This window comes from Acomys minous (assembly GCF_964271855.1).
Source record: "Acomys minous genome assembly, chromosome: 3".
Lineage (NCBI taxonomy): Eukaryota > Metazoa > Chordata > Mammalia > Rodentia > Muridae > Acomys > Acomys minous.
In genome coordinates this window covers 115,347,944-115,484,842 of record NC_140485.1, presented here as the reverse complement: position 1 = coordinate 115,484,842, position 136,899 = coordinate 115,347,944, and the positions used below count along the sequence as shown (strand labels likewise).

Below are 136,899 nucleotides of genomic sequence, written 5' to 3'. Positions count from 1 at the left end.
GTCCACTTTAAGGGGTGCTATGCTGTATGTGTTTAGTCATTGAATGGAACAGGAGCTCTCAAGTGATATTTAAAACTGGACCATGGATTTGTGTCTGCTCCCAGGACTGACAGTTGATGCCTTACCGGTCTGAACAATCGACTGATTTGGCCGTTAATAAGTTTATTGTTGTTGTTGTTGTTGTTCTTCTTCTTCTTCTTCTTCTTCTTTTGTCTTCAGGTATGAGGTTCGCTGTCCCCTGATAATTTTACATAAAGCATCTCAAAGGCCAAAGTGTAGAAAACAAGAAAACAGTATTGTGCTGAGTCAGCAAGAGTCCCACATACACAGGGGGACTCTTGGTGCAAAAAGGAATGAAGAGAGCTTGATTTTTCAGTGCTGCAGGCCAAGTCCTGCAGGACTCAGCTCTAGCTTGCTGCTTGCCATTGTTTTTTGTTTTGCGGAGCTTTATTTCCTGCATTTTTTGAGACAGGGTTTCTCTGTGTGTAGACTTGGCTGTCCTTGACTTGCTTTATAGACCGTGCTGGCCTCGAACTCACAGCGATGCGCTGCTGCTTGCCTTTGAATCTTCCTGTTTCTTGATTCCTAAAGCCATACCCTTTTATTTTGCCATGGCCTAATTTTATTGGATTTCGTTCCTTCCATACTAAAATCTTAACTATAACAGAGCTCATGGACATGTTCCGAAAGGCAGTGATGTCTGAGTAAATTTGAAAAGCTAGTGAGAGTTAGTCAAAGAGCGGAAGGAAGGGAGCAGGTGCATGGAGACTCAGGAGCGAGGCAGCATGGCTTCCCCAGGCTTGCACAGCCTACATGTAGTGGAGTTAAAGCACGTCGCTGCTTAATAGAGAGCCCAGGCCGTGTAGCTGGCACCCAGAACAGAGTGAATAGGGCAGATGAACAAGGCCGTCCATGTCCTCACACATCTCCTTCTATAATTCAAGAACTAAATTACAAGTTCTGAAAAGTCTGATAAAATAATGAAAAGACAAGGTAAGTTGTGATCATCTGACACCACGAGAAAATTGACATTAGTGTCACCATGAGTAAATAGTCCATATTGAAAGTTATCTTGGTGAGGAAAAACAAGTTTTTAAATTATCATTATTAAATATAAGGTAATTGGAACGATGATAATTCTCAGGTCTCAAGTTACCTATGGAGATCTAGAATCAGGTGAATGTGATTACTAGGCATCAAATATTGAAGATCAAGACTGTCCTAGTTAGTCTTTGTCAACTTGACACAAGCTATAATCATTTGAGAAGAAACTTCATTTAAGATAATGTTTCCAGCCAGGTGTGGTGGCTGGAAATCACCTGTAATCCCAGCAGGTGGATGAGGCAGAGGCAGGCAGATCCATGTGAGTTTGATGCCAGCCTAGTCTATGAAGTGAGTCCAGGACAGTCAAGGCTACAGAGAGAAACCCTCTCTCAAAAGAAAACAAAAGAAGGAACAAACAAACAAAGAAGAAAATGTTTCCAATATATAGGGCATTTTCTTGACTGATGGCTGGTACTGTGGGTGGTGCCACCTCTGGGTAGGTGGTCTTGTGTATAAAAAAGCAGATGGGGTGGCGCACGCCTTTAATCCCAGCACTCGGGAGGCAGAGGCGGGCGGATCGCTGTGAGTTCGAGGCCAGCCTGGTCTACAAAGTGAGTCCAGGACAGCCAAGGCTAACACAGAGAGACGCTGTCTCGAAAAACCAAAAAAAAAAAAAGCAGATGGGAAGCTGTGAGGAGAAGCCACTAAGTAGCAGTGCTCATGGGCTCTAACACAGCACCTGCCTCCAGGTTCCTCCTCTGAGTACTTACCTGACTACTTTTCATGATGGGCCATGATGTGGATGTATAAGATGAGATAAACCCTTTCCTCCCCAAGCTACTTTCAGCCAAGACATTTTATCCCCGAAATAGGAACACTAAGACAGAAAAGTATATCAATTAAGTTAGAACAGAAATGCCTACAAATCTCCCATTTCAAAAGATTTGGATGGTTATAGTTTTTTTCAAAAATGTTTTAAAATTGCCAAGCGTGGTGGCTCATGTCTTTAATCCCAGCACTCAAGAGGCAGAGGCAGGCAGATCACTGTGAGTTCGAGGCCAGTCTGGTCTACAAAGCAAGACCAGGACAGCCAAAGCTAACACAGAGAGACTCTGTCTTGAAAAACCAAAACCAAAAAAAAAAAAAAAAAAGTCTTAAAATTGCAAAAATGTATCAAAATACCAAATGTAAATGATTTTACAAATAATCAACATTAGTCTCTCCTAGTGCTTTCTCTGTCTCTCTCTGTCTCTCTCTGTCTCTCTCTGTCTCTCTGTCTCTCTCTGTCTGTCTGTCTGTCTGTCTGTCTGTCTCTCTCTCTCTCTCTCTCTCTCTGTCTCTCTCTCTCTGTCTCTCTCTCTGTCTCCCTCTCTCTCTCCGTCTCTCTCTCCGTCTCTCTCTCTCTCTCTCTCTCTCTCTCTCTCTCTCTCTCTCTCCCCCCCCCATCTCTTTCTAAGAAAAGCTCACACTATGTAGTCCTCTCTGTCCTAGAACTTTTTATGGAGAGCACAGTGGCCACAAACTCACAGAGAACCACCTACCTCTAGCCTTGAGAACTGAAAGTAAAGTGTGCCTACTAAAATTTGTAAAAGAAGAGCTGGGAAGGTGGCTCAGTCACTAAAGTCCTTACCTTGTAAGTGTAATGGTGCAAAAATTACTGAGGGAAGACCCCAGACTCAAATAGTAAGTAAAAACAAAGAGTGTTTATTCTGCAGAAACAGCCCACATGCAGGGGTCAACCACCCATACAAAATGGCGGCCACCCCAAGAAGGAGCTTGCAGGCTCTTTTAAAGGCTTCTAGGAGAATCCTATCTGAGGCTACTTGGCTCTAACTGGAATTGGCTGGTGCCTGTGGAGGTGGGCTGGTGCTCCAGAGGCTACATTAAATCTAGCCATGGGCCTTTTAGCAATATCTGACCCTCTCATTTCCCCCATGAAACATTGTTCCATCTTAAATCCTTGAGTGGGGTTTAATGGCTGACATTGGGATTTTTAACACCATGAGTTGAACAGAAGAGGTCCAATTGGCTTCAGTCGGTAAGCACAAGCACCTGAGTTCAAACCCTCAAGCACCCACAGGGGCACAACAATGTCTGTAACCCCAACTCTGGAAAAGCCAAGACAAAAGGTATTTGGAACTTACTAGGCAAGTGGCCTAGAAGAAGCCATTAGCTGAAGACTCAGTGAGAGATCCTGTCTCAAAATAAAGTGAAGAGTAATAGCGAAAAATACCAGTGTTGACCTCTGGTCTTACACACATGCACAAACAGGATCCTACCCATCAGCCTTCATATATACCCACGCAAATGTATACAGACACCACACACATGAAAACAGACATTTTATAGTAAAAAGTTAAATTAGCAAAAGAAAATAAACTCAGGTAAATGTGTGGTTTAATGTACAATGTTACTTGATAATATTTCTGAAAATTATTTCATATATTTTTCTATCTAATGTTTCAATTTTTTTCTCTAAAAATACACATGGTTATGGCTTGACAGTAGAATGTCCTCACAGTCTTATGTTTTGAATAGTTATTCTCAAGTAGATTGCTAGTTTAAATGGCTGTTAAGTGGCTAGTTTAAATATTTCTCTAAGCATGTCCTGGTTAGGGGAAGTGGGACAGGGGCCAGGCTCTGAAGGGATGGAAATAAGTGGTCCTACTTCTCTCTACCTCCCTTCTTCTTGTTGGTTGCCTTGTGAGGAAATTTCCACCAAAATATCTGGCTACCACACTCTTTGGCTGTGATGGACAAGAGGTCCTTCTCTGCTATAATGGAATGAAATCTCTCTGAAACTGTGAGCCAAAATAAAAGCTTCCCTTTCTTGCTTCAGGTATTTGCTCACAGCAATGCAAATGAAATGGAAATATATATTCACACATACTCATAAACATATGCAGTATCTCTCTTTCTCCATCTATATTTCACACAGTAGGAAGAAAAATCAAACGTTAAGAAATAATATGGCAATGGGAATGCTTGAGGAAATACATCATTTCAGTTTCTGAAATCATAGCCACATGCTCAAGAAACTTGAATTCTCATCACACAAGCAGATGTAGAATAGAAACTAACAGTCATATTAGGTATTGCTTTGCTGAATAAAACTTCAGTCTCATTCATTTATTCATTGACTTTTCACCTTTAAATTCAACTGTGCACCGAACATGTATTAAGTCTGTGTGATAAGGTGAAAGCCATTCAGGTTTGAGATACAACACAGGGAACATCGGCCCTGCGATGAGACTGGAGCATACTGAAAAGAGAGTAACTCATAAAGAGAAAACATAGCTTTAAAGTTCACATGCTTCAGCACTATGGTGAGAAAGTTGGTGGGCCAGAAGTATATCTTAGGAGTGTCTGGATCAATGTACGTCTGCAGGGTAGACTGTGGTTCCGGGAGCGGTGTTTGAACCAAGGTCTCAGTGGCATACAGGACTTGAGTAGCGGAAGCAGAAACAAGACTACAGGCACAAATTATTTAGAAATGTGGCTTTTGCTGATTACTCAAGAGTTGCACATAGGAAAAGTGAGACACATTAGCTATGAGTCATGAACTGAAGACTCTTACATCTTAGCCTTGACTCTTTTTTTTTTTTTTTTTTTTTTGGTTTGGTTTGGTTTTTGTTTTTTGAGACAGAATTTCTCTGTGTAGCCTTGGCTGTCCTGGAACTTGCTCTGTAGACCAGGCTGGCCTCGAACTCACAGGGATTCACCTGCCTCTGCCTCCAAAGTACTGGGATTAAAGGCGTGCGCCACCACCACCCAGATGTTGATAGTTTCCCTTTCATGCTTAAGAACAATTCAGGACACTCCCTACCCCAACACTTCCAGGAACAGATTGGAACTCACAAGGAAAGGAGGCATTTGAATCTATCAGCAAACATACTTTACAGGGCTGGTAATGATAAGATGCCTTTGAAAAGAGATTCAGGTTATACATGTTGAAAATGGCAACAAAACCATGACATTATGTAAAACACACACTTGAGAATAGCTATGAATCATTTTCAAGCACAAGTGGCTTGTTAGACGTCTGTATCCCTGTACAACCACTGCAAACTGAAAAGACTGTGATCAAAAATGGGTTCAACACACCTAACCACCAAACAGCTCGCTCTAGCCTACCAGAGCCAGGCTTGGAGCAAGCATATTAGTTTGCACTATCATAAGGTTGAACATTGCAAGCAATTATTGGACACCATTGTTAAAGTGAAAACAGGTGCATGTGGGTGAGACTCCTAGAGAAAGCACGTTGCTTACACACCATCTTGAAGGAGAACACTGAAAATTGGGCTCTGTCACTGCAGCTAAAGATGTATTTCAAGTGTGCATTTACATGTAAACTCAATCTATTCGATGAAAAATGGGGTTTGTGTATGAATCTATGTAGAATGTGCATTTTGAAACCAATGACTATCCCAATGATAAAAGTTAGACAAACAGAGACATTTAAATCTTATAGGTTGTAAACTGTGAGATGCATCAAAATTATGTTTGTCATTAAAAGTATTTGGAAATAAAAATCATCACACAAAAATATTAACCAGACTCAAAGTCTGTACAGATCTTAGATTAAGTTTTGGAAATTGTGGAGTTTCACGGTGGATTTTATTTACACATGTATATACTTGCCCATTGCCAAAAGCAAAAAAAAAAAAAAATTCATCACAGGGTTAGAAAATCAGTTAGTTTTATATATATTCCTGCAACTTATGCCCATTTTCAGTCTTTCCTAGTCCCTTAATATTTAGCCTTTCTTGTTCTCTTTTCTACTGCACCCATATTTGCATTTGATTACATATGTAAATATATTATAAGCTAGATTCCACATAGGAGGGACCATGTGGTATTGTCTCTCTGAGAGTGTGTGACCTCACTTACTGTTATACATTCTAAATCCATCTATTTTCCTGCAAATTTGTTATTGCACTGAATAGTATTCACACACACACACACACACACACACACACACACACACACGTGTTCATGAGTTCGTTACTATAATGAATAAGGAAGCAATAAATATGGGGATGTAAATATTTCTATGGTATGGTATGGTATGGAGTTCTCTGGTATATGCCCAGGAGCAAGACAGCTAGGTCACATAGCAGCTCTATTGTAGTTTTTTGAGACATCTTCACACTGATGTCCTCAACGGCTGTATTAAACCAACAGTGAATGAGGTTCCTTCGCTTGTCGCCATGTCTTCCCAGCATTTATTGTCACATCTGCCGACAGTCATGCTGACTGGGATGGGGTGGTTTCTCAAAGTGGTTTTAATTTGCATTTCCCTGATAGTTAGGCACATAGAACACTTTGCAAAATTGTTACTAGCCATTTTCGTTTCCTCTTTTTTTTTTTTTTTCTAATCTGACTATTCAGTTTACTTACACATTTGTTACTTGGCAGTTTTATTTTCTTGGTATTTAGTTTCAGGGATTCTTTTTAAATTCTGCTGTTGTGTTTGTTTGTTTGTTCATTTGTTTGTTTGTTTGCTCATTTGAAATAGGATCTCTCTGGGTAACCCAGGATTTCATGGAATTCACTAGGTAGACCAAGCTAGCTTAAAACCCATAAAAGTACACCTGCCTAGGACTACCAAGAGCTGGGATTAAAGACGTGTGCCCTCACTCCAGACCCAGTGTAAATGGGTGTTGGCCTCTTTTCTGAAGAGTAGCTGGTAAAGATCTTCTCTCATTCTGTGGGGTGTCTGTTTATGCTGCTGACATTTTTTTTCCTTTGCTGTACCTTTTGTTTTCGTGTAGTCAGTCTGTTGACACTTGGGTAAATTCCTGTGTGCTATCGGTGTTTTGTTCAAAACGTTCTTGTCTAGCCCAGTTCCTTGAAGGGAATATCCTACTGTTTTCATCTAGAACAAAATTATTGTGTGCTTCTCAAAGCATAGAATGTAGAGAATTCAGGTCCCAGTGTTAGGGTGCTTTCCCTCCATCTGCACAGCAACAGTTGCCTCCCAGTTCAGAGAGAAGGCCGCTGCAGGAACGCATGTGGCAGGCAGTTCTTCAACCGATGCCTCTTGGAAATACAGGGAAGTAAACAATGACGGAAAAAGACAGAAAAAAACCCTGAAGGATTCACTCAAGCATGCTCTCTGGCACTGAGCCGTGACTGGGCTGGCTGGAAAGCAGCCACTGGTGGGATGCCAGTCTGGGCAGCAGCTGCGAGATACGGAGCTGTTGTTTTGAAGCAAAGTCCTTAGGCAAGGATGACTTTAATAGGCACTGGATGCAAACAACCATGAATGCCCCCAAGAGCCTTGTGGGATAATGACAAATAATAAAATGATAACAGCTGCCACTTGCTCAGGCACCTACAAGACACTAAGGCTGAGTTGTGCGGTGAGACCTTGTTTGGGGATATTTAGCGTCATCAGCGACAGCCACAGCGGCTATCAGCCTTATGCACAAAGCACAGGTCATCATCTCATACAGACACTAACAACTCCTCAGTGGTGTCACAATAGCCCATTGTGCTACTGCACCTTGGATGTTAGGTTGTTTCTAACCTTGGGAGTACAGTGGTAAAATGAGTTCCCCTCTGCACACTGCATTTCCTACATGTGTGGCTGCTATAGTTAATTCCACATTTACAACTAGATGTGTCACTCATATTTTTAATTTTTAAAGAAAACAGATATATATATCTGTTTACATTTTTATAAAGGTTTCTGGGACATGCACCCAGTCTCTCAATATGACAATGGCAACATTGGTGCTTTCCATGTCATGGTAATTATTCTAAGTGACTTATGGCCATTAAATCACGTTATTCTCCTCTGCCCCCAACCACAAACCTGAGGAATAGGTACAGTATTAATTTGCTATCATCATCGCTTTATAGATGAGGAAACTGACAAAATTGTCAAAATTGTCTCTGGTGCCAGACGATGACTAAGCAGGTAAAGGCACATGGTACCCGACTGTGCGAACCTAATGAGCTGAGATGGTTTCTCTAAACCTACACAAAGGCGGAAGGAGAAAGCCAACCACACAGAGTGGTCCTCTGCTCTCTGCTTATGTATCACGGAACATATGCGCACACCCATCGTGATAGTCATAATACAATTTTAGAAAACAAATTTGTCCAGGGTGATGCTATGAGTTGGGTCTAGCAAGCGTCAAACCTCCAAGTTGAGCACCTTGAAATCTATCGTTACCCTGTTCAAGTATTTTCATCGCCTAACTGGCATGTGGAGAGGGTTCCCCACACACTGTCCTTTGGGTCCATTGAATAAAGACTAACGTCCATGCCAGCGTTTACATTTCTCTTTCTGAGAACTGGGCTGCTGTTCATCTATTTTCCTACCAGGTTGCTAGTCTTTCTGAAATGACTCTTTAGATTGGACATACTAATTCTATTCACACACATCTTTGTTCTCTATGTATTCTTTTTTATTAAGTGATATATCATCATCATCATCATCATCATCATCATCATCATCATCGTGTGGTCATACTTTTCAATCTTGAGTTTTAGGGTCTCGTGTTTTTTGTTTTGTTTTGTTTTGTTTTTGTTTTTTCGAGACAGGGTCTCTCTGTGTTAGCCTCGGCTGTCCTGGACTCACTTTGTAGACCAGGCTGGGCTTGAACTCACAGTGATCCAGCTGCCTCAGCCTTCTGAGTGCTGGGATTAAAGGCGTGCGCTACCACGGCCAGCTAGGGCCTCATGTTTTTATATCACACTTTATCAAAAATCATCTTCCCTCTGATTTATTTTTCAGTTCTCCAATGTTATGCTATTTATTTTATAAACTTTCTACATTTTACTCTTTGGAATATCTGTCACTGTTTTGTCATGGTGGATGCATGCAGTCTTTTTGGTGTCCTACGTTTAAATACTGTTTTCCTCTCAATTAATCTCTCTCACCTCCCTTTAAGGTGCTCAAAGGAGCCAGAACTAACTATTCATCCAACTAAAGCAGCAAACACAGTTAGGAATATTTTGTACTAGACTTTATCTATTTACACGAGACTGTGGACTTCATGTACCAGTCAAGGCTGGTAAGAGACCCCTACCCAGATATCCTTTGGCTTTCAGGGTAGCCCCTAAAAATTTCTGGTATTTCCTGGGAGGTTACATAATATTTTGTGCACCATATTGGTGTAGATATGTAGCTTCCAGGGTTGTTACTTAGCCCTGCAACTGTCTGATGGTTTTTCTCTGCTTAAGCTGAGCTCACATAAACATTATAGGACAGCCACATCTGTTCTTTCCCATTAAAGCTTAAAATACTTGCAAATATATACTCCGTTTATTCACTGGTCCCATGAGTTAAACTTGGCCAGGACCCCACTTATTGTTTGGCATCGTAATCTCTACCCAATGGCAATGACTTAGTGTGACAGGATGAGAGATGGATCCTGGGATAGTAGTGTCAAGTAAGACTTAGCTCTGACTGCTTTTGGAATACCCAGGTGCTTCCATTTCCCTAGAATAAGTGGCTATATTTTTATCAAGAAGACAACTATGCAAAACCATTGGTCGAAGCCAGTGAGAGACATCATCTCAAAAAATTACTTACACACATAGAAACAGAGGCAGACAGTGACTCTACTGTTGAATTCACAGTAAACTTAAGTCACAGGACAGAATGAAACTGGTGCAGATGGGAAAGCTTCTTTTCTACTAGTGCTAGAAGTTGTTGTGAAGGCTGCTGAAGGAGAAAGTCATCAACAGTCTTCTCCAGCTGTGAACTCTTTGAGCTGCAATAATGTCCAGGTTAGCAGAATATTCCCTTGGTGCAACAGTGGCAAGAATGCTATGGAGAGTGACCAACCAACCACTTTCTAATTTTTTGTTTGTTTGTTTGTTTTTATTTTTCATAGAGACAGGGTTTCTCTGTGTAACCTTGGCTGTCCTGGACTTGCTTTATAGACCAGCCTGGCCTCAAACTCACAGAGATGTTCTTGCCTCTGCCTCCCAGAGTGCAGGAATGTGCCACCACACCTGGCTCTCCACATTTCTGGTTTAATTTAAGGCACCCATAGGATGAAACTCATGCCTAATACTAAAAACCTGATGAAGTCTGGGAACTCATGTCTGGGAAGTCATAGACCCTAGAAGAAAATCTATTGCAATTACTTTGTTAAATGCACATAATATCAAACAATTTTCTAAATATCTACCTGTGTGCCCCATAGATTGGTGCAGCTTTCGATCCTCACCAGGAAAGATTCTTTCTGTAGTACACGGTTATGAATACAGGAAATCACAGCTGGTCATGATGCAGAGGACAGGTAACTGTTGAGTGCCAACCTTAAATGGGACCTGCCAGTCCTCACCATTCAGGAAACATGGCAAAGGAGGGGAGAAAGATTTTAAGAACCAGAAACTGGGGAAGACTTCATCAAAACAGTGTTGTGTAGACACAATGGATCCACTGTACTCATGAACTCCCTGTACCTGTGGTTGCCTGGCCAAGACTGAGCTGGTCGAAATTCCATCATGGATGGGAGAGGCGCTTTGGCAATTGGAAGTTTGTGGGGTAGGTAGGTTCAGTTTTCCCCAGAGACATGGCGCCTGGTAGGTTGGCCCAGTAGATGACCATGTATATATGGAAGCCCTGGCTGGAATAAGTGTGTTATAAACAGAGAAAATGGAGGGAGATGAGGTGAGAGGTGAGGTGGTCTGGAACGAATTAAGTGGGAGCACAGGCCTGATATGATTAAAATCCATTTAAAAAGAAAGACCAAGCTTAACTCTAAGCCGGTGAATTACATTTCTGAAAATTCACTTGGATCTGGAAGGTCCAGGCAATGTGGCGCATCTGGGACGCCTGCACTCATCCTTGTGACTGTTCGTCCTTGGCTTCTTTTGTGGCTCTGGTTTCTTTTGTTGTTTCCCTGGTTCCAGGAACACCACACTCCACTAACCACCTTCAGAGGTCTCCATTTGTACACGTGTGTGTGTGTGTGTGTGTGTGTGTGTGTGTGTGTGTGTGTATGTGGGGGGCACACAAGTGGAAGTCATAGGACAACCTATGACAACATTCTGTCCTTTCCTTTCACACTTTCCTGCGACTGAACTCAGGGAGGGTCACCAAGCACCCCTACACTAAGCCATCTCACTGGGGCCTGGTCATATGCATTTCATTAGGGGATTCTGTCTCAGGAGGGGGAGCAGAGGAGACATGGGTTCAGTAAGGGAGAGAAGTGTTGTTAGGGTGTGTGGGCAATGTTCCTGGTGCCCCTGAGCTCCAGTTGACATGAATTGCTGTTTGGGGGGTTTCCTTGATAATTTTATAGGTAAAGGAAGTTGCAATGATGTGGTAAGAACCACAGTTGGAAGGAGGTTAAGTCTTCCATACTATAGAACAGCCTTCAAGACCATAACCGAGACCTTTGAGTTCATTCTTTCCTTGTGTTCCATATTTTAAAACTGAGACTAGTTAAGATTCTGGGGGTGTAGTTCAGTACTGAAGCATTCATTTACCTAACTTGTGCAAGGAACCACAGTTACATTAGGGTCTGTTAGGTCCCCAACAGTACAAGAAAAAAATAATAATTGCCTGGGTATATAAAAGTGCTTTGTAAATTATGTGTGTGTTTGTGTGGGGGGGTACATGTGGAGGTCAAAGGTCAGCCTCAGGTGTCATTCCTCAGCATCGATCAACTTGTTTCTTGAGGCAGACCTCTCACGGAAGCCTGGGGCTCAGCCACCATGTCTAGCTTTGTCATAAGTCCTTGTGCTTCCTCAGAAGGTCCTTCACCGAGCCTGCCCCCTGCCCTGCAATTTGTGAATTTCAGAGTCAATTTGACTAGCCAAGGAGTTCCTGTTGGAACTACTAGTGGGCCGCTCAAGAGAAAGGCAAGGGATTCCTAAAGGCGGCATGGAGGACTCTGAACTGACATTGGCTTCCTCTGAAAGTCCTTGCGGTTTTTGTTGGGTTTGTTGTTGTTGTTGTTGTTGTTGTTTTTGTCATGTTTCAAACTAAATAAACATTGGCAAATGGATTATGTGAGCATTGTGTAATCTAAACCAATTATCTTTTATTTTTCATGCTACGAAAAGTTAAAAAAAAAAAAGAAAGAAAGAAAATGCTGTCCTAGCTGAGCACGACCTTCGCCTACTGACCCTTCCATCTCCACCCTCCAAGCGCAAGGATTATGTCTGTGCTGCCACACCTGCTTGTACCGGCTTCACATTCTAGCAACAGAGGAGGAGAACTGGTTTTTCTTAACTGCTCTAAACTGCAGCTCTACCCTGAGGTGATAGTTGTGTAGATTTGGCATTTCTCCTCCGAAATCCAAAGTAAACGTATAATTATACAGAACGCTAGGCAGGAAAATGATCCTTTATTTCAATGTAAAGTGTTTGAATTAAAATAAATAAATAAATGCTTTCTTCTGAGATCTGGGCGGCAATACAGAGCTGCCCCCCCCCCCCCCCCCCGGCTATGCCAAACACACACTGTAATTATCTTCACTCCTAAAGAAAGCACATAAGGCTTGCTTGATGCTTGCCTATCTGGCTGTGTCCCCAACCTGGCCTACTCTCACTTTCTTCTGGTCTGTCATTCTGAGGTGGGCGGGAGCATTGTTTGTATGTTTGTTTGTTCTCTTGCCTTCCTTAGTGCATTGTGGCTTGTTTTGGTCCAGCTTCTGTTCATCTCTGAGGCATAGGCTTGCTATTAGCTCCACCTGGCCTCAGGTTCTCAATCCTGCCTTAGCCTTCAGCGTGGTATTACAGACATGTACTACCATGTCTACAACATGTAGAACTTTCAGACAATAAGCAACATTCAAATACGCTTTCCTAAAGAAATTTCTCACATCCCTTGCTTCTCTTTACCCTCTGCTTCTTCCCAAAGACGATCTTATCATGTGACACGTATGTCAAGCATAATAATAATAGATTTATTGCTGCTATCATTACTCTGAATAGCTAGCAACTATTTGGCTTGGAGGAGAAAGGAGTCCTCGAAAGTCACCATCTTGCTAAAAAAAATGGCACTTTGAAATGAGTCTCCTGCTTACATGAGGAGTTAAAAATGAGGTTGGAGAAGTGGATCCCTGGGTAAAAGCACTTGCTGAGAGAGCATGGGGGCATAAGTTCAAATCCCCCAGCCCTCATGTGCTGGCTGCCGGCCTAGCTCCAGGTTCAGTAAGAGACCCCTGTGAGAGAGTACACAGGAGGCCATCTGACATCATTGTCTGGTCCCCACTACACGTGTGCACATTCAATACAATGCACGTGCAGACACATGCGCACTTAGACAAAGGCTATATACATAGTTTAAAAAGAGGTTTACAATGGGAAATAATTAAGCATAAGAGCAATCTCTGTTTGCATAGCACCCTCCTCATCTAAAATTTTCCACATTGTTAGAAACAACATCGTATCTACGTGGTTTAGACTTGGGGATCTGTCTGGTTTATTTAACAAATGGCAGGCAAACGGGAATGAAGGAAAGGAAATATGTGTATCAAATTGAATTATTCCGGTTGCCTGTTCTCCTTAATCTAATCATTGGTGAGACTGCCAACTCCATCTTCTTGGCTGGCATCCCACACACTCATAATAGGACCCAAATACCATGAGTTAATAAAGGTGAGTCGAATGCAGAGCAGCAAGCTGTCAAGCAGTCCTCATCCACTCCCACGGCCAGGATCCCAAGGCAGCTAGGGCCACACTGAGATCATGCATATTTCAACTGACAGTCCCATGTACACTAACGTGTATTAGACTTACCAAAAGGATGGTGTGCAGGACCACATGCTTGTAGAAAAAATAATTTCATATAATAAAGTTTCACCTTGGAGAAGCTAAATAAACAGGTTTAATGTGAAATTTCAAATTGTTTATTGCGACTTGTGCTTGAAGGAGAGGACAGATTTTGGAACACTGAAATACTATCTACATTTTTTTTTCTCTCTCTCTCTCTCCTTTCAGTTCCTGGTGAAAATTGCTTGATTTTTATCCCAGAGCTCAGGTCTGTATTGACCATCTGTGTCCCACATTTCCCCCCTGCCCTGCTTCTCGGTGGGTCACACAGGAAACCAGGACTATGTACCTGTAGAGTAATTTGAGGAAACTCCAGATACTGAGAGGCCAACCCTCCCAGGATGTGGCAGTCTCCCAAGAGAAGAGGGAAGGGAGGGAAAGAAGGGGAGAAGAAGGAGGACTTGGCTCACACTCATCAGCCTGCAATCCTTTTGCTAAGTAACTGTAAAAAATATATATATATACATCAAAACCAGATTCCATTGCTACACTCAGAGACTTTTGTGCAGGATTAATCACTGTTTAGTCACTCTTTAATCTCTGCATCCCGGAAAGCGAGTCCTGTGAGTAAGAATGTACAAACGTCTCAGAAAACCATAGGAAAGTGGAACCCACATCTGCTCGGAAGCCTAAGGATGAGAGGCCATGCATTCTATATTCTGTATATTCTGTATATTCTGTATGTTCTATAGTCTAATCATTCATTGAAGGGAAAGCAAGATGGACATCTTTACTGTCTGCATTAAAATTGACAAAAGGGATGATTTGTTAGCTAATCATATAGAGCTGTTTTTTTTAATATAGAGCTCTAAATCTGTCTATTGCCAAGATTTACTGAACGCTGAAATGCCCCCGTGTTAGAGGTGATGCTACAGTCTCTATATTCTGTAATTAGAAACTATGTTTCTACTGCATAGAGACCGCCAGCCTCAAAAAGGACAGCTCTTAACTTCCCTAGCCAAGGCTGGCCTTGTCTCCTAACTATGTACATGCTGGCTAAGATCTACAAGCCTGAGATGGTAGGGTACAATATCCCATTAGTAACCCTAAAATGCTGGACCGCAAAAATATGGGGTGTGGAAATGTGTTATTAAAAAACTACATCCCAGTCATTTGATTTTTACCAATAAAGACTCAGGAGCCAGATGCTGGGGTGAAAGCCTGCTACCTCACAGAGGCAGAGAAAGCACCCAGCTGACCTTCCTACTCAGCTGACATCCCAGAAGGAAAATTTTCTTTCTCCTTTTCCATGATGTCTTAAATACCTTCAACTCAGTGTCCCTCCTTTCTGTTTACTTCATCAGCTGGTAGCTTGCTCCGACTCTTGACCTATGGTTGACTTTACTTAGCTCTTGGATTAAAGGTGTGTTGTAGTAGATGTAAACATGTTTTTGTTTTGATCCCAAGTGTGGGACTTGTGTGCGGGTGTGCAGTATTTGTCCTCTGGAAACTGACAGGTGGTGTTTGTCCACGAGAAGAGGAACCACCTCTTGGGAGGGGAGGCATGATCCTTGCCTACTGATAAACATCCTAGTACAGACTCTGAGAAGATATATATATATATATTTCCCCAAACAAGAGACTTGTCTTTTTTTGGCTTTTTGGTTTTAGTTTTAGTATTGTTTCCCATCGTTTGACTATTCATCGCTCCAGAAAGGGTCTGTCATTGAAATCCCAATGACAAAAAGTGGAATCACTCCAAGGAACTGAGTCTAAAAAGGTCTCCTCCTCCTGTTCCCACTAACCTCTTTTCTCTCCTATCTAGGGTAGGTGTGTTGGAAGGGAGGTGTAAGCATTAAAGAACCCCAAATAAAGTAGGTTTGTAAGAGTTCAAGGCCTACAGTGTGTGCTAGGACTGAACCACACCACAAGTAAAGACTTGTCTCCGTTCAACAAAAAGGCTCTAGGATCAAAGGCTGAGCCACACCACAGTTAGAAACAGATTTTTCTAGTTCACCATCTTGGGGCTCACAAATGTGATCAAACATCCTGCAGCATTGCTCCTTTCAGAATAGCAGTAGTGATCTAGACAAATGGAAAGCAGAACTGATAAACAAGGTGACCCAGGCTTCCTGCGATTCAGAGAAGCAAACGGTGAGTGAGAGGGGGCTCAGGGAAGCCTGTAGTGGGTCGTCGTGAGAAAAGTGTCCTCAGAAAGATCAAGAGCCACTCTTAGAACACACAGATGTCTAGGAAACGGTGCCCCCAAGTTCTTGAACTGGCCAGGTGCCCTGGTTTCTACCGCATCCTCTGTTCTCTCTGCCATCCACCATCCAAAGACTGTGTTGCCTTCCTTCTAACAACCTGTAGTCCTGAACCCTAACAGTTTGTCCTCCTAGGTTGTCCGCCTCAGGGTACTTTTAAAGTTGCTCGCACTCAGCGTTGATGACATGGTGACACAGGGAGCTGTCTGGTGTGTAACGTGCCCTCAGTTTAGAGTGAATCTGTCCCCAGTCTAGAACTAGCGGGTTGGGAAATGGCTTTAACCTCACCTAGCCCAGCAGGGGCATCCTCAGGATTTCAATGCTGCTACCTTGCGGCCTCTATCGCCAGCATGGTCTTTGTGCTTGTTCCTAACCATACACGGGACAGATAAATAACAGAAGCCTAGCATTGACTGACACTGGGAATGCTGCAGTGACCACGTAGGGGGAAGAGGAGATGTGTGCAATAATAAAAAAAAAAAACCTACTATGTATCATACAAGTGGTAAACTCCATGGATTGAAGTGGGAGGGAGAGGAGGCTGCTGATAGAGATGGTTGCGCTTTGTCGTGGCTGTCAGCGGAGCCAGGGAATGAGAAGGCGATAATAAACACTTGAAGGAGGCGAGGGAGGCTCAGTGGGAGAGACTTACGGGAAGGCGCACAGCCTCTAAGGCCGGAGCCAGCCTGGTCTTGCCACGGCCCACATGGACAATCAGCGCAACCAGATAGTTAGTGAGGAATGTGGGCTGGGATGACAGAACGCGGACAGATAAGATGAAAGAGATAAAGAGGCTGGCCTTGGAAGACATTCTGAGTGAAAGGAGCAAGAGCCTGGCTACCCCCTTCCTCCTCCTAAATCTAAAACTCCAAATATGTCTTCAGGACTCTCCCCACAAGAAGCCTGTAGGACTTCCTGTCCTTTATTTGGGGAACAGCCAGAGGATTCACTGTTCCCACTCAGCTGGTCTCCCCTAACTCCACCCTCTTCCCATTTAAGGCAACTTATGTCTTGGTTCCCTCAGGAGCAGTGATGTTACTTTTTTTTTTTTTTTACAAGTTTTATTACTTGCCCTCAGTTGCTATGGAGATAGAAGCTTAATGGAGAAGTGTTTGCTGCTGGTTTTCTCAGCCAGTTAATTCAAGGGCAGGGGAAGGGCCTGGGAGAATTTACTACTAGAGATAAGCACTTTTCTACCAATATAAGATAACAGTCCCAGGGAAGATGCAAGCTATGGATTCGCAGGACAACTGCACTCAATCTGTGACAGGGGGGTGACTCTGATGTTCACAGCCACTGTGATTGTCAGTGCACTGAAGACAACAGTAACCTTTAGCAGTTAAGACTTGCTGCTTTGATCCATGTGGTAAAACGCAAACTATCGCAACTTGGAGGGTCAAGACAAAAGGGTCACTTGAGCCCCAAGAGTTTGCAGCCAGCTGGGGAAACGCGACCAGCTCTTGTCTTGTTGGAAAAATAACATAAAAAGGCTTGTTACCTGACAAATCACTTTGATCTGTTCTATGCCATATTTCACTGTATTCAGATAACACTGCAATATCCCAGTGTGTCCGTCCTTTTGACATTATAAAACAACATTGACATCTGCAAAGCTCATGCTTGAAGACCACATAACCAAGTTGCTACACACTCAAAACAAAAGGCCGTAATGTTTTAAGTGCACTTATGATTTTGAACTGGGCCACATTCATAACTACTATCAGCTGTAGGCTGCATACACCTGTAGGAAGGAGCCTTAGAATACTAAGACAGACCATAATGATCCATGGGCTGTAAGCCTGCTTTACTGTCTTTACAACGACAAACACTTCATGAAATTTGTCACACTAGGGGCTACCGTGGAGAGCATTTACTTCTGTTATGGACACTGTGTGAGGCTTGCAGTAACTCCTCATGTGTACTAACTTATTTAAACAGCCTCTGAGGTAACATCATGTCACTTGACAGAAGAAAACAGTGGTGTCTGGATGTTTAAGAAATGTCCCCGGGTTCCTAAGCACTGTACCATGTCTGCATACAGTTAGAGGCACGCATTTTCACCTGTTTTGCAGAAGGAGGCTCGGAGAACACCGGGTAAACACAGCCAAGCACTAAGATGCAACAAGCAGATGGCGTCAGTGGAACTATTGCTCGATTCCGATGGATGTCCAGGCTGAGTGAGGGCTCCGATCTCCTTGGAGAGCTGGCAACGGCAGCAAAGCTGTAGCAAATCTTGGCCTCGGTGAGGGGCTTAATAGCTGCTGCCACTTGGCCTGAGAGCCTTGTAAAGTTAGATCAGGACACATTATTTCAGTTTTTCCATTACTGAGTCCAGTATCAACCAAGAAGCTCAGAATTCTGTGCCCTGGGGGAAAATCATGGAAATAAACTGAATGGGCTGAGACGCTACTGATTGCACAGCTGCAATACGTGGTGAGACTCCTCCACGATCCGTCTTTCTCCCCTGACTCAGGATGAGCATGGCTCTTCTCTCAACCACAGCCGACACTGGAGAAGGGTGGTGAAACTCCAGAAGCCCTCCCCATAGGAGACACTGCCCCGCTCCAAGACATACTTAGTCTGGTTCCTCGGGGGCACTGGCAGGCGACAGGCTGAGCTGATCAGATGGACAGTTATGTCTGCAGCCTCTCCCTCTACTGGTTCCACCAAGCATGGGTTAAAACTACCCAGAAAAAGTTCTAAGTGTAGATGGTTGTCCTTGCCTCTTTCCCTAAGCAATACTCTGCACTTGAGCCGGGCGGTGGTGGTGCACGCCTTTAATCCCAGCACTCGGGAGGCAGAGGCAGGTGGATCGCTGTGAGTTCAAGGCCAGCCTGGTCTAAAAAGCAAGTCCAGGACAGCCAAGGCTACACAGAGAAACCTTGTCTCAAAAAAAAAAAAAATAGTGCTATTATGTGAACTACATTTAAAGCGCCCAGTGTGGTACAAGCACTGTAGATACAGATATCAGATCCGCAATGCAGAATTTCACTATGCATCCTAGGCTGAGCTAAAACAATTGCAATCCTTCCTTCCTCAGCTCCCGGGCACTGAGGTTACAGGTGTGCTATACCGCACCTATTTATAATACAATATTTGTATGTGCAATCATTGTCTAAAACATGAAATGCTATACATTTTTTTGCAAACCAGTTTCTACAAGTTAATGTATTTTGAGTACTCAAAATGATTCTCACTTTACCCAAGAGCTGCCATTCACATCAGCAAAACTCAGTGACTACATGGACTTCCAGATTCTTCCAGATTCCCCCCCTGCTCCTCCCACCCCCACCCCCCGAGAGCCCAGGCAGCTCAAGGAACTCCTAGAAAGTGACAATAGCAGGAAGACACGAGCACCTGATAACAGATACTCAAGTCACAAGTACCCGCAGCAACGAACTGGTGTCGCTGACGGTAGTCGAAGCTTGAGAAAACGGACGCAGGGCCATTTCTTGGAAGCAGGTTGTACAACGTTGACAGATAACAGAGAAAGCAGGGAGGAAACGGTGGTCGATTTTGCTTTTCAGCCTCATTTTGAGAAGAACAGACTTCAGGCCAAAATGAGTAGGACAAACTTTAATAGCAGCGAGGGAAGAGTAAAGTATGTAATGTTGAAAGAGATCAAAGTGGGAGCACCCAGGACTGTGCTCTTTAGATTTCAGGCCCATCACTTATTATTTCATTTGGGGGGGTGTTTGTTTGTTCTTTTCTTTCTTTTTTTCTTTCTTTTTTCTTTCTTTCTTTCTTTCTTTCTTTCTTTCTTTTAATACAGGGTTTCTCCGTGTACCTTGGCTGTCCTGGACTCACTTTGTAGACCAGGCTGGCCTCAAACTCACAGTGATCCACCTGCCTCTCCCTCCCGAGGGCTGGGCTTAAAGGCATGAACCACCATCGCCCGGCTCCATCACTTGTTACTTCCAAGGCTTTTGTAAAAGAATTATTTCTCTTTCTTTTCATATGTATAAGCAGCTTCCTACATGTATGCATGTACACCAACCATACATATTGGCAAAGGAGGCCAAAAGAGGATGTCAGACCCCCCTGGGAGCCAACACGTGGGCGCTGGGAGCTACCAAGTGCTCTCTCTAGCCCCAGCTGCTTGTTATTTTTAAACTGGACTGAGACGGGTTGAGGCAAGGAGCAGAAGGTGACAGCAGAGCTGCTGAAGCTGTAGCAGCAGTGTCCTAAATTGCAAGTCGAGAGACCTCAGCTTTAAATCACTTAAAGCTGATCGGAGGGTATAACAGAAGCCCATGGAATTAGTGACATGTGCATTTATTAAAACCCACGTAGGTTGCTTTCTAAATCTTTGTGTTTACATACATAGATTAGTGTTGTCCTCAACCTTGGCTAGAGAAGCTTCTTTTTGCCATGTATAGAAATCAGTACAGTAACCTTTAATTAGCTAAAGTGCTAAGAATAAGTGACTGTTCTTAGCCATAAACAGGACATCTGTACGGACCCCTCCCAAAAGGCTAGAGGACATCACAGAAGCTGGGACACAGAGACTGTAAGCACCGGAGGATGGGGAGGAGTACTGTAAAATGCTGTGTCCTAGATGTGACATGGCCGTCTGGCTCATGAGCCCGTAGGCCGTGGTCATCTGCATTAGACTTGCACATGGACCCATGAAAGGCCCAATGTTGTAGCCCCTAGCAAGTTGTTCACATTTTAGTACATACCTAATTCCCTCTCTTTAACCATTTCCATTGTCTATTCTATTTCCCCTTCTGAGTGAGATTTAAGCATCCTCCCTTGGGTCCTCCTTGTCCCTTGTCTTCTTCGGGTCAGTGAGTTGCAGTATGCTTATCTTGTACCATATGGCTACAATATGCTGATATGTGAGTATATATCATGCAGCCGTTGGGCAGCTCGGGCTTCATGTGGGTCCTCCTAGTAAGGGAAGTGGTGCTGTCTCTGTCATGGACTCTGCTGCCTCATTTTTAATCACTCCCCGCTGATGTGGCTGCCTCACCAGGTCACCATGAAAGAGGATGTGCTCAGTCCTGATGGGACTTGATGTGCTGGGGTGGGTTGTGGGGGGTGGGGGGGTGTCTCCTTTTCTGGGGAGTAGAGGAGGGAGGGTCGGACCTGGAGGAGAGGAGAGAGGGGACTCTGATAGGGATGTAAAGCGAATAAATAAGTAAATATATGTATATATTTCAAATATATTAAAATAAATGAACAGAGAAGCCTTTACTTTCATCCAGAGAGGGAATTGTTGTTGTTGTTGTTGTTGTTGTTATTATTATCATTATTATTATTATTTTGTTTTACATCTCTCCTCCTACTCTATCAATAAATAGCATTTTTCTGGCATCCACTAAATAAAGGCAATGCTACAGTCAGGCTGAGTCTGCAAAAGCTGGTATTTTTCTCCCCTGACCTGTCAAATAACAGACCCCTGGCTGGTGCCCGGTGAAACGTGGAGGACACTTAGCTGATTTCCCGTAGATCAAGAGAACAGTGAATGCACCGTGAAGGTGACTCAGGTTTGCGCGTGAGAAGTTGTGTTCAGAGAAGGTTCAAAGGCCACCTCAGCAGCTCTCTCTGGAGAGCCGAGGTCAGCTCAAAGGGTGACTGAAGTGAAAGTGATATTGCCAAACGGAACTAGAGAGCGAATATGCCAAGTACTGGGAATCCGACCCAGGAAGAGTAGCTGAAAAGAAAAGCCCAGGTGTGTTTGCCCTGTGAGAAAAAAAGAGATTGAGGACTTTATGTCTCCAGGGGGAAAAAAAATCAAACAAACAAACAAAAATGTTTCAGGATGGCGTGGAGAAAGCTGAATGTTTACAGGGTTCAGGAAGGAACTCCTCAGGTGCGTTATCCTCACATCGGCTTTTAAGTTCACAAACTCTGTGCAAAACACATCGCTTGTGCTGCGGGAAGACACGAACTCCTTAAAGCCCGCATGTCCTAGAAAGCTGTCTCTCTTGTGTATCCAGACCCACCTCCCCGAGCTGCGTACAACTGCTTTGCTCTGGGTTGATTTTCAGTGTATGTGGAAGTTTAGAGCAGTTAAGATGCCTGGGTTTGGACTGGGGCTGCGGCTCCATGGGTAGAGCCCCTGCCTCGCATTCATAAAGCTGTGGGTTAGAGTCCTAGGGCTGCATAAAACAAGGTGTGGTGGCGCACAGCGGGGTGGGTGGAGGCAGGAAGGTCAGGAGTACAAAGTTAGACTCTGCTACGTCACAGTTTTGAGCCACTCTACGACACGTGAGAGTCCCTGTCTCAGGGGAGAGAAGAGAAAGAAATAAACTGCCCCCAGAGGAAACTTATGTACCGTAGGGGCGGAGGCGCAGAACCAACTTCCTGTGGTCACGGGTAACTTGGTAAACTGAATGGGCATCACGGTTGGAGTGCAGCTCAGTGGTAGAGCACCTGGCGGTGGTCCAAGTGAGCAAGAAGAGAAGAAAGGGGAGGAAGAGGAAGAAGGGTGGGGTTATAATACCCAAAAATAACCTGTAAGCCTCACCTGCCCAGGAACCAGCTAACTTCCAGGAATGCTGGGCACTGTAGTTCTTGGAAAATAACAAAGAGAGAGCCCGGCATGGTGGTGCACGCCTTTAATCCCAGCACTCCGAGGCAGAGGCAGGCAGGTTGCTGTGAGTTCTGAGGCCAGCCTCGTCTAAAAAAGTCAGTCAGGACAGCCAAGGCTACACAGAGAAGCCCTGTCTTGAAAAACCAACCAACAAACAAATAAACAACCAAAAAACAAAAACAAAAAAACAAAACAAAAAACAAAAAAAAAGAAAGAAAGAAAGAAAAAGAAAAAGAAAATAACAAAGCCTTAAGCCTTTCATGGGAAAGTATGGTGTCCTGTAAGTTTGGCCTTATAAACCCCTTCAACATATGGCTGGAAGCCATTCTTAGCTGGGAAATTATTGGTAATCCTGATCAAAATCCCATCTCTTGGTCAGTATTTAATACTTAATAAAGCTTGCTTTAATTTGGGCCAAATGGTGGAGTTGGCATTTCTCCGCTGGATCTCTGGATTAACAGAGGAAAGGAGGGGACAGAGAGGGACGGGAAAAGGAAAAAGAAAGCACACAGAACGAACCCTATAGATGTCACTTGTGGTGGCCCAGTCTCATAAAAATATAGCATGACACAGCACAAACGTCACACACAACGTGGGAGCTGCTTTTGTAAGTGGGATACCAGAACTTTCCAATGCCTGTTGCAACTTTGGAAGCAGGAAACCTGCTATATCCAAATGAGAAAAGTCAGTTCGATTACTCCATGCCAATAAACATTTTTGAATTTGGGTGTCTGTGCCTTTAAAAAAGCATGCTTATCTTCTAATTAGTTTTGGTTGATAGAGGCCTCCCTAGAAGGAGTGCTCGGGAAGAAAGAACCCCTTTCAGAAAGACCTCTGGAAATATATGAAAAGATTCTTTGAAAGCCACAGTGTTGGGAACTGCCTTCCAATGAGCTGCTGGCTGCAATGATCAGTTTGCATGAATTGGATGGCTTAGCTTTATTTTTAGTTTCTAACAGTTCCCTTTTTTTCCTAGTATTATCAAATAAACCGAATATCCTGATCGTTCTGGTGTTCCCTTTACAAGAAAACAACACGAGAAGCACACTCTTTCCCACTGCTAACTTTTCCGGTAGATTCTGCATGTCAGGGAGCCCATGGGCACACAGTTAAGAGGACAGACACTTAACCATCACTTTTGTTAAATGGTAGTGCTGTTAAAACCCTGTGCTTTGGGGTTGGGGGGGTATGGAATGGGAAAATCTCGTGTTTGCTAAGGAAGTGACTGCCTAGACGGCCCCTGTTAGACAGAGGTGGATGAACAGAATCACATTTTCCAGCTGTCTGCGAGAGTTTTGGCAGCAGATGTGTGCACAGAGGCAGAGCAAAGGAACTGCTGACAAGACCGCTCCATGGTGCGGTTAAGGGGAAGGTTCGTATTGTAGGTAAAAGAGAGGAAAATATCCAGAGGCCTCTGCAAGAGTCCAGAGAAGAAAGAACTGACTGTATATGGCCGGGCCCATCTATCTGTGAGAGAAGGGAAACCAGCAGAGGCGAGAGGAAGAACTATTATAATGAGAGCAAAGAGGAAATCTAGGAAGAGGGAAGCTGTGGAGGTGAGAAGGTCAAGGGGGCTGGAGGGGGGTCTTTAAAAATGTACCAACAAATGCTTGTGAGGAGGGACTGAGGCAGCTGGAAGATAGCGTGAGCTTTGCGGTGCAGCTGCATGTACATGTCACTGAGCCCATGCATCCCTCCTGGCCAGGGGTAAGGGAAATGACATTTTGGCACATGGAAAGTGATTTCACAAGTTCCTGAGGAATGCTGGCTTTTACCCAACTGCCAGGCAGCCTCCTACAGTCTGGGTTGAACTCATTTCTGGATGTTTGGACTTCCTGAGGCCTAACACCAACATGGTGGAATCTGGCCATAAGTTCCCCCAACCCACACTTCTGCAAGGTGTCTAACCAGCGTCCAGCCAGCCCCTCAGAGCTCCAAAGCTGCTCATTGCTGATGCTGACTTCTGAGGGATAAATAAGCGTTGTGCTAAGTGCCTTAGCTTCACATGCAAATTCAGGGCTCACAGAAACTTCTTGAAGTGGGTACCACTTCCCCTGACCCCCCCACCGACCCACCCACCCATTTCTACAGGGGCAGAGAATGAAGCCAGGAGTTTTGCTTAGACAATGATTGCTCTGCGCTGATGCAAGCTGAGCCCCTGGCACCGTTATACCTATCCATGCAAACACAGCTCTCACTTCAAAGGGAATAAGAGTTTGGAACCAAATATGAACGAGTACGCCCAGGAACACAGACTGGGATTATCCCAGATACAATGTTTCAACATAGTAATAGTTTTATGGAACTTTCATTACTAACAGAATAGCAAAAACCACAAATTAAGGCATTTTTACAAAGAGCACATTGGTGGAAATGTCAACCCAGTGGTTTGAGTGAGAATGGCTCCATAACTAATCCTGGCCAGAGGAAAAAACAGTTCCATCATTTTGAGCAAGTGTTCTTAAATACTGACCAAGATGAACTTTGGTCAGGAGGACCACTCCCTGGAACTTCCAGCTGACTAGCCTGAGACACGTTTTGCAGACAGTTATAAGAACAAACCTATAAGCCAGGCGTGGTGGGGGCACGCCTGTAAGCCCAGCACGCAGAGAGGCAGAGGCAGGGGAATCGTTGTGCGTGTGAGGCCACCCCCTGGTCTACAAAGAGAGTCCAATACAGCCAAGGCTACACAGAGAAACCCCATATAGAAAAATAAACAAACAAACAAACAAACCTATAGGCCACACTTTACTATAAGGTGTTTTTATTTTTAAAAACTACAACTCCCAGCATTTCCAGAAAATTACCAGGTCCTTGGGTGGGTGGGACTTAGAGGTTAATTTTACATATTGTGTAGGCTTATTTGTTTAAATGCTTTGTCCCCAGTTTCTACAACCGTTTCAGAAGGATTAGGTGGTGTGACCTTGTCCAAAGTATGTCACTGGGGGGGGGGGGGATTAGCTTTGAGGTTTTGAAAGCCCACATTATTCCCACACTCCCAGTGTCCTCTCTCTGCCTCCCGTTTGCAGATCAAGATGTGAGATGTGAGCGCTCATCTGTTCCGGCTGCCATTGTGGACTCTGAAACAATAAGCTTAATTAGTATTCTCACTTATACATTGCATTAATCATGGTATTTTGTCACAGGAATAGAAATGGAGCTAAGATAGTCAGGTAGGTGGATTACAGCCAAGCCAGGAAGTCCCAACTATAGGTCTCAGATGTCACCTTGATGATATTCTCAGCCTTTGGGTTGGGAAAAGCTAAGGGCCCTGTTTACACATGACATTAGAATTTTCCTAATAGTTACAAGGATGTTAGATCATACACAGGCGGTGGACAATAATAACTACTGAGGGACTAAAGGTATTGGGGCAGAAAGAAGGTAGGAACCAGAGGACAGGAAGAGATACTGTAAAACTGTCTTCTGGACATGGCCCCTGTTTTAGGCATGGACTCAGCATCAGTGGCTGTCCACACAGGATCATAACAAAACCAGGCCCAGCAGTGTTTCAGGGTAAGTGGTGGAGGAGATTACAAAGCCCAAACACTTCTCTGAGGAGCCATAGGAAGTTAATGATTGATAGCGATTGCTGAAAACCGTGGGAGTCAATAGTCCCAGTGGATGTGGTCACTGGGAAATTGACCTTGTTCAAGTAAATAATCCTCCATCCATGCCTGTGCAGGAAACTCTTAAATAACAAGCAAAAGACATCAAGATACAATGCTAAGGAGGAAGGGGGTCTCTGATGGAAGGGGAGATAAGGGGGTGTGCTCAAATACATTTTACATGTATGTGTGAAATTGCTTTTCAAAAAATAATTAAGCTCAAGATATTTTTGTTTTGTTTTTTGAGACACGGTTTCTCTGTGGAGCCCTGGCTGAGCTCAAGAGAACTTGACTCTAAACCTTCAACCGCTCTGTACAACCACTGGTTTTATCAGACTTGTAGAATGTTGTTTGTTTGTTGTCTTATCCTGGCAAGTTTAACTCACACACTCACATGCTTCTCTCACCTGAGGGTCTTCTACGTAAGCTGCACCTTTGGGAGCTGAGCTCACTCTGTGGAATTTTAAGGAAAGAGGGAATCGCAGGCCGGGAAATGGAGGGTTGGAAGCTGGGCTGTCTAGCTGCTGGAAATGAAGGGAAACCCATGTTGGGACTCATAAGCCACAGATGTGACATCAAGCCTCCTCGGTGATTCATCTGCTGCCGCAGCTGGCAGCTCAGGTTCAGGCTGGACGAACTCAGGCTGCGTCAGTCAGTGTGCTGAAAGCAGGACAGCATCCTTCCTGTTCTTTCTCTCTAGGCTTTGGAAATCTGCCAGTAGAAGCCTTAGATCAGCCTTAGGAGGTGTATTGGCAGCAGCCGTAGGAGTCCTCAGCCAAAAGCTCCAAACTCGATGGGGATCAAGGAGGCGCATCTGTTGTGCCTTACTCAAAGGTAGTCTTTCCTCCCCAGATAATTGGTTTAGCACAAAGGAGCCCTTGTGGTTTTAGAGCTCACAACTGATTGCTGGGTTAAGATAAGTGTGGTTGTCTCCTTCTTCTTTCCCTCTGCAGGCCTCAGATAGCCAAGTACTTTTGACTCCGCCCCCCCCCCCACACCCCAGTGCAACAGATATCCTCTCTTCCCATTGGAGGGAGGCGGAGGGGGGGAAGATGTGAGCTCCTGTTGTTCCCGTTTTCAGCATGTGTTTTTACCCCTCACCTTCACACAAGCCACAGAGGTCCCTCCCTCACTGGAGAGCTGAGAACAGTGCAGTGATCACAGGCCCTCAGGGTAAGTGTTAAGTGGAAACTCTGCCCCTCAAATAATTTGATGCCCAAAGCTAAGCCCAACAAACATTCCTCTTCATAGGACTTTCTCACCTCTTTTTCTTATATATTTATTCACAATTACTACAGAAGATACAGAAAACACATGCAATCAAAAGGAGGATATTTGAAATCAGAGACAATTACAATTAGTGATTTTTTTTATATCTCTTAAGCTTTTATTTTTTATCTTATTAAATGTATTATTTTTAACTTCATATATAGGTGCTATATCGCACTTTTCTTCTCCCCGCAGTAGTCCCAAGCTCCTTCCCACTCCCTCTCAAATTCATTGCAGTTTTTTCTTTAAATATTTATGCATATAGATAAATAAATACAGCCTGCTGAGTCTGCTTACTGTTGCTCGTATGCATCTGTTTACAGGGCTGACAACTTGGTATTAGAAATCCAGTTGGTACTGGCTAACCAGTTAAGGGGCTGATTCCTGGGGAAGCTTAATTCTCCTCTCAGCAGCTGTTCAATACCTCTAGCTCTTCATCTACTTTTTTTTTTTTTTTTTTAGTTTTTCAAGACAGCGTTTCCCTGTGTAGCTTTGGCTGTCCTGGACTCGCTTTGTAGACCAGACTGGCCTCGAACTCACAGCGATCCGCCTGCCTCTGCCTCCCAAGTGCTGGGATTAAAGGCATGTGCCGCCACTCCCGGCTTCCTTTTTTTTTTTTTCTTCACCTACTCTTAATCTACTATTCAAACATAAACACTTAAACACATGTTGGGGGTGGTGCTGGAACAAATCCTGCATATGGCCTTTACTTGACAAGAACACATCATGAAGGACTTTCCACACACACAAAAAAAATCACACACTTGCTTTGGCTGCTGCCCATGGACGGCAGAACCTGGGCGCCATCCTGTATCTTCAGGTCTCTTGTCACTTCCGGCCACATCTCAACAAGTGTCATTCATGCAGCATTAAGCCAATTGTTTCCTCAATGCAAATTGCCAAAGCTCAAAATAAACACTAATTTAAGGCTTTGGAAATTCCTTTACCGAGAAAGATGGGGCTCAATAATTGATGGTTTCACTAGCAGTGTTGAAAGTGCCATAAAGACCTTCCAAAAGAAGAGGGCAACCTGAAAAGTCCCTCATCCCTCCCACCCCCACGCAATCCTAAGAGAACCAGCAAGCTGGGGCATCTCTGTCTCCCCATAACCGGACTCTTAATAACTCACACCAGAAAATGTAAACAATTACCCCTCTGTTGTCTCCATCTCAAAGTTGTGAGGTGAGACTGTGGTAGAGACGGTTAATATCCCAGACAGTGGTGAGCTCAGGCTGGTCTGGACAACATTGCTACCCTGTGGAGCATAGGAAGAAAGCCAGACAAAGCCAGCATGTGCTGTAGGAGCCCACACAACCGAGGTACAGACTTATATATGAATCGGATGCTCAAATTTCATCTCTTAAATGGCATCCCGCCCAAAGTGACTTATAAATCTCAAAATTTCTCATAGCAATCCTATAATAAGGAAGATACTGCTTTAATCCTGTCTTTTGCAGGCGAGGCTGAGCCCATTGTTGGAGTCCCTGGGTGCAACCACAAAGCTGCTTTGCCCACTAGCTGTCCTGATCACACTAAAGTGGTTCTCACCAATGCCCACATCCAGGGATATTGACTAGTCTGTTCTCCAGTGAGCCGGAAGCACACTATCCCACTGGGAGAGCCACAGAAAGCATGAAGAAAACAGACCGTTGCCCACAAAAAGCCACTTCATACCCAAAATAACTAAAATAGCCTTAGATAACAAGGCATTCCCTGTACCCAGCTTGCTCCTGGCTTCGCCTGCTATGCACCCACTTCAGCTATTCCATTTCCGGCAAAGAGGCCGGAAATGTTCCCCCTTCAACAAGTAGAATTGGGCAATTTAAGATCTTACAATTTCCAAGATACTTTGACATACGTCACACCTTTCAGTCTGCAGAGCAACTAGTTTGAAGGTCCCGAGGGCTCAATGAACAGGATCCAGGAGGCGAGAACAATCGCTCACATGACATCCCCTCTCTAGTCTCAGCTCCATCCATATTCACTTGTCCTTGTAAGCTTCCAGCTGGCATGGAAATCATGCAGAGATAAACAGGAGATAAACAGATATAGTAAAAGGCAGAAGTATGTAGGGAGAGCAGTTAGACTCACATACAATACTGCACGTATTTGAAATTCAACCATACGATAAATTTTTTTCCACAGTTCAAGGCCCTGCATTTTTTTCCCCTAAACTTTAGTCAGCTTCTTAGCCCATGAGCAATACAGTTTGCTTTTAAGTTTCACCATAACCCAAGCCATCTGGTTTCTTGTTTCTCTGCAGTTGGGAACCCAATGTTGTGCCCACTCACATAAGTGAACATGGGCAGGCTTCTACTCTGCTTACCAAAACAACCTGAGGCTCTCTCAACCTAAAAACACACACATGTGCATGCACGCACACACATCCCCAAAACACCACCAACACACACCTGTGCACCTGTGTACACAATTACCATCTGAGACCCTACAATCCTCTGGACTCCAGATAACAAGATAGCACCACTCCAGCTATTTTTTTTTCTTAAAATTCATTATGTGGTTGTAGTTTTTAGGATCTGAATGTTGAACCCTCCAAAATGTAGATGTTAATGTCCAAACCTTCCAGTGGTGGTGGTGGTGCAAACCTTCAGTCCCAGCCCTCAGCGAGGCAGAGGCATGCAGATCTCTCCAAATTCAAGGCCAGCCTGGTCTACAAAGGGAGTCCAGGACAGCCAAGGCTACACAGAGAAACCCAGTTTCAAAAAAACAAAACAAAAAAACAAAAAACAAACAAACAAACAAGCAAAAAAAAAGTTCTGACATCCAAGGTGACATTTCAAGGTGGGGGCCCTTAACATGTAGTTGGTAAGGATGTGGAGGCCTCACAAATGGGGGCTCAGTCCTTTTTATAAGACAAGCTAAGACCACCTATAGCTCCTTCCACGCTGTGAGGCTGTGAGAAGAAAGCTGTCTATACTGGTGTGGCATCAGATGCCAGCACCTTGGCTGTGGACTTTCAAGCCCTCCGAGCTCTGAGGAACCTGTTTGTGTATCTTTTTCCCAGTCTATGGTATTTTGTTATAAATGAACAGTTTTTATACCCCAGAGCCTCATACACTAAGCTGCTTCATTAAATCCTAGCATTTAATTCTTCATCAAGGTATAAACTATTATAAACATCACAGAAACTTTTATATGCCACCTCTTGACCCCTTTCTTTCTCTTCCTCTGCCAAAAATGATGTTTCTATCACACGTGATTTACACCTTTTATTAATTGCATACATATTAATTAATGATATTTAACCTTCTGTACTCTTAAACATCTTTTCCAGTAGCATCACTGTTAAAAGTTTCAATGTTATTTCTGGGATCTATTTTTATGAGACATGAAAATTAATATGGCCACACTTCTGTACGATGTCCCTGCATGTTCATGTCACATTTTGTTCATGCAGCTGCTGTAATCATTTCTCATCTAGCTAATCTCTGTCTTCATTCCTTTCCAGACTTTCATCATCCCCAGCCTGAGCCATCACAGAAGCCTCTCGTATCTGTTATTGTGTCAACTGTAACAAATAAATGTAATTTTACTTACATATGAGTTTCAGATAAATAACCAATAACTTATTAGTGTTTCCTAGATGTTGCATAACCAACCCATGATTTATTTCTAATGATCTTGTCTTTCCTTTCCTTTCACTTTTCTTTTTTCTTTTTCTTTTTCTTTTTCTTTCTTTCTTTCTTTCTAAACAGACTCTCACTATGTAGCTGTGGCTGACCTTGAACTCACTATGTAGAACAGGCCGGCCTTGACCTAAGTTACAAGATCTCCCTGCCTCTGCCTCCCAAGTGCTGGGATTAAAGATGTGTGCCACAATACCTAGCCTAGAAAGGCCAGGTGAGCAAACAGAACTTACCCTATTACCCCCTTCTCAGTATGTTAGAAGTGTCCCCATTGGCCACAAGATGAAATGTAAATTCTTTGAGATGGCATGTGGAGCCCTTTGGACTTGGCTAGTTTCACCTTTGCTGGGCTCTAACCACACAACTGCTGTTGTTGCTGGAGTGTTTGGAGCTTATTGTGCCTTGGATCTTGCAGGTCCCATTTAGTCTGACCACTCCCCCAGATCCATGAGTGACTGGCCACCTAACTCTTCATTTTCAGGATTAGCTGACTATCTTCCTCTGATAGACCCGCCCTGTGTGTTCTCTCTCTACAACTCCTGAATCTTCACCATGTACTCATTTCTGTTCTTTGTAGCACTTTGATGACATTCCAGTTTATTATCTAACTTTCTGCTAAAGTGTACATTGTATGTGACCAAGGCCTGCTTATCCACTCACACTTAACAGTTTCTGACCATTAGTGGATGTTTTGTAAATATTAGAATGAAGGAAAATAAATAAACAAAGGCTGGAGCAATCGAATAAACAAAGTAACAAGAGTTAAGCCCATAGGTATGAGTTCCTTTGGAACCTTTGCTCTGTTCTTTCTTAGCTTGGCTGATGCCAGAAAACGACACAGACGGGGCAGTTTAAACAGCAGAGATTTATTAGCTCCAAGTTCTGGGGTTTTAAAGTCCTGTTTCAAGGTCCAGCATGATCACTTTCTGAGGAGAAGCATGGCCACATCGTCTCTGTGTTCTCAGTGCCAGGAATTTATCGATTTGTGTAAAGCCATTGAATGCCATCCCTAAGGCCCTACTCTCACAGATGCATTAATCCTAATTGCATTTGACGAGCCTAACTATAAATACCATCAACTGAGGGTTAGGGCTTTGATGTATAAATCGGAGGAGTATAATTCAATTCTCCCTCTCTCTTCCCTCGTGGGCTCCAGAACAGTCATTTCTGTGAGTAGGTTTTAATAAAGTACTCACATCTTCCTCTGGTCCACACTGCCATCCTATCTACTTGTAATGCTTTGCAGCAACTAGTTTCCTACACTGCTGCCTCCACAATCAGCAATGCAAATTCCATGAGGACTGTGGTGTCTCTTCATCCTGTTACCCCTGATACAATGACTGGCAAGTACAAAGATCCAATAGCTACGCACTGATTGAATATAAAAATTCTTGAATGAATCCCAGCACATGCGAAGGCACTATTCAGATTTTAAAACAAGAACAAATCAGAGGAGATTCATTCTTTTGTTGTTGTTGTTGGTTGGTTGGTTTTTTTGTTTTTGTTTTTGTTTTTGAAACAGGGTTTCTCTGTGTAGCCTAGTGGCTGTTCTAGACTCACTTTGTAGACCAGCGTCTTCTGGGATTTAAGGTGTGAGTCACCATGCCCAATGAGATTCATTCTTGAACTATGCCACAAAGTCTGCTTACAGTTCACTCTCATGACATTAAGTTGGCATATGACTTCTAATTCAATCTGTATTGGTTATTTGGGACTGTGACGTTAAAGCATTATAGACCAATTCACCTACAATAGAACCTTGTTTTCTTGCAGTCCTAGGAGGCACTGTGGGATAAGTTGCAGGCAGGGTTGGTGTTTCCCAGGGTACAAGAATCTGTTTCAAACCTGCGTCGTTGGCTTAGAGATGCCATCTACTGCTTTGCCGTCCATCACTCCCGATATCTATAATCACCAATGTCCAACTTCTCTCTGTAGGACAGTAACTGCACTAGGGCAGCTATCACTCGCCCCCCCCCAACCCCAAATCATCTGTGTCCAACTTCTCTCCTGAGTTTAACTGCCAGCAACCACCTGGTGGTTCACAACCATTTGTAATGGAATCTGATTACCTCTTCCGGTGTGCATGAAAACAGAGCACTCGTACACGTAAAATAAATAGACAGTAGCTGTACTGAGTCATCTAAAACTCCCCCCGCCTACCATCTATGTCCAGCTTCTCTCTATAAGATAATAGTTGTACTGGATTGGGACCACCATAATTAGCCCGTGGTCCCTAGTTACCCCTGTAGAGATCCTGTATCTAAATACAGTCACAGGCTGCTGTCCTGTTGATTAAGACTTGACAGTAGGGAAGTGGATGGAAACAGTTTTCTGCCTGTAGCAGAATGTTTGCCATGGAAATGAGAAAATTAAGAGGCAAGGGCTATAAAACAAACGAAAGCAAGGAGAAAAGAGACACCCAACCAACCCAAGACAAGGAGAAAGTATACTTGCAGGAGTGAAATAAAAAGAAAGAAAGGAAGAGAGAGAGAGAAAGAGAGACAGAGAGAGAGAGAGAGAGAGAGAGAGAGAGAGAGAGAGAGAGAGAACAGAGCACACACAGGAAGGAAAAACCAAAAATGTGGGAGACTAAACAAAAGGCAGAATAAGCTTATGTTAATGAACAGGGTCTTCGGCAAAATTCTTGGGTATATTTGGAACAGCCAATTTAAAGGAGCAGAAAAGGCTATAATATGTTTTATAAAGCAGTCCTTCAATTGTGGCCATGTGGTTTGTAAAGACTGTTTCTTAGAAGGCAAGCCTCTAGGCACATGTAAAACTTTAGCTGCTTAAAAAGACTCCGCCTCCACTGGTTCTGATAGTTTCTGCTGGCTTGTATTGCAGTGAACGGCCTCCCAGCACAGAGCAGAACATGAAGACAACACACGGGGAAGTTCAAAAATAATAGTAAATAAAACAGCAGGGATCCCTTTCTGTTACATCTTTATCATTCCTCTCAAGTTCTCCTCTTCGCCACCTAGCTTTTAGGGTACCCACTTGATTCTCCAGGAAGAGTGAATCATCTGTGTAAGGAACCCCAGGGAAATGGGATGGAGGTGGCGGCGGGGTAGAGCAAGAGAGGAAAGGCTGACTTAGGAGGTGACTCATAATTCATAGATTGTTGCCATTAACAATTTTACTTGGCAAAAACACTGCACACGTCCTGAATATCCTGGATGTCTGTAGAGATTTAACTTGTTAATAGATTTTAAGATGATGAAGAAGCATGTTGCTCCTTAAAGCCATGGTGTTCACATTAGGTGTTCTTTTTTTATTATTATTATTTTTTTTTTTATGTTTTTCTGGTGACTTTACTTTTCTCATCAATTAATGTATTTGTATACTTTACATCCCAATCAGAACTTTCCCTCCCTTCTCTCCTCCCAGCCCCTCCCTGGAAGGACTGAAAGAGCCAGAGAAGTCAAGGACACCACAAGAAAACCTACAAAATCAACTAACCTGGACACATAGGTGAGCCATCAGCCAGAAAGCATCCATGGGACAGATCCATGCCCCCTCTCCACATACATATGTTAACACACATGCAGCTTGGTCCTCATGTGGGACCTCTAGCAGCAGAAGCAAAGACGATGGCCTAGTCCCACTTGATATGCCAAGGCGGGTTGGTACACATTAGGTGTCTTTATAGTGACAGAGCGGGAGCAGAAAGATGTGCATGCTGCTCTTGGTAGTGACCTGCTGTGCTTTTGTGACATTACTTTTGCTTACTTCTAGTTAATAATAATGATGATAACTTTTAAATGTGACTTTTAGATTTTAAGATGACAGTTGAAATTCAATCTAGGTGTCTAAATTCGTCTCTTTTTAACTCTAATTTTTTACCCCATTGGTTGAATTATTCACCACCACCACCAGCACCACCCATTTGTGATGTGTATCATTTCCTCATTTAAAAAAAATTCAAACATGCGTTTGAATGTCTGTTAATGGCACAGATAAGATAAAGCAGGTATGATAAAGAATAACTAGGAAAGTAGTCACCTCCTAAAACACAGAGCGGATGTGTGCGTGGCAGATAGCCCAGATAAACCTAAGGCGTTTGGAGTGAAGACGAATTGAATACCGGTTCAACACCTGAGGAACCCAGGTGTGCATGAACTTCCTGGGTAGTGACTCCTTTCACCAGGTGTCCATCCGAAAGCCAAACTCGGCACTTTGCTACATCTCCGAAACAACGCCAACATTCTGTGTGTCTGTAAGTCACACCAAGAACCCCTGAAGAGTTCTAGGAAGGATGAGGGCGAGGCAGATAAGTCACACTTCATCCAAGAGAATTTAGGAAAAGTTAATCTCTCTCTCTCTCTCTCTCTCTCTCTCTCTCTCTCTCTCTCTCTCTCTCTCTCTCTCCTTCCCATCAGAAAAGAAAATCTTTTCTGCTGTTACAAAATTCAAATCCAGTCTCTGACACTCAAGTTCTTCAGCTACCAGAAAGAAAGCCAAACAGATAACCAACAGTGTCTTTCACAAAAAACTCCCATCAAAACTGCAGCAAAAACAAGCAACAATAACTTGACTAATGACTATCTTTTCTGTCAGTCAAGTCTGACCCTGGAGTTTATGTAAAAACGAGTAGAGAAGGCAACAAAATGAAGGAAAAAAAAATAGTTGCTGTAAAAATACATGCGTGAGGGGACAGGAGCTCCACAGGAAGACCAACAGAGCCAACAAATCTGGGCCCAGCAGGGCCTGCTGAGACTGAGGCACCAAACAAGCATCATACATGGAGAAGACCTAGGTGCCCCCACTCAATGTAGCCAATAGGCAGCTCAGGCTCCATATGGGTCCCTTATTAAGGGGAGCAGGGTCTGTCCCTACCATGGACTCTGTCACCTGCTTTTTGATCATTCCCCCCTGGTAGGGCAGCCTTACCATGTCACAGAAGAAGAGGATGCAGGCGGTCCTGATGAGACTTGATAGGCTGGGGTCAGTTCGTAGGGAAGAAGGGCTCCCTGTCTCTGAGGACTAGGGGAGGGGAATGGGGGGGAGGGGGAGGGGATAGGAGCAGGAGAAAACGAGGGGGGAGGCTACAATTGGGATGTAAAGTGAATAAATTTAAAAAATATAAGTTTAAATTAAAGAAAAATATGTGTGAGTGTGTGTGAGTGTGTGAGTACATGTGTGTGTGTGTGTGTGTGTGTGTGCGCGTGCGCATTTGTATGTGTATATGTAGTATGTATTGTATCTGGTGTTTGTGTTTGCATCTCTCTCTGTGAATAGTGGTTATAAGCATAAAAATCTGAAGTTAAGAGAAAATTACTTTCAGTGGGTGGATAAATACACCCATGGTAGTATACCCATAAACACACGTGGACAAACACCAAGGAGAAGAGGGACAAGTGGGGACAAGGACTCTCTAAACTCTGCCCTCAGGCTACTTCTGCCCTGAACTTTGGAGCTGGCAGCTCAGGAGCTCCGGGTGATGGGGGTAGGGGTTTTCTAACTTAAGCCACCTCTGTGTAGGAATCTTCTCCAGTAGAGCCTCCCAAGACTCAGGAGCTTTGTAAAGAAAGAAAATTTGAGACACTGCTACCATGTGAAACTATAAACATGATGAAGACACTAATTTTCCCGACTATGTAACTATTTCTCACCATGTATACATACATCAAAAAATATGCCGTATAACTTAAAGACACACAATACAGTATAGTGTTTCTTAGAAGGCGTGGAACCTTTCAAAATAGTTATTTTTTAAGAAACCCTAAAAAACAAATCCTATACTGCTATATAATTCATTTGGCTGATCAAGATGAATTTTAGTTAGAAACACCAAGACCCCTTCCTCTCATCTGTGACAACTCTAGGCCCAAGCAGCATCTAAAACCATGCAGAAGAAAAATGCAGAAAGATTTACCATGTGGCTGTCACCAATCCAAAATTCCAGCTTTTTTCCAGCTATTTATGCCATCACTCGGCAACCATTTAGCAATTTCCCGGTTACTGTTTCCAAGCATGTGGGCCTTGGCTTGTAAAGTCAGGGTGGCCAAGGAGGAAAGCCTACCCTGCAAAGTTTCCACCAAGTATGTCTGAGCTGCAGACAGGGCTTGAGTCATCCTAACTCTGCTCCATTATTGAAGTTATATGGAAACTTTCTTCCCAGTCTTGGCACTGCTATCGGCACCTACGGGAGCTTCCGGACTTCGGGTGCTCTGTGCTGCCTTCCCTAACTGGCCCTAGAAACACAGCATTGCTTTTTTCTTCTATACTCATCCTTGCTACTTTGGAGTTTCAAGATACATGCTTACAGATTATCTCTGTTGCTCTTATTGTAAAATAAAGGCACTTTTTAGATTTTGATATTTAATTTCTTTATTAGCCATTGCTTCTCAAAACCAGTCCAGCTAGGCAGTGGGAGTTAAACTGCTTGGATGCTCCAGATAGTTTGTTTGTTTTTTGTTTGTTTGTTTGTTTTTCAAGACAGGGGTTCTCGATGTAACAGCCCTGGCTGTCCTGGACTCGCTTTGTAGACCAGGCTGGCCTGGAACTCAGGGATCCGCCTGCTTCTGCCTCCTGAGTACTGGGATTAAAGGCATGCGCCACGACACCTGGCCAGACAGTCTTCATAAATACAACTGCCCTATCATATTCCCTGAGCAACCCTTTCTGCTCCTCCTCCAACTGGCAGTATCTCTCATTACAGACCTCTCCGTGACCCTCGGGCACCTATTGTCCATCTGACCTAGGGTGTTGGAGTAAGAGCTAGAGAAATTAGTTAAAAATATATGCATTTCCAAAAGGCCACACAGAACTCTAACATTGCAAACCCTACCCAGGAAGTTAAGAGCCCTGAAGAAAAAGCTTTCGGGACAACAGAATCAAGCTGCTTTTTGGGCATCACACACTCAGCAGAGGATGCTGCATGCTGGGCCATGGTCCTCTGTTTTCTGAACCTCACTTAAGGCAATGTACTGTCTCTCAGGGTTGTGTAGAAAACTACACTGTGTAAATGCTAGATGCTAAAGCCTCATGAGTGTGCATCACAGCCCTTGGTCTCTGCACGAAGCCCATAGAACCGTTAGCAGTACTGTCATTTCCGGGGTTTGATCCTTTACTATAGGCACATAGTAGGCACACGGGGGAAGCTGCTCAGAGGACAACCTGGGCTCTTTTGAGCTACGTTTTTTAACTTCTTGTCACTCTACAATAGTTTTAACAATACACTTTGACAATTCCAGAAGATATTTAAAAATCTCCCCAGAAGTGTACATCATACTAATGAAATTACACCAAGATCCAACTTGCCTCATTTCTAGTATATTTTTATGTCCCTAAGCACTATTCCTTTCATACTTTGTCAAAAATACTTTTTTATACAATGAATTCTGATCATGGTTTTCCCTCCTACAAAACCTCCCAGATCCTCTCCAGGTCCTTATGATGGTCATTTAAATCCCCCCAGTGCCCAGGCTATAAAAGATTCAATAAACACTTCAAGAAACAGTGGATGCAATGAAGTCTTGGCTAAGCTAGACATGGCCCGAAGAAATGGATGAGGCAAGCGACCCCAGACAGGAAGGCGTGGTGAGGGTAGACAGCCCAAAGTCTTTGGATGGATTCCCACACACCGTAGCCATAGACTGAAGATGCGAGCCTAAATTGGTGCTTTTGACTTATAAGAGTTCTGTTTAAACACTGTCAGACTGAAGGCAGAACCTGGGGGTGGAGGGGACAGCTGCTAGAATCCTTGCAGAACAAGCGATGTTCTCTGATCTCTGGTCCACATCATCTGAATTGGCTACTACGGCTGGTCTGTCTGAATTGCTGTGCCTGATCCAGCGTGCGTTCTTAGCTTTGTTTTAATGGGCTCGAGTAAGAGGCTTAATTGTGCCATGGTATTCTCCATCTTAAGAATGTAGACGCTTAATTCACCCTTAAGATTTAAGGACATACCAGTGAATCGGGATTGCCACCGAGGTTGGCCAAAGGAAAAGCTCAGGGCAACCACAAACAGGATGGAGGACACTGTTAAAGTGACTGACTCACTCTGCAGGAAGTAGGGGGCGTCCAACTTCCAAACCAGAGGCAACAAGCAACAGGTACCATCCCCAGATCTGCCGACGCTGTGCCTAACCCAAGCTAAAGCGACTTCCTGGTTAATTACGAGAGCTTCATACCCTATCAATGATACCTCTGCAACGCTGCCTTGTGGCCCCCAGTCTGTATCTAGTGACTCATCCCCTGTGAAGTAAGTGATCACCTTTCGTAGAAAAGAGAAAACTCAGCGGAAGAACGTAGGAAGTGTGCATGAGACGTACCAGCAGGGAGCTGTATTAATGGGTCTCAGCTTCAGGAAGTTTGAGACCGACCTCTCCGGAAACTGCTGACGTGTGGTACTCAAGTGAGGATGCTGTGTTAGAGGGGCTTTTGAGAGATTATCAGCAACAAATAGGGTGGCATCATGTTAAAGAGATAGAACAGAAGGATTCAGTGCAATGGTCCACAGGCAAATTTTCTGAACTTAAAAAAAAAAAATCAACTAATTGCCCTATAGTTCTTCGTCCTTTGTAGAAAGTGCAGTTACTCAGAGTTCAGAGAACTAAGTGGCCTCCCCAGACGGACACCTGTGGGTCTTAATTTGCACACTAAGAAAAAGAAAAAAAAGTCAGGATAAAGGAGTCCCGTTAACCCCACATCCACTGGCACGCCTCACTAGCTGTTAGTGCAGTTACATCCATCCTGTCGGTTTGGGATGAGTCTAAATTGCCCCGATTCTCTGTCATTGAAAGGCTGAGGTTTGCTGCTGTCCCGATGTTTATCCAAATTCCAGTCCCCGATTGAGGGAGTGACTGTGGTCCACCAGGGACACAGTGTAAAGAGGAAGTCATTTCCTCCAAGAGCCTTGTTTGTGTTTTTTGACAAATGTTTCAGTTTATAACCCATTTTTATTCCCACACCCTGTCCTCCAAAAGTAAATAGACAGCAAGCCGCGGTGCTGCGGGGGTGTGATGGAAGGCGGGGAAGGAAAAGAGATCTCCCTACAGCAAGAAGATTTTTTTTTTAAGCGAACTAAAACTTAATTTGGAAATAAAAAGTGCCAGATGGAGTAGACATCATGGTCGGCCCCTGGGAATTCCATTTACCTGAACAAAGTGGTCACACCTTAGTGGATATTCCTACATTGATTCCAATAACATTAGTGGCTGAATATGAACTTTGTCATGTGACTAGGTGCACTTCTTTGTCCCAGCTGTCCTTTACCTGTCTTCCCAGCCACACACAGCAGGGAAAAGTGGTTCCTACTAGGTCAGAAAACAACGGCAGTTATTTCTGATTCTTTGTGAGAGAGCAGACTCCTTTTTTTTCCCTCAAACTGTGACACTGAAAACCCTTCCTGGAAGACTTTTTGGTTTTGTTTTTTGTTTTTTGGTAAAGATACAATTGCACTAAAAAAAGTTTTTTTCAAAACTTGAACTAAGTTTAGAAAATAAGCCAACTTTTAGAGTTTCTCTTTCTTCCAACTCTGTTCCCAAGACCTTAGTTGACCTCTTTGTGTTAGGCAGTGCTCTCTCTACAATGATAATTCATTGTAGTTCCTTTTTTTATTATTCATTCATCTATTTATTTATTTGGGTTGGGGATTTTTGAAACAGGGTTTCTTTGTGAATCCTTAGCTGTCCTGGACTCGCTGTGTAGACCAGGCTGGCCTGGAGCTGAGGGCTATCTGCTTGCCTCTGCCTCCCTGAGTGCTGGGATTAGAGGCATAGGTCAATAAAGTATATGTCAGTACAGTTTTGCCATAAAACTTCCTGGCTGATTGTGTTAGTGCCCTCGTTCTTAGGAAACATAGACTGAAGTATTGGGAGTAAATGGGTCAGATGACCGCAGTATAGTTTCATAAAAACACTTTTAATATAGCTAAATATATTAATGTAACGTATATACATACACAATATATAGACATACATAGTGCAAATTTCACAATTGGTGAAGCTCACATGAAGGTTATACAAGAGGACTTTATGCTCTTTGCACAGCTTTCCCATATGTTTGATATTTTTCTAAATAATTATTGCAACTAACCTTAGTGTTTTTTAGATTTAAAAGGTAAAATCTTATTGTAGAATGTGAACGGCAAACTGGAAAACTGTCGTTGACGTTGCAATTCCCTTTAAGTCCTTGGTCCCTTAAATGGTGGTATTCACTTCTTCGGAGTAGTTCTCACCTGTTTCTTTTTTCTTCTTCTTCTTCTTCTTCTTCTTCTTCTTCTTCTTCTTCTTCTTTTCTCACCTTTTCTTTTTTTGTTTTGTTTCTTTGTTTCCTCGCACTGCTGGAGGCTGACCCCAGACCCTTGCACAGAGTAAGGAAAGCACACTATCATTGCAGAGCTACAGCTTGGCGGTACACATCTCTGAGGTTTTTGTTTGGTTTGTTTATGAGACAAGGTCTCACTTTGTAGCCTTGGCTCTCCTGGAACTCATTAAGCAGGCCAGGATGGCCTCCAAGTCTCACAGATTCTCCTGCCCCTGCATCCCAAGGGCAGGTCGAAAGAGCACACACCTCCCAGCTGGCCTTACATGTCTCCTTATAATGGAGTAATGAGCCACAGGTACAGCATTATAGACTCTCTAGGCGAAACAGATTACATTTTCTCAGACTGGCCCTTTTATTTCTAGGTTAAGCAGCAGAGATTCTTGTAGGCAAACTGGGTTCCCAGGGCTACACACAGCTCAGGGTTGTAAACATTCAGCACGTATCTGTGCATAGACAGTCTAAAGTCCAGAAATTGTCATCTGTACTGGAGCCACGTTGGAACAGAGGGCTATGGAAGGGATTCGACCTACACATAGAATGTCATCACATTGATGACCTATGGAAGTGTCACTGCCACTGTATAAAAACTTAAACTAGGGCTGGGAAGACAGCTTAGTATCTAAGATTACTTGCTGTTATCAAAAAGGACCCAAGATCCATTCCTAGCACCCACACTGGCAGCTCACAACTCCCTCCAAAGTCAGCTCTAGGCAATCCATCGCCCTCTTCTGGCCTCCTTAGGCACAGCACACAGGTGGGTATATATACACTGGGGGTGGGGGGGCAGAATTAATAAAATGAAACTCTAAAAAAAAACTTCTAATAACTATGTCTATAGAAATGAAGAAGACATATGTTAATGAAAATGGATAATATGGCTAAGGATTAAGGAAAAATAGAAACTTTTATTTTATGTTTTTTTTTTTTAACAAAAAAATCCATTTTGTCAAATGGCTTTATACAGTCATTCAAATAACGGTTTCAAATGTGGGTAAATATGTCTTCAGTTGCAAAATTTCAGAGACAGGCTGTGCTTTTTCCTGATAAAAGTCAAGGCCCGTAAGGAGCTCCACATCACGGACCCGGGCAATGTGTGCTTTAAATCTCTCTTCAATCCAAAGGTCTTCTGTTTTGTTTTCCTGGGAAATGAAACACAAAATATTTTCCACACAGTGTACCTTTTCATCAACGCGAGGATATTTTATCACTTAGATTCTATTTTGTGATTTTTTTTTTTTTTGCCTTGGCTCTTCATTTGATACAACTAAACTTTGTCTAATCAAACAAAAGCGATAAAAGAAATACCAGCCACCATAAACTCATGCCTACCATGTACTTGCTTCAATCACAAGTTGTGTGCATGTGTGTGTGTGTGTGTGCATACATGTTCATGTGTGTGCATGCGTGCACATGCATGTGGAGACCAGATGTTGACAGTGAGGTTCCTCATCAAGTGTTCTCTCCATTATTTTTAGGGGCCCCTACTGAAGCAGGAAGTCACTGATTTCATTATCCTGGGGCAAGCGAGCCCCCGGGGATCCTCATGCCTCAGCCGTCTCAGTGTTGGGACCACATGTGTACAGAGCACCGTCTAGTTTTTTACGCAGGTGGCGAGAATCTAAACTGAGGTCACTGCGCTTGCTTGGAAAGTACTTTATCAGTGGAGCTATCTCCCTAGCCCCTAGACATGGTATTTTTGAAATAAATAGAGTCTAGCCAGTATCTTTTTTGTTCCTAGGTTCAGAGCTAACATTACCAGCTCATGTAAGTCAATGTGAATCTACGCAGTCTTTAGTCTGTTACTACATGTCAGTGTATGGTATGTAGCATTGGCTTGTGTTTTCAAACTTACAGCAAGGGCATTGTAAGCGCTATTTTCCAGTTATTTTTAATTCATGGCAAAGTTTGTACTCTATCCACAATGATGGCTCTATATCTAGGTGAATCATTTTAGCTGCAGTCTCCGGTATTTCTTCATTATAATTTAACTCGGCTTTTCAAAATGACCAAGCTGATAGGAGAGGGTGTCTTCACTATTACACATGATACTATGAGGTTTAACTTGGGATGCTCTCCTTATGTTTAAGAGCATAGATTTGAGAACATGAAATATCTAGGTTATTGAACACATGTAATTATAACCCTACAAAATAGGAGGCATAACATTCCCTAAAATATTTATACCAACTTACACTCTTGCAGGCAGCAGAAGATGATCCCCATGTCCCATATCCAGTTGTGAGTATGAAATAACAGTTATTAACCTAAGCCACCACTGTTTTGTTTTTAAGCCCACCATCACATTAGTTTTAACTCTTCACACTCATAATTATCATTATAAATTTCTCACCCAGATTACTATGTTCCAAATTCTAATTTCCTCTCCTTCCCACCTCTCTCTTTCCCTTTGTCTCGGTGTGTGTGTGCACGCACACACGCATGCACACATGCACGCATTCACACATACGAACTGAGTCTAACATTTCAGTTTGTGCTAGAATTTATATTTACTTAGTCATTTAGGGAAACATTAATTTAATGTCAACCTTACTGTAGGACTTCAATGCTTGTATCCAGAATAAAAAACTATGCCTGTACTCCCAGCACTCGGGAGGCACAGGCAGGCGGATCGCTGTGAGTTCGAGGCCAGCCTGGTCTACAAAATAAATCTAGGACAAAGAAACAAAACAAAAACAAACAAACAACCTAATTATATTACCCCAGTGAGTATCAAACACACACACACACACACACACACACACACACACACACACACACACACACCCCTTCAGATATAAATACTTGTTTACATATGCTGATTCCTATTTCATGTTAATTCCACAGCTCATACATCCACAGAAAAGCAAACCTCTACCCGCAAAGCACATATGTTTTAGATACAGCCGTGCTCATGAGAGCCCAGATGAGACTCGAGAGATCGTTTCCTGGGCCCCAGCTTCTTCCAGGCATACTCACAGGACAGCTCTCCACGTTGGTGGGTCTGTGAGGGATGATGAAAGGCAGGACATCCAGCCACCCGGGGCAGCTGTCCGGTGTGGAGGTTTGGTTTTTACAACTTGTCAGCACCACAAAGTAGTGTGTTGGGACAGGAACATCAGTGTTGGCTACGTATCTGAAAGCATAATTGAAATGATTTGGCTTCAGTACAGATTACACACACACACACACACACACACACACACACACACACACACACACACGTATATATGGAAACACAAAGGTGAAGACCTGATAAAAGGAATAAGTGAAAAGCATGGATTGTATGGAAAGTGTAGTTTTACCATACATATCCACTTCAGTGAGCCAGAAATTTCCAGTATCACTATTCTAACATTATTCAAAATATTAGAACACAAGGAAAGCCCATGGGACTCCGCCTCCTCTGTAGCCCAAGTCTGTTGGTGTCATACTTTCAAGGCGGTGCCTTCTAGTGGAGTGCGAGCCATTTCTTGTGGCTGTGCTCTTGCTAACAAACACGGATGCACATGTTAAAGTTCCGAGTGAGAGTAAACGCACAGTGTAGTTGAGTCTACTAGAAGAAATCTATGAACTTTTGTGGGCAGCAACATATTCCCGGTTTGGATTCAGACTGTCTGGATTTCCATTCTGGTCTTGGCCAATTGTTAGGTGAAAAACCTATTAGACAAGATACTTACTCTGCCTTAGCCCCAGTTTCCTCACTTCCAACTTGAGGCTAAGGGAACCTAACATCGAGATGTTCTGTAGGTTAAACAAAGCCGCTGCAAATGCTTAGAAAACTGTCTAGTATGTGGTAAAGAGCTCTCGAAATATTTATTAGCGCCAGTAAACAATGAGAAGTAGAACCCATGAGACAATGAAACAAAAGTCAGGCACACATCTAGAACCCCCGCCCTTGGGATACAGAAGCGAGAGGGTCAGGAGTTCAAATACACTCTCAGCAACACAGTGAGTTCAAGGCCAGCCTGCGCTACATTTGGCCCTTGCCTCAAAATCAAACAAATAAAAAACCAGTGAAATGAAAGAGCAGGAAACACACAGGGGCCGGCTACACACTCACTGTGAGACTTACTTTATCGCAAGGTCTAAGAAGAAACTGGAGCTTTGCATACTCTAGGCTGGCATGCTGTGGTTGGTTATTTTTTGTCCTTCTAACATTTTGATAAGAAAAGAAGCAATGGATGGGACTTTTCTCTAAACCTGCCCATTGCTGAAACACACTAAAGTGGGAAGGAAATTCTTAACAACCCATTGTGATGGGTTTAGCATTCGGGTGTACAGTTTGTTTGGGCTGGTTTTCTACTGAAATCTATTTGCATCCTCTATTGGAGACTATTCTGTGTATTTCCCATTGTATCTGTGAAACTTACTAAGGTAAACTTAGTGTTTACTTGATTTTACTGAATTACAGTTGGTTTGATTCTATATTTATTGATATTACCCTGACTCATCCTCTTCAAAAAAAAAAAATCTCATCCTGCCTTCATCCACAAACTTAAATTTTACAATAAAAAATTAAGCTTTTCTTAGAAACTATTAGTTTAATTTTTTTATTAGTTTAATTTTTTGTCATGTGATTTTTTTTCCTAAATATTTAGGGAGTTTAAGTTGAAAATTGACATCAAGAGCAACTGAACACGAATTGCTATGTATATACTATGTAATGTGGAAATTATACTGTATCTAGTTAAATTTGGGAGCTCTTCCCCTTACAATACTCTACTGCTAAATAGAAAAGTGAAATTACTTACTGTGTGATTTCATCTGGAGCATCAAAATGGCCATCATAATTATAGTCAAATATTGGTCCACTAACCACATTCACTCCATTTCTTTCTACAGCATATCTTATAAGGAGAACTTTGTGGAAGTAGTCCCAGATTTCTAAACAGGAAACAATGAGGTGTTTTAAAATATCTGACTCCACTGAACATGAAAATTCCTTCTTATTATTGGTGTATTTCAAAGCATCTCATTCCACTTCTGTAGTTGTTGGCAGTGTCTGGATAACTAACTCTCCCAGGTGGTTCATGCAACAAACGTGAGCCCATGTTAATGAGAATGTTTTTAGCTTTATACTTGAAATTAGAACAATTTATGTCTCCAAATTTCTTCAACAGTGAACGCTAACAACAGTCAGACCACACATACTGTCTTATTAAGTATTATTCTGTAAACAAACTTTTACATTTCTTTCACTTACGATGAATATTAGTAAAATGTAGCTTTATGAATATCTCTCAACAGGTAGGAGTTAAAAAGAAACTTTAAAAAATTATCAGATTCTAGCAACAAGTGAAAATTATAGTTAGTTGAAAAGAGACTACGTCAAGAGTTTTGTACCTATATTTACAATAACAGAATAAAATGACTCAGTGTCAATAACAAATTGCAATAATACAACATGGGTTTAGCTTGGCAGTCCACGGAGTCACTTAGTTAATTCAAGGTTAATAGTTATCCACCATCAGGCCTGCAACCCCAGCTACTCTGGAGGATTAGAAAAGAGGATAACAAGTTCAAGGCCAGCCTGGACTACAGAGTGAGTTAAAGGTCAGCCTGGTCAGTTTATCCGCACCCTATCCCAAACAAAGAATAACGACAGGCTGAGCATATAGGTCCATGTACATGGGTCAAGGCAGAGTTATAAGTCAGGGCAGGTGCTTGTTCAGCCTATGTCAGGCACCAAGTCCAGTGGCCAGAGTATAGTGGGGGAGGGTAGGTACTTACTTTTGAATTCTTCATACATTGGGACTAAATTACTTGTAATTAAAGCATCATATTGACTCTCATTTGAAGCTCCTTTGATTGCTGTAAAGCAAATGAACTTTATTAAGTATAGGATTTCAGTTGACACATCCTTTGCTTTCATTGAGCCTCTTTCTACTGTAACTCTCTAAATCATGAACGTCTTTAAAACAAAACAAAACAAAACAAAACCAAAAACACTAGAGTCACAGAGTCACATACCAGGAGTAAGCCCATAAACCCATTCCCTTGACATTGAAATTCTTATGAAAATCTGAAAATGGTATTCTCTGATGAACGGAAAAAAAAAAGACTTGAGTTTTATAAAAATAAAAATAAAAAATAAATTAAAAAAAAAAAAGAAACTGGTTTTCAGCTGATCCCAGGAGAGATCCTTCCTCTAACAAACAAAACAGCGTGGAATTCATTTGGCTGCTTAATTTATAGTTCAAAGCTGGCGGACACACAGCCAGGATGACAGAACAGTGTTCCTGGCCCGGTTCTTCGCACGAAGCAGCTGCATTCTCCCGAGGACCTTAGCTCAGGCGGTAGGCCAGAGATAATGTTTTCTTAGATGCCGGTGTCACTTTCCAAATACCCGTCAGTTGTAAAATTAAACTTAAACCTGCTGAACTCTCTGCGCATCTGGGCCCGATTAGAGCTACTGTGTGGTTCCCACAGAAAAATTTATTAGCCTTTAAGGAAGCCAGCCGATGAGCCACTCCGGGCCAGGCCATGACCACCGAAGCCTCTGAGGCGGCCCCAACAGGCCACTTGGGTGGGGAATATATGTTTAACGCACACGCCACATCCGTTGATTGAGGGCTTCCTTGCCACTCTAAAAGCGTTTCACTAACCAGGAGGGTAGAGGAAGCCATGGGTGATATTCTTGTCTGCTAAGTAGAAGGAACATTTTTGGCTCTCAGAAGGAGCAACCCTGACATCAGCCCGCAGACAGTCTGAGACTGTGGGAGGAAGAGGCGATGTGTCTCCCTGTTAAAAGAGAGAAAAGGGGGGGAAAAAAAGTTTACACCCACAGCTGTGGCTCAGCCATTGCCTTATTTGGGTTTTGACTTCCCTAGGCTGTTTTTCATTTCTCCTCTTCCTATTTTTTTAGTGAATCAGGTCTAGGCCAGCAAGGGGAATGAATGTATTCAGCTATGTTTTCCTCTGTGGTTCTCTTCTGGTTTAGAGGACATTGGGAGGACAAATCAAATAGACCCCGGAAAAGAACATTTGTAGTATAAAACCTGAACTGAGAGCAAAGGAATAATAGGAGCTATTGCTGAAAAACAAATTTTTTTTTCAGGATTGATTTTTTTTTCTTCTGTAGAGATATGTTGTACATGCAAATAAGTAGTGGGTGGGAAATGTTGGGCCTGCAGGGTTGACTCAGAAGAGCGCCGGCTGCCGCTGGGTTCAGCTCCCAGCACTCACATGGCAGCTCAAAACTGTCTGTAACTCCACTTCCAGAGAATTTGACACTCTCTTCTGACCCTGTGGGCACCAGATAGACATATGGTATGCACATACAACTGCAGGCAAAAACACACAAAAAAACAAAAACAAAACAAAAACACTCATATACTTAAAATAAAAATAAGGGGCTGGAGCGATGGCTCAGAGGTTAAGAGCACTGCCTGCTCTCCCAAAGGTCCTGAGTCCAATTCCCAGCAACCACATGGTGGCTCACAACCATCTATAACGAGATCTGGTACCCTCTTCTGGCGTGTGGACAGAACACTGTATACATAATAAATAATGTTTTTAAAGTAATGAAAAATAACAAAAATAAAAATAAATAAATCTGTCTTAATAATGAAAAGTAAAATATAAACAAATTACATGTAGATAAAAAATTAGCTACCTTGCTTTTGAACCGGACAAAAAATTCTAATCAGCCTAAAATTAATTCAAAGAGCTATAGTTATCTCAACATATAATGCTTATAAATACATATTTACATTATATTCCATAACACGTATATAACAGAAATAACATTATATAACATATATAACAAATACCATATGTAGATATATATTTGAGACAGGGTTTCATGTACACCAGGTTGACCTTGAACTATACAGCCAAGAATTACTTTAATTCTTCATCTTCATACCTCCACTTTCCAAGGGATTGCAGGTCTTATTCCCCCAAGTCTTGTTTATATGGTGGTGGACAGTGAACCCAGAGTTTCACACCCACTGCGTGTGAACTACCAAGTAAACCACATCCACAGCCCACAAACATCCTTATTTTTAAAGTAAAATAAGTTTGTTAAATAAATCATAAAGTAGATTTTTAAAGTTATAATTAATTTTTTAAATCACATTTAAAAGCTAATACTGAACTTCATCCACAGGGTTATTCTGAAAAGATGATTGACAGTGGTTGATGCTCGGCCTCCACATTCACAATGACAATGTATTACGTGGTCACCACATTGGATGAACTCTAAAATAAGTAAAATATATGCTATTTGCTTCCATTTTTTTCAGAAGCTTTGATGTATTTATTCTTTACTATACTTGATGGATATTTTCCTGGGAAAACAACTTGAAATAGTTTATTTATAAAGAAAATCATGCTGAATATGTCCTGATTCATTCTCTCTCTCTCTCTCTCTCTCTCTCTCTCTCTCTCTCTCTCTCTCTTTTCTCTCCTTGTTTTTTTCCTGAGACAGGGTTTCTTTGTGTAGCCTTGGCTGTCCTGGACTCACTTTGTGGACCAGGCTGGCCTCAAACTCACAGAGATCTACCTGCATCTGCCTCCCCTAAGGCTGGGATTAAAGGTGTGCACCTCCATGCCTGGCTGTGTCACTGTGCAATGTGTACATCAAATGTTAGCTACACTGTCTGTATAATATGTGTGAGATCAGTTCACAACAGAAGAGGCCATGCACACTTTTTGCTGTTCTCTCATGCAGAAGAGCAAAGCCAAGGGTCTAAAACAGGTGAGAGTTGAGGATGCAGAAGCCAGGGAAAGCTAGGCAGGGACTGGGGAATGCTGGAGCACTGCAATTATCCAGTAGGAAAGCAAGCTCTGGGAGCTCAGTATGTTTCTCATGTTGATTAGATATAGACTTTTGTCTTTGCTTTCTTTAAAGCTCATGAAGAGGCATTAATAATGAAAACACATAAGAGATTACAGTGCATATTCAGGAGTTGGGGAAACAAACAGGATGGAACTTCCTTTAAAAGACAAACAACTAAAAACCAGACCTGCCATCTATGACTCTGCTCTAGTCCTGGGTGTTTTACCTAAGGTACACCTAGCCTCCAGATCATGGTGGTTAAATACCGTTTTTACTGCAGTATGAATCACTACAGCTGTACAGAGGCATAGATAGAGAAAATACGCTACATATGCACAATGTAATTCATTCATCCACAAAGAAGAAAAAGAATATGGTGTTGCAAGAAAAGCAGATGCAACAAGAAATAATTATACTAAGCAAATCGAGGAAGTCTCTGAAAACAAATATTGTATGTTTTCTCTTATGTCTGGCTGTTAGATTTATACAGATACATAAAACCATCTATGTATGTATGACATGAAAGTAGGAGCCAAATTGTCTAGGAAGCAGTTCTCAACTTGTGATTCATGACCCCTTGGGGAGTTGCTTAACAGATACCCTGTGTATCAGATATTTGCATTACAACTTATAACAGTAGCAAAATTGCAGTTATGAAGTAGCAACAAAATAATTTGATGGTTGGGTGTCACCCCAACATGAGGGACTGTATTAAAAGGTCACAGCCTTAAGGAGGTTGAGAACCACTGGTCTGGCGTGGGGGGGCGGGGGAGGAAGAAGAGTTACTGGATGGGCGAAACCCAAGGAAGAGGGCAGTATGAGGTCGGGAGGATGCTGTGTAGATGGTGTGTATGTGTGTGAGAGTGTCTTTATGAACACAGCACCATGTACAGGGAGTATGTACAGTGAAAACAAAATGAAATGAGGTAGAGAGAAAAATATACAGAAGCTAGGAAGCAGATAGACAGTACCCGGACAGCGGAGGCCAGGAAACCATGAAAACAAGTGACGTCCGGAAGGGTAGAGTTTGAAGTCTCCTAAAAACACAGGAATATGTAGACCTCTCTGAACTGATTGAAAGCAAGAGAGGAGCGTAAAATCTACAAAAGGGGGGGGGGCGCGAATAGAACACTTAGCTTGTGGAGCACTTCAATGCCATAGTAAAGGGGACTGGCCTACACAGAGCAGAGAGCAGACATACCACATTGACAAGCACAGGATGCAAATGCTGCTTAATGAGTGACAGACCCCCACCGCCACCCATTGCCCCAGGTGGACAGCAATCACATACACCAGTGAGATGGGTCAGAGATGTTCTTTTTTTAGGAAAAAAATTAGTCCGACGCTTGGAAGTACATAATAAAACGTCTGTTCCTCTCTTTAATTGAACAGTGGAAACTTGAGAGTTGGAAAGCACCAACCACATAGTTCAGGGCCTCATTCTTAAACAGTGAGCTGACAGCCAAGGAAGGACAAAAAAAAAAAAAAAAAAAATTGGTGAGGGTGAGAAATCAAGGAGACAATATAGAAAGCTAAAGAAAACATTGTCAGAAGTATGAGAATATACAGTGTCTATTAAAAAATAGAATGTAAGAAGATAAAGAATTCTTGGCATTTAAAGACACAGCAGCAGAAATAAAATAGTATGATGTAGAAGAGGATGTTAAAATACATCTCAAAAAGTGAAATCAATGACAAATAGGTGGAGGAAAGCAGGGAACTATAATGCTATAGTATCAACCTAATAATATATCCTATATGTTTAAAAAAAAAATAAATCTTCTGAAATTGAAAAGCCTGCTAAGCCACAAACCAAATATACAGGCAGAATAAAAACATTTTGAGATATGCATAGTCCCCTTGGGCTGGGTACATAACATGTTCAGTTGTGGAGAGCTTGTCTACCATCCATGAGGTCCTGGGTTCAGTTCCCACCATACAGGATGTGGTAGCACCTGCCTGTAATCCAGGCAGCCAGGGGGTGAAGACACACACCCTGGATAAAACGTTTGAGCTGGGTTATATGAAACCCAGCGACAAAACAAACGAACAAAAGAGTACCTTGTCTTCTTTCTTGGAAAGCAGAAAGGAACAGACAAAGAAATAGGAAGATATTTGGCGCAATCACTGTCCCCCACAGACACACACACAGACACACACACACACAGACACACACACACACAGACACAGACACACACACACACACACATACACACACACACACACATACACACACACACATACACACACACACACACACACACACACACACACACACACACACACACACACAAAGATGCAGGGTCTGGAAAGCTCATTTATACTGTTTTAAAAGTGTATCTTTAATTAAAAAAATGTATCTTAGGAAAAGATTCGGAATGACCAGTTCCTCCACTTGGCAATGAAGAGGCATGGGGCTCTGTTGTGACATGGGACAACCTTGGCTACTGAGTCACCTCCATGCACACCTGGGAAATTGTGAGATTCCAGGTAGGTTACATTGTGTCATTTTTGTCCCCACATCTCCTGTGGGGAGTCAGTTTTTTTTTTTCTGGGAGAAAGCTGTTAGAATGTCATTCCCCACAGTTACAATCACGGAAGTGTTAATGGGGCAAGGCTGTGGTAAAGCAGGAGTCGGTGGCTTGAAAATTGTGCACCAACAATGCAGTCAGCCCAAATGTTTCCCATATTCGCAAAGTGGAATACGCATTGGGCTGAAGGAAATGGATCAGGAAGGCTAAAGGCCTAAAAGTATTAAAACATTGTCACACACTTTCTGCTAACTGAAAATGTTCAGATTTGTTTTTCATCTATCAAATTGAACCTACAAATCGGCACACGTTAAGACTAGGATCAGAACAACGCCGTTTTCTGTAAGTGGGATGAAGTGAGAGACAGCCCAGCCCTGGCAAGACTCAGCGTTCAGCCATGCCCCTCCACCCCGGCCTCTCTCAGATATGGCGATGGACCTCCCCTACCCTCACCATCTCTACCCCACACCTGTCCAGAACTGCAAGACTTCAGTCCCCACTGTCATTCCAGAGACCCTGGGATTTCTGAACCCCGAGTAGAGGTAGGAAAACGCAGTCAGAGACTCTTTCTTTCCTTTCTGGTGTGGGGGCCAAACATCCTGATCAGCAAGTGGAAATAGTTCCATTGAAGAGATAACCACCCCTTTCCTGTAGGCTGCACACAAAAATTATAGTTGTGTCTTATGGTAAAATCAACAAGTACACACAGCTTGAGTATTTGACAGACTGAATATTTTTTCCTATGGAAAAATGGCTTTTATAGGTCAAAGAAATGTCTGGAACATATATGTGTATATATAATATATATGCACACACATTTATACACATGCATATATGGACGACATATGCATTAGAATATATAGGCTTATATATATTATATATACATTATCCTTAGCTCTTCAAAGTCTTACAAACAATGGTTAGGTCATAATGTATAGAAACCGAAAGGGCTTTTAGTGACTCCGACTCACGAGTAGGGAGCTGGTTCAGCAGCAGGTACTTGAAGCAGGTGTGAGACCCTGAGCTCTGATCCCCAGAAGCCACACAGAGCGCAGCACCGCAGTGGGTGTCTGTCATCCCAGGGTTCCTACATGGAGCTGGGGTGGAGGCAGGAGAGGCTCTGAAAGCTAGAGATGCAGCTGGCAGGGCTTACTAGGCCATGCGCAACAGCGCCTCTGTCTAAATGAGGCAGAAGGTGAGGACCAAAACGCAAGGTCATCCTCTGACTACCACATGTGCATCCACATTTATAAATATGAACATACACACACACACACACACACACACACACACACACGCACACACACACATACACACACAGACATACATACACACATACACACATATACACACATGAATATGCATACATACATATTTTAAAAGTTCTTAATGATGTGGAAGATATGTGTATATACTATGTAATGTATATTTTACATTATGTACACAGTGCTTAAATATATTGTAGGGTGATAGGTACTTTTCAATGTTAGCTAACTTTTTATCAACAAAAGTCTTTTGACTTCATGCTAAATTAATGAAGTATCTCCTTTAAATAACCACCACAATTCTTGCTTTGTTTTCTGGTTTTCATCTGGTTAGATAAGTCCTTGAGTTCCTCCTACTGAGTAGGCTCAGACGCACCCTCCAAATCAGAACAGGCCAGATTGATTGCTTCCAGACATAGTTGTGGAAGGACCATGACTTCAAGTCACAATTCCTCCCCCAGAACTCTCTTAAGAGAACAACAGAATCTACAACACCCACCCAAACCACAGAGAAACAGAAGTTCCGTAGAACTTAAAGACAGACCAATTGAAACCCATGCTCAGAGCACTTATTTAAAGCCTGATTTCTCAGGCTCGGGGACTGATCCACGATGTTTTATGTGAATCTCCAAACATCCTCCTATGTAATTTTCTTGAACCACAACACACAGGCAGAGTAATTTCTGACCGAGAAAGCAGACAATTGTTAGAATTCCATCCTGTCACATGCTGGGGGAAGGGCACAGGCACCTCTGTGGGATCAGAGGACAGGACAGGGTCTTTGGTAATAAAGAAATGAGTTTTAGAAAATAATCAGAGTAGCCTGAGCCCAGTCACAATCTCTCCATCTCTGGCATGCCCCGATGCTTGTGCCGAATTCAGGGATGCCAGACTGCAAGGGGAGGCTTCAAAAATGTAAACATCCTCCTGAACTCCATGCAAGTTAACTTCTGCCTGCTCGCCCAGACTTTTCATGGTCAGGAACTGGATAAAAAGACTGAACTGGAACATGCCTGTCCTCTCAGAACAAACACAAAATAGAGATTATTTTAAAGAATGCTGAAGAAAAACACAAACACCTGAACAGTGTGGCCATTAAGAGAATAACAAGGCCACCAGCCTACATAGGAACTCAGGCAACTATAGCATGTCTACCCACACGGAAACAAACACTAGTACTCTGTTAGCGACGGCCACAGCTGAACCGTTGTTAGCTGTAAAGACAGCTTTAATTAGTAGTAGGGAAAAAAAAATGCTTATTTTTCTCCAAATTGCCTTACTTAGACCAAAACGAGTAGATAATTAAATACAGTCAGTTACCTTATCTCATTAAAGATGTGCCCTTAGCTCGAACAGTAACAACTAGAGCTTGTTATGGTTCTTGGCTGTTGCCTCTAATGTTCGGTTTTCCCTTCCCCCTCAAAAATAGGTTCCTGGTTATTTATTCACCTTTCTGCCTGGTGGGAGAGTTTTGTTATTAAAATGTTGAGACTAACTCACCCAAGGCATACCATTTAGTTAGCAGTATTCAGACTGTGCTACTGTCCTGTAGACTGGAAATAAAACCCTTCCTTCCCTGTACTGGCTGGTTTTGTATGTCAACAAGCTAGAGTCATCAGAGAACACAGAGCCTCAGGTGAGGAAATGTCTGTCGCCACAAGATCCAGCTGTAAAGCATTTTCTCAATTAGTGATCAATGGGGGAGGGTCCAGCCCATGGTGGGTGGTACCATCCCTGAGCTGGTGGTCCTGGGTTCTGTAAGAAAGCAGGCTGAGCAAGCCAGTAAGCAGCAGCCTCCATGGCCTCTGCATCAGCTCCTGCCTCCAGGTTCCAGGCCTGCTTGACTTCCTGTCCTGACTTCCCCAGGGATGGACTATGATCCGGAAGGGTAATCCGAATAATCCCTTTCCTCCCCAACTTGGGTTTTGGTCACAGTGTTTCTTCACGGCAGTGGAAACCCTGACTAAGACACTCCCCTAACAGGGTTTATGGATGGACTTGGGGCAGACTTTGCTTTCATCTACAGTTTCCTAGTTGATAATGAGATTGAATAACTTGAGCCATTTCTAAATGTTTACTTACAAAGATGTTTGTCATTCTCTTGTTTATGTAGAGGGGTTGATTATCTGTCTTAGACCCTAATTACTATTCAAAATATTTGTCACTTGTTTCTATAAGCAATGCAAATGTACTATCTGGGCCTATGATTTTTCTACACACATTAACATTAATACGGTCTAATCAAAGTTTTTAGTAACTTTGTTAGCATTGTTTCAAAAATACCCAATGTCATAAAAATATAAGTGGAAAAAAAAAAAGGATTTGCTATTCCTATTTAGGACCGTAAGTCGGCCAGCAAGTTAACTTTGTGTACAGTGCGAAGCAGGGATCTAACATTTTCCTCATGACGGGTACCCAGCTATCCTGGAACCACTTGGACAAGAGGGAGTTTGGCCAGAGTGTGAACAAGGAAGGAGATTTACATAAGTGGACTCTCAGTTTCAGGCCAGAGAGACCTGTAACACGCACGTGTGTTTGTAGGACACACTAGAGTGCTAGAGCCCTCGAGGGAGAGTCAGATCACGCTCACAGTGTGCCTTTCACAGCTCCCAGTGGGCAGCGTGCTTATTAAACAACCAGAGACAAGAAACCTTACATAGGTCGCCATCACCTTAAGGTGCACCTGCCTCCTACTCCAGGAAGGACCGGATAGTAGGATCCTCCCTCTGCTCCTGTTTAGAATGTTCTTTTCTCCCTCCTCACTACTTAGCGAACTAGCCTGCATTGCTATTTCCAACTCTTCCAGGCACAGCACGATGCCTCCCTTCTCTGTACCTACAAAGGCCTTTCCATCACCACTGTAGCATTTTCTTGTGACAGGGAGTCCGGGCTCACTTTGAGATCTCTTCAGCATGACAGAATTCAACCCTTGCAGAATTAGAACCTTCCCCCCGCCCCACCCGTGCACTGACCACTGGACTTACCGGCTTGGGCACGGTGTACGAGCTCCACATGGGCATCTTCATTGCTTTTCCGAACCCACTGACGTACTCCCTGTGGTAAAGAAGACAGTGGTCTTTGTTCTTCTGCGTCACCCGGGGCCTCCCAAAGGGCAGGTTTGTTTTCACAGTTGCTGCTTCTAAAATAAAAATGACAGGAAACATGTATGAGCCCGCTGAAGCGGCACACAGCAACTACCACTGTCCGATGGTGTAGTCTATGTGAGGTGTTTGGGCTAACGTTTTACAACAACAGCCCTAGGAGGCAGGTTGTTATCTCTCTGTGCCCATCACAAAAGCAAAGCTCAGATAAGTAGCCTGGCCAACCTGAAGCCTACCTCCTTTATAGCTCCTTATCAGTTACAAGCTCACAAGATATTAGCTTAAGAGAGAGAGGGGGGAAAAAAAAAAAAACCTCAAAATCAAAAGTGCACATTTTACAGGGCACACGATCGACCTTAGTAACTGTCCTGGAGAAAATATTAGAGTGTCATTAAAAAGTATGCCTGCTTTGGTCGGAATGTTTATACCGTCCCCCAAGTCACACTGCAATCCCATCCCCCAGGGTGATTGATGGTGATTGCAGGTGAAGCCTTTAAGGAGATTCTGACTTAGGGTATGAAGTGAGACCCTCATTAACAAGATTTGACCCTTAGAGGCGAGACCCTAGAGAGAGTCTTTATCCATCTTTGCTCTGTGCAGTTGGAAGGAGAAGGGAGAAGGCAGGGCTAGGGCCGACGTGCAATCTGCTGCCACCTTGACCTTGAACTTAGTTTCCAGAACTTTGTGAAGTAAATTTATGTTGTTAAGTCACCATGTTTACATTGTTTTAATCTCTTGAAGAGTGTTTATTATCTATCTATCTATCTATCTATCTATCCATCTATCATCTATGTGTTTGTATTTATATGCTGTTATATAAATCAACCATAACAGCTTGACAATATCTAGAAAAAAATAAATTTTAACACAGCATATGCAAATTTTTCTTATCATTCATCCCCTGACAATGTACTATAATAACTAGTCTTATAACATTTATATCTTATTGGCTATTATAAATAATTTTAAAAGGGTTTAAAGTTTATGTTGAGGACATACAGAAGTCACATGTACATATGACACCATTTCATATAAGGGACTTCAGTGTCCTTAAATCCAGGGTATCCACAAGGGGCCCAAAAACCATCCTCTGTAGACATTAGGGGTGACTGCATTTCTGCTTTATACATGATGCAGCTGTAGCATTGTGAGTTTAATACAAGAATACTTACAAAATAGCAGTGCAAGGAAACATTTGTACACTCTCTCCCTGGATTTTAAGACTCTTTCCACCTACATTAGGTCAGTATAACTACTGTGGATGAAGAGGTTAGACAGGAGGAAAGCTACAGAGGACAGGAACAAGGCCACCTTTGTAATCGCTCATATCGTAAACACGCATGTGGCACAGCCACTATGAGGATGCTCCTGGCAACAGTGCAGCACCAAGACAGCTACTCTGTTGTTAGAATTCCATGTTTGTTTGCTTGTCCCTCTTACATGATGTTCATAAAATCCGTGTTCAAGAGTCTTTGTGGCTTTAGTTTGGAAAATCTCCAAAGGGCAATGCTGTATATTATTAGACCTAAGTATCACAGCTTCTACTGACTTACTGTCTTCTTCAGTGAGGTTTAGCCTTTGGTTCACTTGCTGCTGCTGCTCAGTCTACAAGATGTGAGAGAGAGAAGAAAAGAAATAAGTTGATGTTTAAAAAAAAAATGACCAAGATTTTTTTTGTGGCAATGACAAAAAGTGTTTTAGTACTGAACAAAGGACCCAGGCTAATTTGAGATTAAATTTCAATTATGTCATCTCTCAGAAACACAGAGGGATTTGTGTGTGTGTGTGTGTGTGTGTGTGTGTGTGTGTGTGTGCGCGCGCGCACACGCGCATGTTTCTGACTTAGAAGAAATACATAAGCTAGTTCTGAGACCACAATTTGAACTGCATGAGGCATTCTTTACAGAGAGGGACTCTGGGTTTGTGGTCAGAGAGACTACGCTTGTAAAACCTTGGATAGTACATCTAACTTCTCTTGCGCCCCTTTTATCTCTAAAACGTGGAACAAATTACCCACTTTCTATTGGTAATGGTTTTTCTTAGCAGTTCCATCCAGGTTGTCTGGAACAGGATATAAGAAATCTCTGTATGAAGCTATATACGCAGAAAAGAACGCTGCACCCTTACTAGGATGTTTTCCTACGTGCTTACAATTTTTGACACCATGTCCTGCTAAATTTTTATTTTTTTGTTTGTTTCTTTGTTTTTGTTGGTTGTGTGTGTCTACACACACAAGTAGACGTGCATGTGAAAATCTGAGGACAACTCTCCTTCCACCATGTAGGCCCATCCATGGCTTTGTAGCACATGACTTTACCCATTGGGCCATTTCTCTGGCCTTCTCCATGCCTTTTAAAACTAGGCTTTTGCTGTTAAACATGGGATTGGGTTAGCTGCCCACAGGTGGGACATAAAAAATAAAGGCACACCAAGCATGCATGCTATAAAGAACATTCCAGGATGCTTTCTCCTCCAAAGACCTTGCCTGAGTGCTTCCTCTTCCAGCTCAAACAGTCTCTTGACCCTGTCAACTTCTCTGGCCATATCTCTAGAAGAAAGTAGACGGGGAAGGAAAGAAGGAGATGCGCATTTCCCTTTCAATGTTACAGCAGGACAGAGATAGTACTTTGGGACAATTCTGAAAAGGAACATTTCTGGCCACTTTAGAAGACTCTTTATCCTTTATCTATTGTCTAAAATAGATACAATATAACCAGACTTATCTCTTATCTGAAATGGATACAATATAACAGTATAAAGAAACCCAGCTGTACCATTGACCTAATGTCCATCCTTGTGAAATGTCCAAGTACATCCCTGGCTTCCATAGACCTGAAGGCTTCAATGTCATCAGATAGCATCTGAGGTCTATAAAGAGATTCCCCCTCTTTTCTGTTGCTATTACCTGGGGTATGTCCCTAGCAGTTCTTAAAGACATGGTCTGACTATGTAGCCACGGCTGGCCTGAAGCTTACTATGTAAACCAGGCTGCCCTGGACCTCACAGAGAGATCTGCCTACCTCTGTCTCCTGAGTGTTGGGATTAAAGGTGTACACTATCGCATCTAGTCCCACCAACATTTTTTTTTTTAGATTTGTGTATTTTTATTTTTAATCTTATGTGATGGCTATTTCACCTGCATGTATGTTTCTGTACCATGGTGTAGGCAGTGCCCATGGAGGCCAGAAAAGGGTGTCAGATCCTCTGGAACTGGAGTGATAGACAGTTGGAAGCTGCCATGTAGGTACTAAAACTCAAGCCCAGGTCTGCTGCAAGAGCAATAAGTAATTTTAACCTCTGAGCCATCTCTCCAGCCCTTCCACCAATACATTTTTAAAAAAAGATTTATTTATTATATATACCATGTTGTGCCTGCATATATGCCTACATGCCAGAAGAGGGCACCAGATCTCATTATAGATGGTTGTGAGCCACCATGTGGTTGCTGGGAATTGAAATCAGGACCTCTGGAAGAGCAGCCAGTGCTCTTAACCTCTGAGCCATCTCTCCAGCCCCACCAATACATTTTTAATGTATCTTGATTTATGATTTTTTTGTTGTTGTTCTGTTACTTTAAAACCTTCACAAAACTCTTCCCATGTTGGAACATGGCATTTGGCCATGTGTTCCTGGGATATGGCTATTCAAATTGGTTCTTGATTAAACTATTTCTTATTTTCTTTGGGAAAAAAAAAAGCAATTTTTGAGAAGTCTTCCTGGATGTTCTGTCCTTTAAAGTCTGCATCCCTAGCGATGAGGACCAATTCCTACCTGTACCATTTATATCTAAGTTTCTCTTCTGACTCCTTGTCCTGGGGTCTCTTCTACCAGTGAATTTTGCCGTATCAAGAGTCTCCTGGGATGGGAAGCTTCACTTCCAGACTCAACCCAGAGTTTAATCTTTTAAAAAGACTGTCTGGGGCACACTGCCATTTTTTACAGTGTTCAACTGCCTCCTTTTTTGTTGTTGTTGTTGTTGTTGTTGTTGTTGTTTTGTTTTTGGTTTTGTTTTTCGAGACAGGGTTTCTCTATGTAGCCTTGGCTGTCCTGGACTCACTTTGTAGACCAGGCTGGCCTTGAAATCACAGCAATCCACCTGCCTCTGTCTCCTGAGTGCTGGGATCAAAGGCGTGCGCCGCCGTGCCCAGTTCAACTGCTTCCTGATAGATCCTGCACCACTGTTCAAAAGATGCCGCACAGCTCATACACAGTGTGTCTAACCAGATCACAGCCCCTGCCCCCTCTATTCTAAGCATCTTGAAGGTGATCATCTGAGTGGTTTAAGAGGGAGCTCAGAGAGAGCGCCAAGGTTGCTGTTTTGAATGATTAAGGAGAGCGGAGCATGCGCACACTCTTAACCGTATGGTGCACGCACCACAATCTCTCACTTCCAGATAAAGTTCAGGGAAGACACGGGCATCTACTCAGTAAGTATCCAAGCCAGAACTCAAACCTGATGGCCGCTTCACGTTCTTGTGAAGAAATGAACTTGTTACTCACAGGCTGTAGCAGGGGGCATGAGCAGTTTAGTGTGTCCGTAGGCAAAGCAGTGGTAAAGGAGCAGCCAGAAGGCATTGACAATTCTCCTGCATGAGATGGCTGGTAGAAAGGCGCCTTGAGAAGATGGTTTAGACTACCGTGAGTACCATTGTTTGGTGCCGGTTGGATGTGTAGAAGATCTGTTTAGGAAAAAAAAGTTTGAAGTAGCTTGGTAACGGAAGGCAACGCCTCCTTTGTGGGATGTGGGGGACAAAGGCACGCATAGCTTACTGCCTGCTATAAATTCTGCTGCAGTGTGGTTACACTTTGCAGATGTGACTTAATTTACTGACTTTAATCCCCCAAAGTCTCTGGCCTCTATCTAGTCAGTCTGCCCAACTAGGGCCGTCTCCGTGACGAACTGGCATGAATGTCATTGCTTACGCAGTCACTTCACCCCTTAAGCATACCATGAGTGTCAGGTATTAAAAGCTACCCTCTTGGCTGTTTGTTATTGTTTTTCTTGAGGCAGGATCTCAGGCTGGCTTGGAACTAGTTGTATAGGCCAGGCTTGCCTGGAACTCCAGAGATTCATTTGCCTCTACCTCCCCAGTGCTGGGATTAGAGGCATGTGCCGCGATGCTTGAAAAAAAAAACAAAAAAACAAAACACGACTATGTTCTTGGGGCTGGAGAGATGGATCAGTGGTTAGAAGGACCTGCTCCTCTCACAGAGGACCCTAGTTTAATTTTCAGCACCCACATGGCTGCTCCTAGCTGCCTCTAACTCCAGTTCCAGGGAGACCAAACACCCTCTAGTCTCTCTGCCGGTATCTGTACATACGTGGTGCACAAAAGCTCATGTAGACACACATATAAAAATTAGTAAACTTCATTTAAAAAGCTATCCTATTTAATAAAATACATTTCTTGACGTTAAACTCTTGGCTATATTCTATTTATGCAATTACATAAAAATTCTCTAAGGATGGGTATTCTTTAAAACTTAAGTTAGAAGCCAGTAAGATGACTGGTAGAGAAAGGCACTTGCTGCCAAGCCTTATGACCTGAGTTTGATCGCCTGGACTCACATGACTCCTTCAATTTGCCCCTTGACCTCCACAGGTGCTCTGTGGAACACACACACACACACACACACACACACACACACACACACTTGGCATAATAAAAAAAATTAAAGCAGTAAATTTTGTTCTTTATTTAATGAACATTTGCTATTTTCCCTATAAAGACAAATTATATCAAATATTTTATAGTCATTGTCCTTTTAGGAGCTCCAAATGGTAGTGATGTCATTTGAAACGTAACTAACCCTTTTTAGTGAAGAGAGGCTCTTTCCCAGGTCCAGCTAACTAGCTTTGGTGAGACGAGGGGAACCAGCTTTCCCTTAGGCATTGAGCAGGTAGCTACTGCCAAAGTTGTTTACATCTATTAAAAATCGCTATTGGTATTGATAATAAATTATTTGTTTTTCCTCTAAATAAGCAAAGACCATGGGGAAGGAAGGAAAATACAGCTCCCCAATTAGCATCTGTTGGACTGTTTCTTGCTGCCCTCCCTGCCTTGAGCAAAAGGACTCATTCCAACAGCCAGCACGGTTGCTCTCATGCCAACAACCGTTATCTCAGACACTCCACAGACACACTTCCTGCCAAAGACGGTGGCTGATCTCCTCAGCTCCCAAAGACAGAGCTGCAGCCAGGCTACTTCAAAAACTTCCTAATGGACTTTGCATTGCCACAAGTCACCATGTAGTCGATCCTGCACTCATCCACACCTGTGTCAGAAAGGTGCCACATCCCTTGCTTTCTAACAGGGAGAATGTCATGACTACACAATGACACGAGTCTCAAAACACTGTGACTGGTGCTAAGAGGCAGATGTGTGATGGATCCAAACAAATGTCTGTGATTTGGTCCAAACAGGCTTCGGTCACTCAGTGAGCGGGCTGGGAGATGGTCTCCTGCATCGGGCCCATTGAACAGGATGGCTTGCATGAGTGGTTGTTTCTGTCTATCGTCACCATTGCAGGTTGAGCTTGTAGCACAAAGAAAGCAGTCACAGAGACAATAGAGGGGACAGCGGAATTCCAGAGGCTACAGAATAGAAGTAAGCAGTCTGCAAACCAGGCCATGAAAGGCTTGAGGCAGGGGATTGCTTGACAGCTAAAGAAGACAACGGCAGCAGGACCCCAGCCTCCTGAGCAACCTGTCTAGATGGCCCAAACAGTCCTGGCAGAAGCAGCCACCCTGGGTAGTCCAGTACCAAGCGAGCGGAAGACGCAGCCTGGTCCAGTAAGGGTAGTAGAAAGAGACCAGGATATACATGGTGAGAGAGTGGACAGGAAATACTGAAGAAGCAGCACAAATGGCTCTATGGGGCCAAAGACGAGAACACACAGGCCCTGACCACCAAATGAGTTCCAGAGGACGGTCAAACCTCACACCCAAGGGTCTCAAACACCTGCCTGAGAGCTGTAACGATCCTGCTGCCAAGAGCCAAGAGGCTTGATACGCAAGGCCTGCGTGAGGACTGAACACCAGAGGGCGCCACTTGCCGCTGTTTTGATGTACCTGCTGCTGCTGCTGCTGCTGCTGCTGCTGCTGCTGCTGCTGCTGCTGCTGCTGCTACACACCAAACTCTGGTAGGAACAGAAGCTGCGTAGAAACACCACCTACGACCCCCTGAGTCCTATCCAGTTTCTTCTAACCATCTCAGCAAAGCCAGTTTCTCATTAAGACTGTAACAAATTGTCTTTAAAGTTTTATTACATTTATGTATTTCTTATGCATGCATGTATGTATGCATGCATGCATGCATGCATGTATTTGTTTGTTTCTTTGTTTATTGTGATGGGGGAGAGGTACATGTGCCACAGCGTGCATGTAGGGACCAGAGGACAACTTGTGGGAATCGGTTCTTTCTTTCTGTCGTGTATGTTCTGGGACTGAACTCAGCCATCACTTCTGCTCACTGAGCTGTCTCACCCTCACCTTGTTTAAATAGGAACCTTTTATTCTCCTAAGTCACATTCAATGATGTCAAGCCAGCAGCAAGAGTAAAATATTGATTACACACACACACACACACACAGAGAGAGAGAGAGAGAGTTTGTCCGTGTCCATCTGACAGCAAAACCTCAGCTTCCTCCCTGGGTTGTCTAAGCAGATGAGCTATTGATACTGTAGACGAAGGCATGTGTGTAGAAGATTTGCTTCCTGAAACACTAATTCTGAATGAATGTTTTTTAACACTTGTGATAACAGTTGTCTCTCTAAATAAGAATTTATTACCCCTTTTACTTCCAGAAGGTTTCTCTTTGTAATTACATGAAAACGCTTTTCGGCTGAGTTTGTGTGTGTGTGTGTGTGTGTGTGTGTGTGTGTGTGTGTGTGTATTCCCAATTTGAAATTATACGCCTATTAAAAACTCTGCCCCTTTGCTGCAGGCCAACGTATGCATACTCACCGCACAGTAAATTATAGACTTCAATGTTTTCAAACGGTTCGATAACAGTCTTCTGTTTAAAGCTGGGTCCATGTGCCAAAAAGATTGCCTGCACAGCAAGAGTTAAATTATCACTAGATGGCATCGAATTCACAAAGTAGGAGATGTGCATTTCCTTCCTGGGAGGGCCTCTATTTGTTCCTCAGGCCTTTTAAAGAATTTCTTTTAGGGATGAGCATTGTCCTTTAAAGCAGCCTCCACCTGCGACCTGAGCCAGTCCTGCTCAACTGGGGTCCCAACTGCACTTGCTTCCGTCTCAGCCCACTCAGCATCTCATATACACCACATTAGGAAGAAGAAGCAAGGGTGGGGTACCTCCGTCTAGAGGACACCCATGAAAATTCATCATGTCACACCACGCACTCTTCATGTTTCTTGTGTATCACTGCTCAAAGATGCTAATGCATGGGGGGGGCAAGTTGATGCTTTGAGCACTAGATATGGGCACACATTCCCCACTCACCTGTTCCTCTGACATCTCTTTATTTACTTGTGGAATAGAAAGGCCTAAATACTGTTCTTCACGTTTAATCCATCAATTCTAAGACGGCATCATTTAGCAGATCTCGCTACTTAAGATCGCAAACAACCAAAGTAAAGTAACAAACGCAGAATTCTTTCCGGTTAAGGCACCAGTCGCAATGACTAGGTTTTCAAAGGCAGGAGAGTCAGGTCGCAGGAACCACAAGGCTTTGCTCCAGAGGAGGAGCGTGGGCCTGGCTTTCTCTTGTGGCTCTTCTGCATGGCTCCTTCCCTGGGCTCAAAGCATCACAAGGTCCTCGTTTTCTTCCTCACTATCACCACGTCTATGTCGCTTTGCTTGTAACTGCTTCCTCCACAGCTCCTTCATGTGGAGGTCCCCTGCACTGAGCCCCTCCCGTGGTCTCTCTCTCTCTCTCTCTCTCTCTCTCTCTCTCTCTCTCTCTCTCTCTCTCTCTTTCTCTGCACTCCCGAGCACAGAACCTAACCTGCTAGATTTTGAACAGCTTCTACTTTGAGACTTGAGTCTTTATTTCTAGCATAGACTCCCGACGGCTATTCAACATCTCTTGTTGCGCATTTAATATATGCTTCAGACTCATATGCCCACCTATTCCCTTGCTCTCCCGTTCCAAATCAGCAGCAGCCATGCTTGAATGCCTTTCAGTAGTTTGCCAAGGCTCCCTTGTCCCCAAGAAACCGATGAGCCCCAAACTAGGGCCTCTGAGTTGGTTATTTCTTCTGCATGGGACACTCATTGTTCTCTTGGTATTGGGAAAATTCATTGTTGCATCTTCAAGTCTCTGCTCAAATGTCGCCCCGGGATATCCAACTCTTTCACACTAGTTAAAGTTGTATATGACCCTCAAAGGTACCTAAGGCCAACCTCCCCAGCACCTCATGACTCTTCTCTGTATCCCCACAGCACTTAGCCCACTGTGCCGAGCCACACACGCCTGCTGAACTAGTTAGTTCTTATCTCGCTGTTGACTTGTCTCTTGGTACAGGGTGCAGGATGTTACCTCCATGCTCTTGAACTCATTGTTATAGCCATGTGTGCCTCCACCGCAGCCCGAATTCGTTTTGTACCTGTGAGGAGGTCACGTTATTATACACTGGTCAGTGTGCTCATGCAAGATGCTACCCTAAGTCAAGCCTCAATGGATGGTTATATGGCTTCTGTTTTCGAAGAAACTTTTCTGACAACCGAATACGTGTATTTTCATGCTCAAATTCACCACCATTGATAAACAGGACAGTAGGACAAAGAGAGTGAGAATTCTAACTTTCACAAAGAGAATTCAGAGATTGTTGGCTCTAGGATGTTGACAAAGGAAAAACAATAACAGGCACAGGTTTGAAGGTTTTGCCTTCAGGGTAGGTGGAGATGGCTCAACGGACGATAAAGGCATTTGTCACCAGGCCTGACTGAACTCAAGTCAATCACCAGCTCATGAAAACTGACCTCTGCCTCCACTCACACACCATGGCACACGTGTCCACATGTTCACTTACACACATACACAAACAAAACATGAAGGACAATTTTTTAAAATGTAAGATTTCACCTTCAAACTCACTTTTGTACATTAAGCTCAACATGATTGAGAATCCAGTAATTTAGCAATTAAGTTTTGAAACTTGGGGAAATAGTGGTTCCTGTCATACAGTGGAGATGCCTAGGGGAATAGTAAATAGGAAGCCATGAACAAGGAATACTTGGGTCAAGCTGCTCATAACATGTAAGAAGATCATATGTTCTCCAAGGTCAGTGTTTATTTTTGACTTCCTGGTATCTCTTCCATAAGCAGTTACTTCGTTAGTTAAATGACTCTTCAAATTTAATCAATTTGTCTTTTGACAACTTTTTAATATTTTAGCATTTTTATGCTATTTTATGTACAGTATAGTTATGTACAGTTATAGTATTTTTATGTACAGTTAGTCAGACAAAAATAGTGATAAATTAACTTAGGTTTCCTTAAAATAGTATTAAACTGGTTCACATTTGGTCTCTGAAGGGAAGAAAAATTTAATTTTCAAAAAATGTCCTTGGAGGGTTCCTGTCATCTGATTCCTCTCTCTGTGCCCCAAACAACAAACAGCGAGGGAAAGAAGAGTGAAGAGAAAGGAGAGGGAGAAGGAGAGAGACCCTATGTAACGATGGATGCTCCTCTGACCCAGGCCCTGAACACAGGGAAATAATTTAATGACTTAAAAAGCTGACTCTGGGGACTGGAGAAATTATCAGTAGCTAAAGAGGACCTGGGTTCAAACCTTGCTCCCAAACCTTGCTCATCGAGTGTCTATAACTCCAGTCCCAGGTGTCTGATGCCCACTTTTGGGTGATATGGAAGAAAATGGCCCCATAAGCTCACAGGGAGTGACACTCTTAGGAGGTGTGGCCTTGTTGAAGGAGGTGTGGCCTTGTTGAAGGAGGTGTGGCCTTGTTGAAGGAGGTGTGGCTTTGTTGGAGTGGGTGTGGCCTTGCTGGAGGAAGGGTGTCACTGACTGGATGGGATTTCAGGTCTCAGAAGCTCAAGTCTACTCATTCACAGTCCCCTTCTGCTGCCCATGGATCCAGATATATGCAGAACTCTCTCATCTCCTTCTCCAGCCCCACGTCTGCCTGCGTGGTGCCATGCTTCCCACCGTAACAGTAATGGACTAAACCTCCGAACTGCACGCCAGCCCCAATTAAATGTTTTCCTTTGTAAGAGTTGCTGTGGTCATGGTGTCGCCTCACAGCAATAAAACCCTGAGTAAGACAAACACTAACTTTTCCAGGATGGGCAAATGGCTTAGTTGGTGAAGTGCTTGCCATACAAGCATGGGAAATCGAGGTCAAATCTCCAGGACTCACATCAAAGCCTCACATGATTGTACACGTGTGTACACGTCTGCACGTCAGATTACTAACATGTTGTGTTTAATATTAGTAGTTCAATTTGGTTCACATATTTTCAGGGAACAGTATTAGAGAACACTGGTCTCTAAAGCTGACTGGCTAAGAAACCCATTCTGGAGGGGAGACTAGTGTCCTCTAGTGGCAAAGTGGGGAACTTCAGTCATCTGGTCAAGCTGTGCATTTCCAAGTTCTTTTTACAGATTAAATTCAGCCAAGGCCCCCATTTTCTCTTCCTGCACACACATATTAAGACCAATGCCCCTATTCTCTTTCATCTTCGCTTTCTTTGTTGAGCATGTATTTTAAAAAATAACTTCCATTCTTTTTTCTTTGTTTTTGGTTTTTTTTTTTTGACACAGGGTTTCTCTGTGTAGCCTTGGCTGTCTTGGACTCACTTTGTACATCCGGCTGGCCTCCAACTCACTGAGATCTGCCTGCCTCTGCCTCCCTGAGTGCTGAACATGTATTTTAACCCCTGCCACTCACATCTTCTTTAGTGTAGTTAGTTATACGACACTAACACCCATTATGCCAAAAAATACAGAATGACACTGATTCTGTTTATAGTCACTCATGCATACAGAATAAAAAATACTAAAATGGTATTTTAGAAATCAGAATCAGGATGGATGTGGTGGCGTACACTTTTCCTTCCAGGACTCTTGAGAAGAAAGAGGCGGCTTCTGAGACAAATTGGAGGCCAGCCTGGTCTCCATGCTGAGTTTGAGGCCAGCCAGGATTGCATAGTGAGACTTTGTCTCAAAACAAAACAAAAATCAGAATCATTTATGGACAAGAAAGTAGATCTGCATTTGTTCTCTGGCGTGTTTCCTGACGAGTTGGTCTCTGCAGTAGGAGCTGTGTCTGTGTCCCAAACGCCTGGCCACACAGGCAACAGTGGACAGTTGGGTGGGTTGTTTAGGATGGAGGATTCGGGTGCTTTTATCTTCTCTGGGAGTATTTCTACTTTACAAAGGCTCAGTGATCAGCATGACTTACACCAAAAAAGAAGTAAGCACCACCACTACTCAGTGACCCTGGCCATTAAAAGACTATTTTTATGGGCTAGAGAGATGGCTCAGCAGTTAAGAACACTGGCTGCTCTTCCAGAGGACCCAGGTTCAATTCCCAGCACCCACATGGCAGCTCTCAACTGTCTGTAACTCCTGTTCCAAGGGATCTGACACCCTCACACAAACATACATACAGGAAAAACACCAATATACATTAAATGAAAATAAATAAATCTTTTTTAAAAAATAACCTTTTAAAAGGCTATTTTTATGAAAGCCAGGAAGATGGCAATGACCTTAAAGATCCAGCTAACCATTCCATTCCATCCGTCACTTCAGTCTGCATGTTGGTAAAGCCTTTTTTTGTTTGGTTGGTTTGGTTTGGTTTGGTTTTTGGTTTTTGGGGGTTTTCAGGTTTTTGTTTGTTTGTTTTTTGTTTTGTTTTGTTTTGATTTGGTTTGGTTTGGTTTTGGAGTTTTCGAGACAGGGTTTCTCTGTGTAGCCTTGGCTGTCCTGGACTCACCCTATAGACCAGGATGGCCTCGAACTCCCAGTGATCCACTTGCCTCTGCTTCCGGAGTGCTGGGATTAAAGGCGTGGGCCACCACCGCCCGCCTCTTAATTAACTCTTATCTGTCTCTTAAGAGGCAGCACGGGGGGGGGGTGGGGGGGTGGGGGGGGTGGGGGGGGGAGTGTGCTCTTGCCCATGTCTCCAACCTGCTTCCACCTTCTGCTCTGTATTATGAAAACTAGGATGCTAACAGAAACCGTCTGACAAAAGTATCAGCAGTGAGGAATCTCTGGGTGACATGAAAAGGCCAAGGAAAGGTCAGAGGTCAGAGCCGTTCGCCCCTCACCGGAGGGGAAGCTAAACAAACCCACAGTCCAAGAACCCTGCTGGGAGCATCTGCGCAGACACAAACCTCGTAGCCAGCCACTGCCGGTCCACCAGAAGATGAGCCTTGTCAATTCTGACATTTTTGGCATAGTGCAGTCGTTTCGGCAAATCGGGAGTCAGATAGGGTTTGAAATGTTGATTGGGTTTCCGGCACTGGAAAAAAAAAAAAAAAGAGCATGAATGCATGTCTCCCGGCACATCAAACATGCAGAGTGAGTTTTGAAAAGTCCACCTAAGGCAAGTACTTGAGCAAGTTGTAGAAGTTAAGAGGATGTGGGCAGGAGTGACGGTGGCTCAGCAGTGAGGCGCGCTTGCTGTGCCTGCCAAAGACCTGGTTCGGTTCCCAGCTCCCACATGGAGGCTCACAACCACCCGTAACTTCTATTTCAGGGGATCCCATACCCTCTCCTGGCTCACTCGGGATCCTGGAAGTGCACGGGCACATATACTCATTCAGAAAACCATACACGTAAGTTATAAATAAATAAATAAATACTAAAATAAAAAAAATTTAAAATTAGTGCCCTTAAGATGAGCTAATTAACTAGCAAGGTTCTGCTATTGCTATTACTCACACGGCCAAATTTAATAATCATATTTATCATTACTGTAATCATTACGTTGAAATTTATATTTTGGTTAAGTGTTCTGTCTTTCTTAAATTTGTATTCTTGGGTATTTATCTAAGTCACTACAAGTTTCTCCTCCTCCCCCCCCCTTTTTTGACAGAAAGTCAAGCATGTGCAGCTGTATAGTGACAACTTCAGCCTTGAGTCTAAGTTACATCTGTTAGTAGATATGGCCACAAATATATAAACCAGCTGAGTTGTACCAAAAGTCTGATCAGAACTGACTTATCCAACCTTTCCTTCGCTTTCAAATCACTTAAACAGTCTTTGAAAGTAAATACACTCTCTTATTTGTAAAAAGCTTACCAGTTCATCACACATTTTATTTAAAAACCGTTCAATAATCACTATTTTAAACTTTAAAAGTAAAAAACACACTAGCGTCTATTCATGCCAAATAAAGACGAAGAAATGAGGAACAGATTACAAAGCAACTTTCATAAACTCAATGGGGAACAAAATGGGGAAAAAATAAACACCTAAGCAAGAACATGAGGAAACGAAAATTCCTCTCTTTCTTGTCCTCATATATTTTAAACCATAATATCCCATCTTTGTTAACAAGCTTGTGTCACTATTATCTCAGGCAATTGACAGGAGAAAAATGAGGAACCATGTATGAGATGTGACATAGAAACAGAATTTAGAAGAAATCCAGGCAGTGGGAGAGTGAGGAGACATTACGAAATCTAAGAGGAGAGGTAGTATTTATTGCACATTTCCACCGGTTTTGTTTTGTTTCATTGTCTGTTTGTTTGTTTGTTATTTGCTTATTTCGACATCTTTTCCAGACATCTTACTTTCTACCTCAGTACGTTTAGTCACTCGCTGGCAGGCACATGGTGATGCTGAGCACACCTTCCCACAAGAGGGCAGAGCTCACCTGAGAGCAGCAAGTAATTTCACTGACCACTCGTTTTCTCCAGTGTTCAGTTGGGGTAGATCCGGAGAACACCGAGATTAGAACACCCACCTGCTTCCCAGGAAGCACATGCTTATTCTTTGTGTTTGAGAATTTGGTGCAAAGACATCAGATTTAAGGTTAAAATGTTTGAAAATGCGCCACTGCGTTTCCCATGAATCAGGGCCCAGTTCGGAGAGCTGCAGCCCTCAGCTCTCCCAGGCTGAACAGCTCCAGCCTCAGTCCGCAGCCCAGCCTGCACATGGGATGCTTTGGAAAAGGATCCCAAAGCCTGCATTCCTCAACCCTTTGCGCCACTCAGATGTTAGAGATGCGCTCTCCTTGGCCAGGAGAACTTCAGCTGTGTTTGGTCATTAAGTGACCGAACACAGAGAGAACAGTGTATGGATTATTTAGCACAAGAATATATATCCTAAGTCTAACAGATAGATATGATTCTATAGCTATATAAGGTAAAATAGTTAAATAAGGTCTTCAAAAGCCTCAGAGACCCACAGAATATGGCATTTAAAGATGTTTTTTTTTTATTCTAAAGACTCTTTGACAACAAGACAAGTTAACTCCTGACAACACCCAGCCTGCCTCAAAGAAGATGATGAGCATCAAAGAACTTCTTTATGGAGTTGGCTTCAAGTATGGCAAACTAGCCACTGGGAAAAATGTCCTCGTTTCTACCACAGACAGTATTCTGCCTAAAAACGGGTAAGCTTAGATGCAGGCAGAGTGGACGGCTGAACTATGCCAAGATGGAGTAAGCAAGTCCTCAATAGTTCCTGCCTCGCAAATAAGTCTGGCAGAGATATTGGGCTAGAAGGCCAAAGATGAGGCTCCAGTGTTACAGAAGAGTGTTGAGTGACTGTTCAGGCAGTTAATTGTCTCAGTCATTTTTTCTCATTTTGGAAGCTGCTAACCTGCACTACTGGTTCACTCAGACATTTAAGTCTTATTCCTTCTCAAGTCTCTGAGGAGGGGGCGGGGAGTGGTGGTGTTAAAGACCAGATAGTTTACTTCTACAATCAAATTTAGTTGGTTAAAGGATAAGATCTTTTTAGATCAAGATAAAGGATTTAAGTTAATAGAGATGAGATATGATAGATACTGTATTTCATTCAGAAATTTAGACCCAACAAAATAGGAAAGATGTTTATTTAAGTTTGACAAATACAAATAGCCAAAATCACTATGAATGTAACATTTAGATAACTCATGATCATCTCATGGTTCTCCCTGCTGTATGTAGTTTGCTTTATTCATGTGTAACAAAATAAATATATATGTGTAAAAAAAAATAAAAGAAAAAGAAAATTTACAAAAAAGAAAGGAAGGAAAGAAGGAAGAAAGAGAGAGAGAAAGAAAGAAAGAAAGAAAGAAAGAAAGAAAGAAAGAAAGAAAAGAAAGAGAAACGAAAGGAAACTTTGAAATACTAGGCCGCCCTGTTTGAGCACAGCGTGTATGCAGTTCACAGGCTCACCAGGAGGGGGCGAGGTTGTTCATCAGTTTCTGAAGCATTTCAGTAGCACCCTACTGAATTTGCCATAAGGTTCCAGGTGACAACAACCACCATGTAGTCAGTCTTTCTTTATCCTCAATAGTTTACACTACATCGTCCAGGCTTTTTTTTCCTGACTGCTTGACACCCATAAAACAATTTAGTGTCATTCTTAGTGATAATAAACTAATAAATTCCATACAATAGGAATATACTGGCCACTGTATTTTAAATACAATAATAATACTAATAATACATTAATAGATTTTAAACATAGAAATACATCATGAAAATTTGTAAAATGGACTTACACTGAGGTTCCTGACAATTTCTTCAGAGTTAACTGTTTCAAAACAGAAGGATAAATCACATTACAAACAAATCTCTGCCAAAGAAAACGCACGCAACTTAGCAATTTGACCCACACACTTATTGTCAACAATCGTGATCTTGAGGAGTGAGATAAAAAAATTACTTAAATCAAGGAATTACTTTAGAATTAAAGACCCAGCAGTGTGAGAGAGCACAGCAGGCCACGTGGATCGACCACACTGAACCATGGGCGTTTCTCATGTGCGTCAGAGGTCAACATGCTCTCAGAACGTGGTGGCTATGGCCACTCCCTCAGCGTTTCCCTTTTGTCCCCTTCATACTTACAAGTAAAAAAGTCCTGGGGTATATTAAGAGTCCTGATTCGGGGGGCAGGTCCTTGGTACATATAGAAGTTTATTTGAGAAAAATAGTCTGTCATGTATTCCACTCTTTCACAGGAGGTCTGGTCCATTCCTGAGGTGTAAAATGAAATAAAAACCTCACTGGATGTATGGGTGGTAATGTCAAACAGGAGATGTTTTACGCTACAAATCTCAAAACAGGTAAGATGGGAATCTGTAAACTTTATTCCGTTGCCGTCATTCTGAGGCAGTGGATAGAAAAGCCATGTTCAGGAATTGAGACGTGGCAGTGAATTAAGCAGCTCACCTGTTTAAAGCAGATGAGTTAAAGGATTCAAAAGCATTTTCTTTTGGGGATTCATTTCACTTGAGCATCATGTTCTCTAGAGCCAGGTATTAATGAATTCTTCTAAAAGCTTAACTTTAACACCTCCCTCTATTAAAACGTACATAAAAAGCTCGGCCTGTGGTTTCAACACACTTTACCGCAGGAGACTGCGCAGTGAGCGCTTGGCATGAAGGGAGCGGGACTCGCCTTCCTTTACTATGTACAACAAGCAAATTCAAGACTTAACCTCAAGCTGGGAATCGAGAGGAGATAGGTCTTTCGTACACAAGAACGGTGCTTCTGGCTGACACCACCTATCCATATAATTTAAGGAGCTTGGTAAGCCTCCCCGACGCGGTAACGTGCAGCAGCCGATCCAGCAACTGCTGCAAAGAAACTGTGTCCTGTCCACGACTGTTAACTCTACTTAGGGCTACGTCACAGAAAGCAGAGCATATGGACGGACATTCAGAGCTATTAAATAACTAAGGCAGAAACTTTGGATCTTCTTCTCTCTTTCCCTCATGCTCCATCACAGACTCCATTCTGTGCTTCTTCGGTGCCACCCACAGCTGGGAATTCAGGCCTAAACATATGTCACCATGGTTCCTGTCTCATCTATAAAACATAACCGATGATTCACCGTGAGATTTAAAGGCGCCATACCATGATCAGCCAGAAGGACTATGTTGACGCAGTTGTGTAAACCCCTCTGCTTCAGACCTTCCATCAACATGCCGAAGGCATCATCGACCAACTGCAAGGCTTTAATCACCTAAAAAGAAATCAGGGTCAGAAGTGGTCATTTAAGTTGTTCCAGTTAACTAAATAATTACCCAATTAGGAGGGGAAGAAATCAGACATATTTTCTTCTCTAAAACTGTTGGGATTTGAAATACAACATCAGAGATGCCACCTATGTCACCACAGTAACCAAAGACAGATTCTCTCGGTGTCTATAAATAACAACAACAAAAGCAGAACCATGTTTCCTATAAAGAAAAGTCTGACTAAAGGGTTGTAATGTATAAAAGGATGTTGAATATTAACAAACATCGCTCAGCTGTAGGTGTTTCCCTAAGAGTGCCTGATGGTAGAGGCATGAGTCTGGGTACCTCTAAAGGAGCCAAAGAGTTGCGCACATTCTGAAGGTCATGTGACAGTAATAGCCAGACTCCACTCCAGCATATTCCACAACCAAATGATTCTGTATTACATGCAAAGGAACCCATCATCTTATCCACTTGTAATTTTAATTCTAGGAAAAATAAATCATGCACACATTTTAAGATGCATACACTATCGTCCTTACAATGTGTGTGTTGTGCGTGTGTGCGTGTGTTGTTGCTGGAGCCCAAGTTCACAGCCACAAACCCGGTAGGCAAGCTGAGCTACTCTGCCTGCCTATAAAAACATTTCTACAAAAAAAAATAATAATACAATAGGAAAATGTTCATAATACCAGGTCAAACAATAAAAGAAAATCAAGTTTTAAATTCAGCCATTTATATTACATACTCCTGGTTTTATATATAAGTATCTCACCCTTTCTAAGTAAAAAAGGAAAAGGAAAAAAAAGAAATTAGCAGAAATATGTCAAATTATATAAACAATGATTGTCTCTGACTAGTGAATTGGGGTTCATTCCCATTTAGCTGTTTAGTCTTTGTGTTTCACAAGCTTTCTTTACTCTTCCAATATTAGACATTGAACTGACCTAAAGTTTAACGAAATTTCAAAGTTGTAATTTTTCAGTTTCTTTTTTTAAGTGAAAAGAGAAGTATCATGACATTTTGTCTCTCACACATTGCAGCTACTGTCCTTGTTTTCCTTAGAGATCGAACTTTGCAAATCAGGTAGAGCTAAGGGCATCAGTGCTTTTCACATGCAAACCTCACAGAAAATACTCGTGGGGTGTGGCTCCTGCTGTTGGAATGTGCTCCTGTGAACCTTAGGATGCTCACGGGCCCACAGTTACTAAGAGACAAGAAGTGAACCCAGCCACCATCTGTCTTATACTAATCTACCCCCAACTCCAAGATGCTCACCTGACTCTTAGCCTCAGGATGTTTCCCATCTAGTGTGCCCATCACTGCCCCAGATTCCAGCATCCCTTTTCACATCACCATCCTACCCTACCATCCAAGCACACCAGGAGCCGGTTCGCATCCTCTCTCCTCTCCCAGCACCTGAAACACGGCTGCCACTGGAATTCCCATGACCTTGAAACCACTCATGCCTGTATCCTTCCCACCCCAAGGTCGGTGTGAGCTCTTACAGGATGGGAACCATATTCCCTGACTTACCACACGTCTACTAGCTCACCTTGGCATCTTTTAGGAATTTATATTCTGTCAGCTTTGGGAGTGACACTAATGAAAAAGGACAGAATGTTTATAGCTGTGGCTTGGATGTTAGAGCTCAGCTTCTCTTTTGCAGACAAATGCAGGACACTGGTTTTCTAGCACCAGGGGCAGAAAAGAAAATGGAAATTCTGCTTTGCATGGAATCATGAGCGTTGACTTTCACAGTGGGCACTGTGGGAATGGTGCATGAAGTCCTGGTATAATAGGTTAATTTTGGTAAGACTGGAGTGAGCAATTGTGCTTAGGAGCAATAGTTTCTTCCCTATAAAACTGAATTGGAGGCTGAAGATGAGCCTGCTGGCTTGAAGCTCTACACAGCCAAGCTTTCCCAAAAGCCCAGATGTAACCTGCCTCCACATGTTTCTCTACAGTAGAGCTCACCCAGGCTCTGAATTTCTGCCATGTGTGTGAGCATTACTAGCACTGAAACCAGTCTGTCTCTCAGAAAGACTTGTTCCCCCAACTCCCCATTCTACTGAAGATGATTCCTTACTGGATAGTGAGTGTCAGGTGATCCTGACTGACTTATGAAGAAGACCAGCCTGTGAGTGTTTTGTCTTCCATGACAACAAATCAGCACTCAGGAGGCAAGAGCATTGAGAGTTCAGTGACAGCCTGAATTACGTGTTACTTTGTGGGAAGAGGGCAGAAGAAGGGAAGGAAAGAGAGAGAGAGAAACTGGAGTGGGGAGCAGGAAGGAAGAGGAGGAGCAGGAAGGAAAAGGAGGAGCAGGAGGAAGAGGAGGAGCAGGAGGAAGAGGAGGAGCAAGAGGAAGAGGAGGAGCAGGAGAAAGAGGAGGAGCAAGAGGAAGAGGAGGAGCAGGAAGAAGAGGAGGAGCAGGAGAAAGAGGAGGAGCAGGAGAAAGAGGAGGAGCCGGAGGAAGAGGAGGAGCAAGAGGAAGAGGAGGAGCAGGAAGAAGAGGAGGAGCAGGAGGAAGAGGAGGAGCAAGAGGAAGAGGAGGAGCAGGAAGAAGAGGAGGAGCAGGAGAAAGAGGAGGAGCCGGAGGAAGAGGAGGAGCAGTAGGAAGAGGAGGAGCAGTAGGAATAGGAGGAGCAAGAGGAAGAGGAGAAGCAAGAGGAAGAGGAGGAGCAGGAGGAAGAGGAGGAGCAGGAGGGAGAGGAGGAGCAAGAGGAAGAGGAGGAGCAAGAGGAAGAGGAAGAGCAGGAGGAAGAGGAGGAGCAGGAGGAAGAGGAGGAGCAGGAGGAAGAGGAAGAGCAGGAGGAAGAGGAGGAGCAGGAGGGAGAGGAAGAGCAGGAGGAAGAGGAGGAGCAGGAGGGAGAGGAGGAGCAAGAGGAAGAGGAGGAGCAAGAGGAAGAGGAGGAGCAGGAGGAAGAGGAGGAGCAGGAGGAAGAGGAAGAGCAGGAGGAAGAGGAGGAGCAGGAGGGAGAGGAGGAGCAAGAGGAAGAGGAGGAGCAGGAGGAAGAGGAGGAGCAGGAGGGAGAGGAGGAGCAAGAGGAAGAGGAGGAGCAGGAGGAAGAGGAGGAGCAGGAGGAAGAAGAGGAACAAGAAGGAAGAAGAGGAACAAGAAGGAAGAGCAGGAAGGGTAAGCAAGGAAAGGGGAGGGAAGGCAAGGAAGCAAAGGCAGGAGGAGGGGAAAGAAGATAAAGGACAAGGAGGGGAGAGCAGATCAGAGAATGAGAAGAAGAAAGGGGAGATGGGGAAGAAAGGGGAGAAGGAGGGGGGAGGAAAGGGAAAAGAAGCTTCCGGATTCCTGTGGTGTCCTCTCTGGCCAAATCCAGCGCCCTCTAAACCATGATTTCATGCAGCTCTCTCAGTGTGACCTTCCATTGCAAATCCTTTAAGCTTTCACATTTTCAGTAATTAAAATAAAAAATCTAGAAGGCTTTAAGAGCAAAAAAAAAAAAAAAAAAAAATCCAGTGGCATTAGCTCGTTACTCTTTATTCTTTCAAGATGGCTTTGTAGGCTGAGGCATTCTCTTCCCCACACGTAGGACTGCCTAGCATGTAGACCCGCCAGACACTCTTCAGAGCAGCACAGGAAAACGGGTTTTGATGAGTGAGACATCTAGAACAAATCACTGAGCTTTTAACTTAGTGTGTGAGCCAAAGCACAGTAAGATAGCTTCTGTCTTATTAAGTCACAGGTTTTAGGGCCTCTGTGCTAAAAAGTGATTACAAATAAGAATAATAAAATTGCAAAGCCTTCAAACTCCCTCCTGCCCGTTTTCTCCTGTTTGTTGTGAGTCTTCCCTAGGCTTTGTCTTGTTGTCACACTTCATTCCCCCCTTAGGGCACGTCTCTAAGCTTCCAACTTCCAGCCCCTTGCCTGCTTTCAGCTTTCCATACATAGTCAATTGCCATCTGGAAGCACACTCATTTGGACACCATAGTTACCCCACTTGTATGATGAGCATCTCTCCCAAACCATCCCCCTGCATCAAGCTTATTAATGCCAATGGAACTACCATCACTTCCCTATTCGCATATGACATAGAGCAGCAATGCACCATTGCTGTCCCACCCCTAGCCATCCCATGTCACGTCATGCCATATCCATCCTCTAGCTGAACCTCAAACACATCGTTCTTCATCTTTGATGTTGGCCTCCTCCCTGGTCCAAGACTACCCTCTCTGTTTTGGACTACTGCAGAGACTAATGTTTCTCATTCCTTCTCTTGCCCCCCTCCAAAAAAAAATGATCTCTAAATACACATGGGCCTGGCCATTCCACTCTCCTAATGGCAGGGCCTCAGTACTTCCTGTTGACCAATACTTCCTGTTTCTCTATGGAGGCGTGGTTGTCTGTTGACCATTGCTGTGGCCTGCAGAGATCTGCATGGTTCGCTTTGCCTCGCTCCCTGGGCGTCTCTATAGCCTTCTCTCTGGCGCCCAGTGCTCTAGTCCAGGATGCTAATACTATTCACACTGCACTTCAGAGTACTGAACACCAAGTAGCTCACAGTAACATTTGCCTGCTGTCACCATCCTTTACCATTACAGTGCTGTCCGCTTGTGGAAGGGGCCAGTAGTGTCTTCATGTGGCCCTTCTGTGTGTTCCTGTGGTTACGTACTCAGCTCCTTCATCTGCCTGCCGGGCCGTTTTCCAGGTCTGTCTCCTTCCTGTTACTCAGGGGACAGTCTCTAATGTGGCTGGTCTTGACATCAACTTGGCTCAAACAAGAATTGTCTGAGTAGGAAGCCTGACCTGTGTCCCGATGCATGTGGGAAGGCCCACGGTGATGGTGGGCAGCTCTTGCTGGTGGCTCCCCAGACACAAAAGGGAGGCTTCAGAAGGAAGAGCAGCTCGCCTTTTGCTTGTCTGGCCCTTCCTCCTACAAGGAGTTGATTTGCCCTGTTGGTGCCTGACTGGGACCACTGAGGCAGTCGGCCCTCTGAACAGAGTAGCTGGCAGCTGTGGCTCCCCAGCAAGAGACAGCCAGCCGTCCAGGGGCTATTCCAGTGACTAAAGCAACAAGCTTCGAGGATAGAGTAAACACTGAGTTCTCAGTGTCCTTGGGTGTGAATTGGCTGCCATTAATATTTTAAAGCTCACCTAATAAACTATATGTGTGTGTGTATAAGTGTATACATATGTATATACAGATGTATATATACGTGTGTCTATACATGCATAATCTCCATCCCCTTCCTTCTGCCTCTCTTGAGAACCCTGACCAAAACACTCTCCTGGCAAAGCCATGATCCCACCCACATCTACTAAAGCAAGACCTCTTCATAGACACCTCTGAGTGCTCAGGTTTTGCAGCACTTTTCATAATCACTCTTACAATTAAAAATTAGATGCCTTTAAAACTACATCACAGATGGAGCCAGGCATGGTGGCACATGCCTTTAATCCCTTAATCCCAGCACTTGGGAGGCAGAGACAGACAGATTGCTGTGAGTTCGAGGTCAGCTTGGTCTACAAAATGAGTCCAGGACAGCCAAGGCTACACAGAGAAACCCTGTCTCTAAAAACAAAAAAACAAAACAAAACAAACAAAACAACAAAAACAAAACTACATCACAGAAAAGAAAAAGAAAAAAAGAAAAAGAAAAAGTTAGTGGTACATAGTCTAAGTCAGACACAGAGGCAGATGAATGCGGAGACTGTGCTCCTCCTCAAATGATTAGTCTTACCAAACATGCACAGAGAGTAGAGAGTAACATAGGTGACAGCTACACTAGAAAATGCACACAAACAGCGTTTAGTGTGCTCAGTGAGTCACTCTCAGAGCCGCCAGAGTAAGTGTAAAATTTCCCATTAACTTCAGAGTGGTACCAAGGGCTGAGAGGCCCACAGCGGGTGAGAAGTGGGCAGGGCCTTGCACTGGGACCCAGGTGGCCTTCAAAGGAAGAAGGAAAAAGGACTTTACTGGTAAATAGCAAAGAAGAGGAGACCCAAGCAAGCACGCCCCCATGCCAGCAGCAGGCAGCTGTTAGGTGAGTTTTCCACAGGGCATCTTAATCCCAGGAGCTTTTATAGCTTCCTGTTGTGGACAAAAACAACAGACGCTGGGGGAGGGGGTGTTAAAAGACAGAATGGCTTTGCATGTTGAAAGCAGTATTTAAGGATGATAGTCGCATGGGAAAGTTGTACAACAGTGGCCTGGCTAGTGAGGAAGTTGATATTAATGGCCGCTCCAGAGATACTGAGGCCTTTGAGAGGAATCGGTGCCTGAGATGCTTGTGAATGCTGGGAGTGGCACTGTGTGTGTGGTGCACAGCTGGGGCACACCACAAGAGACCGGCAGGTGGTTTCACTCTGTCCACATTACAGTGTTGAGTGGCCACGCAGTATCTGGCCTTGAGTTTTTAGTATATAAATTAATGTTGCCACATCAGAGTCCTCATCGGGGTTTCCAGCCAAAAGAATTAAGGTACAGTTAATTAGGCAGTTATCCTTCCTAGAATTTAACAATGCGTGATTAAACCGTTAAACTAAAACACTGATTTTAGGCTTTTAACTACTTGATTTCCTGCATTTCCTGAGTTTGTGTGTGTGTGTGTGTGTGTGTGTGTGTGTGTTTGGTAGAGATTTTCTTTTCTTTTCTTTCTTTCTTTTTTTTTTTTTTTTTTTTTTTTTTTTTTTTTTTTTTTGCTTTTTTGAGACAGGGTTTCTCTGTGTAGCCTTGGGTGTCCTGGACTAACTTTGTAGACCAGGCTGGCCTGGAACGCACAGTGATCCACCTGCCTTCACCTCCCGAGTGCTGGGATTAAAGGCGTGCACCACTACTGCCCGGCTCTTGGTAGAGATTTTTTAAATCCTGTCTTATGCTGCAGGTTAGGCCTAGATGATTTTCCATCTGTTTGGAAACAACAACCACAAAACCCCCAACTCACTCCCGCACTGACTGGTCCGCCATTGTGTCCAGCCGAGTCTGGTTCTTCCACATATAACGTATAGAAACTGGGTCTAGGGGTAAAACAGAAACAAGAGAAGACATCAATAATTTGCACAAAAGGATGGATTTGGCCCTTTGTGGACCATGACCACACTGGCTCTTTTTCCTGCCTCTTTTTTCTTGTAAGCTCCTCATCCAGGCCAGGGGATACACTTGGCTTGAGTAGAGACAAGGCTCCTAACCGGAAGTAAATGACACTTTCTAGGACAGACGCACGACTGTGGCTCAACTGTGAAACATATTTTGCTCTGGTAGCTAAGACCTCTCTTGATGCGCCCAGCCCTTTCCGCTTCCTGCTGCCTGGCCTTTGGCTGATTCTCTGCTCTATGTCTGGCTCCTTTATCATGCACTGGTTTCTGATGTGGAGTTAACTTAATGCGTTCTTTCAGTACGCTCTGACCGAAGTCTCTGGCCCCGGCCTTGCACCAGCCCCTCCAACTCCGGAAGCCTGTTCTCAGAAACAAGTGCTTCTGTCACTCCTGCCCCAATATCTTGTGAAATCTGCCTCTCCTCTTGGGGACCGACAGCAAGGCCCCCCCCCAGAGCACCTGTTCTCAGGACTAAGTCCTGAAAAGCACCCATTAAGAAGCAATGCCAATAGCTGCTACAGTGACACAGGCCCTGTCATCTCCAAGTGCAACTCTCACCTCAAAGAGGATAGGAAAGTTTATTGTGGGGCTGAAATCACCTCAAACTTTACCTCCCCACACAGAGGCGTCTTCACAGGACTTTTATAGTAACAGAACAGAGGAAGCCATGAATCAAGACACTTTCAATACATTTGTTGGGAACATCAGAAACTGGGGCGACTGTGCTATTGGCTCTAGACTCTACTGAAAGCATTCTTAGCCTCCCAATTGGTGGAAACTAGGGTTTTGTTAAGTTAATGTATTCCAAAAGGATTTTTCCATGTTAGTAACGGGATGTTAGGTGTGACACAGAGATGGACAAGAATAGGCTGTCCGTCGGGCTACATGTGGCTTGAAATAAATTGTAATTTGCTCTAGACCTTCCCAGCTCTCCACATTAGCACCAATCAGTTAATCAGATTTGGGGAAGGTTTCAGAAGGAAAAAAGGAACTTCCTTCTAGAAACATCTGTTCATACCTGTAACCTCAGCACTCATTAGGCAGAGGCAGGAATACTGCAAGTTCAGGGTTAGCCTGCTCTATATAGTGAGTTTCAGGATAGCCTGCTCTATATAGTGAGTTTCAGGCTAGTAGGACTAAATCAAATACCAGAAGGCGTTTGGAAGAGAAAGAAGGGAAGGAGAAAAGAGGAATAAGAGCTTGGAAAAGACAGACAGATAAGGAAGAAGGCAAAGAGCAGAAAGAGAAGAAAAAAGAAAGGAAGGAAGGAAGGAAGGAAGGAAGGAAGGAAGGTCAGACAAACAGGGAATTTCAAGGTTTTTAAGGAAGCACCCGTGATGGTTCAGAATGTTTGGTTTACACAACGGCGCTCTCTTTGGAAGACTGTTACCTCTCAGCTTTGGGCAGATCCAGCCATTTTAACAATGTAGAGATCCTCCTTTCATATGGGACAGAACTGAAAAAAATTTTTTTTCGAAAATTTAAACAAATAATGTCAATATATTCTTACTTAGGGAGAGGAGTTACTAACTTCAGGTATGTGTTCTGTGGTTCATGATGAAAACGCTGAGAGGGTGGCAAACTCAAATGGCCCCATTGTCAACAGACACAGATTGTGTTCTCTCCTCCTTACTTACTCATTTCTCCTTTAATTTTCCACAGCTTAATTGAAAACCATCAATTATCAACAAGTTAACCCATGCACTCACACTTACTGGCTGTCTGTTGGCAGGCAGTGTACATTTATTTGAAATGGAATTAAATCATTGAGTGAGAGGCCTTGAAGATTTTTTTCATTCTAGCCAACGTAGTAAGATGGTGGGATTTGTGTGTTAGCTTGTCACTTAGAATCACGTGGACAGGCTCTCAGTTAAAGGTCGGCCCGTAAGTATATCTACAGGGGATTTTCTTGACCGTTAGTTGATGTAAAAGGGCACAGTCCATTGTGGGTAGAACCATCCCTAGGCAGATGGACCTGAGCATGTATGAAAGCAAGCGTTCATTCTCTCTCAGCTCTTAGCTCTTGGTTACGGATACGGCGTGACCAGCTCTCTTATCCTCCTACCTCTGTGGCACCCCTCGGCGTCAGATTTTAACCCACAAACATGAGCTTAAATAAATGCCTTTCTCTCATAAGTTGCTCTATGTCAGGGTATTTTACTACCGCAACAAAAACAAAACTACAACAGCAGATAAGGTGCCAGGAACTGAGTTTGACCTCTGGAACCCGTATGATAAAAGAGGAGAGCTGACTCTCAAAACGTGTGCTCTGACTTCAACATACGCCTTCTGACACACATGAGTGCAATACACATACACATGCATGCACGCATGCACACCAACTATTCAACCAAATAAACACATGGGAAAATCTTTCAGGCAAATAAATAAACGAGGAAACGGGTCCTGCAGACCTCTGCCCAGCTGGATCCTTATCTGAACGCACTTCTAGTACCTGCTGTAATTCCTGTATATGGTAGGGTAGGAGCCGTTGATAGGCACATCTGATCCAGGCCAGTAGTAGGCAGCCGCCTTTAAACCTTGATACATTGCCGTTAGCCAGATCTACAAGGAGTGAGAGGCAATAGAGTAACTGTTTAGGCACCAGCACCATAACCTACTGCTAACAACTATTTTGACTGAGAATGTGTTCTTGTCTATACTGCACAGTAAATTAAAATTTACAATCAGTCAATCTGCCTCAAAAAAGTAATGTAGTAAGAGAGTAACCGTTCGTTGTTCCTTCCGCACTGATAAGATTGTGTAATTCTTCACCTTTGAAGAAACTGCAAAACAGCATGAAGGAACACCAGATCTCTTTCTGAGGGAAGTTGAGTATTTGTCTATTGATGACACTATACCCGAATTTCAACATAAAACCTCCTGCGTAAGCAGCCAGGAATATTTCCAAAAATTCAGATAATAATAATAATGATGATGATGATGAGGAGGAGGAGGAGGAGGAGGAGGAGGAGAAGAAGAAGAAGAAGAAGGAGAAGGAGAAGGAGAAGGAGAAGGAGAAGGAGAAGGAGAAGGAGAAGAAGAAATAGTAGTGAAACCTTCACATTTTCAGCCATTAGAAACTACATGGACGGAGAGAAATTTGGGGAAAACTGCGAAGATTGAGCTATTATGTGAAAACAGGCTTAGAGGCCAAGAGGAGTGCTACATACCGGCTGCCCATTCCACCAGGCGGGGTTATTTTTCTCCACTGAAGAAAGTGAAAAACTCTTGTTGAAGTGCACATCATACATGTTATTGTCAATGATGCCATGGGATTCTGGATACAAGCCCTATAATATTTATCGCAAAATAAGAGTATGAGGAAGTGAACCTTAGAAAGATATAGGCAAGTTGCAGGAACAGCAGATCTGTGCTGGGAGAAATGCCATGTACTTTACAATGTAACAGTCCAGACCTGAAACTAAATATCAAGAAGATACCCAGATTCCTACCAGATATGCCTATTTCTTGGCTTCAGTGGCAAATGGCCGACAGAAAACAGGTGGTTTGTATTGGTTGCTATTCTGGATTCACTGTGAAATGCCCCACAGAGGGTCAGTTGTCTTGACACTTGGTTCCTGGCTGGTAGCACTGTTTTGGAAGGTTGTGGAACCTTTAGAAGGCAAAGCCTCAATGGAATAAGTGGGAAGTGGCTAACGTGGGAGGCCTGGGGTGTGTTTGTTTGTTTATATATTTATTATCTGTGTGTGCGTGTGTGTGTGTGTGTGTGTGTGTGTGTGTGTGTGTGTGTGTGTGTGTGGTGTTGTTGTTGCTGTTGGGTATGCACACACCGCAGCAAGCACAAAGAGGTAAGAGGACAATTTTCAGGAACCATCTCTCTCCTTTCACTCCATGGGTCCTGAGCCTAGAAGAGCCTAGAGTTGTCAAGTTAGGCGGCAAGCACCTTTGCTGGCTTGTCAGGCTTGGAGTTTCATAGCCTTGCCCTACTTCCTGTTCTTTCTCTACTTCCTGACTACTCAGGAACATGACCCCACTGGCCTCGAGCTCCTGTCACCAGGCCGTCTGCCATGAGGTAATGTATCCCCTCAACCCGTGTCTCAGAAGAAGCCCTTCCTTTCTTGCTCAAATTGCACTCTGTCAGATATGTTGTCACCTCGATGAACAAAATAACAGGCACAATTCTAGAAGAGTCCAGAATTTTCTACATAAAAGTGTCTTGTCCTTATGTATTGCCTCCCTTCCCAGCTGACATTCATTTAAGTAAACGGTGACCAAAAAGTCCAGGAGAAAGGTATTTCTCACGTGACAGAAGTGGCCAGGGCCTCACAAAGGTGAGTTTAACCTAACACTGGGCATGTGTGGTTAATGAATGACTCACACTGAGCCATGCCTTTCCAGCATGTAGTTATAAAGTGTGTAGCACAAGCTTGCCCAGTTCTTACTCAGGATGCCCATGCCCTGTAAGAATAACTTTTATTCTCCTGGCTCAATTCTTGTCTGGGAGGCTTACCACCTCCTTCTGCTGGCCTAGGCCTAGCTAGTTCTGGAAGCATCTAGCCTCTGTATAATCTAACCTGGGTATAGGATGTTTTCAGCCTCTGAGACTTACTGCTTAATGAGCTCACCCTTCCTTGTTCTTTCTGAGCTCTTGGCTGCCTGGTTCCACTTAGCTGTTCTGGCTCAAAGTCTTCTCCCAGTTGACCTATTTAATCTGGCTTCTCTTGGCCCAGAATTGCTCTGCTTGGCCTCAAACTAATTCAGCAATCTGCTCTAATCTTTTGGCTTCTTCTTATTATGTGGCTCATTCTGTCTTTAACTGTTCTCTCTCTCTCTCTCTCTCTCTCTCTCTCTCTCTCTCTCTCTCTCTCTCTCTCTCTCTCTCTGCAACCCATCTCTCTATTACTGTCCTGGTAAAAAACTGCCTCCTCTCTCTGAAAAACTGCATATCCTATTCTGTCAAATCTCTGGTTCATCACCTTTTCTGCTACTCAATTAGACATCACTTTCAAACATGGGTGCTTCCTTCTACACACTAGCTTTACCTTCGTTTGGGATTAAAGACATGTACCACCATGCCTGGTCCTAAGCTTTTCTTTACCTGAAACTTGCTCTATACCAGGCTGGCTTTGAACTCAGACCTGTTTGCCTCTGTATCCTGGGTTAAAGGTGTGTTTCTATTCCAGCCAGATCAAATAGTCCTAGAAGGTCTTTGAATGTGATCTCTTGCCAGAGCAGCCATGTTCCAAATCAACATTCCTCTACAATGCCCATGTAATGTAGTCAGTTTCCTGGCAGTTTTCCCACTGGGCCAAGCACTTACCGTAACAATAGTATAGTGATTTGGGAAGGTTTTGGTAGGATACATGGCTCTCAGGTATTTTGAATGGATTCCGCATGTTTCTGCAAGAAAATACAGTAAGAGATTAGAGGGGCGTTTCTCAGAAATATTTTGTATGGCTAAATACCAACATGTTTCCCAGAAAACAAAAAATAGGAAGAGGTTGGAATTCTGACCCTTAAAGTTTGTCCATCACTTTTTTTTTAAAAAAAAGTCCATTTTTAGGAAGATCCAGGCAGCTGTGGGATTAGGCTCTGCAAGGCCATGTGGTTGTTGCAGTCCCGCAGCATCTCAGCTCTGGCTTTACTCCACCCCACCACAGGTAAAGCACACACAAGGAGTATAACCAAGATAAAGCAAATGTTATCAAAGGACATCAAAATTTGAAATTTATATAATTTTACATGCTTCAAGACTGTCTTCTCTTCATAATAATAATAATAATAATAATAATAATAATAATAATAATAACAATAACAGCAGTAATAATAATAATAACAATAACAATAACAGCAGTAATAATAATAATAATAATAATAATAATAATAATAAACCAGATTCATAGCATATATCGGACAAAATGAACTAAAGTCAGAATTAGCTCAGGAGTTCCGGTTTGCTGACCTTTAAGATACAAAGCACCCTAACCTATACCCTCCTGGCATAGTTTTCTTTTGATTCCTCTCTTTATGTATCTGGTAATTATGGGAACAATTTCCACACAGCTTTCAGCTGACAGATCCTTTATTTAAAATATTCAGCATAACGAAAACCACCAGACCCATCTACACACCCAAAGAGGCGTTGGAGGAGGACAGCTACAAAAGCCCACGCCACTTAGGAATGTTTGCAAAATAAGTTCACTCTACTGCTTGCTGTTTTTGGCTCCATTTCCACTTGATCTGCGCAGCTTCCTGCTAGCTGTTTTTCACAAAGTGTGGCACTAATTGTGCTCCCATTGTTCCTCTGTTCTAGGTGTGAGCAGTAACCCCATGGGAAGGAGGTCAGAATGGCTAGAGCGTGCTGCTATTTCTTTTGCAGCCACGAAGCACTGGGATGCAGGTCTCATAACCTCTCCTTCTGCAAGCCAGCGCTCCCACTATAGATGCTATTTACCTTAAAACACAAAGCAAGATTGGTAGGTGGCCAAAATGTGACACACTCTGCAGCTGGCAACAATGTCCTCCCAAACAGATGCGGATGTGGTCCGCTCTCTCTCTCTCCAGCCTTTGTTTTTGTTTTTTTAAAAGAGAATTCAGAAGTTTCCTCTTTCAGAATCTTCTGGAGACCCATGTAGAGCCCACTGTGTGAGGCCCTTGTCCCGAAGGGGAGAGGTGATGGTGTCTCCTGCTTCAGACATCATAAACTCAAATTACCATGAAGTTTTATGAGTGAGATCTAATCTACTTTCAGCATTAAAATAATGAGATGAGAGAGGAGTCTATACAATGAACAGAAATGGTCAGTTTCTGTTTTCATTTCCCTAGAACATGGGTGGGAGAACTTGTTTGTAAGTGCCTAACAAAACTGGGTGTAAATTAAGTGTAACTAAGTGGCCACCACCCTAGCTACAATGCCTGAAACAGGACACACCTGTGATTGTCTTCAGACTCCGGCTACCGCTTTGTGTCATGTTTTATAAGCGGGACACTAGAGGACAGTCTGCAGAAAGCGCTGCCTCCAAGCAGTGTCTCTTCTAAATCTAGATCACGACCCAATAGAAAGGCTCTAGTAGGACATGAGGGGTCACTGTCAGGGAAAGGAAGGCTACCAGGGCACAGTGCTGTTTTGATTACATACTTTCTAATATTGCCTAAAATATTAACTATATACATATACATATAGAAACATTTTCAGAGAAACAAAAGTCTAGGGGCGGGGAAATGGCTCAGTTGGCTTCATGACAATGAGAAACTGAGTTTGAGTCCCGAGCACCCGCAGAAAAATCCAGGCGTGGCTCCATGTACCTTTAACCCCAAGCCTGGGGAGGCAGAGATTCGTAGATCCTTGGAAGTCACTGGCCTGCTAGCTTTGGTGAATTGACATGCTCCGGGTTCAACTAGAGACCCAATCTCAGAAAATAAGATGGAATTATATTGACAAAGATGTCTGATATTAACTTCTGCTTCTACATGCATAAGCCTGCGTGTGCGTGGCACACACAAACACACAAGCGCATATGCTACACACAAGAAAGGAAAGAAAACTCTAAACAAAAAATAATTTCCAAAATGTAAGCTGGAGAAGCACGTGTAACCAGGCTTACAGCCCCTACGAGTATAAGGAGAGAAAACTAAATGAGGGACAAAGTCAAAGACTGTGTAGAATGGCGCTTCAAGGCAGTCTTGACAAAATATGGACTAAGATATTGCCACACACTGATGACGTAGCCACAGACTAGAGATGTATGGCTTTCAATTTTCACATATCGTGTGCCCTCTGGAAAGACTAGTCAAGTGGCTAACTCAGTGGAATCCGGAAGCCCTGGAGGGTGTTGATCTAAGTGTCTAAGCCCATAGAGAAGAAAGGATGAGAGAGAGAGAGAGAGAGAGAGAGAGAGAGAGAGAGAGAGAGAACGCACAATGCTAGGAGATCCACAAAAAAGGAAGCTCTATTACTCGCCATCACACAGACATTCAGTAGCAACACATGACTCAACCTCCTCGTACGTGTGAGAACTCCAGAGCCCTCTTCAGAGACGGCCATGTGGTAACCGCCGGAACTCCTTCTCATACACCACAGTAGCACACCCCATATGATCAACTGGGGACCTCCAGATCCCAGCCTCCCTCACAGAGGATGAGAACTAAGATGCACATGCAGTGGCCAAAGTGCCCAGTTAAAGCCCAAGTGGCACATACTAACCCCCAGGAACCAAAGAGAACAAGAAGAATTGACCTGGTCTTCACCCCAGTTCCTCATCCCGACTGAGCTCAGTGTGAGGCAGGAGCGCACCCTGATCAGGGCTGCTCCTGGATTACGACTAAGCCCTATCTTCTCAGGCTTCCCTCAAAGGAATGGCTTCCATTTTTGCCCACTGTCTTAGTTCCGGACATTAAAATAAAATACCCAACAAATGCAGCTGAAAGGGAAAGTAGTTCATTTTGGTGCTGCACAGTCCTTTGTTGTGGGGAATTCAAGGCAGCAAGAGACTGTTGACCACATAGTATTCAAAGTTAAAAACAACAACAACAACAACAACAACAAACAAAGAAACAAAAACCAGAGAATGGCCAATGCTTTTGCTCGGCTCAGGTTTTTTTTTTTTTTTTCTTTGCACACAGTCCAGGATTTCTATCTCCAGGAATGGTACTGCCCTTCTTGTGTCTATCTTCCCGTCTCAGTTTAACCTGATCAAGAGAATCCCAAGGGCGTCCAAAGACCCAGCTTCCAGATGGTTCTATGTCTCAATGAGATGACAACCGAGATTAATCATCAACCTGCCTCGTCGCGCTAACAGAAACCAGCTTACCTGCCTGGAAGCCAGTGTGACGAGTGACAAAAGATGCATCGGCTATACTGACTGGCTCACTGCCTCTCCATAATCACAAGGAAAGTGGGCAAAGAATCCAGGATTCCAACTTACTTTTCTGGGGTTGGAAAGAGTTAGAGAAATGCCTAATGATGAATCTGTGTTTCGGTCTTGCTTGCTCTGATGAGACCTGGCTTATATTTGGTATTGCCACACAGTCCCAAAGAACAAAGAAAACAGAAATAATAACCTAACATGAGGTTTTGAGAGGCCTCTAGAGAGACAATCAGGTTGGTTGGTAAGTTTCTCTTGTACAAGGCCCAGTCTACAAGAGAAGCGACTGTCCTGTCTAAGTATAGACATGAATACAGCCTATAATTAATAAAGGAAAGATGAGAACAACAAGGGAACAAGTTCAAAACAAAGGACCAAGACAAATTTTCAGAAGCTGAGCCTTAGTGAAGCAGCAAAGTATAATTTATCAACCAGATAGTTTAAAGATACTTTACTACAAAGATGCTCATTACTGATACATATACAAAATCAGGACTTCATAAAAGAGATAGACGGTAATTTCAGATTTAACAAATGCAAACCACGGAACCAAAGTGTGCAATAATTTCACTAAGGTGAACTGCAAATCAGACTAGACTAAGAAGAAAAGGTCAGAAAGCTCAAGGATCTCGCTAGAAATTATTCATACAGAATAACGAAACTTAGCAATAATGGCAAAGAGAAGATAAATATGAAGAGTCTTGCGTTACATCAGTAAGTGGACAACATACATACCATGTGGTTTTTAGAGAAGAAGAAGAAGAAGAAAGAGAAAGAGCTAAAAAGTTTATTCAAAGAAATGAAGGCTAAAACACCCAGATCAGGCAAAGAGGAAATACAACCCATTCCAGAACATCGCAGAAATCCAAAAGACATGAACCTAAACAAACAAGGAACCGTACCATTGTACATGCAATAAAACATTCAAAAGATAAAAGGAAATGAAAGCATCAAAGAAAAGTGACCTAGAATGAACGAGGGGAAATGGGGGGGGGGCTGTAGGACTGTAAGTGGCTTGTTTTTTTCATAAGAAAATCATAAGTCATTTGAATAATGAATTTAAAGGGCTAAAAGAAGAAGATTAAAAATCTACCAAGCAAAGACAGTGTATCTAGAAAATGTCCTTTGTGGAAAGATAAAGATAAACAGGAAGTGAGAGATAGAAATAAGGAGAGGCAGAGAGAGAGAGAGAGAGAGAGAGAGAGAGAGAGAGAGAGAGAGAGAGAGAGAGAAACAGACTCCAGATGAAACTGAGTTCATTAAGACAAGACTTGTCTTGAAAAGGATGCTGAAATGAAGTCGCATAAGAAGTGAAGAAAGCTCATGGGGCAGAGGTAAGCATACAGACAAATGCAGAGTGTCTTAACTCTATGCAAGTGGTAGTAAATCCCATTTAATTCCAACAGAAAAGGTAGAAAATGAAATATTACAAGTAACTAAGATGACTATACAGTAGGCATTGGTGTAAACTGTGATATAAGTTGTATGCTGGGGGAAAAGCATTGAGTTTTGTACTCAATTAAGTGTTTTGTTGTAAACTAGATTGTTATAATCAAAAGACAAATGTGTGTGTGTATGCGTGCCGTGATAACCACAAAGAAAAGATCTACAGAAATTATAGAAAAACAAAATGAAAAAAAAATCAAAGCATATTTTAAAAACTAAACATAAAATAGTACAAAAGAGGAAAAAGAAAGTTGATGCCAAACAAAAGCAATGGATAAAATGGCAGTGATGAATCATCCCGTATCACAGATTACATCAAATGTAAGCACCCAATAAAAAGGAGAGTAGCTGAATAGATATACATACATACATACATACATACATACATACATACATATATATATATATGTCCAATCCAAGTATATGTTAACTGCCAGACTTGGTTTGGATTTAAGAACACAGGTAGGATGGAAAAAGCAATACATACAAAATTTGCTATGTAAACTGAGTGCACTCAGAGGTCCTGTGTAAACAGTGTGCTCACAGACAACACTGTCTCCTACATGTATGAGGGTAGATCTAGTACCAAGTCTCTTATCGAAATATAGGGAACGGCAGAAGCCAATGGCTTGCTGCAGAGACCAAAGAGCCTTACTGTTTGTGAATGCCAACCCTGACAACTTGAGTCTCCAGAAAGTTCTGCAAAAAAGGATCAGTTGAATTTTTACTGTCTACGTGATATTCATAGTCTTATTTTTGCCTCGGCGTCCATCCTAGCTTCCCAGGAAGGCAGTTTCCAACTAGATCCATTCCATCTCACTGTAAACGTTCCGGGTCTTGTCTCTAGCCGTCTGTCTACAGCCTTCCGTGCTAAGATGCACTAAGGTCAGGCAGCCCTATCCTCCTCCCTCAGTCGTTGCTGGTATGACTCACTGCTGTGTGGTTTGCGTTCATGCTCAGTTTCCACAGCCACTGAAGTTCCAACCCTCAGCAGCTTGATGGGAGAGACCTAGACTTCCTCAAGAGTGACACCTATTTCACCTCAAGGCTACCATAATGCTGATCCAATTTCAGAACACCTGATCTCAATCCACAGATTAGCTTTCTGCCAGTGTGACCAAAACCTGTGTAAACAGCAAGCAGGAGTTAACGATTTAACTTGGCTTATGTTTTCAGACAGCTCAGAGCTTTCAGGCCTCAGCTACTGGGGTTCAGTGAGGTTGAGCAGAGCACTCAGGAATGTGTAACATGAAATTCTCCTCCTTCCGGTCAGGAAGAGGCAAGAAGAAGCCGGGAACAGCACTCCAAGGACCTGCTTACGTACTTCTTCCAGCTAGGCTCCAAAATTTTTTTTTTGCAAAAGCTTCCAAATGTCCTGCAATAAAGCCAGCTGAGACCCACGCGTTCAAAACACAAGTGCTCCAGTTCCCTAGGACCTTACAAGATAACAAGGAGGTAGTTTGGGTTGGCAGGCTCAAGCAGTAAGGGTTTTTTGATCCACTGCTAACAAAATGGTATCTGCATGACTAAAACTGCGGTTTAAGCAGAAACCGGAAAGCTGTGGTTGAAATACCTGTAAATGCCATTTCCACTTCTCAGTAGGACAAGAAACTCAACTAACTCCACGCAAAAACAGATTCACTTCGGCCGTCTGTCAGCTTCCCGTTTGAACACAGGACTTCATAGCTATGTACCCAAATAAATTTCGATAATGAGGCGGAAGCGGAGAGGTGTCTGTTAACTTTCCAGACCCAAGTGGCCCAGCAAAGACTGGCAAGTCCTGCACTTGGAAAATTTTTCAGTCTCTTTGCCAAAGGTCTGTCCAAATGAGGGAGACGCTGAAGGCATGGCCCCACTGTGCTGCGGAGAGAAACGGCCTGCCTTTCCATGTCGGCTTGGCATGGGATTAACTGAAGAAATCATCACATTCTGTCTTTTTGTTTTACCAGCGAGGAAAATGAGGTCCAGAAAAGTTAACTGGCTTACTCAGGCTCAAAGAGTCATTTCCCAATAATTTGAAGAAAAATCAAAACAACAACAACAAACAAATAAACTAACAAAAAAAACACAATAAAATTGTGATTGTATTTGAGAATTTCGGAGATAAAAGAGAGTCTGGGCAAAAGGAAATGAAAGACCCGAATTGCAGAGCAGTGAATGCTAGGAGCCCCCAGAGTTCCCTCTCAAGCTATGACTCCAAGTGTTCTGCTTTTATTTATGGTTATTATGTTGAGTTTTGTGAAAGCCACGTGCCCTAACACAGAGTATAGCGCTGTGATAAAGGCGATGATGAGAACAGTATGCATCACTAATCCTATCCACTGAGAAATGACCATCTTACAAACAAACTGGTCTTTCAAGGGGAGGGGAGCCTTCCTGACTGAGCTATCACTGTGAGTGGCCAAAGCCATTTTCTAAGCAAAAAGATACCATAAGTGAAGATGGCTCCTTCATCGGAGTGTTAGTAGATGCCAGGTCTACCCAGGCTTCTTCAGGCCATTGTCTTCCCGAGTCACAGCCACCTGTGAGCCTGCCGAGGCTCAACCCAGTCCTGACAAGTACCATGTTTGAGTTGGTGGACCCAGCGGATACCCATAGCTCAGAAGTTGCATTCAAGCAAGCAACGCATCAAGACAAGCAACACGGTGGGTGAGTTCCCTACTTAAGAAAAAGTCAAGGAGTGAGAACACGGAGGAAACTGTTTCCCTAGTAAAAAATACATAGACCACAGGAGTAAGTCACTGGGGTCTTGAGGACCCGGGGCTAAGACAAACCACCAAAGGTGCCAGGAGGGCAAGGCCTCCTCCTAAGGAGGGAGCAGAGGGCATCTCCATCACCTCACCCGCTGGCTGTCAGCACTCACTCAGTTTGTTGATGTTCGGCATCAGAGTGGCCCACGTTTGTAAATACTCAGCCCTAAAGCCATCCATGGAGAACAAGATAACAGGAGGCAGATCAAACCTGGGGATGGAAAACAGACACTTTAACCACCATCTTGGGACTAGTTAACCATTCTCTACATGAGAAAAACATTTAAAAATACGATAAGAAAACAGTTCTGGGTCAAGCAGCAGGTCACTGAACCCCAGCATCTTTTGGATGCTCCCATGATAGACTTGGTAACTAGTATCTGATATGTTCCTTACTCTAAAGCTTTTTTTTTTTTTTGTACTCATATCTTAGGGTACTAACATGTATCCACACATTTTTTTTTAAAGAATTTTATTACTATGTATACAGTGCTCTACCTGCATATACATCTGCAGGCCAGAAGAGGGCATCAGATCATATTATAGGTGGTTGTGAGTCACCCTGTGGTTGCTGGGAATTGAACTCAGGACCTCTAGAAGAGCAGTCAGTGCTCTTAACCTCTGAGCCATCTCTCCAGCCCCTATCCACACATTTTAAAGCTCTTTCAGACCAGTATTTAGCATAAAATGATTAACTGTAATTTTGGAGTCACAGCCATAGACTGTAGTTTTAAATTTTGTTCTATTTTTCTTTGCTTTTTGACTTTTGCTTCCATAATTATGCATATTCATGTGTGACAGATACATACACACAGACATTTTATTAGCCGAACTCTGCCATGTAGCCATCACTGAGACCAAGAAACGAAACGTGATTAATACCCCAGAAACTGCCCTGATTCCCACCCCCCCACTCCCCACCCCGTCCCCCCACCCCACCCCCACCCCACCCTCACCATCCTCCTTACTGACCTCAGCAAACCTTATCCCCAACAGAATGAGCAGCACCTTGACTTTTAAGAACAATTGTTCCTACTTTGATACTGAGATTTATAAACTAAATCGCATAGTGTATATTGTGTGGGCTCCGCTATCTTTTGCTTGCCATTCTTTGCCTTTGAGATTTATCTATCTTGTGACTTAAAATGATAAAACATCTCTTGTAACAGTTTGGCTCCTCCCAGTGCACGAGTGAATCACGACCCAGGCGTTTGGGTGTTTCTGGTGTGGGTTTCTCATGAACCATGAAGCAACTGTGAAGACAGTAAATTTGCTTCTCATTATATAGCGCCTTAAGAATGGGCGTGACAGAGCAACTTTCACATCTGTGCTCAAGCAGCTGTGTACTCCACCGCTGTTACCAAAAAAAAAAAAAACCATACCTTTTAAAGAGATTTCGTTAGGGCAAATCCTTAAAATGCTAATAAATTACCCAAATGTGACTGAAAACAAAGGTATGAAAACCTGATGCCAGGTGAAATAAGAAAATGGCAGCTGAGCAGTGGTGGCGCAAGCCTGTAGTCCCATCACTCAGAAGGCTGAGGCAGGTGGATTTTGGGAGTTCGAGGCCAGCCTGGTCTACAGAGTGAGTTCCAGGACACCCAGGGCTACACAGAGAAACTGTCTCAAAAAAGAAAGAAAGAAAGAAAGAAAGAAAGAAAGAAAGAAAGAAAGAAAGAAGGAAGGAAAATGGTTTCCACTTCCTCAATATGGCTGAGTAAAGCTGGAAGAGTTACCAGGATGACTATTGCTCTGGTGTGGTGAAGAAGCCATGAAGGGAATCTGGAAAAACAGATTGTTTGGCTGCTTAGAATATTCACGTATTACAGAGTAATTAACAACAAGTTTTCAAGTAAGATATTGTGCCAGATATTGTGTCTAATGGTATGAAGGAGTCACAGTTGTGGGAAATGAAACTGAGAGAGGGCTGACACTCAGTACAGAGTCAAGCACACCGAAGGACGCCAGATTAAATCACTGTAAAATGAGATCGGAATTTCTAGGAGGTGTGGCTATTAAAGAACCAACAGAAAGTACACAAGAGAAAAGACTAGGGTCCAAACAGGGCAGGACCCTGCACACATACGTACCCAGACACAGCTGATACCTGCAAACACATGCATGAGGCTCAAATGCATTTCCCTCAACCATGAAAAGGCAGTGTGAGAGGATGTACATGTTGCCATTGGTGGGAAAGTCCAAACCAGGGCTCAGTGGGGAAATAAATCAGCTCACCTCTCGTCATGTACATTATATTACAGTAGCAAATGTTCTCCCCTTCCTTAAATCCTTTAATTCTTACAGAAGGCCTTCTGAACTTGGAATTGCTATTATTTTTCAACATTCATATTTTTATGTTTATTTATGTGTACATGAATGTTCTGCATGTTGCTGGTGTCTGTGGAGGACAGAGAGGGCATTAGATCGCTTAGAGCTAGGGTTACAGGCAGTCTTTGAGATGGACAGATGTGGGTGCTGGCCACCAGAGTTGGGTGTCCTAAAACAGCATCAAGTACTTTAGCCACCACAAGTCACCTCTCCTGCCTGATATCATTATTATTTGGCTTTATAAGAAAAGCTCAGAGAAGTGCCTAATGCAAAGCCCCATGGACAAAGTCAGTACTTAAATATGGCTGTACATCCTTGCTGTTCTTTCATTGGCTGCTGAAGAGAGCTAGTGAAACTAAGAATTGGCATGACATACAGTCAGACTCTTTATCCCTCAGTGAGGGTCTCCCTAAGCTTAACCACGAGAAGGGAGAAGAGATGGGGATGTTAACCGATGTTGCAGGCCCAAAACAAAAGGATCATTGGTCTTTCTGAATGTAGGGAAAGGTGGTGTTTTTTGGATAAATGGGCATGACATGTATATAAAATCATTGTCTTAAGTAGCCATGTTTATGTTGTTCATAGAACAGCACTGTTATAAGTTTTAGTCAGAGAACCATCTTTTTGTAGTGGTCAACAGTTAACTCAGAGACTCATAACTGGTCAAAGTGCTGAGAATAAGTTTTCAAATGCTTAGTCACAAATACCAAGGTTCAGGGAATATCATGGCAAAGAGGAAAGATAGTATAAAAGCCAATGAAGGTAGGTGTGTGTGTATGTGTGTGTGTGTGTGTGTGTGTATGTGAGAGAGAGAGAGAGGTGGGGGGGCAGAGAGAGACAGAGAGAAACAGAGACAGAGACAGAGACAGAGACAGAGACACAGACACAGACACAGACAGACAAGACAGACAGACAGACAGGGAGACTGACTTCCAGACATGGCTGTTGCAATCTTGAACTCATAGCAGACATGATGACCTTCACAAAAACTCTACAAGGCCAGACCTGGCATGGAGGGCTAGCTGCTCACTGGGCCTCATTCCTCCCCTGAGGATAGATATAGATAATGGTTGATGGGAAAGGAAAGGTGTTTTCTTCAGTGGTGCAGCCATAAGTGAGGGCACGAGCTCTTGTAAACCAAGTCCTACCCATGCTCTTACAAACAAACAGTGCGAACAAAACTGGGTCACAGGCATACACACAGACGACACTGAAACCTGGCTTAGCAGAGTGAAAGGACAAGAGGGATGGATACTCAGGGAGGCTCTGCAGCGAAGCAAACCGTGAAGAAGTGAGAATGAAAATTCCATTCAGATTGGTTCTGTCCACCTGGGTCAGACTCAGGGAGGCTGTTGATGCCAGGTGGCTCACTGATACTTAAATCGCAGCATAATTTGGGGTTGGGAGTGGGGGAAGTTTCAGGCAACAGTCACTCACACTCCAGGTTTCCAGGCAAGAATTGTTCCAGCTCCTGGTGTGCAATAAAGCTTAAGGCATGACTACTTAGAAACTCCTTCACAAAGTCCCTGTGACCACAGAGGAGGGCCCGGTAGTGCAAGGCACTAGAATCTGGTGGTCTCTGACTAGCGTAGAGGTCAGCAGGCTATAAGGAACAGGTGACATCTCCCCATAACGACAGATTCTCTTAACTGGGAGCTAAAAGGTGAATCAGGTCTGCCTCCTTAGATAGTAAAAAGGTCACCAGGTCATTAATAAATTCCACTTCCAGTCTTCTGGGCAGGAAATCAGGTCTTGTATCCCCTCCGGGGAGGAGAGGCCCCTCTGTGTTTAACATTCCTGCTTTCCTAGTGATCTGTGGATGTGGGACCTTTGTGACCCCAATGGAATATGATCCAAACACATTATGTCTATGTATGGAAATGTCAACATGAAACCTATTACCACGGTTTTTTAGTATACTTAATAAAATTTTATAAACTTAACTCAGGTCCTATCTCTGCCTCCTCCATATTTCTGCGTTGTTTGTGCGTTAGTTAAATATACTGTATATTAAATATACCCTGCTCCCTCCTCTGAGCCGTTGAAGCGTTTCAAAATTCTACCTAATTTTGCTGCTGAAAGCTGTGGGTTCTTATCCTAGTACCTGGTCTTTCTGGGCTCGTAACTACCAATGTAGACCTTTCATTTCCAAGATGTCCATCTGAAGAGCTGTGACTTAGTATGATGCTTGGTTGTTGTTTCTTTGTTTTGGTTTGGTTTTGGTTTTTTGTTTTGTTTTGTTTTGTTGGTTTGATTTTTAGAGAAATACATCATCTCTCTATGTTGCTCCAACTGGCCCAGCTCCTTGGCTCAGGTGATTCTCCTGCCTCAGCCTCCCAAGTGGCTGAGAGTGCTTATGTTGACATACCATGTGCCAGGATCTATAAATATTTTTTAAATGAAATGATGCTTTTTTAATTTTTTTTGGTTTTTTGAGATAAGGTTTCTCTGTGTTAACCTTAGCTGTCCTAGACTCACATTATAGACCAGGCTGGCCTCGAACTCACAGGGATCCACCTGCCTCTGCCTCCCCAGTGCTGAGATTAAAGGCATGCACCACCGCTCGGCTAAAATGATGTTATTTTAAAATGCTTATTCCTCATAAAGCCAGGCATTCTTTTTATCGTTTGTCACCTTACTGCCACCCTAACTAGTGGGCCCAGAAAAGTGAGGGCAGTGGGGCGGGGGCATGGGGGAAGGAGGGGAGGGAGGTTTGTTCTGATGGGGAGTAACAGGGGTCACGTATGTCTTTGCACAACAGCAGAGCAATGGTCATCCACATGGGAAGGGAGGCATGCCCGGCTAAGGTCCTCCTTTCACCGTGAGCCTTTCCTTCCATGAATCCCTTTCCCTCCCCTCAGTTGGAAGATGCTTTTACTGTAAGGATGCTAACTGACTGAAAAGCATCCTGGCAGGAGTCAATTTAGTCTGAACTCCAGTCTTGCCCATAGGATCCTGGGAAGGTTGGTATACGCCAGCAAATAGGTTTAAATCATTGTGAGGCATGAATATAATACAATAATACACAAAGGTAGTTTGTCAACAGCAAAACAAATAAATGTTGACTGCAACTCTGCAAGGAGTCCAGACTTCTGTTAACAATTATATTTTGGAAGGAAAGTGTGGAAATTCTATTTGGCCTCCCCACTACAGCATCATGTGCCTCCTATTAAAGGAAGATGAAGCCTTATCCATGCCCTTGGTGCTTACCCTTCTGGACACTGGGGCTCCTGGGATGTAGCACAGGCTTCTGTCACCCACGAGACTTCTTCTGCAAAGGAGACCATACTGTTTAAGACTGTTCTGTGCTACACCAACAGAAAGAAGCAAGCGTTTGCTGGGTGTGTCTTCTCCAGCTGCTTAACTGTTGCCACTCTGATGACTAACTCCTTCCAGGACACAGTGTGTTCCATCTCACATGGTGACAAGGGCAGTGTCCTCTAAAGACATGAGATCAGTGATTGCACTGCAGAGTGCCAGGAAGCAAAGCCACCCCATCCAGAAAAACAAAGTTCTCGAGGGAAAATAATATTTCTTTATTAATGGGTTTGTTTTTCTCACACTCTCACCTCAAGGATTTTTCACAATGGCTGTAATACTAATAGATAGAATAAGCAAAACCTAGAATCGAGAAAAAGAAAACCAGGAAGAAAAGAAATGGCTAATTGGAATGGTTGGTATCAAATGGAAAATACTGAACTAAAAATCTTAACAACAAGGGCTGGAAAGATGGCTCAACGGTAGAGAGCACTGGCTGCTCTACCAGAGGTCCTGAGTTCAATTCCTACCAACCACATGGTGGCTCACAACCATCTATAATGTAATCTGATGCCCTCTTCTGGTTTGCAGGCGTACATGTATACATAATAAATAAATAAACAAAAATTTAAAAAAAAATCTTAACAAAAGTTTGCTGCATGAATGGTTTCCTTCACAGAACATTCCAGCTAACTAAAAAAGTAGAAATGACAGAGGATACATGCGACCCTGGGTAACTCCTGGTGACACCTCCACAGAAGGTACAAACCAACATGACACACATCATGATGGAGGAAACACCATTCATTGAAAGTAGAGTTTGCAATAAATAAATAAATAAATAAATGAATAAACAAACAAACAAACATCAGAGTTTCAGTAGTGCTATGGCTCTGACTTTGGAGTTTCTGGAAGTGTATAGAATTATAAATTACCTACGTCACAAAAGACTCAGTCAGCAAAACCTAGAGTAGGAAACTCTAGAACAAATGACCCCATCTCTCCAGCATATAAGATGTCAGAGGCACAAAAAGGAGGAACACAGCTTTTTACAAGGCTTGAAATATTATCGATCAGTGGCAACAACTAGCACCTACTGGATTTTGCTTCAATCCTTTAAAAACCATTATGAAACAAAGAGTCAAAACTGAGCACTGATTTGAGGATTAGAAGTAGTTATGATATTTATAGTTAGCATTATAACATTATTAAATCATCATCTTTTTTAGACACATACTGAAAGTATTCCTGAGCAAAATGCAAGTTTTGAAATAAGCTAAACTCTTGAGAGGAAAAAGTAGAGGGAGAGGCAGAGACAGAGAGAGACCATGATGGAGACAGAGAGGCAGAGACAAAGAGAAGGAAGATGACAGGAAAATGATGTGTATAGTTAAACACACACACACACACACACACACACACACACACACACACACACACACACAAAAGGAAGTAGGCCAGGCATGGTGGCACACTCAGGAGGCAGAGGCAGGTGGATCTCTGTGAGTTGGAGGCCAGCCTGGTCTACAGAGTGAGTTCCAGAACACAGAGAAACCTGTCTGCAGGGGGAGAGAGGAAATACAAAGCTGGAGAGATGGCTCAGCAGTTAAAAGCACTAGCTGCTCTTGAGGAGGAGCAGACTTTGATCCCCAGAACCCACATGGAGGTTCACAACCATCTTTAACTCCAGTCTTAGAGGACCTGTCACTCTCTTCTGGACTTCTCAGAGAACAGGCACAGACATGGTATGTGGACGTACATGAAGGCAAACACTCATACATATAAAATGATTTTAAAAAGAGAAAGAGAAGGAAATAAAAGATATGGAGATACACAGATCATGGTCCTAGACTCCATGCCAGTGTCACACTGGTAATCATCTAAGAGGCCGGTCTATGCCTCAATTACCTAGATAAATGCAAATCTATCTAGGTCTCTCCTTTTACAGCTCAAGATAACAGTCAACCAGTAGAGAACAGATAAAGATAACATAGAATTCTTAGCTAATAGCAAATAAATAAGAAATTGCCCTGTAGGCAGATGAGTAATTTGAACCCTACCAGTGGCTACAAATTCAGTGATTTTATTCCAATACTCTGCATACGCTCTTCTCTTTGAAGCAGGTTTACAATCCAGTTGCTTATCTTCCTGAGTCAGCAAACCTGTCCCTTGCTCAGTCTGCATTTATCTGCAAGTCATGCTACCTTTATAAAAATTATGCTTTGTCAGCATGAGATGGGATTGGCCATGAAACAATACGTGCTGAGGATAAGTGATGGACAGATATGAGGAAAACACCAATTGATTTTCTCTACCTCTGCTTGACAGAAATTAATCCTTGTTTTTAAAGCTTTCTAAATTTGCCAACATATAAAAGCCACAAGCAAGTTCCTACTCCAAAATCATTCAAATTCCTTCAAACTTTTCTCTGAAGCTACTTTTTTTTAAATCTAAAAATCTATATCTTTAGAGTGAGAAGGAATTAAATTTAATTTGAAAATAAACAAGCGGTCAGCCCCAGAAGACTAATGAACGTATATAAGGCTAAACTTCGATATATTTGTAACAACTGCTACTCCTGTTACAGTCAAGCAACAAACTCAGATTTAAAAAAATTTTACATGACCTCAGCACAAGCCTTTCAATAAAATATTAAAGTTACAAAACAGGGTCAAGGGCTGGAGAGATGGCTCAGCTGTTAAAGGCTAGGCTTACAATCCAAAACCCAAAACTGTGTCCAAAGAAAGGAAAATATAAAGACAATAGAAAATAACGCTCTATTTATTGGAATTTATTGGAATTGGAAAGCTAAGCCAGCCAGAAACCATACTTGCTTTTCTAAATACAAAAACAAACAAACAAAAAACTTTATGACTCAATAGTCACTATTAAGAAGTATTTGGAAACTGCTTCCAACTCAGGCCAGTTTTGGTTACTTTAAATCATTTTTCATATAAAATGACTCATACACCAATATAATACCAATACTCCTGGACTATACTGAGTAATGTTTCTAAGACAGGTAAGAATCACATGAACGAAGGATAAAATGGTCATATGCTAGGATGGAGCCCCAAGGATTACACGCCCCCCCCCTTTTTTTTTTTTTTTTTTTTGCTTTGCTTTCACGGAAAAGTCATGAATAAGGACTTAATTAAGAGTCCCTGGGCATGGCTCCATCCCTGTGTTAAACACACAACAGTTACAAACACGCCCCACTCGTGGAGAAACAGAATATGCTTCTTGGAACATGGCTTGTCCTAGTAGTAGTCACTGCTGACCAATAAGCCGCCTAGAGAGCTGAGCTCAGCCATTGGCCAGTGGGGACCGGGCGCTCTAGCAGCCGAAACCCCTTGCTCGCCCAAGACATCTAGATGGGAGCTTCTCTGGTTTGTAATCTGTCAGAGCTATAAAACGTCACGACGAAGACGGCTTCTAGAAGAAATGATTTCATTTGGGCTTAAATATCCAGAGGAATATGGATTTGCTGTGGCAGGGAGGCTTAGACCCAAGTGACACGGCAGCCAGAGCCAGAGCAGAAAGGTGAAAGCTTACAGCCTTAACTACAAAAGCAAGGCAGAGCAACCTGGAAGTGGTAAAGGGATTTTAGCTCTGAAAGCCCACCCACAGTGACACACTTCCTCTAGCAAGGCCACACTTCCTGACACGCCCCACCACCACCACCATAGCACTACAAACTGGGTTTGTATTCAAATTCCTGTGGCTATGGGAGACATATTTTGTGTCTTCCATCTTTAGATTAGAGAGCCCAGCTGTAGCAATGCTTACACTCTGGCTTCTGTCTCTTACTTCAAAACGTGAGATCTAATTTGATTTCTCTATTTTTGGTTAAGAACATAAATTCGGGAAGCCAGGCAGTGGTGGTGCACGCCTACAATCCCAGCACTCAGGGAGGCAGAGGCAGGCGATCTCTGTGAGTCTGAGGCCAGCCTGCTCTACCGAGTGAGTCCAGGACAGCCGAGGCTACACAGAGAAACCCAGTCTTGAAAAACTAAACCCCAAAGGATTAATGTTTGCCTTGTCCCAGGTTAACTAAGGCTATTTTAAAATATAACAGGTGTCTGTGTCTTGATTGATTGCTAGTGGGTTTGACCGAAGTAATAATAATTATAGGCCTGATAATAAACAATTATTAGGCCGTCCTGGTAGTTTAAAAACAGCACATTTCATCTCACCCCAAACACATTCCACCTTTTCCTGTGTGTGGACTACGAGCTACCTATCCTCTCCTGCCTTAAGATAATCACTGTAGCTCAGGATAGCTCTGAGAAAGCCAGCGTTGCGGTAACCAGCACCTCCCCCGCTTACCTTGACAAACGGTCTTGTAGTTGGCGCAGCAGTCCTTCTTCTGTAAGCAGTCTTCCGCGCAGGAGCAGAGGCTGCTCTCCAGCCTGCTCTCCCCACAACGAAACGAATTGCACGTCCACACTTGAGCTGAAAGAGCGTGCAGGGCGGTTCTGAGTGCCGAGGCGCACAACGCAAAGACCACAAATGCCTCGCATTCCTCCCTGTACTGTTCCGATACGGCCAGACCCCTGATTCATCTGATTGAATACATGAAAATACACTGCACAAAAGAAAAAGAAGCTGCAGCCCCCCTTTCCTTGTATGGGTGGCAGAAAGAAATGAGGCTACACATGATGAACTTGTACTCTGAGTCTGCGGATGGTCTGAGCCCCGATCCTATTCCCACTTAAGTGTAGGAACTCCACACCGTGAAGCTTCGCCAGCACTAACGCAGTATGACTATATCCAAGAGCAGCCTGGCCCAGCCTTGTCTAAGGACAGCCAATAAAGAAAAGAAAGCTGTGGCAGAAGTGACAGGAGAATCCTAGAATTCCATGGAAACCCCATTTCACTTTCTGTACAGATAACCCTCGACTGCAGTCAAACTAAGTGTGGACTCCTGTGTTTTGTACTGTTAATTATGATAATAGTTTACCTTGTATAGATGTTCAGAAAGATGCTATGTGTTGAACTGTGCACTCATTTTTTTTTTCTGAGACAAAGTTTCTCTGTGTAGCCTTGGCTGTCCTGGACTGGCTTTGTAGACCAGGCTGGCCTTGAACTCACAGTGATCTACCTGCCTCTGCCTCCTAAATACTAGGATTAAAGGCGTGCGCCACCGCACCAGCTCAGAACCGTGCATTCTTAAGAAATCATGAAGCCCTAGTTTCTGTTCTATGCAAATATGATTCTATTTGGAAATATGTGCAAATTATTCACAAAGAATCAAGAAAAGTGAAGTAGGTAAGACGATCCTCAATGCAATGCCTGGCTTTTTTTTTTTTCTTTCCTTTTCTCTACCGTTTTCCCTTTTTCTGTTTTGTTGCTGCTGTTGTCCTTTGGTAAACCTTCACTGTAGAACCCAGTCTGGCCCAGTCCCTCTTGCTTGGCCTCCTGAGTCCTGGGATTACAGATATGCTCTCAACTGATTTGCTTATACTAAGGGGAGAGACGGACACACAGAGAGAGTAAGGCTATGTGAGGAGATGAAGATCATGTGACACTGAAGGCAGAGTCTGAAGCTGTGACACTGCCAGTCAAAGATTGTCAAAGCTTGCCAATGACCAACAAGGCCCTAGAAACGAGGCTGGAGACCCTTGTCCCTCAGTCAGTGCTGCCAATGTTAGGATCTTGGATTTCTAGCTTCCAGAATTGAGAGAAAGGACGTTGTTTGGGGTTTTGTTGTTGTTGCTGTTGTTGTTTTGTTTTGTTTTGTTTTCAGCTACCTCGGCTGTGGTACTTTGTTATGGTAGCCCTGGAAACTAACACGTAGTGTAAGGTCGTGATGCCAGCATGACGGCTGCATAACTAACGCACTAGTGAACGAACAGTGAAAACCCATACTTGACTTCACGCAGGTTTCTTCAAAGTCCCAGCAGCAGTCTCCTCGGCCCGAGCATCCTGCGTCACACCTGCAACCCTCCAGTCCTCTGGGTGAAGAGTCGAAGCATTTCCTTCTGCAGCTGCCTGTCAAAGGAAAGGCGGACAACAGCAGCACTTAGAGGTCAGCCAGCCTTTCATCCCTGGAAGGTGAGAACCACACAGAAGCAGTTTGTGCAGGCTAAGACTAGATGGAGGATGTCTATAGATGGAGGATGTCTACAGTTCAGTATGAGACTGCTGCTGCTGCTGCTGCTGCTGCTGCACTGAATGAGAGACGTGAGTGTATAAACACAAGTGTGATGGCCACTGAGTAGAACAAAACTAGTGAGGGGGTGGGGAAGGGGGGAGGGGGAAAGGAGTAGGATGACCCCACAGAGTATCAGGAAAGGGGCGGGGCGTTTGCAAATTAGCAAAGTGGAGGAGGCCAATGTGTAATTTGGAGCTGCTAACAGGAATAGTTCAAAAGGTGTGAGGACAGGTGCTCATGAGGCCCAGCTGCGCTAAGGAGAGGTCATTAAAAAAAAAAAAAAGACAACTTAGATTTGTATTTTAGAAACTTGCTCCAGAAAAATAAGTGCCAGGGAGTGAGTGGATGGAAACTTTCAAATCCAGCAGGAGATTCGAACCCAGACAGACAGAGTCTAAAGGAAGGAAGGAAGGTAACAGCAGTGTACACAAAGAAGACACAAATACAATCTAGAAAAAGTAAAGAAAACTTTGAGAGAAGATTTTTGGTTTTGTTTTTTGTTTTTCATGAAGAGTTAAGAAGGACTCCCAGCATGCAGGGCAAGGGTTCTGAACACCATAAGCCCTCCTTATCAACCATCAGTAGTCAATAATTTCTCAGCTGGGAGTAGGGACTCACACCCTCTCCCCAATGCCTCCCTCCCTTCTGTAGCCCATCCTGGCCTGTTGACAATCATCATGACCTTGCTCAGCTTTTAGGCAGTACAACAGCCACTGTAGGTCCAGAGGACACTTTCCCCACAGTCATCCCGACCCTTGATTCTAATGACTCTTTTGTCCCTCCTCCTTGAAGTTTCCTGAGCCAAGTATGTGACAAGTTATGTATAATTTATCTTGACTGTGGATTGAGTGCGGACTAACTAAATGCTTATTATCTACAATTTCCTTATCTGCTTTTTATTCCCAGAAAGTCACTTGAAGGCAAAGAGTACATAGTAGCATGGTTGGGTGAATTCAGTTCTGCCAACATTATCTCCATTCCTTGGAAACCATGACATAATTTTAATTTTATTTATTTGTCACTCAAAATTACATTTTTGAGACAGGGCCTCATGTGGCCCAGACTGGTGTCAAACTCTAAACAGCCAAGGGTAACTTTGAACTCCTAGTCCTCCCGACTACTGGGGCATATGCCACCATACTTGGGCTATGAGATGCTAAGGCTTAAACTCCATGGCCATAAGCATACAAGATCAGCAGTCTACCAGCTACAGCCCCAGCACACAAAAGTGATCTTTTAGCTTTGTTATCTTTCAAACATTGTAATGTGTATCAGAGTAAAATGGTGGGAAAAAGAGACATAGCCATAGAGATATTACATTAATAAAAATTTTCTATTTTTTAATAAAAAACTTCTAAAACAAATGGTGCTGATGAAATAATACTGAGCGTCATTATATTAGGACAACTGATCAGTTGCAGAGGGAGAAATGGACCCAGTTGTATTCTTGCCTCATATACAAAAATCAGTAAGTGCACAAGACTACTCATTTCAAAATGTATCCAAAAAAAAAAAAAGTTTAAAAAGGAAGGAGAATAGGAAGACAAGATGATGAAGTTCATTTCCTCCAGTCAAATGACTTTTGAGTCCCACACAGGAAGCTGATATCACCAAAAGTGTGTGTCCAGGCAAAAGTTTCCCCTGAAGCCAGTCTCACATATCAACGCCCTTCTCATTGCCTCCACTCAGATATCTAAGTGAAATGTCAATTTTAACATGTTCAAAAATGAGCAACTGAATCTTTTTATCCAAACTAGTACTGCCCAAAGCCCCACCTCCACCCAATCCCCAGCTCAAGTATGAAAGCTTAGTATTTCCAGATGTTCATGCAAAAACAGAAAACAGACAAACAAACAAACAAACAAAAAATAGGGTCATCCTTGAGTCAACTCATTTTCATTTTATAGCCCATTTGTTAATATATGAGCTCCAACCCATGCAAATGGTTCCAGAATTCAAATATACATTGCCACTGCTTTGAGACAAGGTTTGGGAGGGTGGTAACTGTCCCCTCTGCATCTACACTCACTCTTCCATGTTCAGAACACAGCAGCCTTAGCTCACGATACAGCTGGGAACAAATCAGCTTATTTCATTCCTCAGCTTGAACTCTCTGATCCAAATCCAAGACCAAGCTTTGATATGCCACCCTCTATGGATTCGCTTTTCTACCTGGCTGATCCCATCCTGTGGTTGCCTCCCTCTGGCCCCGGTAAGCCCAGCTCGTGCCCTTCCTCTTACCCGTTCAGTGGGGCACAGCTGCCATTCTCCTGGTTTAGACTCTTTTTTTTTTTTCCTTTTAAAAAAAATATATATGAGTGCTCTATTTGCATATACATCTGCAGGCCAGAAGAGGGCGTCAGATCACATTATAGATGGTCGTGAGCCACCATGTGCTTGCCAGGGATTGAACTCGGGACTTCTAGAAGAGCAGACAGTGCTCTTAACCACTGAGTCATCTCTCCAGCCCCTAGGTTTAGGCCTTTTTATTTGTTGTTTCTGGTTACCTAGAATACTCTTCCTTGGAGAGTGACCCCACGTGTTCACTTCCCTGAGCTTATAATTCAGGAGTTGCTTTGCAGCCACATGCATTCTCACATACCAGCCTGACAACAGTTCATTCCCTTTTTTCTTGCTTTCTCTCATTATCGATTCCTTGAAACTCCCCCTGTCCTCCACTACACTACGGCCTTCAGCATCTGAGCATTCCACCTACTCCCTTCTCAGGGCTGGGACCATAGTTATGCCCTGTCACATCCAATTAATTCAGTCCTGAAGACCAACCCCTGGGCTTTTTCACGCATGCTAGGCAAGTACTGGACCAACAGGACCAATGAGGCTACACCCTCAGCCTAGAAATGTACACTCCTGAAAGGACTTTTGTCTGTCCTCTTCATCACTAGATACTAATTAGAAAAGCACAGAACACAAGTCAACATTTAATTTTTAGTGAGCAGGTTTAAAAAAAAAAGTACACACATGACAATAAGTTTGAAAGAACGTAAGAATACGTATACAATTTAAAAATCCACACATTGCGAATGAGTAAGGGTTTGGGTTCAGCAGAAGAGATCAGGCACAAGAATGGATAATAAATGAGCTGAGTGTACGACATGCCAAGGAATATTGAACACGGCGAACAAGGCTGAAGAGGCCCTGATTGGCAGACAGAGGCTGAGCTGCTGTTAGAAGAGCGGAGAACATGAGATGAAGGGAAGAGAAGGAAGAAGAGTGGCTCTGGGAAGCCAGTAGGCGTGAAGAAATAAGGAAAGGAAGGAAGGGCTGAGACAACAGGAGATTAGCCTTTTGAAGCCAATTTATGCACTTAAGAGGGTAGGGTAGTCAAGAAATGCTGCCCACCTGTATGCCTCAACCACAGAAGGATACCACTAAAACAGCCTGCCAGCGTTCACTCCAGCAGAAATAGTAATGCCCCCCAGAGATACAGCAGGCCATGACCACAAAATGACAGGAATTGTCCAGCTAATACTAACTTTAAAACAAAACAAAACAAAACAAAACAAAACAAAAACTCTGCCATGTTCCCATATTGCATGGAAGAACTGTGTCAATTCTTAAATGGATTTGGGAGTTTGAATGAATTAAAATCAGAAGAAAGAAGAGACTGGTTTGGAGTTTGTTTGTTTGTTTGTTTGTTTGTTTTTTAAAACTGCTTGGGGTATATACCTTGCTCTTCAGGCTTCCTGAGTCCAAGTCCCAGGCCTAATCCAAGCGACATAATCACCAATAAAGCAAGAAGAACCTGTTAGAGAGAAGGAGAAGTCATAAGTTCTGTGGCTTTTTAAAACTATAAACCAAATGACAGGTAAGTACTCTTCAAGCGCAGGCAACATGCTAATTACGAACTATAGAAATGATCCCTGAAAGTATAGTCCTGCAACATGCTAATTACAAAAGGTACCAGGTGCAACAACTGTTATACTTAGTGTCCGGTAAAAAGAAATTGGGGGAAATAATTATTTTATCTGATTTGTATCTGGCTTTTGAAACAAGTTCTCATGTAGCATAGGCTAAAGCATTCACAGGCCTCTGCCACCATGCCTGGAAATCAAAACCAGGACGTCATGCGTGCCAGACAAGTGACTGAGATGCATCCTAACCCCATGAGAAAATGTTTCATATCTCGCTTATTATAGACATCCAAATGCACACACTTTCATAATTCAAATGCATTAAGTTTAATTCCAAGCTGAGACAGAGGCAGGAATTAAAACCATGGGAGCTATTTACCTCCATCTTTCCCACTTTTTCCCCTTTTCCTGACTAGGCTTCCCCTTGGAGAGTACTTGTAGGAGATTACTCTGACATCCAGTAGAACGGTGCAATCCCTAAATGTCTCATTGTTAATTAGCCCGAAGACCAGGAAAATGATTAACATGTGTCAACATACAGCGTACAAGCAATTAACTGAGAGAGTCTACTTTGCCCTTCAGTTCACACACACAACTTCACATGATTTGGAGGCTTTTCTTGACCAGAGACTGTTCTGGTCACTGGAGTCACTGCTGTCCGACAAAGCTGTGCAGCAGGGGGACTCGGTGCTTCAATCAGATCAAATGTGGGGTGACCAGATTCTCTCTTTTACCTAAGCCATGAATCCAAGCAAGAAGAACACTACCTAGTGGGGCTGTGTGAGCTGTACAGACTTGTAACGGGGTCTGGCGAGGGTGTGTGTGTGTGTGTGTGTGTGTGTGTGTGTGTGTGTGTGTGTGTGTTGATAGCTGCCAAGCCTGATATCCTGAGTTTGATCCCTGAGTCCTACAGAGTAGAAGGAAAAAACAAAAAACAAAAAACAAAGTCCCCAAAGTATCCTGTCTTCAGGCCTTCTGTGTATGTGCTGCGGCAGGGGTGTGCCCCGCACCGTAGCTTTTCCCATGAAGTCTCAAATTGCACCCAATTATCAGTGAGAGATCTCCGAATGCACATTTGCTCAATGGAGGGCACTGAGTGGAAACAACTACTTAAGAACAGCATTAGAGGGCAGTGGTGGTGTACCCCTTTAATTCCAGCGTTTCTGGAGGCAGAGGCACAGACAGCCCCTACCAGGATTATTGGAAAGCACAAAAGGCGGCTTTGGTCAGCTCCTTATGGTAAGCCAAGTGTATTGTAGATTTACAGACTGTTACACCTTGTGTGCTGTCTTCTATTATACTTGCTAAAAGTCACTGTCTATCCTTACTATGCTTTAAATTTTTGTAATATTAAAATTTATATTTTCTCAGGCTTTTGTCCTTATAGCAGGTGTTTGTGCTTTCTTTCCTTCCTTTCTTTCTTCAGTGTGTAATTTATTTAAACCTTCTTAATGTCCACATGCATCTTAAGTTACCTTATGCTGAACACAAAGTAGGAAAAAAATGTTCTGGACTCCGAAAAGGTTCTGAGAACCCAACATTTGGCATCAGCTTGACTGAATAAAGTGTAAGAGGAATATATAGAAACCTTTAATAGTATTTTGTTTTGTTTTTTTGTGTTTGATTTACGGTCTTTTGGAGATCAGGCCAGCCAGCCTTAAACTGCATCTGTAGCTGAGGATGACCTTGAACTTCTGACCCTACTGCCTCTACCTTCTATATATCATAATTACGGGCATGCACCACAATACCCACTGAAACCTTTAAAAATTTAATTGAAACTTGCTTTTAAAAAAAGGAAAGAAAAAAAAAAGGAACCATTAGGGTCCTTTTTGAGATCTGGTTTTAAAATAGCAAACTTCCTAATACAAAAGGAAGAAGAAAAAACAAAAAACAAACAAGCAAACAAACAAAAATGACAGAAAGATTTTTTTTTTTAAATCTCCAGGCTAAAGAGATAGTTTGGTAAGCAAAGGGTTTACCCTATAAACGCAAGGACATGAGTTCAATTCCCAGAACCCAAATCAAAAGAATGTGCCTGGTGATGTGCAGTGCTAGAGAAGACGGAAATACCCCTGTGGCTGCAGCATCTGTCTCAAGGAGAGGAGGGAGGAGGCTAGGAGCAGGCTGGAAAGTGATTAAGTAAGTAAGTAAGTAAGTAAGTAAATAAATAAATGGAAGAGAGAGAGGGAGGAAGGAAGGAAGGAAGGAAGGAAGGAAGAAAGGAAGGAAGGAAGGAAGACAAGAAAAGAAAAGGAAATGAGGCAGACGTGTCTATGAGATAAAACCTATGCTTGCGTGGGTGCCCACGGGTATCTCAGAAGGAATAGGAAAAGAAACACAGAAAAATACAGAAAGCATCCAAGTTTGGCTCCCAAGGTATTTTGATTCCTTGAGTTGACGTGATGGCATAGATAATAGCATGAAAGCTGCAAGGAGTCTCTGTAACTCCTAGAAAGATAAACCACTGGGGATTTATTGAAGGTTTAGTTTACTGTAGTCGCTGGGCTCAAGGCCCATGCATTGTTTGAGGAGTGGAGAGATGTGCTGGCCTGGTGGAGTCAGAGGAAAGCTGCAAGCAAGGCAGATGTGAAAAATTCCTGCATTTGCTTTGGGCTTGAGACGCAGGGTGAGCAGTCAGGCAGGAGACAGCTGAAGTTAAGGATGACCCAGCAAGAAGTCAGAGAATGTGCCTTGGGCTGGGGGGAAGGTGTGGCTTAGTGACAGAGGAGAACACAGAGACTGCCTAAAGAAAAGATCATCGGATAAGATGTCAGGAAATGAGGAACATCCAACGAAGGAAAAGGTAAGTCAGCCAAAAGACAGGTAAGTCTTAGATGTGAGCATTTCAATATTGTCAAGGAAGTAAGGGGAGAAAACATAAAAACAAGACAAAACAAAAAACACAACCAAAAAAACCCCCCAAAAAACCCAAAAACCCAAAAAACAAACAAACAAAGAAAACCCAAACCAACTCCAACATCCTTGTATTGTTATTAGGGACATTCAATTGGAGCCAGAAAGGCAGGGAAAGGTGGATCCGCTGCTAAAGGAACTCATCATTATGGGGAAAGAAAACCGGAGCACACATTTGCATGTGCCATGAGAAATCAGGGTGCTGGACAGAGTCCCCCAGTTCTCCTGTTTGATGATGAAGGATAAAAACAGACTAATAAAAGCAAGGAGCCTTTTTAACATTTATATTTTGGGACAAGGAAGATAAACCACATAAAAAGACAAAAGGAAGGAAGGAAGCAAAGTAAGATAAATGCAAGTAAGTTAATAAGATAAAAATCAACAGTTCCTTAAAACCTACGTGCTAAGTGATTTCCGTCAGTAAGTCCTTGCTCTTACAATCATTCGTAGCGTTCAAAAATGTCTTGAGCTCTAACTATAAACACATGGTGAAAAAAAAATCAGCAAAGCGTCCTCATAGATTTCTGTCTCCTAGCGGAATACAAACCTGTTATAATTAAAAGTTCTGCTGGAATGTAATTAATTATGTTAGCTTGCATTACAGTTAGAAATGATAAAGTCACAATTACTTACTTAACATTTTAACCCGAATAGCAACACAAACAAACATTGGGTGGAAAGGCGTGCACTTCACATCTGCCACCAAGCTTGTAAGACTAAAATTAACAACTGCACTCACTCACCACGCACAGGATTTTGTATTTCTTGAGGCTGTCTTTCTTAACGGGCTCCTCCATGGTTAACGCTAGCCTGGAATCCATTCTTCCCTTGGCTTTGCAAACCTGTTTAGCCAGAAAACAATAATAGTCTTTTCTTCCCTCTAGTCAAGGAAAAGGAAACTGTCCTGACTGCCACAGCTGTGACTGCCTTTTAAATACAGGCGAAAAGAGGAGCTGTGTAGCGATTGGGCAATCGTTAGGGACACACCGTGGTCTAACAGTATTGTCCACAGGGTAAAGTCCGTTTCTCAGACGTTGTGGACAGCTGTTCTTTACAGCCTTAGAAAAAATAATCTGTAGGAACCAGGATATGTAGATAGCAAGAATAATGCATTAATCAAACCTTTAAAAATCTGGGTTGTTTGTTTGTGGCAAGATGTCATGTCACTGCTACCTCCTGAGCACTAGGATGACAGCCAGCATGTGCCACCATGCCCTATTTACGAAGTGCTGGCAATTAAACCCAGGGCTTCATAGCAACTGAACTCCACCCCAGCCCGATATTTTCTGGGTTTTGTTTTTGTTTTTAGGCAGGATCTTATACCATAGTAGCCCGGGTGGCCTCAAGTTTTCAGAGCTCTCCTTTCTCAGTCTTCCAAGTGCTGACAAGGAGCCCTGTGACACGGAGTTTATACATTTATATAGATTTCATGTTGCAGTTGAAAACTAGTGCATTTAATAAAGTGCTTGGGGGCCAGAGAGATGGCTCAGCAGTTATGACTGTGGTCTGTGGCTGCAGAGAAACACTTCAGTTCTCAGCATCTCAGGCTCACTCAGGCTGCTCAGGCTCTCAGGGATCTGCTGCCCTCCTCTAGCTACCAAGGGCACTAGTACCCATGTATGCACACAGCTACATACACACACACACACACACACACACACACACACACACACACACACAGTGCTCCAAGAGCACTAGTACCCATGCATGCACACACACACCATGCTCCAAGCACACTAGCACACACACATGCATACACACACTCACACATACAGTGCTCCAAGAGCACTAGCACCCATGCATGCACAGAAATATACAGACAGACAGACAGACAGACAGACACACACACACACACACTCATGCAAACAAACACACACAGTGCTCCAAGAGCACTAGCACCCATGCATGCACACAAACACAAAAATAAGAGTTACAGTCAAAGGGAAGGGGAAATGGGTGAAAGCGGGAGGGGAGGGAGAATTGGGAGGATGCACGGGATGGGATAGCAATTTAAGATGTAATATGAATGATTTTATTTTTCAATTTAAAAAAGTGCATGACAAAAAAATTAGATCTGGAAAAAAAAAGAAGTATTTGTCCCAGTTAGGGACAAATCTTTTTATTTTTAGGGGCCAGTCAGACTTTCACTATCAGTCAAAGTCTCTGGAATAATGGGATCACAAATGTGTACTACTGTGTCTCTATCAAAGGAAAAGATTTTAAATTTAAAAAAAAAAATGAAAAAGAGCCAGGTGTGGTGGCGCACGCCTTTAATCCCAGCACTCGGGAGGCAGAGGCAGGCAGATCTCTGTGAGTTTGAGGCCAGCCTGGTCTACAAAGTGAGTCCAGGACAGCCAGGGCTACACAGAGAAACCCTGTCTTGAAAAGAAAGAAAGAAAGAAAGAAAGAAAGAAGAAAAGAAGGAGGAGGAGGAGGAGGAGGAGGAGGAGGAGGAGAAGAAGAAGAAGAAGAAGAAGAAGAAGAAGAAGAAGAAGAAGAAGAAGAAGAAGAGGCTGAAGAGAGGGTTCAGCAGTTAAGAGTTTATACTGCTCTTTCACAGGACTCCTTTAGGATTTCCAGAATGAAGTTCCTGCTTCAGTAGGCTCACAAGTGCCTGTAACTGCAGCTTCTGGGGGATTTTCAGCCTCTAACCTCCAAGGGCTCCTGCGCTTATACACACATAACACCCCCACACACATATACCATACACATACACACATACACGTATACACAATTAAGTAAATAAAATAATTAAAAGAAAATAAAAATGTATCTAACTATAATATAATAAAAATTCTGGAACCACTAAAAAGTGTTTTAGTTCTGTGAGGGGTGTGTCTTACATTTTATTTAATATTTATTTGGTTTTTCAAGATATGGTTTCTCTGTGTAGCCTTGGCTGTCTTGGACTCACTTTGTAAACCAAGCTGGCCTCAAACTCACAAAGATCTCCTGCCTTTGCCTCCTGAGTGCTGAGATTAAAGGAGTACACCATAATGCATGACTTCCCCCCACTCCCTTTCCATGTACTTGTTTATTTATTTTTGGAGTATATTACATTTTGTAATGTCCAAAATTTAAGAATTATTTTAAAGCAAACAGCAAAATAGTGTGTGTGGTGGTTTTCCTAAGAATGGCCTCCATAGGCTCATATATTTGAATGCTTAGGGACTAGTGTTCTGTGAGGGGATTGGAGGGTTTGGAGGTGTGGCCTCAGTGGAGAAAGTGTGCTCCTGGGGATGGGCTTTAAGGTTTCAAAAACCTATGCCAGGCACTCGCAATCTCATGTTCTGTCTGTCTGTCTGTCTGTCTGTCTGTCTGTCTGTCTGTCTCTCTCTCTCTCTCTCTCTCTCTCTCTCTCTGTCTCTGTGTCTCTGTCTCTCTCTCTCTCTCTCTCTCTCTCTCTCTCTCTGTCTCTCTCTCTGTCTGTCTGTCTGTCTCTCTGTCTCTCTCTCTCTCTGTCTCTCTCTCTCTCTCTCTCTCTCTCTCTCTCTCTCTCTCTCTCTCTGTCTCTGTCTCTCTCTCTCTCTCTCTCTCTCTCTCACACACACACACACACACACACACACACACACACACACACACCCCAAATCAGGACATAAAACTCTTGGCTACTTCTCCAGTACCATATCTGCCTGCATGGTACTGTGCCCCTGCCATGATGACAGTGGACTAAACCTCTAAAACTGTAAGGAAGCCCACAGTTAAACGTTTTCTTTCATAAGAATTGCCTTGCTTATGGTGTCTCTTCACAGCAATAGAACAGTGACTGAGACAGTGCGTTTTCACTGCTTATTGCATTCTGTGGTATTAAGAAGCATTCCAAGTCGGAAGAGGTTGAACTGGACCAAATATTTTTTACTAAGTCTGTACCCACTGGGCTACTGTGAATGTGAGTGACAGTGTGCCACACTGTCTTCATGACCCTCAGGCTGGATCCAGCAACTGCTGGCTGATGAACTTGAGTTATTGAGGTTTTCTTTCCTTCTCTGTCTCCTTCCCTGTCACTGGGGCCTCTAATGGCTTTGACATCTATGGGTCCAATTCTTGTGGCTTCCTTTGGTTTCCAGCCAAAAGGAGCTCCCTGGTCCCAGGTGTTATAAAGTGTAAGCTGGCCCGATTGATGGACGAGTGCTCATCTCTAGCAGCTGGAGGTTGCTCAGCCCTGTTTGAGGAAAAGCAGTTGGTCATGGAAGGAAGGGTTTGATGGCTCTATAATGGCTGCTTTCACACAGATTAAGGAATGTTTTCATGCATATTATCTGACGTCAAATTGAGGGTATCTTTAGGGATGTTTGCTCAGTGGTGGAATTCTTGCCTAGTAGGTTCCAGTTCTTGGGTCCAGTTTAAGTACTTAAAAATGACACATGTCCCTTATAATTATTAAAAGTAAAATAAGGCTCTAGTTATTTAGATTAAATGATTTACTTTCTCAATATTGCCTACTTACTAAACACCAGAATTAGAGCTGGAAACCAACTCTTCTAATTCCCTAATCCAAGCCTTTTTTAATCAACCAACTAAAAGGTTCTTGCAGGGGTTTAAATAGGAATGGCTCCCATATACTCATATATTAGAATGCTTGATCATCAAGACGTGGCACTACTTGAGAGGGATTAGGGGGTGTGGCCTTGTTGGCAGGGGTTGGGCTTTGGGGTTTCAAAAGCTCAAGCTAGGCTCAGCATCTCTCTCTTCCTGATGGCTGTGGAGCTGGTGTAGACCTCTCAGCTGCTCCTCCGGCACCATGTCTGCCTGCATGCTGCCATGCTTCCCACCATGCTAAACTTCTGAAACTGTAAGCAAGCCCCTATGTAATGCTTTCTTTTACAAGAGCCACCTTGGTCATGGTGTCCCTTCATGGAAATAGAACACCAAGTAAGACCACTCTCTTTTTCATGTGTGTGTGTGTGTGTGTGTGTGTGTGTGTGTGTGTGTGTGTGTGTATAAATATATATAATAGCTATAGTCTATGCTGAGATGAAGGTTCAGGTTGATGGAAAATGCTAAATTAATACAGTGAGGTCAAAAGTCACAGTAAACTCTTCAAGTTTTGATAACATTAAAGCCAGTGTTGTGGTATACTAGTCCTATAAGCACTGCCCGCCTTCTCAAGCAAACCCTGAGAACTCCCCTCAGCTGTAAAGATTATTTAAAGTCCTTCAAGTGGAGCACACCCTATGGGAAGCAGTGCTCTAGGTAAACTTGTCCAACTATAGCACAGTGGATGATAACTATGGGAAGAATATGCTTTGCTATGCAAAGGCTCGGAGATATTAAGAACAGCTCTGAGAAGCAAGTCAGATCCCTTCTTCTGTTATTAAAGTCACTCTCCCAAGCAAGACAACACAAACGCCAGCTTTCTTTTTGGGTACCCAGTTCTTTTCCCATAAGTTCCTTATGCTCAAGCCCGATCTGTAGAAGCAGGATAATTAGCTGATGAAACAAAAGAGATACTTCGCAGAATTGGAAGACTCTACCGAGATCTTCAAATCCGGGATTTTCATACTTTTTAAATGAATAAATTCTGCTCCTTGATAATTTGATATATTCTTATAATGCATCCTGGTTATCCTCTCCCAGCCTTGCCTGCATTTCACTCCCATTACTCTTTCTTCTTCCCCACAAGTCTTTCTTTCTTTCTTTTTTTCACATTCATGACATTTTGTCTTGTTGTATATCCCAGAGCTTAACAAGGACTGTCTGTGTGACCATGAGCCTGGTGGACAAAACAGCAGGCATCCAGCTAGTTACTGTGCTCCCTCCATCCCAGAATCCATCAGTTGCTAATAGCTTATCAGTAACGTGTAGAACTCCGAGAGCTCTTTCCCCACCCATGGCCGACTGTTGGCTGGGCCTGACTTGTGCAGACCCAATGAGCACAGCTGCTAGGAGCCCATGGCTGCCAACGCTATGCAATGCTTAGAAGATGACACTTCACAACTCTTCACCTTGTCTTCTGGCTCACACTTTCTGCCTTCTCCTCTGCAATGTTCCCTGAGCCTTAAAGAGATGGTACAAAGATGGTATAAGTGGGTGGCCATCGGCCTCTACCTTCATCTCCATTCACTGCAATCAGAAGATTCTCTGGTGAAGGCTGAGAGTCAATTTTGCTTGCAGGTATAGATGCAGACATTTGTGAGGAAGATTGATGCTACACCAACTTAGCCAAGTAACACTAGTTGGCTTCCCCCTACTTCTGTAGTCATGAGTTCTTCACTAGGTTTACTTACAATCTGAGCATGGATTCCCTCTTGTGGCATGGGTCATTAATCAAATCAAGGAGAAGTTAATTACCACCATAATACTTGTACCACTGTTGCACCAATGGGCACATTAGTTCACAGTGTTGAGAGCTGTGTAAGGTAGTTTATACCTCCAGCCCCACCACACGTGTACACACACACACACACACACACACACACACACACACACACACACACACACACACACATTATCATCAGATACCCTGGAAACCATCTAACAAAAAAGGAAGTTAGTTCATCTACAGCTTGGTTTACTTATATTTTGTATTCAGGATATTTCTGGCAACAGACTCTTCTCATCTATTTCCAGTGGACAATCAAATAAAATTACAAAAGCCTACATTTGAGGGAGGGGCCTTTGGAGCCTCCCTGACCAACAATTTCCATGGAAGTATTCCATACTGGACACTGGAGTTTTGGTTTGTTTGTTTGTTTTGGGGGGTTTTGTGACCCATTAATTATAGGATCAAAACTATCTAGTTATCTGCCATCAAACTCTCTGTTGTGTGTTTTAATTGGTAAACAAGATAGTAGATGCCCTATTTTGTTTCCCATTGTTGTGATAAGTACCACTCTCAAAAACAACTTGGGGAGGAAAGGGATAATTTCATCTTACCACTTATAACCAATGCTTAAGGAAAATCAGGAAGGGAACTCAAGGCGGGAACTGAGGCAGAGGCCCTGGGGGAGTGCTGCTTAGTGGTCTGCTTTTCCATCCTGGCTTCCTATACACCCAAAAGCACCTGCCCAGAGATATCTCATAGGTAAGATACAAAATATAATGATGGTTTGGGGAAAGATTGAACCTGTATCACCACGTGCCTTAAAAATGGGGAGCAACTGAGTGTTAATATTTAAGCACTTGCCATATAGCCTGAACGTTTGCAGGCTTCGGGGTTCTGAAAACCTCTGCCACCTGTGGCATTCTTGAGGCTCTTGCTTGCATCTGTGATGGTTAATTTTAATGCTCAACTTAGAGAAGCTGTAAAGTCCAGTTATCGGATCAAGTCCTGTTCTAGGATGTTATTGTGATGGTATTTTGTAGCTGTGGTAACGACTATAATCAGTTTAGTTCTTAAAGAAATCACCTTTAATGGTGTAAGTAAAGGCTGTGGAGGTGGCCAAGTGGCCAAGGGTGGCTGCTGATCTCTCTGGTGACCAAGTGGTCAAGGGTGGCTACTGCTCTTCCTGAAGACCTAGGTTTGCTTCCCAGCACCTGTATCAGGCCACTGACAGACAACCATCTCTGTAACTCCAGCTCCGGGGGATTCAACACCCTCTTCTGGCTTCTGTGGTCTCCTTCACACACTTGGCATACACATAAATAAACATAAGTATTGAAATGATGATGATGATGATGATGATGATGGTGATGTAAATTATCTTAGTTAGGGTTTATTGTTGTGAAGAGACACCACGGACCAGGGAGACTCTGGAAAGCATTTAATTGGAGCTGCCTTACAGTTTCAGAGGTTTAGTCCATTAGCATCATGGCTGGAACCATGGTGGTGTGCATGGAGACATGGTGCTGGAGAAGGAGCTGAGAGTTCTAAACCTTGATCCCCAGGCAACAGAAGTGAACTGTATGCCACACTGTGCATAGCTTAAGCATAGGAGACCTCAAGGCCTCCCCCTGCCCCCCACAGTGACACATTTCCTCCAACAAGGCCACACCTCCTGATAGTGCCACTCCCTCTAGGCTAATCATTCAGACACAGGAGGCTATGGGGGCCATTCCTACTCAACCCACCCCAGTGGTCCTTTGTTCACCACTCAGAGGTGATCAGGGTAAAACCTAGGGACTGAGCCATACCTCACTTGGTAGAGTGCTTGCCAAGAGTTTGTAAAGCCCTGGGTTCATTCCTCAACACCACACAAAAGCAGGCATTGTGGTGGCAAACACTCGTTATAGTTCACTAGGGAAGTGGAGTCCAGAGGATCAGAAGCATTCTCAGCTACACTGGGGCTTCAGAGCCAGCCTGGGCTACATGAGACCTTGTCCCTCAAAACCAAAATAAATGGGGGAAAAGGAGTAAAAGCAAGAATTTACTAGATAGGATGTTTGATCTCGAGATGGTAGCTTCAGCTTGCTCTCCAGCAGGCCCGTCCAGTCAGTTCTGTGGGTTTTGGATATACCAGCCTCCAGGACAGTGAACCAAGTCCTTGACACCTGTATTTCCCCTGCTCCCAATTAGTTATTTTTTTTTTTTTTATGTTTAAATGAAGCAAAGTTGCCTCGTTAAACATAATGAGGATTCATGTTCTGGGTTTCTCAACCACTGCCTTGATTTTAATTTCCAATCTTGGCACTCCATACACCTTTGCCCCCAAGTGCTTGCTGGTTCTGAGACCCCAGCAACATCTTCGGATACTACTTTTCAGTTCTAAAGGACCCCACTGGCTCTGGCTCCATGTTTTCACAATGCATTTAAGTGCCGCCACCACCACCCCATGTTGCAGACCCCTCCTTTCTCCTTTCCAGTCTCATCCTCTCTGTTAGCTCTCTGCCACTGTCACAATGCCCCTGAGGTCACCTCAGGAGGAAGGGTTTATTTTATCTCCTAGTTCCAGGGGTTTCATACCATGCCAGTCAGTCTTGTGACTTTGGGGTCACAGAAAAGAGGCTTTGATAAAAGAAGCTTTTCACCTCGTGATGGCCTGGAATCAAAGAGAGGAGGAGGAGCTTTTTATACTCTGGGAGCATAAACAATACCGAACAGATGAGGGAGTCCCTGCAGGTGTCGGACCGGGAAACTGAGCCTGCAAAGGCATGGGGGATGGAAACAGCTGAGAATCTGATGTGGTCCCTGACTGAGACAGCATATAGGCCAGCAGGCCATAAAGTACATGTGACATCATCCCTAAGGATGGGTAATGGCTCAGGGAGGGAAGAGTCTGGAGGATGTGGGTGAGGTCTGCCTCCGCAGATGACAGAGAGGTCACCAGGTCATTAACAAAATCCACTCTCAGCTTTCTGGGCAGGAAATCAGGTATTATATGCCCTCTGTTGAGACGAGGCCCCTGCGTGTTAATATCCCTGCTTTCCCTAGTGATCTGTGGGCACAGAACCTTTGTGTCCCCAACTTCTCCTCTCATTTTTTTTTTTTTGAGAAAAATTAGTGGTCATGATAGAGGCCAAGGCTGAATGCGTTGCGTCTCTAGCTGGTCTAACTAGTACAGTCAAGCAGAAGAGAACTGTAAGAATAGCTAACAGAGGATGAAGGAAAGGGAAGACCATCCTCCACTCACCCGTCTCTTAGTTCATTTTTGCTGATATTTTTACTGTGGGTGAAATGAGTGTAATACTGCCTATTCCACATAAAGCTTTATAAGCAATCCTTCAGCATAGCAAAACAACGTCATACTGTCTCCTATTACAGGTATGAGTGACCCGAATTCTAGTAAAGTCTCCTAGAGAGATAGTCTAGAGACACTGTGTTGACAGAGTGCTCCACAGTACTGGAGAGCAGTCCCCCCCACCACCCAGTGCAGTCCATGGCGTGGTTTAAGGTATGGGCCACATACATACAGTCACACCTTTGAAACCTGGGATGAGCTGAGTGGTTCTTCTCAATCCTGGGACTTTCTTTCTGGCATGCCCACTATTTGGTGACAGGAAGCAAATCACTTCTGCTTTTCATTTGTGGAGCTGCCTCCCACCTTCACAACTTCCAAGGAAGATTTATTTAAAGTTTTAGTAAAAGCCAGGCATGGTGGTACAGATCTGTAATCTCAGCACTCAGGGAGGCAGAGACAGGAGGATTTCTGTGAGTTCAAGGCCAGCCTGGTCTACAAAATGAGTTCAGGACAGCCAAAGCCACACAGAGAAACACCGTCTCAAAAAACAAAAATAAATAAATAAATAAATAAATAAAATTAAAAATATTTTTAGTAACAATTCAGAGATCTAAGCCCCCACGCACAAATGTCTAATGAATGAAATTATAATACATTAGTACGTATAATTTGGTCAGTGATCCAAATCTTCCTTGACACCCAGAATTCTAGAACTAGCTCTTACTTTAGAAGAAGCTATGTCAAAGAAATAGAGGGACATTGAAGGCTTTTATGTCATCTAGACTAATAAATAAACATGAGAGCCACTAAGCCACAGACAATGCTCTGGGACTTAGCAGGTACAAGAACATTGAGCTTCTGAGTTTACTTACAGAAGAAATGAGCAGTGTAGGCTATAATACAATGGGCTGTGTTAGGAGTAAAAATGAGATGGCGAGACACTGATATGATACAGAGAGATTTATTTAAAGGAAGGGAAAGGAGTTAGGACCTGAGTGGGCCATGAGGGTAGAGACAGAGAGAGGAAGAAAGAAAAGGGAGTGCCCTTAGAGAAAGTGCAAGAGAGAAGTACAAGAGTAAAGAGACAAAGTAAGAGAGCAGAGTGACAGGTGGCGGGGTTTGTCCTTTTATATCCTGGGCCCATACCTGGTGATAGGCAGGCGATGATGTCAGAGGTTGCTAAACAACCAAGAAGCAGGCAACTTATATAGCAACATTCCTCCCTTTTCCTATAATTAAAAAAAACAAAACAAAACAAAACAAAACAAACAAACAAAAAACCGAGGCCGTTGGACTGCCTTTCATGTAAGGTAAAGTTAAAGTATATAAATGCAGGTTCATTGGAAGCAGCTCTTGGCTCCTGCCCTGGAAAGTTCAGGGTAGAGGTCGGCGTATGCCAGCCATATCCTGCAGCAGATAGGGACCGAGGAGCACTGGGAGAACCTGGAGCTGTTTGTCCCAGGTCCGAAACACTCTCTACCTTTATTGGTGATACCTATTCATGTAATAAAATCCTAAATGTACTAATGGTTGCACAATTTAGCAAACACATGAAGAATTAATGGATTCTTGGCCAGGGATGTAAGTTGCTTGATAGAGTGCTTGCTTAGCACGCACTTAGCCCTGAGTTCAATGCTCAATACCACATAAACAGGGTGTGGTACTGCAAACCGTAATCAATCACTAGGGATGGAAAAAAAGGCAAGACACTCAAGGCAAGATAATCTTCAGCTATATGTTGAGTTGAGGCCAGCATTGGCTACATGATCCCCTGTCAAGAAGGAAAGAAAAAAAAAAGAAGGAAGGAAGGAAGGAAAATACAAAACAAGTATAAGGAGGATTTTTAGAGAAAAAAAATTTAATGTCTTTTAGATACTTGGTACTCTGATTTGCTTTTCTGCTGCTGCAATAAAACGCTGACCGGAGGCAATTTGGTGAAGATGTTGGTATTTCCTCTTACAGGCCATGCTCTGTCACTGAGGGAAGCCAAGGCAGCAACTCAAGGCAGGAGCTCGAAGCAGAAACAACAGAACACTGCTTACTGCCTGCTCGTCACAGCTCACTCAGCCTGCTTTCCTTTACAACCAGGCCTATCTGCCCAAGGGTGGCCCTGACCACAGTGGCCTGCACTCTCCCACATCAATCACTCATTGGGAAAAATGCCCCCTAGTGACATGCATAGGCCAATCTGATGGAGGCGACTCTTCACTTTAGGGTCCCTCCTCCTGCGTGACTCGAGTTGGTGTCCAGTCGACAAAAACTAACCAATACATATGATAACAGACATCGGGAATTTTAACACACAGAATTTAGCCTCTATCAGAGTAATAAATGTTGAAGTGAGACAGAAGTAAAAAGGGGGAAATCACCCACAAAACAGCTGAAGAAAATTCTCTAGAACCAAAGGAAATGTGTTTGATGCCTTTGAGGGCAACTGCATGCCCAGTTAATGAATACAATACAGACATCTACCAAAACACTGCATAGTGATGTTTGGATTTCCCAAGCTTCTGCCAAGAATAAAAGTAGGTACCTGTAATCAAGAGTTTAGGATTTCCCAGTAGCCATGACAAAAGAAAGAGGGCAGTAGAATAACGCCTTCTTAGAAGATAATCTTCAACCTATACATAGAGCCCACACCTTTGTATAGAGGAATGTTAATTCAGAACATGGCTGTTCTGGCAAGAGATCACATCCAAAGATCTTCTAGATCTGTGTGATCCAGCTGGAATACAAACACGCCTTTAATCCAGGAGACAGAGCAAACAGATGAGTTCAAGGCTGGCCTGGTATAGAGCAAGTACCAGGTAAAGAAAAGCTCAGGTCCAGACGTGGTAGTACAAGCCTTTAATCCCAAACAATGAAGGTAAAGTTGGTTTGTAGAAGGAAGCACTCATATTTGAAAGAGATGTCTAATTGAGTGACAAAAAAAAAATGACAAATCAGAGAAGAATTCCCAGAATAGGATACACCCAACTCTTATGAGAGGAAAGAGGAAAGAGAATCTATGTAAGAGCCAGTTTTGAGAGATGGGATGCAGAGAGAGAACTCAGGTGGAGATGGAATGAGCCAGAAAATGAGAAGCCAGAAGATTACAGCAGATTGTTGAGTCAGTTTGAGGCCAAGCAGAACAAACCTGGGCCTAGAGAGAAACCAGATTGAATAAGTCAGCTGGGAGAAGACTTTGAGCCAGAACAGCTGAGTTGAACCAGCCAGTCCAGAGCTCAGAAAGAACAAGTAAGGATGAGCTCATTAAGCAGTGAGTCTCAGAGGCTGAAAACATTCTAGGCCTAGGTTAGATTTTATGGAGGCTAGAAGCTTCCAGGACTAGCAGCAGAAGGAGATAAAGCCTCCCAGACAACAATTGAGCCAAGAGAATAAGTTACTATTACACTCTTGTTCAAGATGAGAAGAAAATAAAAACATTTCGAGACATGGAAATGTTTTACTCTATACCTTCATTTACTCCAAAACAAGATGGCAAACTATAAAACAGACTCCGCTTACAGGAAGCTCGTGATCTGACATTTGATCAAAGCAGAACAGCCCAGAAATTAAACAGGCAGATAACAAAGGAAAATACAGCACAGCAGATGTGCAGGGACAAATGAAGAAACCACTTCAAACTGGCAGAGTGACCCTTGAGTCCCGTAGTGTTGCCAGATGCCCAGGGCTATTGTAATTTGTAGTTTGTGTACCTCTGCTTAACCAAGTTCTTAGGAAACTCACCCGAACCTCTGAAGGGCTCAATGCTTAAGTAAGGGAAGGACAGTCATCTCATTGCACAGGAAATCTGCCTCTGGGATTTAGAGGCAGCTATGTGAGATTAGAAACTGGGAAACACAAGATAGCTCACGCTAATGCCTGTATTCACCCTAACTATCCAATAGGCAGCTGGGGACTCCCAGTGTGCAGCATACTCTCTTTATACCGAGTCTTGCTCTCGTATCTCTGTTCCTCTGACTTTTTCCATAAAGCAAATTACCATTGGAAACCTCTGGGAAATTAAAGCCAGGCTCTGACCCAGACCTTTGGCCAGCTTATGTTCACCTGGGAGATTTTATTAGCAATAGTCACACCGTGTTTACTTTATACCTCGCTTTCCCTTCGCTATTCACCTTCGGCAAATGAAGACACGTATATTAATGGATGAAGATTTTAAGACAGTGGAGACAGTGACCAAACTCTAAGAGTCTGGACAGTGTTGCCTCTGGAACAAGCCCGGGGATACTACTATGAAGTGAGGCGGTGGGGTGTTGGCAATGTTCCATCACACTAGACATTTGTCCTGAACTATTTGCTTTATTGCTACCACTGCTGTTATTACTTGGGGTTTTGTTTGAAAGAGGCAGTGTCTCATGTAACCCAGACCGGCCTCAATCGCCTGAGGTAGCTAAGGATGAACTCAAGCTTTTAGTCCTTCTGTTTATATGGGTGACTGATTTTTATTATTGAAAATATAATAATCCTAAAAGACAACGTCCACACCTAAAGCTAGGATATGAAAGTAACAAATCTGAGTTCTTAAAAAACTCTGCCTGATAGAAATCATATCCCTCTCTTAGCAGTAAGAGACAGATGCCAGCACTTACTTTGTGTGTGTTTGTCTGTTAAGACACAGTCTGACCATGTAGCTCCAGATAGTCTTGAGCTTGCTATTGTCCTAGCTCTATCTCTTGGGTACTTGAATTGTAGCCATGCACCACTATGCCCGGCTCACCGCCTTATGTTGTTTTGTTTTGTTTTGTTTTGGTTTGGTTTTATTTTTGTTTTTTGTTTTGGTTTGTTTTTGCCTTAAAAGTCTCTACTTGAAGGAAAGAAGATGGTACCATTTCATTATCTGGCCCATTGAACGTAAAAAGGAGGGTGCAGTTGTCACTGAATGATCTATACTTGGCTCTTAGAAGACCAAATGGAAATGGTAAAAAGTGGTAAATAGACTCCTAAATAAGACATATGGCTAATCTTAGTTCCTAAGCAATGTAGACATTTTTATACACATTATAATTAGTAAAAACAAAAAGAAGCCTAGAAGAATATAGATGATTTTGAAAATCCTAATGTCTATGATGCCAGTAAGATCTTAGCATAGTCTACTAGGAGATGAGCCTGAAGCATGAAGTGTGTAATTTTATATGAAATAGAAATAGCCAATGAAGTCACTGATTTTTTTTTTTTTGCCACAAAAGGCAATAGAGGTTAAAAGGCAAATGATTTCTAGGACAGCTTCAAATAAACATATGACCATAACACCTGTCACAGTGCATAGCATGTGTTAAACACATACACACACACACACACACACACACACACAGAGAGAGAGAGAGAGAGAGAGAGAGAGAGAGAGAGACAGAGACAGAGACAGAGACAGAGACAGAGAGAGACAGAGAGAAGCAGAGAGAGGCAGAGAGATATAGAAACAGACACAGAGAGACAGAGAGAGATATAGAGACAGACACAGAGATATAGAGACACACAGACAGACGTACAAATAACATGTTGGTGGGCACAGTTGATCTAATGCCCTCTGTTTCCACAAGGGCAATGAGTCAACTCAAAATGAGACACTAACATATTCTAAAAAGCCAACTGAGAGAACATTACACACGATGTTCTGGCCAACTTTCCTCAAGTGTATATTTGTAGATAAAAAAAATGTATAGCTTTTATTATTTAGTGACTTCAAGGTAATATACTAATGATCCAGCTAAAATTCAGGAAGCCCCAAATTGCTTTTATGGGGGAAAGAAAGAAAGGAAGAAGTAGGTATAAAGGAAAAAAGGGAGGGAAGAAGGGAAGAAAGGAAGGAAGGAGAAAGAAGAGTAAGATGAAATGAGGAATGGGGAGAGAGGGCCTAAGGGAGAGAGAAAAAGCAGGAGAAAGGAGGGGGAGTAAGAGGAAGAGAAAAAAAAAGGAGAAAAGAAAATCCAAACTCAAGCATTAAGTCAACTAGTCTCCAAACCAGCTGACTTCTCCCCACAGAACCCTGTGGTGGAAACAGAGAACTGACTCCTGCAAAGTGTCCTATGCTGCAGCATGAATGCACACACACACACACACACACGCACGCACGCACGCACGCACGCACGCACGCACGCATGCACACACGCACGCACACACACACCTCAACAATACATGTGTTGTTTGTATTGATAAGATAATGAGCCCAAACCAGTGGCAGGAAGAAGCTGCTGTCACCGAGATGGTATAGCAGAACTGGGTCCCCAGCCAGAACTGCTGGTCCAGCCCCAAATGGGTGAGCAGACAGGCAGCAGACAGACTTCTAGTAGACCACATCCACAGAGGCACAGAGCTGAGCTAAACCCTCAGGATGGTTGAGAGAGCTCTGTTGGTCCCAGACACACACACACACACACACACACACACACACACACACACACACCCCTGGTATCAGATGATGGGTGGGTGTGGGACCATTACCATCGCTGTACTAGTTGTTTACTAATTTGTGGGGCCGGAAAGAGGGAGTGACACCCTTTCCTTGGTCCAGCATGTCAGATAAGCTATTGGGCCTGATATGATTTTACTATGCCATATGTCCCTACAATATCAATTTAGTATGAGAAGTTTATAGACTGGCATCCTTTCTGCTTCTAAGATTCAGTCATTTATCGGTCTCTGATAGATAGTGCTGGATGGATTGTGCTGTTTGCGTATCCACCCTGGTTGACAATCACCCTCCAGTGTGGAAACGGAGCCCAGAGCTGCCTGAAAAGCGGAGTCCCTCGGGCCAGTGCATAGCCTGAAAAGCCTTTGTTTCAATGTGAAGTAGAGAAATTTGGCATACAGCACAGGCCAAGGTCAACAAAGGAAAACAGTGTTCTGCTACGGATGTTGCTAATTGTCATGGATATATCTAAACCACACAAATTTATTACTTTATAGTTCTGTTGATTATAAGTACTAATCATAGCAGGCAAAAGTCCAGTTACCAACAGGCCCAGAGTCCTCGCTGCCTTTGCGAGGAAAGAGTTTGTATTATGGCCTCTCTGGCTTTGTTGGAAGCCGTGCACATCCCTAGGATAATAGCTTCCTTCCTCCACCTTCAAGTCCAGAAACTTACCAGTTTTTTAAAGCCCTTTTTCTTTACTTACATCCTTTTATGACTCTTAGGAAAGTGAATACTTCAATTTAAACCAATGAATTTTTCCTTTATTCCATTTTGTTTGAAAAATAGTATCTTTTCTCAGCCTACTAATGCAAAGGCTAAGCTCTGTGTATCAAACACAACCAGAAATAACACTTTACCAGCTCTCACAACATCCCTTAACCCACCCAGATTGATATAAAATTAGTCACTTCAGTTAACTTGGACCTAGTACTGGGGGCTGAACCTCAGGGATGGCAGAAAGTTGTGAGGGGGTGGGGCCTTTCTTCACTCAAGATCAGGAATGCTGGAAGTAAAGGATTCCTGGGATTTGGTGTGGGAAGTAAAGTGAACGAATGTGAAGACGTTTCCATCAAGGTAAGAGCTGGTGAGGAGATTAGGAAATAGGTTGAAATGACACAAAGATCTGCACAAGTCTCATACTCACCACGGTCAAGCTTGCTGAACAACCTGAGCAAACTCTAGGCATTCAGGTATACTCGTACACACACATACATAAATATATGTACATATAGATACACGCGCACACACACATGCGCATGCACAAACACACAACCATAGGCCCAAATGTGCTGTATATGAAAGTTCCTGGACCAAATCTGCGACTACACACAGGTGATTGACTACTAGAACTTTAGTGCTGAGGAAAGATTAGAAGGGTGCTAGGCCCAGGGCCAGATGCTCTTGGGCTGCCTTTAGCCCTCTTACTCTCCATTTATTATGGACAATAAATCTGACCTCATATCTCTGTGGCTATTTGTAATGTATGCACCGAACTCTTGCTTCTACCAACTCCAAAGCTAAAAAAAAAGTCCCCAGGTCACATTGGAAGCCTGCGACAAGGATGTGTCCACTCTGCTGTAACCCACCTATCTGACAGACCCACTAATGTCCTTAAAGGGGGCCTTGATATAGGACTGTTTTTGTTCTGTTACTAGAAAAATTTTTGCCAAACTGTTACCTCATTGGAACATGGAACTTGGCATAACCTACATCTGCATTCCTGGACTTGGATCACTAACGTAACAACTCCAAAATATATGACCTTCTGTCCCCTTCAGGATGAGAGCTATGCTTCTTTTGCTGAAAATGCATACAAGTGCACATATATAGAAAACTGAACGTGTATTCATTAACAACTGGACTTGGTCAGACTAGCTCCACATCCCAACATGATACATCAATGCACGCAACAAGCCCCTTAAGACTAACTTACCATTTGAAAAACAGCTAACTTGTATGAAAAGAGAAAATGTCTGCACTTAAAAATACAGTCTAAGGTGGGCATGGTGGCACCCGCCTATAAACCCAGCACTCAGGAGGTAAAGGCAGATGGATATCTGTGAGTTCAAAGCCATCCTGGTCTACAAAGCAAGTCCATGACAGCCAGGGCTACACAGAGAAACCTTGTCTCAAAAAACCACTACCACGTACAACAACAACAACAATTCAGTCTAGTATCAGACATAAAGTAAAGGGCCTCTAACTGAGCCCTTTTGCTGTGAGTCAGCTGTCTATTACCATAACATAATACCTGAGGCAGGCAACCTATTGGGGGAACATGTTTATTATGACTTCAGTATGTGGGCCATCTGCTCTGCTTTGTTGACTCCTATTGTGAGGCAGAGAGCACCAAGTTAGGGAGAGTGTGATAAAACAAAGCCACTCACCCTGTGGCACTCACCAGAAAGTAAAAGAAAGAGCCAGAAAGGAGCCGAGATTCCAATGTGCCACGTAACATGACTTCCTTCTACCAGGCCCCACCTCCTATGGTGTCACATTCTAGAGACCAATGGACCTTTGGTGGACACACTCAAACCATAGCACTAACCTTTGCATTTTCAAAGATTTCTTCATCCTCTAAGATGGCTAATCCCATTGTCAGAGTCCCAGTTGCGTAATAGGACTATGATACACAGAAAAAGGAGACAGTCCCTAATTTGGTTATAAGACATTCCCAAGGGTAATCCAAGATTTTAATATTATGAGTGTTTAAAATGAGAAGTCATGCTAACAGTTGTGAAGTTGGAAAAGACAAACTGGAGAGCCACTCTGCATAACCTTGTATAGGAAGATTATGTCGCCAGTTTAGTGTCTGTGTGTGTGATAGACAGTGTAGCTTGAGGCAAGGTGTGTTCCACAGAAGTGCTGAGTGAACTTGTAACGAACTTGGCTTTGACCAAAAAGACCTAGCCGTGAGCTCGATTTCTAGGGGATCATGACCTTGGGAGGTCACATTTCATAGAAGTGCTTTGACTTCCGTGGGGGGCATGGGTAGCTTAGGTGGTCCACCAGTAAGAACCAGGGGTAGATCATGAAGGTTCAGTTTAACCTCCGGAGAAGCTGAAAGCCGAGGTGTGAGTGACACAAGGTATTACATCGTATCGATGTGAGGTCCTGTCCTGTTGCTATGACAAATACTCTGACCAAATACAACATAGGGGGAGAAAGTGTTTATATGGGTTACAGTTCATCATTGCAGGCAAGACAAGGCAGAAGCCAGACACATCTCCCTCACAGTCAAGGGCAGAGAGAGTGAATGCTTGAATCCTTCTTGGCTCACTAGCGCTCCTCACTCCTACATGGTGAAGAGCCTAGCCTAGGGAATTATGCCGCCTGTCCTAGGCTGGCTCAGCTAAGAACCTCCCTTGTTAACTAATGACCCACAGGCCAACCTGGTCTAGATAACTCCTCTTTAAAATTCCTTTCCCAGGAGAATCTGAGTTGTTGATCCTTAAAACCAACCACTATGAGGCCCAGTAAAACCTCTGGGCACTGAGGTTCAGCTAAGCTTCCTTGGTTGGCAACGTGTGTGTGTGTGTGTGTGTGTGTGTGTGTGTGTGTGTGTGTGTGTACATTTGTTGGTACCTGCATGCCATAGCATGTATATTGGAGAACAGAGGACAGCTTTTGAGAGTTGAGTTGTTCCTCTTTCCATAATTTGGGTTCTAGGGATCAAATTCAGGTCATCAGGTTTGGAACTAAGTGATTTTACATGATGACCCATCTGCTCGCCTACACTATTGCATATGAGGGATCTGAATATTTGTGAGTTCGGTTATTGCCCTATTGGGGGAGGGGTGACTACATTTGTCAAGTGATAAATTCTAACAGTGACAGGATATGATAAATTCTAACAGAGACAGAACATGTGTCACTTTCCACAAAATCATTTTGGATGCTCATACTTGCTTATAGTCCTGAAAGATTGATTCTGCATACCTTAGGTACTTTCTCACTGTTGCAATAAAATCCCTTAACAAGAACCTGTGTGGTGGAAGGACAGAAGCAATTTCTATATGTTGTCCTCTGACTTACACATATGTACCATGGCATGCACATGTACACATACACACACATAACTAAATGTTACAAAAACTGTTAATACCAGGACTAAAGAAACTTCAGGGACAAGTGGTTTGTTTAGCTGGCCATCATGTCAGGGAAGGTAGGGGCAGTAGGAGCAGGAAGGTGGCCATATTATATGACCACTTGGGAAGTAGAAAGTGAACATGACGTAAGGCAGGCTAAACTGTAAAGTTTCAAGGCCTATCACTAGTGACCTACTTTCTCCAGAGGGGTGGGACAACTGTCGAGATACAAAGTCCTATTGGGAACATTCCATGTTTAAACCACCATCACAACATTGTGTTTTAACTGGTTCCCCAAAACTTCTGACACAACTCCAGCCCTGAGTTGCCACAAGTTGCCAACCTGTTCTTAGATTTTCCCCAAAACAACTTTAGTGTGTATACATTCTACAGATAAAGGCATTTTTCTATATTGCCACAACTATCAAATGCAGGGCCTCGAATTGTCTGCATCTCTTGTCTGTCTAATCTTCAGTTGGTCATTTAGGTCTTGTCAACTTTCACTTATGGTATGAGGAATTCTGTCGAGAGCCATGTTTTGTGTTCAACTGTTGTAGAATAGTTCTTTCCTTCTTGAAGTGCTTCTCAGCCATTCCATAGCACTCTTGACTCTGGTGCATTAAAACTGCAGACCAGTTGGTTGGTAGAATGCCCATCAATCTTAATATTTCTCCATGAACTACCCAGTTGCTTTGAAGAACATCCATAAACATTCACCTTTATATTTCTTCACAAAGTAGATTAAGATTGTGCAGTGTTGACAGAAAAGAAAAGAAATGCATGATATTCTCATGACATTCTTCCTATCAGGATGGTGCATGATTCATATTTTCTCATTGCTGATAATGTTTGACGACCTGGTTAAGGTGGTGTCAGCTAGGCTTCTCTGATGATAACTCCCGTTCTCCTTCCCTCTCCTTTTCTCTCGTTTTCTTCCTTTCTTCTTTCTTCTTTTTGTTGTTGTTTTTATATATGAATGGCTTGGTGGTTGAACCCACGACCTTGAGCATACTTGGCAAATGCTCAACTACTGAGGGACATCCTCAGCCTCAAAGTTTCCTTTTGTCCTTTTGTATTAAGAAATGCTGTTTACTTGTCTGCTACCAGAAGTGGCCAGGACAAAGTTCCTGGGTAGCCAAGTCTCTGTTGTGTTATCTACGAGCTGTCAGGCACATAAAAAAGATACCCAGAAGCAATTTCAGAGGCTGAGATGGAGTGACTGTACACAGTTATCAGTGGTGGTAGGAATGGGGACTTATCTCCATACTGTCATCCTCAGCAACTTGAGTATTCCCTTAATCGTTCAGGTACTTTTGACTGTGATAAAACTGGGTCCCTGGGTTTAACCTAGAAAATATTTTCCAGAAAAAGAAAGTATGAAGTAGAGTTGGGGTTTATTTGAAAAGATGGCTAGGAAGATGGCAAATGCTGATGACCTGAGTTCAATCCCTGGAGCCCACAAGCTGTCCCCTGACCTCCACACCATGCCAAATACAAAAATAAATGTAAACTCTCATCTTCAATATTTTGTATTTTTGAGAATTTCATATATGTATGTATTGAAATATGATCATATTTATCCCGATTCACTGCTCCAGTTCTCCTCATATTGCCCCAACATGCTCCCTTCCCAACTTCATGTCTTATTTTTTTTATAACCCACTAGGTTTACTTAGGGCTGCTCATACATGCATGAATGTAGTGCAAGCCACCAGATCAGTGGTTCTCAACCTTCCTGACACTGTGACCCTTTAGTACAGTTCCTCGTGTTGTGGTGACCCCCAATAATAAACATCATTCAATTGATACTTCATAATGGTAATTTTGCTACTGTGATGAATCACAATGTGAGTATCTGTTGTGCAGGATGTCTGATTTTCCACCCCTGTTGACAAGCACTCCACTAGAGCATGGAGATCTACCAGTGGCCACATCTTCAATACTGAATGAGTCTTCCTGCCTTCAAAGCCATCCACTACTCAGTAAGGGGTGGGACCTGAAGACCGCTTAGGCTGTTTACACCAGGGTAGTGGTATCTTTTCTGACTAAGGTATATATACTACTGACAGCAGTAGAGGTCTATAAGTATAAGCATATGTATCTAGGAGACAATTTTACAAAAACAAACTCAAGACCAGCCTGGAAGACATGAAGCCTTATCACAAATTAGGATAAGGAGAAGGATGAAGAAAAAGAGGAGAAGATGGAAGAGCAGTAGCATCAGCAGCCACACAAAACAAAGTCAATGAGAAAACTCAAGATGTCTGTCTACCACTCAAGGAAAGAGGCCACAAAAGAAACCAGCCCCCGAATGAATGTACCTTCACCTTAGACTTCTAGCCTTCAGAATTGTGACAGCATCAACATAAATTTCTAATGTTTAAACCACCCAGGCTTTCATATCATGTCCCTGGCAAACTGCATACTGAACACAAGTCTTCAGGCTATTATTCTCCAACAGGAAAAGGGAATAATGGTTCGTTTCAGGATTTAGTCGCTGTAGCACAGTAAACAATGGTATACACTGGTTGTATGCGCTCTTACATTTGCTGGGAAACTATGTTTCTGCCAGGCTATGACCGGGGAGTCATCAGCTTCTTGCCTAGCAGCTCTCAGGAAATAGTGTATGCTCAGCAATCTGCATTATTCCATAGACAACCCCCAGCCCCCACTCAGTCCCACCAAAGTTAAAGGAAATGTAGCAGGCTATGGCTCCAACCAGTGATTTCCTTCACAAATCAAAGAAAGTTAGTTGATCATCTAAAAGACCAAAGAGATGAAAAGGAAAGCATTTGACAGATTTCCACATCTATTTGCAGTGAATTCGCGGTAATAACACCATGCATATAAAGACAACGATGCATGTCTGCAATCTCCGTATTCAGAAGGCTGAGCGAGGCAGGAGGATTAAGGGTTTGAGACTAGCTTGAGCTGGTGGTGATTAACACCACCACTCACTTGTAAATTAATAATAATGCGCTCCTTCCTTCCTTCCTTCCTTCCTTCCTTTCTTCCTCAATACCTATTAAAAGATGGTGACGAGCCAATTACTGTGCTAGCAAGCAAGCTACCATAGAGAAGACATGGATCCTCGTGGGCAAG

At 43.1% G+C, this 136,899-nt stretch overlaps 1 protein-coding gene across 2 annotated transcripts; it reads right to left on the bottom strand.

The window, feature by feature from the left end:
• Positions 1–42,220: 42,220 nt before the first annotated feature.
• ENPP3 (ectonucleotide pyrophosphatase/phosphodiesterase 3) lies at positions 42,221–114,665 on the bottom strand. 2 transcript variants are annotated; one of them, XM_084777977.1, is made up of 25 exons: positions 114,481–114,665; positions 110,637–110,712; positions 106,664–106,786; positions 105,122–105,247; positions 100,745–100,805; positions 95,320–95,417; positions 87,467–87,546; positions 85,356–85,475; positions 84,638–84,747; positions 83,573–83,638; positions 82,032–82,104; positions 75,028–75,136; positions 74,017–74,145; positions 73,671–73,702; positions 70,345–70,472; positions 66,523–66,589; positions 64,982–65,069; positions 61,515–61,693; positions 58,568–58,619; positions 56,898–57,052; positions 47,941–48,076; positions 47,066–47,146; positions 46,087–46,219; positions 44,312–44,468; positions 42,221–42,474 (listed from the first exon to the last, which is right to left on the bottom strand). In XM_084777977.1, exons 1-25 carry the CDS (start codon positions 114,556–114,558, stop codon positions 42,304–42,306), a joined length of 2,628 nt encoding a protein of 875 aa, XP_084634103.1. In that variant the 5' UTR covers positions 114,559–114,665; the 3' UTR covers positions 42,221–42,303. The 2 variants fall into 2 exon arrangements, with proteins under 2 accessions (XP_084634103.1, XP_084634104.1); XM_084777978.1 differs by having other exon boundaries at positions 58,568–58,613.
• Positions 114,666–136,899: the final 22,234 nt, after the last annotated feature.

Coding starts and splice junctions, on each gene's coding strand:
- ENPP3 (XM_084777977.1), bottom strand. CDS start 114,558: ATGGATTCCAGGCTAGCGTTAACCATGGAGGAGCCCGTTAAGAAAGAC. Junction 106,787..110,636: donor CAGGAAGCCTGAAGAGCAAG/GTATATACCCCA, acceptor TTCCTTTGACAG/GCAGCTGCAGAAGGAAATGC. Junction 105,248..106,663: donor AGAAACCTGCGTGAAGTCAA/GTATGGGTTTTC, acceptor ACGCTCTTTCAG/CTCAAGTGTGGACGTGCAAT.